Raw genomic sequence first — 144,179 nt, 5'->3', positions numbered from 1 at the left:
AATCGATGCAAAATCAGGTTTCTGTGATTTAACAAAACTAATTTCGTGCGTGCAAAGTTTCTGTTTTTCAGCAGAATCAAATCAACTATCATCATAGGTTATCCTATAGGTTATACTTGGCACAAACACTAATTAAAACATAAAAACACATCTAAACAGAATGTAGATGCAAAATTTATTACTAAACTGAAACAAAAACAAAAAACACAAATAAAATTGGGTTGCCTCCCAACTAGCGCTCTCATTTAACGCCCCTAGCTAGGCATAAAAGCGAATATAGATCTAAGTAGTGCCATAATAATAAGATAGATCTTGAAAACTCATCTCGTATTCTCTATGTTCAGCAGAAAGTTTTCTTTGAGGCAAGCAAAAGTAATCAAAAGGGCTAAATTTAGCGGGACAAAAGTCCCCAAGATCAATCACAGGAGGAATGGGTTCCTCCTTTGGCCCTTCATAATGCACAACTAATTCATCACTATAAGCATTCTTTTGGCAAAATTTCGTGAGCCTGTACTCAAGAGAGTATCCTAGCTCATTTATTCGAAGAGAAAAATCATTATTAAGTTCGGAAATTCTATCTACTAGGATATTGGTAGGATCCTTTTTTATAAGGTTTTCATTGAAAGCAACATAGTCCGAAGATTGAAAATGCCTAATTTCCTCTTGATCGAAGAGGATCGCCTCTATGGGAGGATGACTGGCATCCACCCTATAGTGCGCAAAGATTTCTTTGGCCTCTCAAATTATAAATCTAAACTCATGAGCCAAAAAATAGTAACAGCGCGCTTAACAGAAGAATGCTCAATATTAGAAAATTCTAGGAAAATTCTTTGTATGCAAGGATGCATATGCATAAATTGTCTTTCAAGTTCAACTACAAGCATAGCGATAGCATCCGCAAGACTACTAGTTCTATGAAGAATAGAACCACCCATGGAAGGTAGAGCACCAACACAAGTAAAGAAATCTTGAATAACACTTTTTCCAATAATGTTACCACTACCGATTCGAAACTTTTTAGTATGCAAGATAGGGGGTTCTTCAGCCGGAGCCTCAGAATTTTCCATGTTATCATTATTGTCCATATCGATGATAATCTCCCCAATTTCAGACATAACGGCAAACAAAAGCGAGGGAGAAGAAGAAGGCTAACGAAAGAGAGAGAGAGGAAGATTGGGAAAGAGAGGGCAAATAAAACGGCGGTGAAGTGGGAGAGAGGAAAACGAGAGGCAAATGGCAAATAATGTAAATGCGAGGGAGATGAGTTTGTAATGGGTACTTGGTATGTCTTGACTTGAGCGAAGACCTCCCCCGCAACGGCCCCAGAAATCCTTCTTGCTACGTCTTGAGCTTGCGTTGGTTTTCCTTGAAGAGGAAAGGGTGATGCAGCAATAGTAGCGTAAGTATTTCCCTTAGTTTTTGAGAACCAAGGTATCAATCCAGTAGGAGGCTCCTCAAAAGTCGCATGCACCTACACAAACAAACAAAGAACTCGCAACCAACGCAATAAAGGGGTTGTCAATCCCTTCACGGCCACTTGCGAAAGTGAGATCTGATAGAGATAGTATGATAAGATAAATATATTTTTGGTATTTTATAATATACATTGGAAAAGTAAAGATGCAAATAAAAGTAGATTGAAAGCTTATATGATAAAAGATAGACCCGGGGGCCATAGGTTTCACTAGTGGCTTCTCTCAAGATAGCATAAGTATTACGGTGGGTGCACAAATTACTGTCGAGCAATTGATAGAAAAGCGAATAATTATGAGATTATCTAGGCATGATCATGTATATAAGCGTCACGTCTGTGACAAGTAGACCGACTCCTGCCTGCATCTACTACTATTGCTCCACACATCGACCGCTATCCAGCATGCATCTAGAGTATTAAGTTCATAAGAACAGAGTAACGCATTAAGAAATATGACATGAGGTAGAGGGATAAACTCATGCAATATGATATAAACCGCATATTTTTATCCTCGATGGCAACAATACAATACGTGCCTTGCAACCCCTATTGTCACTAGGTAAGGACACCGCAAGATTGAACCCAAAGCTAAGCACTTCTCCCATTGCAAGAAAGATCAATCTAGTAGGCCAAATCAAACTGATAATTCAAAGAGACTTGCAAAGATAACTCAATCATACATAAAAGAATTCAGAGGAGATTCAAATATTTCTCATAGATAAACTTGATCATAACCCACAATTCATCTGATCTCGACAAACACACCGCAAAAAGAGTTACATCGAATAGATCTCCAAGAAGATCAAGGAGAACATGGTATTGAGATTCAAAGAGAGAGAGAAGAAGCCATCTAGCTAATAACTATGGACCCGAAGGTCTGTGGTAAACTACTCACAACTCATTGGAGGGGCTATGGTGTTGATGTAGAAGCCCTCCATGGTCGATTCCCCCTCCGGCGCAGCGCCGACGAAGGCTCTAAGATGGGATCTCACGGATACAGAAGGTTACGACGGTGGAAATTGTTTTTCGTTGGCTCCCTGGATGTTTTCGGGGTACGTGGGTATATATAGGAGGAAGAAGTAGGTCGGTGGCCGCCCGAGGGGCCCACAAGATAGGGGCACACCCTCCACCCTCGTGGCCGCCTCGATCGCTTCTTGACTGGCACTCCAAGTCCTCTGGATCACGTTCGTTCCAAAAATCACGCTCCCGAAGGTTTCATTCCGTTTGGACTCCGTTTGATATTCCTTTTCTTCGAAATACTAAAATAGGCAAAAAACAGCAATACGGGTTGGGCCTCCGGTTAGTAGGTTAGTCCCAAAAAATGATATAAATGTGTAAAATAAAGCCCATAAACATCCAAAAGGGGTAATATAATAGCATGGAACAATCAAAAATTATAGATACGTTCGAGACGTATCAGATGCACACCCTCTTGGTTTCCTTTGATGAGCTTTCATACATTTATAGCTCTGGTGCATCCGTTGCATGGCAATCCCAACTCACTCACATTAATATCTATTAATGGGCATCTCCATAGCCCGTTGATACGCCTAGTTGATGTGAGACTATCTTCACCTTTTTTGTCTTCTCCACAACCACCATCCTATTCCACATATAGTGCTATGTCCATGGCTCACGCTTATGTATTGCGTGAAGATTGAAAAAGTTTGACAATACTAAAGTATGAAACAATTGCTTGGCTAAAACCGGGGTTGTGGATGATTTAAAGTTTGAGAATACTAAAGTATGTATTGTGTGATGAAGATAGAGCATAGCCAGACTATATGATTTTGTAGGGATAACTTTCTTTGGCCATGTTATTTTGAGAAGACATGATTAATTTGTTAGTATGCTTGAAGTATTATTACTCTTATGTCAATATTAAACTCTTATCTTGAATCATTTGGATCTGAACATTCATGCCACAATAAAGAAAATTACATTGAGAATTATTCTAGGTAGCATTCCACATCAAAAATTCTGTTTTTATCATTTACCTACTCGAGGACGAAAAGGAATTAAGCTTGGGGATGCTTGATACGTCTCCAACGTATCTATAATTTTTTATTGTTCCATGCTATTATATTACCTGTTTTGGATGTTTATGGGCTTTACTAAACACATTTATATCATTTTTGGGACTAACCTATTAACTGGAGGCCCAGCCCAAATTGCTGTTTTTTTCCTATTTCAGTGTTTCGCAGAAAAGGAATATCAAACGGAGTCCAAACGGAATGAAACCTTCGGGAGAGTTATTTTTGGAACAAACGCAATCCAGGAGACTTGGAGTGGACATCGAGAAGCAATCAAGGAGGTCACGAGGCAGGGAGGCGTGCCCCCCACCCTCGTGGGCCCCTTGTGGCTCCCCTGACTGACTTCTTTCGCCTATATATACTTGCATACCCTGAAAACATCCAGGAGCGCTGCGAAACCCTATTTCCACTGCCGCAACCTTCTGTACCCGTGAGATCCCATCTTCGAACCTTTTCCGACGCTCCGCCGGAGTGGGAATCGATCATGGAGGGCTTCTACATCAACACCATAGCCTCTCCGATGAGTTGTGAGTAGTTTACCATAGACCTTCTGGTCCATAGTTATTAGCTAGATGGATACTCCTCTCTCTTTGAATCTCAATACAAAGTTCTCCTTGATCTTCTTGGAGATCTATTCAATGTAAATCTTTTTGCGGTGTGTTTGTCGAGATCCGATGAATTGTGGGTTTATGATCAAGTTTATCTATGAGAAATATTTGAATCTCCTCTGAATTCTTTTATGTATGATTGGTTATCTTTGCAAGTCTCTTCAAATTTCAGTTTGGTTTGGCCTACTAGATTGATCTTTCTTGCAATGGGAGATGTGCTTAGCTTTGGGTTCAATCTTGCGGTGTCCTTTCCCAGTGACAGCAGGGGCACCAAGGCACGTATTGTATTGTTGCCATCAAGAATAAAAAAATGGGGTTTATATCATATTGCTTGAGTTTATCCCTCTACATCATGTCATCTTGCCTAATGCTTTACTCTGTTCTTATGAATTGAATACTCTAGATGCATGATGGATAGCGGTCGATGTGTGGAGTAATAGTAGTAGACGCAGAATCGTTTTGATCTACTTGTCGCGGACATGATGCCTATATACATGATCATGCCTAGATATTCTCATAACTATGCACTTTTCTATCAATTGCTCGACAGTAATTTGTTCACCCACCGTAATACTTACGCTATCTTGAGAGAAGCCACTAGTGAAACCTATGGCCCCCGAGTCTATTTTCCATCATATAAGTTTCTGATCTACTTTATTTTGCAATCTTTACTTTCCAATCTATATCATAAAAATACCAAAAATATTTATCTTATCTTATTATCTCTATCAGATCTCACTTTCGCAAGTGGCCGTGAAGGGATTGACAACCCCTTTATCGCGTTGGTTTCGAGGTTCTTATTTGTTTCTGTAGGTACGAGGGACTTGCGTGTAGCCTCCTACTGGATTGATACCTTGTTTCTCAAAAACTGAGGGAAATACTTATGCTACTTTGTTGCATCACCCTTTCCTCTTCAAGGAGAAACCAACGCAGTTCTCAAGAGGTAGCAATGGTGGATTGCGAGAGTGACAGAAGCTTAAACCCCAATTTATGCGCTATTCCGTAAGGGACCGATTGGATCCAAAAGTTTAATGCTATGGTTAGAATTTATTCTTAATACTTTTCTTGTGTTCTTAATACTTTTCTCGTAGTTGCGGATGCTTGTGAGAGGGTTAATCATAAGTAGGAGGTTTGTTCAAGTAAGAACAACACCTAAGCACCGGTCTACCCACATATCAAATTGTCAAAGTACCAAACACGAATTGAGCCAACATGATGAAAGTGACTAGATGAAATTCCCGTGTACCCTCAAGAACACTTTGCTTATTATAAGAAACCGTTTTGGCATGTTCTTTGCCTCAAAAGGATTGGGCTACCTTGCTGCACTTTTGTTACTACTATTGTTACTTGCTCGTTACAAATTATCTTGCTACCAAACTACTCCTCTACTTATAGTTTTAGCACTTGCAGACATTACCTTGCTGAAAACCACTTGTCATTTCCTTCTACTCCTCATTGGGTTCGGCACTCTTACTTATCGAAAAGGGCTACAATTGACCCCATATACTTGTGGGTCATCATCCGCCACCGGCAACCACGAGGCATGGGCGGCGTACTTCCAGCACCGGCACGCGCAGCGGCTGGCCTCCACCTACGGGGCACCGATGGTGCGGCATACGAAGGACGGCGTGGGCCGCCGCCTATGGTGGAGCGCCCCCAGCCGCACTCTCCACACCGTCCTCCAGCACCTCGAGGGCGGCAACGACCCGCCGTTAACGTACCCTGCCACCCCGCCATGCCAATGGATGCCATGGAGGACGATGTCCTCTTCCTCCTCCTCCTCCTACTCCTCCTCACACTCCTCCGGGTCACCGGCGTTGTTTAGCATCAAGGCCGAGCCCGTGGAGATGTCGCTCGGCCGGCGCACCCATAGCACCGGCATCATCATCAATGAGGGCGGGCGCGCCTCCTCCTTGGCTCCTCCCCGCTTCGTCAAGCTGAAGACAGAGACAGGGCTCGCCGCCACCGTCAAGATGGAGCCCAGGCTCGCCTCCGTGAAGACAAAGCCAAGGCTCGCCACCGTGAAGATGGAACCGGAGATCTTTGACGCGGCGGCCTTGAAGTGGGCACGTGAAGACTGGGCCCGGACAGAGCTGGAGAGCCAGTGCCGCGCCCTAGAGCAGATAGCCTCTCGGCACCGTGGCCGCGACGAGGGAGGCGTCATCATTCTCGACGACGACAGTGACGAGGACATGCCGCCACCGGTCCGCCAGGGCGACCCCGGGCAAGGATACAGCACGGGCGGCCGCGTGAAGGAGGAGAAGGACGATGAGGACAATGGCGATGGTGGCGACGGTGGTGACTTCACCGCATTCATCGCGTTTGTCGGCCTGTAGTTGCGGCCTTTGTTTTTTTTAAGTATTTCACTTTGATATGTAAAGAACTATTTAAGTCGCCTAAGTAATGTTATATTCGCCGAATTTTAGCCGAATCTTTGTCCCGTTTACTGAATATTAGCCGAATTCCTTTTAAAAAAATGCCTTCTTGGGGCGACCCTGGGGCTGGCGGCTGGGAACCCCAAAGCCCCTACGCTGAATTTTACGCCGCTTCGCCCTCAGGCGGCGATTTTACGAGCCCCCTTGGGAGCCAATGGCTGGAGATGCTCTTAGGTCAAGCCGACTCCAGTAGGGGAGCGGCGACAGTGGTGCGCCGATGACTGGCGGCGATAATGGTCGTTCGATGGTCTCAGAATCTCGATATAATTTTTATTATGTGATGCTTTGTATTTATGGTAAACTTTGATAATAGATTTGGATCATTTAATAAGCAAAAAAAAGTTACATGCCACCTAAATACCGAACTGGCGGATCTAAAAAAAGACAGCAAAACTCTACTCTTTACAGAAAGGACCATTATCCAATAAGGAAATTTACAATCAAGACAAACGAATATCTGTAAGCATGATGCCAACGCACATCATCCGCCTATGGCATCATAGCAGTCACGGAAGGAAAATATGGCAGATCACCTCTTCAACCAGGCTCAGCATGACTCCGTTGTTGATATGCGGCTTTTCAGAACTCTCAACTTTTACCAAAGGTGAGGCCATGCCTGTTAAAAAGAATCTGGATCGGGAAGCACCCCGTACACGTCATCAAACTTTAGATCTGGCACCCCGACTCGATAACGATGTTAGAGAAGGACACTATACATGCTAGCCGTCAACCATAAACCCACCACATGATCCGCCGTCCTCTAGTTTGCCGCTAACGCAGACCGTTATCTGCATCCACTCCTGCACTACCTTCCGAGCTTCGCACCGACGCTGGAGCAAATGTCATCACAACAGCGGATTCTGAGGACATACATCCACCATAGGAATACTATCACTCACTATCACACCATCCCCACTTGAACAAACTAGCAATCCAATCAACTACCCGACAACATGCAAAACTGAAGGAAATATGCCCTAGAGGCAATGATAAACTTATTATTTATATTTCCTTATATCATGATAAATGTTTATTATTCATGCTAGAATTGTGTTAACCGGAAACTTAGTACATGTGTGAATACATAGACAAAACATAGTATCCCTAGTATGCCTCTACTTGACTAGCTCTTTAATCAAAGATGGTTATATTTCCTACCAATAGACATGTGTTCTTATTTGATGAACGGGATCACATCGTTAGAGAATGATGTGATGGACAAGACCCATCTGTTAGCTTAGCATTATGATCATCACAGTTTTATTGCTACTGCTTTCTTCATGACTTATACATGTTCCTCTAACTATGAGATTATGCAACTCCCGAATTCCGGAGGAACACCTTGTGTACTATCAAACGTCACAACATAACTGGGTGATTATAAAGATGCTCTACAGGTGTCTCCAAAGGTGTTTGTTGGGTTGGCATAGATCAAGATTAGGATTTGTCACTCTGTGTATCGGAGAGGTATCTCTGGGCCCTACGGTAATGCTTGTCACTATAAGCCTTGCAAGCAAACTGACTAATGAGTTAGTTGCAGGATGAAGCATTACGAAACGAGTAAAGGGACTTGCTAATAATGAGATTGAACTAGGTATAATGATACCGATGATCGAATCTCGGGCAAGTAACATACTGATGACAAAGGGAACATCGTATGTTGGTGTGTGGTTTGACCGATAAGGATCTTCGTAAAATATGTAGGAGCCAATATGAGCATCCAGGTTCCGCTATTGGTTATTGATCGAAGATGTGTCTCGATCATGTCTGCTAAGTTATCAAACCCGTAGGGTCCGCACGCTTAACGTTCGATGATGATTTGTATTCTTATGTGTTCTTGATGACCGAAGTTTGTTCGGAGTCCCGGATGAGATCACGAACATGACGAGGAGTCTCGAAAAGGTCAAGACATAAAGATTGATATATTGGAAGGTTATGTTCGGACACCGGAAAGGTTCGGACATTTTCCGGAGTACCGGGAGGTTACCGGAACCCCCCGGGGGATTAATGGGCCTTCATGGGCCTTAGTGGAAGAGATGAGGCAGGGGCCAGGTGGAGGCACGTGCCCTCCCTAGCCCAAACCTAATTGGACTAGGGGTGGGAGGTGCGGCCCCCCTTTCCTCCTTCTCCTCCACCTCTTTCCCTCTTCTCCTATTCAGGAAAGGAAAGGGGAATCCTACTAGGACTAGGGAGTCCTAGTAGGACTCCCCACACTTGGCACGCCCCTAGGCCGGTTGCCTCCTCCCCTCCTCCTTTATATACGGGGGTAGGGGGCACCCCAAAGCACATCAATTGTTCTCTTTGCCGTGTGCGGTGCCCTCCTCCAAAGTTTACTCCTCCGGTCATAGCGTCGTAGTGCTTAGACGAAGCCCTGCGTGGATCACATCATCAACACCGTTGCCATGCCGTCGTGCTGACGGAACTCTCCCTTGACCCTCTAGTGGATCAAGAGTTCGAGGGACGTAATCGATCTGAATGTGTGCTGAACACGGAGGTGCCGTACTGGATCGGTTGGATCGTGAAGACGTTCGACTACATCAACCGCGTTAACTAACGCTTCCACTTTTGGTCTACAAGGGTACGTGGACACACTCTCCCCCTCTCATTGCTATGCATCTCCTAGATAGATCTTGCATGATCGTAGGAAATTTTTTGAAATTGCATGCTACATTCCCCAACAGTGGCATCCGAGCCAGGTCTATGCGTAGATGATATGCACGAGTAGAACACAAAGAGTTGTGGGCGAGAATAGTCATACTGCTCACCACCAACGTCTTACTTTGATTCTGCGGTATGGTTGGATGAAGCGTCCCAGACCGACATTACATGACCGCGTTCATGAGACTAGTTCTACCGACGTGCTTTGCACACAGGTGGCCGGCAGGTGTCTGTTTCTCCAACTTTAGTTGAATCGAGTTTGACTACGGCTGGTCCTTGTTGAAGGTTAAAACAGCACACTTGACAAAAAATCATTGTGGTTTTGATGCAAAGGTAAGAACGGTTCTTGCTAGAAGCCCGTAGAAGCCATGTAAAACTTGCAACAACAAAGTAGAGGACGTCTAACTTGTTTTTGCAGGGCTTGTTGTGATGTGATATGGTCAAGACATGATGTGATATAAATTGTTGTATGAGATGATCATGTTTTGTAATAGTGTTATCGGCAACTGGCAGGAGCCATATGGTTGTCGCTTTATTGTATGAAATGCAATCGCCATGTAATTGCTTTACTTTATCACTAAGCGGTAGCGATAGTCGTAGTAGCAATAGTTGGCGAGACGACAACGATGCTATGATGGAGATCAAGGTGTCAAGCCGGTGACGATGGAGATCATAACGGTGCTTTGGAGATGGAGATCAAAGGCACAAGATGATGATGGCCATATCATGTCACATATTTTTGATTGCATGTGATGTTTATCTTTTATGCATCTTATTTTGCTTAGTATGGCAGTAGCATTATAAGATAATCCCTCACTAAATTTCAAGGTATAAGTGTTCTCCTTGAGTATGCACCGTTGCTATAGTTCTTCGTGCCAAGACACCACGTGATGATCGGGTGTGATAAGCTCTACATTCACATACAACATGTGCAAGCCAGTTTTGCACGTGCAGAATACTCGGGTTAAACTTGAAGAGCCTAGCATATGCAGGTATGGCCTCGGAACACTGAGACCAAAAGGTCGAACGTTGATAAGTCTGCAATGTATCTATAATTTTTGATTGTTCCATGCTATTATATTATCTGTTTTGGATGTTTAATGGGCTTTATTATACACTTTTATACTACTAGCACATATGCCCGTGTGTCGCAACGGGAGAGATATTTTTTGCGACAAGCAACGGAAAATATAATTGATGTGTCCACTAAAAATGGTCTCCACAACGGTAGGTGACAGAGCAATAAGTTGTGGTCTTCTTGTTGGACATGTTTGGCCCGCGAAATCTTGATAGTGATGTGGTTGGTCGGCATGGCGGTGAGCATCCAACTCGTGCCACTTTTCCTCCTTGCCCACCTCCATCTCAGGATTGTGCATGCCTCCTCATTTGGTGGACGTGCGGCGATGATCGGGACACAAATGCTTCGACCACTCTCTCCCATGATGGCGTAACCGGATGAACGTTCCTTCTTTATGACAGTTTATTCTCTTTCATTATTTTAGCGCTCACATGCTCACATTTTTTTCTAAGTAGAGCCAAACAACATATTCTCTTAATTGGCACATACCCACAATTTATTTAACTTATAGCTACCCAACATAGGACAAACGCGCGCTGCTAACCAATGGCCAGGGCATATATTTAAGAAAATACTTTAGAGTCAGATTCAAACTGTTATTAGATTCTTTTTTCACATTAAAAGAAATATGAAATGCCAAATATTCTTGGAAATGTTTAAAAAGTTGAAATCCCGGTCAGTTTTGAAATATGTGAACATTCTTCTTCGAAAATTCTGTATATTTTTGGAAAAAACATGAACACAACTAGAAACGGGAATAATTTTTGAAATTCACAAACAATATTTTGAAACCATCAAGCTTTTCTAAAAACAAAGTTATTTTTTATTTTTTTTTGAAAACAGGATCATTTAGATCAATTTTAGAAAATAAATTCTTTGACACAAAGATTAATCCGTATTTTCGAATATTTCGCTAAAATGATAATTTTATTTGAATGTGGAACATTTTATAAAATTTAATTTTCATAAAAAATCTCAAACAATTTTCAAAAACACAGTTTTCTTAAAAACAAAAGGTGCATTTTTTTAAAATGTTAAGAACATTCAGAAATGATAAGTTTTAAAAGTTCCCAATATTTTTCAAAACAGATACATTTTTTTTAATTATGAACATTGTTTGAATATTTGAACACAAATAGAAATTCTGAGTATTTGGTAAATTCTAAGTTCATGGGAAAATAAAAATAAATAAGGGAAATATGAAAACAAAATAGCAACGAGAAAGGAACAGAAAAAAATATAAACAGAATAATGAAAAAAACGGGCCGGCCCAGTCTTGGGCGATCTATGCATAGCTTTAACTGTTTGTCATCGAGTGCAACAAATAAGGTGTTTCCAACTGCATGAGCAGGATAATTACTGGGCCGGCTTTGTTGGGCAGGAGGGCGTGCGGCCCGATTGTAGAATTCTGGACAAACTTTTTTTTATAGCGGATAGATGCACAAAAATTTAGTACCACCTCGGATAGGGAAAAATAACTTTTTCAGTGGTGAACGGATGAAAAAATTGGAGAAACGCACCTCGCTTTATTAGTAGGTATAGATTTTTGGGAGTAACCTATTAACCGGAGACCCAGTCCAAATTCTTGTTTTTTTTGGCCTATTTCAGTCTTCCGCAGAAAAGGAATATCAAACGGAGTCCAAACAGAATGAAACCTTCGGGAGAGTTATTTTTGGAACAAACGCAATCCAGGAGACTTGGAGTGGACGTCAAGAAAGAAACGAGGAGGCCACGATGCAGGAGGATGCGCCAAGGGGGGTAGGCGCGCCCCCCACCCTCGTGGGCCCTCGTGGCTCCCCTGGCCGACTCCTTTCGCCTATATATACTCATACACCCTGAAAACATCTAGGAGCACCACGAAACCCTATTTCCACTGCCGCAACCTTCTGTACCCATGAGATCCCATCTTGGGGCCTTTTCCGGCGCTCCGCCAGAGGGGGAATCGATCATGGAGGGCTTCTACATCAACACCATAGCCTCTATGATGAAGTGTGAGTAGTTTACCTCAGACCTTTTGGTCCATAGTTATTAGCTAGATGGCTTCTTCTCTCTCTTTTGATCTCAATACAAAGTTATCCTCGATCTTCTTGGAGATCTATTCGATGTAATCCTTTTTTGGTGTGTTTGTCGAGATCCGATGAATTGTGGGTTTATGATCAAGATTATCTATGAACAATATTTGAATGTCCTCTGAATTCTTTTCTGTATGATTTGTTATCTTTGCAAGTCTCTTCGAAATATCAGTTTGGTTTGGCCTACTAGATTGATCTTTCTTGCAATGGGCGAAGTGCTTAGCTTTGGGTTCAATCTTGCGGTGTCCTTTCCCAGTGACAGCAGGGTCAGCAAGGCACGTATTGTATTGTTGCCATCGAGGATAAAAAGATGGGGTTTATATCATATTGCTTGAGTTTATCCCTCTACATCATGTCATCCTGCCTAATGCATTACTCTGTTCTTATGAACTTAATACTCTAGATGCATGCTAGATAGCGGTCGATGCGTGGAGTAATAGTAGTAGATACATAATCATTTCGATCTACTTGTCGCGGACGTGATGCCTATATACATGATCATGCCTAGATATTCTCATAACTATGCACTTTTCTATCAATTGCTCGATAGTAATTTGTTCACCAACCGTAATACTTATGCTATCTTGAGAGAAGCCACTAGTGAAACCTATGGCCCCCGGTCTATTTTCCATCATATAAGTTTCCGATCTATTTTATTTTGCAATCTTTACTTTCCAATCTATATCATAAAAATACCAAAAATATTTATCTTATTATCTCTATCAGATCTCACTTTTGCAAGTGGTCGTGAAGGGATTGACAACCCCTTTATCGTGTTGGTTGCAAGGTTCTTGTTTGTTTGTGCAGGTACGAGGGATTTGAGTGTAGCCTCCTACTGGATTGATACTTTGGTTCTCAAAAACTGAGGGAAATACTTACGCTACTTTGTTGCATCACCCTTTCCTCTTCAAGGGAAAACCAACGCATTCTCAAGAGGTAGCAAGAAGGATTTCTAGCGCCGTTGCCGGGGAGTCTACGCACAAGTCAAGACATACCAAGTATCCATCACAAACTCTTATCCCTCGCATTACATTATTTGCCATTTGCCTCTCGTTTTCCTCTCCCCCACTTCACCCTTGCCGTTTTATTTGCCCTCTTTTTCCCGTTCGCCTCTTTTTTGCTTGCTTCTTATGGTACTTGCTGCCACTATGTCTAAAACTGGGGAGGTTATCATTGATAAGGACAATACTAATAATGTGGTAAACTTTGATGCTTTTGATGATCCTGCTGAAGAACCCACTATTTTACATACTAAAAAGTTTCGAATCGGTAGTGGTAATATTATTGGAAAAGGGATTATTCAAGATTTCTTTACTTGTGCCGGTGCTTTGCCCGCTATGGGTGGATCTATTCTTCATAGAACTAGTAGTCTTGCGGATGTTATATCCTTGCTGATATTTGAACTTGAAAGACAGTTTATTCATATGCATCCTTGCATACAAAGGATTTTCCTAGGATTTTCCAATATTGAGCATTCTTCTGTTAAGCATGCAACTACTATCTTTTTGGCACATGAGTTCAGATTTATAATGAAAGAAGCCAAAGAAATTTTTGCGCACTATAGGGTGGACGCTGGTCGTCCTCCCATAGAGGCAATCTTTTTTAATCAAGAAGACATAATGCGTTTACGATCTTTAGATCATGTTGCTTATAATGAAAACCTTAGAAAAAAAAGGTTCCTACCGATGTCCTAGTTGATAGAATCTCCGAACTTAATGATGATTTTGCTATTCAAAACAATGGGTTAGGATTTTTCTCTTGAGCAAAGTCTCATGACTTTTTGCCAAAAGAATGCTTATAATGATGAATTGGTTGTGCAATATGAGGGGCCAAAGGAGGAACCCATACCTCTCGAGCTTGATCTTGGGGACTTCTATCCCATTAAATTTAGCCCTTTTGATTACTTTTGCTTGCCACAAAGAAAACTTGCTGCTGAACGTAGGGAATATGAGATGAGTTTTCGTGATTTACCTTATAATCATGGTGATACTTAGATCTATTCTCGCTTTTATGCCTAGCTAGGGGCGTTAAACGATAGCGCTTGTCGGGAGGCAACCCAATTTTATTTTTGTTCTTTGCTTTTTGTTCCTGTTTAGTAATAATTAATTCATCTAGCTTCTGTTTAGATGTGGTTTTATGTTTTAATTAGTGTTTGTGCCAAGTAAAACCTATAGGATCATCTTGAGTGATAGTTAATTTGATCTTGCTGAAAAACAGAAACTTTTGCACGCGCGAGAATAATTTTAATAAATCACGGAAACATGATTTTCAGTTGATACTTTTTGCATAAGATTAATAGACAAATTATCTAGGACTTCCTATTTTGGTAGAAGTTTTAGGGTTCCAGAAGTATTCGAAAGTTATAGATTGCTACAGACTGTTCTGTTTTTGACAGATTCTGTTTATCATGTGTTGTTTGCTTATTTTGATGAATCTATGGCTAGTATTGGGGGGTATGAACCATAGAGAAGTTGGAATACAGTAGGTTTAACACCAATATAAATAAGGAATGATTTAATTAAAGTACCTTAAAGTGGTGGTTTGTTTTATCTCGCTAACGGAGCTCATGAGATTTTGTGTTGAGTTTTGTGTTGTGAAGTTTTCAAGTTTTTGGGTAAAATTTGATGGATTATGGAATAACGAGTGGCAAGAGCCTAAGCTTGTGGATGCCCAAGGCACCCCAAGGTAAATTCAAGTAAAACCAAAAGCCTAAGCTTGGGGATGCCCCGGAAGTCATCCCTTCTTTCGTCTTCGTCCATCGGTAACTTTACTTGATGCTATATTTTTATTCACCACATGATACGTGTTTTGCTTGGAGCGTCTTGTATGATTTGAGTCTTTGATTTTTAGTTACCACAATCATCCTTTCTGTACACACCTTTTGGGAGAGACACACATGAATCAGAATTTATTAGAATACTCTATGTGCTTCACTTATATCTTTTGAGCTAGATAATTTTGCTCTAGTGCTTCACTTATACCTTTTTAGAGCACGGTGGTGGTTTTATTTTGTAGAAATTATTGATCTCTCATGCTTCACTTATATTATTTTGAGAGTCCTTTAGAACAACATGGTAATTTGCTTTGGTTAATATTTTAGTCCTAATATGATGAGCATCCAAGATAGGTATAATAAAAACTATCATATAAAGTGCATTGAATACTATGAGAAGTTTGATACTTGATGATTGTTTTGAGATATGAGCATGGTAATATTAGGGTCATGCTAGTTGAGTAGTTGTGAATTTGAGGAATACTTGTGTTAAAAGTTTGTGATTCCCAGAGCATGCACGTATGGTGAACCGTTATGTGATGAAGTTGGAGCATGATTTATTTATTGATTGTCTTCCTTATGTGTGGAGGTCGGGATCGCACGATGGTTAACTCCTACAAACCCTTCCCCTAGGAGCACGCGTGTAGTACTTTGTTTTGATAACTTGTAGATTTTTGCAATAAGTATGTGAGTTCTTCATGACTAATGTTGAGTCCATGGATTATACGCACTCTCACCCTTCCACCATTGCTAGCCTCTCTTGTGCCGCACAACTTTCGTCGGTATCATACACCCACCATATACCTTCCTCAAAACAGCCACCATACCTACCTATTATGGTATTTCCATAGCCATTCCGGGATATATTGCCATGCAAATTTCCACCGTTACGTTTATTATGACACGCTCCACCATTGTCATATTGCTTTGCATGATCATGTAGTTGACATCGTATTTGTGGCAAAGCCACCATTCTTAATTCTTTCATACATGTCACTCTTGATTCATTATCCCGATACACCGCCGGAGGCATCCACATAGAGTCATATTTTGTTCTAAGATTCTTGAGTTGTAAGTAGATAAAAGTGTGATGATCTTCATTATTAGAGCATTGTCCCATGTGAGTAAAGGATGATGGAAGCAATGATCCCTCACAAGTTGGGATGAGTCTCCGGACTTTATGAAAAATAAAAGAGGCCAAAGAAGCCCAAATAAAAAAAGGAGGCCAAAGAAGCCCACCTAAAAAAAAGAAAAAAATGATGAGAGAAAAAGAGAGAAGGGACAATGTTACTATCCTTTTACCACACTTGTGCTTCAAAGTAGCACCATGATCTTCATGATAGAGAGTCTCCTATGTTGTCACCTTCATATGCTAGTGGGAATTTTTCATTATAGAACTTCGCTTGTATATTCCAATGATGGGCTTCCTCAAATTACCCTAGGTCTTCGTGAGCAAGCTAGTTGGATGCACACCCACTTAGTTTCTTTTTATGAGCTTTCATACACTTATAGCTCTAGTGCATCCGTTGCATGGCAATCCCTACTCACTCACATTGATATCCATTAATTGGCATCTCCATAGCCCGTTGATACGCCTAGTTGATGTGAGACTATCTTCTCCTTTTTTTGTCTTCTCCACAACCACCATCCTATTCCACCTATAGTGCTATGTCCATGGCTCATGCTCATGTATTGCGTGAAGATTGAAAAAGTTTAAGAATACTAAAGTATGAAACAATTGCTTGGCTGAAACCGGGTTGTGCATGATTTAAATATTTTGTGTGATGAAGATAGAGCATAGCCACACTATTTGATTTTGTAGGGATAACTTTTTTTGTCCATGTTATTTTGAGAAGACGTGATTACTTTCTTAGTACGCTCGAAGTATTATTAGTCTTATGTCAATATTAAACTTTTATCTTCAATCTATCGGATCTGAACATTCATGCCACAATAGAGAAAATTACATTGAGAATTATGCTAGGTAGCATTCCACATCAAAAATTATGTTTTTATCATTTACCTACTCGAGGACGAGCAGGAATTAAGCTTGGGGATGCTTGATACGTCTCCAATGTATCTATAATTTTTGATTGTTCCATGCTATTATATTATTTGTTTTGGATGTTTAATGGGCTTTTATTGTACACATTTATACTATTTTTGGGACTAACCTATTAACCGGAGGCCCAGTCCAAATTGTTGTTTTTTGCCTATTTGAGTGTTTTGCAGAAAAGGAAAATCAACCGGAGTCCAAACGGAATGAAACCTTCGGGAGAGTTATTTTTGTAACAAACACAATCCAGGAGACTTGGAGTGGACGTCAAGAAAGAAACAAGGAGGCCACGAGGCAGGAGGGTGTGCCCAGGGGGTAGGCGCGCCCCCACCCTCGTGGGCCCCTCGTGGCTCCCCTGACCGACTTCTTTCGCCTATATATACTCATACACCCTGAAAATATCCCAGAGCACCACGAAACCCGATTTCCACCACCACAACCTTCTGTACCCGTGAGATCCCATCTTGGGGCCTTTTCTGGCGATCTGCCGAAGGGGGAATCGATCACGGAGGGCTTCTACATCAACACCATAGCCTCTCCGATGAAGTGTGAGTAGTTTACCTCAGACCTTCGGGTCCATAGTTATTAGTTATATGGCTTCTTCTCTCTCTTTGGATCTCAATACAAAGTTCTCCTCGATCTTCTTGGAGATCTACTTGATGTATTTCTTTTTGCGATGTGTTTGTCGAGATCCGATGAATTGTAGGTTTATGATCAAGATTATCTATGAACAATATTTGAATCTCCTCTGAATTCCTTTATGTATGATTTGTTATCTTTGCAAGTCTCTTCGAATTATCAGTTTGGTTTGGCCTACTAGATTGATCTTTCTTGCAATGGAAGAAGTGCTTAGCTTTGGGTTCAATCTTGCGGTGTCCTTTCCCAGTGACAGCAGGGGCAGCAAGGCACATGTTGTATTGTTGCCATCGAGGATAAAAAGATGGGGTTTATATCATATTGCTTGAGTTTATCCCTCTACATCATGTCATCTTTCCTAATGCGTTACTTTGTTCTTATGAACTTAATACTCTAGATGCATGCTGGATAGCGGTCGATGTGTGGAGTAGTAGTAGTAGATGCAGTATCATTTCGATCTACTTGTCGCAGACGTGATGCCTATATACAAGATCATGCCTAGATGCTCTCATAACTATGCACTTTTCTATCAATTGCTCGACAGTAATTTGTTCACCCACCGTAATACTTATGCTATCTTGAGAGAAGCAACTAGTGAAACCTATGGCCCCCGGGTCTATTTTCCATCATATAAGTTTCGATCTATTTTATTTTGCAATCTTTACTTTCCAATCTATATCATAAAAATACCAAAAATATTTATCTTATTATCTCTATCAGATCTCACTTTTGCAAGTGGCCGTGACTGGATTGACTACCCCTTTATCGCGTTGTTTGCAAGGTTCTTATTTGTTTGTATAGGTACGAGGGATTTGAGTGTAGCCTCCTACTGGATTGATACCTTGGTTCTCAAAAACTAAGGGAAATACTTACGCTACTTTGCTGCATCACCCTTTCCTCTTCAAGGGAAAACCAACGCATGCTCAAGAGGTAGCAAACGTGAATCATATAGTAGATATGATCAACATAGAGATGTTCACCATTGAAAAATACTCCATCTCATGTGATGATCGGACATGGTTTAGTTGATATGGATCACGTGATCATTTAGATGACTAGAGGGATGTCTATCTAAGTGGGAGTTCTTTAGTAATATGATTAATTTTACTTTAATTTATCATGAAGTTAGTCCTGATAGTATTTGCAAATTATGTTGTAGTCAATAGCTGGCGTTGTAGCTTCCCTATGTTTTTTTGTTTTTTGTTTTGATATGTTCCTAGAGAAAACTAAGTTGAAAGTTGATAGTAGCAATGATGCGGACTGGGTCCGTGATCTGAGGTTTATCCTCATTGCTGCACAGAAGAATTATGTCCTTGATGCACCGCTAGGTGACAGACCTATTGCAGGAACAGATGCAGACGTTATGAATGTTTGGATAGCTCAATATGATGACTACTTGATAGTATAATGCACCATGCTTTACGACTTAGAATCGGGATTTCAAAAACGTTTTGAAACGCCACAGAGCATATGAGATGTTCCAAGAGATGAAATTGGTATTTTAGACTCATGCCCGTGTCAAGAGGTATGAGACCTCTGACAAGTACTTTGCCTAAAAGGATGGAGGAAAATAGCTCAGCTAGTGAGCATGTGCTTAGAATGTCTGGGTACTACAATCGCTTGAATAAAATGGGAGTTAATCTTCTAGATAAGATAGTGATTGACAAAGTTCTCTAGTCACCATCACCAAGTTACTGGAACTTCGAGATGAACTATAATAGGCAAGGGATGACATAAGTGATTCCCAAGCTCTTCGTGATGCTGAAATCAACGAAGGGAGAAATCCAGAGAAAGCATCAAGTGTTGATGATTAAACAAGATCACTAGTTTCAAGAAAAGGGCAAAGGGAAAGAAAGGGAACTTCAAGAAGAATAGCAAGCAAATTGTCACTCCCGTGAAGAAGCCCAAAGCTGGACCTAAGCCTGAAACTAATTGCTTCTACTACAAAGGGAATGGTCATTGGAAGCAGAGTTACCACAAATATTTGGTGGATAAGAAGGATGGCAAAGTGAAAACGTTATATTTGATGTATATGTTATTGATGTGTACCTTGCTAGTGCTCATAGTAGCCCCTAGGTATTTGATACCTGTTCGGTTACTAAGATTAGTAACTCGAAACATGAGTTGCGGAATAAATAGAGACTAGTTGAGGGTGAAGTGATGATGTGTGTTGGAAATGGTTCCAAGGTTGATATGATAATCATCGCACAACCCCTATACTTTCGGGATTAGTGTTGAACCTAAATAAATGTTATTGGTGTTTGCATTGAGCATGAATATGATTAGATCATGTTTATTGCAACACGGTTATTCATTTAAGACAGAGAATAATTGTTATTCTATTTACATGAATAAAACCTTCTATGGTCATACACCCAATGTTGATGGTTTATTGAATCTCAATCGTAGTGATACGCATATTCATAATATTGATGCCAAAAGATGCAAAGTTGATAATGGTAGTGCAACATACTTGTGGCACTACTGTTTAGGTCATATTGGTGTAAAGCGCATGAAGAAACTCCATGCTGATGGGCTTTTGGAATCACTTGATTATGAATCATTTGATTCTTGCAAAACCGTGCCTTATGGGCAAGATGACTAAAACTCCGTTCTCTGGAACAATGGAATGAGCTAATGACTTATTGTAAATAATACATACCGATGTATGCGGTCCGATGAGTGTGGAGGCTCGTGGCAAGTATCATTATTTTCTGACCTTCACAGATGATTTGAGCAGATATGGGTATATCTACTTAATGAAACACAAGTCTGAAACATTTGAAGTTCAAAGAATTTCAGAGTGAAGTGGAGAATCATTGTAAAAAGAAAATAAAATTTCTATGATCTGGTCATGGAGGTTAAAATTTGAGTTACGAGTTTTGTTGGGGATATGACTATTGGGTATGACCCGCCCAGGAGGGGCTGGTTCATGCCACTGGCGGTTCATAATGAGGAGGCCCAAGAAGATGTTGAAGATGGTTGTTCATGAAGCAAGCTTACTGAAGGCCCAAGTCCCGGAGGAGACTTGAGGCCCACGGGCATAAACTGCCATATGTTTAACTTGTATGATAAGGAAATTTTAGTTTTGTCACCGAGCCGGACACGTTGTGTATGAGCCGGCATGGACTCTGTAAGCCGCCGGGTATCAGCCTATGTATATAAAGGGGTTACCCGGCGGCGGGTTAGGACAAGAAACAACAAGTCGAGAACTAGGTCAAGCGTATTCTCTCCATGGTAATCGGAACCCAAGTAATACAACCTAAAGCAGGAGTAGGCCTTTACCTCATTGTGACGGGCCAAACCTGGGTAAACTCTCTGTGTCCCTTGTCCCGTTTTAACCCCTTCAATCTAACTATGTTGCAATGGATCCACACCTAAGTCCTTATGCTAGGGCATCTGGCGTGAAAATTCCACGACAAGTTTGACCTTCAATTTAAACAATGTGGAATATTTTCACAACTCACGCCACCTAGAACACCATAGCGTAATGGTGTGTCCGAACATCGTAACCACACTTTATTAGATATGGTGCGATCTATGATGTCTCTTACCGATTTACCACTATCATTTTGGGATTATGCATTAGAGACAGTTGCATTCATGTTAAACAGGGCACCGTCAAAATCCGTGGAGACAACACCGTATGAACTGTGGTTTGGCAACAAACCTAAGCTGTCGTTTCTTAAAGTTTGGGGCTGCAATGCTTATGTGAAAAGGCTTCAACCTGATAAGCTCAAACCCAAATCGGAGAAATGTGTCTTCATAGGATACCCAAAAGAAATTGTTGGGTACACCTTCTATCATAGATCTGAAGGCAAGATATTTGTTGCTAAGAATGGATCCTTTCTAGAGAAGGAGTTTCTCTCGAAATAAGTGAGTGGGAGGAAAGTAGAACTTGATGAGGTAATCGTACCTTCTCCCGAATTGGAAAGTAGTTTATCACAGAAATCAGTTCCAGTGATTCCTACACCAATTAGTGAGGAAGCTAATGATGATGATCATGAAACTTTAGATCAAGTTACTACCAAACCTCGTAGGTCAACTAGAGTACGATCCGCACCAGAGTGGTACGGTAATCCTATTCTGGAAGTCATGTTACTAGACCATGATGAACCTACGAACTATGAGGAAGCGATGATGAGCCCAGATTCTGCGAAATGGCTTGAGTCCATGAAATCTGAGATGGGATCCATGTATGAGAACATGTATGAGAACAAAGTGTGGACCTTGGTGGATTGCCCGATGATCGGTGATGTCTACTACGCAACTTTATTCTTGTAGACACGTGTTGGGCCTCCAAGCGCAGAGTTTTGTAGGACAGTAGCAATTTTCCCTCAAGTGGATGACCCAAGGTTTATCAATCCGTGAGAGGTGTAGGATGAAGATGGTCTCTCTCAAACGACCCTGCAACCAAATACAAGAAATCTCTTGTGTCCCAACACACCCAATACAATGGGAAATTGTATAGGTGCACTAGCTAGTTCGGCGAAGAGATGCTGATAAAAGTGTAATATGGATGGTAGAAATATATTTTTATAATCTGAATAAATAAAAACAGCAAGGTAGCAAATAGTAAATGGGCACAAAAACGGCATTGCAATGCTTGAAAATGAGGCCTAGGGGCATACTTTCACTAGTGCAATCTCTCAACAATGCTAACATAGTTGGATCATATGATTATCCCTCAAAGTGCGATGAAGAATCACTCCAAAGTTCCTATCTAGCGGAGAACATAAGACGGAATTGTTTGTAGGGTATGAAACCACCTCAAAGCTATTCTTTCTGTTCGATCTATTCAAGAGTTCGTACTAAAATAACACGAAGCTATTCTTTCCGTTTGATCTATCCTAGAGTTCATACTAAAATAACACCAAAGCAAATTCATATTCATAATACTCAATCCAACACTAAGAACTTCAAACAGTGCCCCAAGATTTCTACCAGAGAAACAAAGACGAGAACGTGCATCAACCCGTATGCATAGATTACCTCAATGTCACCGCGGGAATCCGCGAGTTGGATGCCAAAACATATATCAACTGAATCAATACGATACCCCATTGTCACCATGGGTATTCAATTGCAAGAAATATATCAAGTGTTCTCAAATCCATAAAAGTATTCAATCCAATAACAACGAAATCTCAAAGGGAAAAACTCGATTCATCACAACAAGATAGAGAGGGGAAAACACCATATGATCCGACTATATTAACAAAGCCCGCGATACATCAAGATCGTGACATCTCAAGAACACGAGAGAGAGAGAGAGAGAGAGATTAAACACATAGCTACTGGTACAAACCCTCAGCCCCGAGGGTGGGCTCCTCCCTCCTCATCGTGGTAGCCACCGGGATGATGAAGATGGCCACCAGTGATGATTCCCCCCTCTAGCAGGGTGGCGGAATAGGGTGTAGATTGGATCTCGTGGATACAGAGGCCTTGCTGCGGTAGAACTTCTGATCAAGGGCTACTCCGAAGGGTTTTGGAATATTTGGGATTTTATAGGGTAAAGAGGCGGTCCAGGGGCCTCCTAGCATGCCCTGGTGGGTGCTGCTCCCCTCGAGTAGCCCCCCAGGTGCTTCCTTGGCCCACTGGCTTTCTTTTGGCCCAAAAAAATCCTTCAGGAGTTTCGTTGCATTTGGACTCCGTTTGATATTGATTTCCTGCGATGTAAAAAACAAGCAAAAAACAACAACTGGCACTGGGCACTGGGTCAATAGGTTAGTCCCAAAAAATGATATAAAGTTGCTATAAAATGATTGTAAAACATCCAAGAATGATAATAAAATAGCATGAATACTTCATAAATTATAGATACGTTGGAGACGTATCAATCGGCAAGCCATAGAAAAAAAATGGATCTTCAAGAGGAAGACGGACGCTGATAGTAGTATTACTATCTACAAAGCTCGACTTGTAGCAAAAGGTTTTTGACAAGTTCAAGGTTTTGACTACAATGAGATTTTCTCAACTGTAGTGATGCTTAAATCCGTCCAAATCATGTTAGCAATTGCCATATTTTATAAAATTTGGCAAATGGATGTCAAAACTGCATTTCTTAATGGATTTCTTAAAGAAGAGTTGTATATGATGCAACCAGAAGGTTTTGTCGATCCAAAAGGTGCTAACAAATTGTGCAAGCTCCAGTGATCCATTTATGGACTGGTGCAAGCCTCTCGGAGTTGGAATATACGCTTTGATAATGTGATCAAAGCATATGGTTTTATACAGACTTTTGGAGAAGCATGTATTTATAAGAAAGTGAGTGGGAGCACTACAGCCTTTTTGATAAGTATATGTGAATGTCATATTGTTGATCGGAAATGATGTAGAATTTTTTTGGAAAGCATAAAGGAGAGTTTGAAAGGAGATTTTCAAAGAAATACCTCGGTGAAGCTGCTTACATATTGGGCATCAAGATCTATAGAGATAGATCAAGACGCTTGATAAGATTTTTCAGTGAGTACATACCTTAACAAGATTTTGAAAGAGTTCAAAATGGATTAGTCAAAGAAGGAGTTCTTGCCTGTATTACAAGGTGTAAAGTTGAGTAAGACTCAAAGCCCGACCACGGCAGAAGATAGGAAGAGAATGAAAGTCATTCCCTATCCCTCAGTAATAGGTTCTATAAAGTATGCCATGCTATGTACCAGACCGGTTGTGTGCCTTGCTATGAGTTTGGCAAGGGGATACGATAGTGATCTAGGAGTGGATCACTGTATAGCGGTCAAATTTATCCTTAGTTACCTAAGAGGACTAAGGAAGTATTTCTCGGTTATGGAGGTGAAAAAGAGTTCGTCGTAAAGAGTTACGTCAATGTAAGCTTTACACCAATCCATATGACTATGAGTCTCAATCTAGATACATATTGAAAGTGGGAGAAATTAGCTAGAGTAGCCCCATGCAGAGCATTGTATACATAGAAAATTTGCAAAATACATATGGCTCTGAATTTAGCGGACCCGTTGACTAAACTTATCTCACAAGCAAAACATGATCACACCTTAGTACTCTTTGGGTGTTAATCACATAGCGATGTAAACTAGATTATTGACTCTAGTAAACCCTTTGGTTGTTGGTCACATGGCGATGTGAACTATGGGTGTTAATCACATACAGATGTGAACTATTGGTGTTAAATCACATGACGATGTGAACTAGATTAATGACTCTAGTGCAAGTGGGAGACTAAAGTAAATATGCCCTAGAAGAAATAATAAAGTTATTATTTATATTTCCTTATATCATAATAAATGTTTATTATTCATGCTAGAATTGTATTAACCAGAAACTTAGTACATGTGTGAATACATAGACAAAACATAGTGTCCCTAGTATGCCTCTACTTGACTAGCTTGTTAATCAAACATGGTTATGTTTCCTAACCATAGAAATGTGTTGTTATTTGATGAACGGGATCACATCATTAGAGAATGATGTGATGGATAAGACTCATCCGTTAGCTTAGCATTATGATCATCACAGTTTTATTGCTACTGCTTTCTTCATGACTTATACATATTCCTCTAACTATGAGATTATGCAACTCCCGAATTCCGGAGGAACACCTTGTGTGCTATCAAATGTCACAACGTAATTGGGTGATTATAAAGATGCTCTACATGTGTCTCGGAAGGTGTTTGTTGGGTTGGCATAGACCAAGATTGGGATGTGTCACTCTATGTATCGGAGAGGTATCTCTGGGCCCTCTCGGTAATGCTCATCACTATAAGCCTTGCAAGCAAAGTGACTAATGAGTTAGTTGCGGGATGAAGCATTATGGAACGAGTAAAGAGACTTGTAGGTAATGAGATTGAACTAGGTATGATGATACGGACGATCGTATCTCGGGCAAGTAACATACCGATTGCGAAGGGAACAACGTATGTTGTTGTGCGGTTTGACCGATAAAGATCTTCATAAAATATGTAGGAGCCAATATGAGCATCTAGGTTCCTCTATTGGTTATTGATCTGAGATGTGTCTCAAACATGTCTGCATAGTTCTCGAACCCTTTGGGTCCGCAGGCTTAACGTTCGGTGATGATTTGTATTAAGAGTTATGTGTTTTTGATGACCGAAGTTTGTTCAGAGTCCCGGATGAGATCACGGACATGACAAGGAGTCTTGAAAAGGTTGAGATATAAAGATTGATATATTGGAAGGTTATGTTCGGGCACCGGAAAGGTTCAGACATTTTCCGGAGTATCGGGAGGTTACCGGAACCCCCCAGGGGATTAATGGGCCTTCATGGGCCTTCATGGGCCTTCATGGGTGATACGTCTCCGTCGTATCTACTTTTCCAAACACTTTTGCCCTTGTTTTGGACTCTAACTTGTATGATTTGAATGGAACTAACCCGAACTGATGCTGTTTTCAGCAGAATTGCCAAGGTGTTGTTTTATGTGCAGAAAATAAAAGTTCTCAGAATGACCTGAAACTCCACGGAACACCTTAGAAAAAACAATAAAAAATCCTTGCCAAAGATGAAGACCAGGGGGCCCACACCCTGCTCACGAGGGTGGGGGCGCCCCCCTGGGCGCGCCCCCTACCTCGTGGGCCCCCTGGTGGCCCTCCGACGCCAACTCCAACTCCATATATTGGCTTTCGGGGAGAAAAAATCAGAGAGAAGAAATCATCGCGTTTTATGACACGGAGCCGCCGCCAAGCCCTAATCTCTCTCGGGAGGGCTGATCTGGAGTCCGTTCCGGGCTTCGGAGAGGGGGATTCGTCGCCGTCGTCATCATCAACCATCCTCCATCACCAATATCATGATGCTCACCGCCGTGCGTGAGTAATTCCATCATAGGCTTGCTGGACGGTGATGGGTTGGATGATATTTATCATGTAATCGAGTTAGTTTTGTTAGGGTTTGATCCCTAGTATCCACTATGTTCTGAGATTGATGTTGCTATGACTTTCCTATGCTTAATGCTTGTCACTAGGGCCCGAGTGCCATGATTTCAGATCTGAACCTATTATGTTTTCATGAATATATGTGTGTTCTTGATCCTATCTTGCAAGTCTATAGTCACCTACTATGCGTTATGATCCGGCAACCCCGAAGTGACAATAATCGGGACCACTCCCGGTGATGACCATAGTTGGAGGAGTTCATGTATTCACTATGTGCTAATGCTTTGTTTCGGTTCTATATTAAAAGGAGGCCTTAATATCCCTTAGTTTCCAATAGGACCCCGCTGCCACGGGAGGGTAGGACAAAAGATGTCATGCAAGTTCTTTTCCATAAGCACGTATGACTATATACGGAATACATGCCTACATTATATTGATGAACTGGAGCTAGTTCTATGTCACCCTATGTTATGACTGTTACATGATGAACCGCATCCGGCATAATTATCCATCACTAGTCTGGTGCCTACGAGTTTTCCATATACTGGTTCTCACTTATTTACTTTTCCGTTGCTACTGTTACAATCACTACAAAATACCAAAAACATTACTTTTGTTGTCTTTACTTTTGTTACCGTTACCACCACTATCATATTACTTTGCTACTAAACACTTTGCTGCAGATACTAAGTTTCCAGGTGTGGTTGAATTGACAACTCAGCTGCTAATACTTGAGAATATTCTATGGCTCCCCTTGTGTCGAATCAATAAATTTGGGTTGAATACTCTACCCTCGAAAACTGTTGCGATCCCCTATACTTGTTGGTTATCAAGACCTTTTTCTGGCGATGTTGCCGGGGAGCATAGCTCTATTCTTTGAGTCACTTGGGATTTATATATCTGTTGGACACTATGAAGAACTTGAAAGACGATCGAACTACTATTTTGCCCTCAACTACGAGGGGAGGTAAGGAACTGCCATCTAGCCTTGCACTAGATTCTCCTTCTGTTATAAGTAAGCTTGCGACACCTAAACCTGTTACTGCTATTCATTGTGATATGTCACATGTTATTGATGATGCCACTTCTGCTATGCATGATACTTATGATGAAACTACTTCTATGCTTGATACTACTATGCCCCTTGGTGAATTTCTTGATGAGCAAATTGCTAGGTCTAGAGAAAGAGAAATTATTGCACCTAAATACGATGTTGATAGTGATGATGAAAATATGCCTTCTATTCCTAAGGGTTATCTTTTTGATGCAGAATCTTCTGCCGCTATTTTTGCTTGCCAGGATAGATATGAACTTAAGAGGTTACTAGTTAAATGGAGTAAAGAATCTTTTAGAGATAGAATGAGACCCGACCCTGCTTTTGCTACTTCACCTATTTGTGTTCCTGATAAGGATTATTATGATTTTTCTGTTGATCCAGATATAATTACTTTGGTTGAATCTGATCCTTTTTATGGCTATGAATCTGAAACTGTTGTCGCACATCTTACTAAGTTAAATGATATAGCTACCCTGTTTACTAATAATGAGAGATCACGCTACCTTTATTTACTCAAAATATTTCCGTTCTCATTAAAGGGTGATGCTAAGATATGGTTTAATTCTCTTGATCCTGGTTGTGTGCAAAGTCCCCAGGATATGATTTATTACTTCTCTGCTAAATATTTCCCTGCTCATAAGAAACAAGCTGCTTTGAGGGAAATATACAACTTCGTGCAAATTGAAGAAGAGAGTCTCCCACAAGCTTGGGGGAGGCTTCTCAAGTTACTTAATGATTTGCCTGATCATCCTCTTAAGAAACCTGAAATACTTGATATCTTTTATAATGGAATAACTGATGCTTCCAGAGATTACCTGGATAGTTGTGCTGGTTCTCTTTTCAGGGAAAGAACACCGGATCAAGCTGAAATTCTATTGAACAATATGCTGACAAATGAAAATAATTGGGCACCTCCTGAGCCACCTCCTGAGCCAGTTCCAGAGCCCATTACTGAGCCTATTCCTAAACCAACTCTGAAGAAGAGAGGTGTTCTATTTCTCAGTCTCGAAGATATGCAAGAGGCAAAGAAATCTATGAAAGAAAAAGGTATTAAAGCTGAAGATGTTAAGAATTTACCTCCTATTGAAGAAATACATGGTCTTCATTTACCGCCTGTTGAAGAAGTATATGATCTCAATTACTTATTTACTGAAGAACCTCCCGATATCCCGACACAGGTAGTAAAGGTAAATTCTCTCTATAGATATGATAAAGCTGAAGTCCCTCCTACTAAAATTGCTAGTCAGTGCTTGGATGAGTTTGATGACTTTATGTTTAAGCAAGATGACTTTAATGCTTATTTTGGTAGACAATTAAAACATAATACCTTTATGATTAAATGCTTGGGTGATTATATGGCTGATATTAGAGGTGAACTTAAACTTGTTAGCAAACATGCTTCTATGGTTACCACTCAAGTAGAACAAGTACTTAATGCTCAGAAAGAAGTGCTTGATGAAATGAAATAGTAAGAAAAATGATTATGCTGTTAGAGTGGCTACTAGAACTGGCAGAATGACTCAGGAACCTTTGTATCCTGAAGGCCACCCTAAGAGAATCGAGCAAGATTCTCAGAGAAATAATATTGATGTGCACAGTTCTTCTAAGAGGAAGAAAATGAAAAATGGTAGGAATTTGCAAACTTCTAGTGAACCTATTGCTGAACCACCTGAGAATCCGAATGATATCTCTATTTCTGATGCTGAAACACAATCAGGTGATGAACATGAACCTAGTGATAATGTTAATGATAATGTTCATGTTGATGCTCAACCTAGTAATGATAATGATGTAGAAGTTGAACCTGTTGTTGATCTTGATAACCCACAATCAAGGAATCAACGTTATGATAAAAGAGACTTCGTTGCTAGGAAACATGGTAAAGAAAGGGAACCATGGGTTCAGAAACCCATGCCTTTTCCTCCGAAACCATCCAAGAAAAAGGATGATGAGGATTTTGAGCGCTTTGCTAAAATGATTAGACCTATCTTTCTGCGTATGTGATTAACTGATGTGCTCAAAACAAATCCTTATGCTAAGTATATGAAGGATATCATTACTAATAAAAGAAATACCTGAAGCTGAAATTTCCACCATGCTTGCTAATTATACTTTTAAGGGTGGAATACCAAAGAAACTTGGAGATCCAGGAGTACCTACTATACCATGCTCCATTAAGAGAAATTATGTTAAAACCGCTTTATGTGATCTTGGAGCCGGTGTCAGTGTTATGCCTCTCTCTTTATATCGTAGACTTGACTTGAATAAGTTGACACCTACTGAAATATCTTTGCAAATGGCTAATAAATCAACTGCTATACCTGTCGGTATTTGTGAGGATGTGCCTGTTGTGGTTGCAAACATCACTATTTTAACGGACTTTGTTATTATTGATATTCCCGAGGATGATAGTATGTCTATTATTCTTGGAAGACCTTTCCTTAATACTGCAGGGGCTGTTATTGATTGCACCAAAGGCAATGTCACTTTTCATGTTAATGGAAATGAGCACACGGTACATTTTCCAAGGAAACAACCTCAAGTTTATAGTATCAACTCTATTGGAAAAATTCCATCGATTATATTTGGAGGTTTTGAATTTCCTCTCCCTACTGTCAAGAAAAAGTATGATATTCTAATTGTTGGGGATTTTCATATACCCGTTGAGGTAACCTAGTGTCATTCGAAATTTCTCTGGTTCCGTGATTATTCGGAATGAGTTTGTTAACAAGACTTGATCAACCTTGTTAGTGGGTTCATTTTGATGATCACGAGATGGATGAAACTAGAAGCACAACCTTCTGTATCCTCTTTATATTTTCTGTTATTTAGTAGAAATAAAGTAAAATAGTATTTTTTTTCTGTCTGTCTCCTGACTTATCCGTGCAATATAAAAATATCCCAAAAATAAAAGTCCTCAAAATGCCATGCCAATTTAATATGATTTTTTCGGGAATATTTGAGGATTTACTGTGCAAAAATTTACCACGGGGGGAGCTGCCACCTGGTCACGAGGGTGGAGGGCGCGCCCTACCCCCCTGGGCGCGCCCCCCTGCCTCGTGGGCCCATGGTGGCCCTCCTCCACTTATCCCTGCACCCATCTTCTTCCTCTACTCCACACAAACACGAAAAACCAACTCAAGCACGAGTTCCAGCCCCTGTTGTTGTGATTTTTGATCTCCTTGCTCAAAGCACCTCTCGCAAAACTGCTTGGGGAGATTGTTCCTTGGTATGTGATTCCTCCATTGGTCCAATTAGTTTTTGTTCTAGTGCTTTATTCATTGCAAATTTGTGCTGCATAGGTGACCATGTTCTTGAGCTTGCATGTCAAATTTATATGGTTCCAAGTAGTTCTAATGCTTTATGGGAGTGGTTGCTATCAATTTTATTGAGGTTGGTTCACTTTTATTTGAAGTTACTAAAAATTTCAGATTGTTTCAGAAATAATGAAGAGACTTTTGAGGGGCTCGTCGAGCCGAAGCTCTAAGGAAAAACAAAAGGAAGAAGAGCAGAAGCCCAAATTTAATTTGCCCCGCACCGCGGAGGTCAGGCCGCGTGAATGGCCTTCCGATGACTTCTTGAGGAGAGCCGGGATTTATGAGGATTTCTATTTATTGATTGAGAACGCTGGCCTCACCAACTTCCTCCACGACCAACGTCATCAGTATCTCTTACTCACAAATACTTTTGTGCAAAACTTCTAGTTTTTCCCTAAGAAATCACCTCCAACGGTAGAGTTTCATTTATTTGACATTGTTAAAGAGATGACATTAGCTGAATTCTGCGAGGTTTGCAGAATACCCTTTGAGGGCACCTTAGATGAACCCCACCGTAACGAAGGAGAAGCTTTTATTAACACTATCAATGTGGGAGAAACCAGGAAGGTTTCTGATGCTAGTAGGATCACTAGCATACATTTTCCTGTTTTACGCTACTTTGCCTTATTTCCTAGTCGTTGCTTGATTGGACGCGGGAACTGTGGGAACCTTAGTATTCCTGATATTATCATTTTGTTCCATGGTTTATACCGCAATAACTCTGTTAGTATGGGTGGAATTGTTGCTAGACGGTTAAGTCTGAACCGTACTAAGGGCCCCATCTTTGGAGGCATTTATGCTTCATGCCTAGCTGAACATTTTGAAATACCTATTAGGCATGAGGAGAAAGAAGAAACAGCATTGCCCCGTGTTTATTTAGATTATAAGAGTATGATAGCGCATGACTTTCTTGTTAAGAGTCGCGAAGGGGAGCTCAAGTACAAATTATACTTTGATAAATATCACCCTGAGACTATTACTTTGCCTGCCTCTTCTTTGTTTAACTTATCTGCAGGTCCTCACATCGTTCCGTGGTCGGCTGTTCAAGCCTATCGGAATCCTGCACCAGCCCCAGAACCGGAGCCACAAGATGAGCCTCCAGGACTATCTGTTTATTCTTGGGATCCAGAGGAGGTTGCCAGCCAGTGGCAGTCGGAGCCTTCTGCATCGCAGTATGACCCCAGCTTCACCTACGGGTATCCGCCAGGCTATCCCTGGCAATAGACCAACTTAGGCCAAAAGCCTAAGCTTGGGGGAGTACGTATTTCCCACCGACATTACATTCATGTTCACACACACACACTCATTGCTAGATGTCAGTGCTCATACTCTTTCACTGTAATATCCATGCTAGTTTATTTCCTTTTTCCTGCTTTCTTCTTGTATGTTTAATAAACCTTAAGAAAAAAACAAAAAAAATTAGTAGTAGTTTATTTCTTTGCTATAGAAATTAAAAAGAAACCCCAAAAATATTTCCTGTTCTTCTTTTGCTTGTTGGGAGCTTTCCTGTGTAAATAGTTTTATTTTCTTTTCCTTGGGGGTTGAGAAGACCATGTTTAAAATGCTTAGTGGCTCTTATATGCATGATTGTTTATTTAACTTAGAGCCCATATTGCTTGTCTTCTCTCTTGAATTGAATGCTTGCAGATTCCAGCTTAGTCCAATGCACGTGCACTCTTATTATTATACACGTCGTTCGGTCGTGCAAGTGAAAGGCAATAATGATGATATATGATGGACTTATTGGGATGTGAAAAGCTGGTATGAACTCGACCTCTGTTGTTTTTGTAAATATGATGATTCATCGTTCCTGAGTTAGCAATTATGAAGTAAACATCTTTGCAATAACATTTAGAGATTATAGTTGCTTATGCCATGCTTGATTAGCTATGAGTTATAATGGTTTACTTTGCGTGCCAACATGCTATTAGAATGATTATGATGTGGTATGATGGGATGGTATCCTCCTTTAAATGAATTGAGTGACTCGACTTGGCACATGTTCACACATGTAGATGAATCAAATCAACATAGCCTTCATGATATTTATGTTCATGGTGGATTATATCCTACTCACGCTTGTATTCGGTGTAAATTAATTTTAATGCATGTTCACGACTGTTGTCGCTCTCTCAGTTGGTCGCTTCCCAGTCTTTTGCTAGCCTTCACCTGTACTAAGCGGGAATACTGTTTGTGCATCCAAACTCCTTAAACCCCAAAGTTGTTCCATATGAGTCCACTATACCTACCTATATGCGGTATTTACCTGCCGTTCCAAGTAAATTTGTATGTGCCAAACTCTAAACCTTCAAATAAACATTCTGTTTTGCATGCTCGAATAGCTCATATTCAACTAGAGCTGCCCTTATCTTCCGTGTTAGGCGGGTTATTCTCAAGAGGAGTGGACTCCACTCCTCATTCACGAGAAAATGGCTGGTATCCGGGATGCCCAGTCCCATGCTTTATGCAAACTAAATCAAAATAACTGCAAACAAAACTCCCCCGAGACCCATTGAATGTTGGAGGCACTCGTTGTTTCGAGCAAGCCATGGATTGATGCTTGTGGAGGAGGGGGAGTATAAACCTTACCATTCTGTTTGGGAACCGCCTATAATCTGTTTAGCATGGAAGATATTATCGTCTTTTAGTTGTTATGTTGAAAATGAGAGTATGCCGCTCAAAATATAATTTATCTCTATTTCAAAACCGAGCTCTGGCACCTCTACAAATCCCTGCTTCCCTATGAGAAGGGACTATCCATTTACTTTTATGTTGAGTCATCACCCTTCTTATTAAAAGCACCTGCTGGAGAGCACACTGTCGTTTGCATTCATTATAATTGGTTTATATTAGGTATGACTTGACTGGATCTCTTTTACCATGAATTACAATGTTTAGTCAGTCCTTGATCTTTAAAGGTGCTCTGCATTTATGTTTTGCGGTCTCAAAAAGGGCTAGCGAGATACCATTTTGTTATATCATGTTATGATTATTTTAAGGAAATGTTGTCATCCGAGTTTTATTATTATAGCTTGCTAGCTGATTATGTTATTGATATGGGTAATTGTGAGACCTACGTGTTATTGTGAGTATGGTTAGTTCATAATATCTGCCGAAACTCGAATGTTGACTTTTCATGTTTACAACAACAAGAGCAAACAGAGTTTGTAAAAGTTTTTCTTTTTCTCTTTCAGTTTGTCAACTGAATTGCTTGAGGACAAGCAAGGGTTTAAGATTGGGGGAGTTGATACATCTCCGTCGTATCTACTTTTCCAAACACTTTTGCCCTTGTTTTGGACTCTAACTTGTATGATTTGAATGGAACTACCCCGGACTGACGCTGTTTTCAGCAGAATTGCCATGGTGTTGTTTTATGTGCAGAAAATAAAAGTTCTCGGAATGACCTGAAACTCCACGGAACACCTTAGAAAAAACAATAAAAAATCCTTGCCAAAGATGAAGACCAGGGGGGCCCACACCCTGCTCACGAGGGTGGGGGCGCCCCCCCTGGGCGCGTCCCCCTACCTCGTGGGCCCCCTGGTGGCCCTCCGACGCCAACTCCAACTCCATATATTGGCTTTCGGGGAGAAAAAAATAAGAGAGAAGAAATCATCATGTTTTACGATACGGAGCCGCCAACAAGCCCTAATCTCTCTTGGGAGGGTTGATCTGGAGTCCGTTCGGGGCTCCGGAGAGGGGGATTCGTCGCCGTCGTCATCATCAACCATCCTCCATCACCAATTTCATGATGCTCACCGTCGTGCGTGAGTAATTCCATCGTAGGCTTGCTGGAAGGTGATGGGTTGGATGAGATTTATCATGTAATCGAGTTAGTTTTGTTAGGGTTTGATCCCTAGTATCCACTATGTTCTGAGATTGATGTTGCTATGACTTTCCTATGCTTAATGCTTGTCACTAGGGCTCGAGTGCCATGATTTCAGATCTGAACCTATTATGTTTTCATGAATATATGTGTGTTCTTGATCCTATCTTGCAAGTCTATAGTCACCTACTATGCGTTATGATCCGGCAACCCCGAAGTGACAATAATCGGGACCACTCCCGGTGATGACCATAGTTTGAGGAGTTCATGTATTCACTATGTGCTAATGCTTTGTTCCAATTCTCTATTAAAAGGAGGCCTTAATATCCCTTAGTTTCCAATAGGACCCCGCTGCCACGAGAGGGTAGGACAAAAGATGTCATGCAAGTTCTTTTCCATAAGCACGTATGACTATATATGGAATACATGCCTACATTACATTGACGAACTGGAGCTAGCACTACTAGGGAAAAGCCTAGCAGCAGCGCGGGTTTTGGGCCTCTCAGTAGCGCGGGGAATGGTGCTACTAATAAGGCGCTACAGCTAACATATAGCAGTAGCGCCTGTTGTCCCACGCTACTGCTATACATGAATAGCTGTTGTCGGTGTCAAAACCAGCGGATCTCGGGTAGGGGGTCCCGAACTGTGCGTCTAGGCGGATGGTAACAGGAGACGAGGGAAATGATGTTTTTACCCAGTTTCGGGCCCTCTTGATGGAGGTAAAACCCTACGTCCTGCTTGATTAATATTGATGATGTGGGTTACAAGAGTAGATCTACCACGAGATCAAGGAGGCTAAACCCTAGAAGCTAGCCTATGGTATGATTGTTGTTCGTCCTATGGACTAAGGCCATCCGGTTTATATAGACACCGGAGAGGGCTAGGGTTACACAGAATCGGTTACAAAGGTAGGAGATCTACATATCCGTATCGCCAAGCTTGCCTTCCACGCCAAGGAAAGTCCCATCCGGACACGGGACGAAGTCTTCAATCTTGTATCTTCATAGTCTTGGAGTTCGGCCGATGATGATAGTTCGGCTATCCGGACACCCCCTAGTCTGGGACTCCCTCAGTAGCCCCCGAACCAGGCTTCAATAACGATGAATCTGGCGCATATGTTGTCTTCGGCGTTTGCAAGGCGGGTTCTTCTTCATGCTCCATGTGTTTGCCGGATAGTGTCCGGTTGCTTCATAAATGCTGCGCTCCTTGGCTTCCGCGTCCAATAATGGTCTTCTTCCACGCGTCGCACGAATGCGAAAAGCCAAGGTATTTTTATGTTTTACCCCCTAGCTGCGCAAATAAGCTGCCTATAAGAGAGGCGAGGATCCAGATCCAAATTGCATCATCCTCCTTCCGCAAGCACTCATCGAGGCGCATCTGACACCAAACCCATTCCAACATGGACAGTCGACGCGGCTCCTCTTCTCGCGCTCCCAGCCCTAAGCCAGGAGATTGGAGGAGATGCTCAGTCCCGCACAGCGAGTTAGTGACGCTCCAAGCAGAGGGATATCTTCCCCCGGCCTTCATGGTTCCGGTTCGAGCCGGACTGGCCACCTACAAAGGTGGGAAGCAGGCGGAGAGCGCCCCCAATCCCTCTAAAGGAGAGCGGGTGTGCTTCGTCTCCTACTTAATAAGGGGACTCGGATTTCCTATACATCCGTTTCTCCGGGGGCTCCTGGAGTTCTACGGACTCCAGCTTCATCACCTTACACCTGCCTCCATTTTGCACATCACGGGCTTCGTAGCTCTGTGTGAGCTGTTCTTGGGCATTGAGCCCCATTTTGCGATGTGCAAGAGGCTGTTCTGCCTCGTACACCGCTCTCATGAGGGGTCGATATATCAAGTGGGCGGAGCCGAAATATGGCGCATCGTCGGGACCGGATACCTGTCCGGGACCCCGAAGAAGGCGTCCGAAGATTGGCCTTCGGAGTGGTTTTATATGGAGGACGCTCCGCTGCCGGATCCAGTCCGGATCGGCCTTCCGGAGTTCAGCAACGCTCCCCTGAAGAAACGCCTAAGTTGGCGCCCACGGAGCCCTCAACGAGAAGATGATAGTAGCGTCCATTACTTGATGGGCCGGATACGGCTGCTAGCCCATTCCGGATTAATCATGATCGGAGTCATGGCCACATGCATTATGCGTGGGGTGCAGCCGCTCCAATATAGGGGCCACCCCATGTGGGACTTCAACGGAGACGACGACGCCACCCGTCACAGCCGCAAGGGACCTGGCTCGGCCGACGATCTGGTGAAGATCCTGTCTGGCTTGTACAAGGGGGAGAAGGAGGACTTCCTCCACACGAATCCTCTGAACGGATTTTCCATGAACAACCCTCGGAGCTGGGTAAGCGGTCGCATGCATATCTGAACCGTGCCTTTAAAGGCAATTGTCTTATTGTATGATTTTGACACAGGAACTGCGTCGGGATGTGGAGGGCATAAAAAGCCCAGCCCCACAACCCGAAGACCCAGAAAGGTCCCTTGATCCGGCCTCCGAAGAGGATCCGGACTTAGCGGTGGAACTGATCGACGGGGTGTACCACCAGCTCAGCATAGATAATGCTTAGTTCTGACCACCGTGCACCAATAGTGTTCGGCAGGAAGCGCCTTTACGGCGGGAAATCGAGCCCGCGGCGACCGGCCAACAAGGGTCAGTCCGGCCCAGCAGGCGGAAGAGGAGTGCGACGCGAACTGAAACGTCGCCGCAACGGTACGGAGCACCGCTATTTTTTAAGGGAAGGATTCCCAGGAGGTATATTAATGCTCATAACTTTTCTAGAAAGAGCGCTCACCGGACAGTGTCCGGAGAGGTTGCCAATCAAGCATCCGCCAGCCATGCTCCAACGCATGGCCCGGAAGGGGAGGCGAATACAAGGCATGAGTCGGACGCTCCTCCGACGGAGGATGCCAACAGGCTATCCGCCACCCGGTCTGAGGTGGAGAGCGCCATGAATCACAGGCGTCGCCGGACAATTCTTTGTGACGCGTGTTTCTCCCCAGAGGCGTTAAATGCTTTGATGCGGGAAACGCGCACCTCCGTGCCGCTCAAGATGGGTTAACCAGAGCCACGGAGCAGTATGTGAAAGACATACGTGTAAGTAATTTTAATAGTTATATATGCCAGTAGCCCCCGGGACACAAAATGGTTAAAATAACTGATTTAAGGATCAATTTTTATGCAGGATCTTACGGAGAAGAATACTCATCTGTCCCAGGAGCTCCAAGAGTGCAAGGCCCAACTTGAGGCCGCACTGGCCGCCACAAGGGGAGCCACAGAGACCCCCGCTGGTAAGACGTACTTTGAAAAGATAATTAATTAACAAAGTGTGGCGTGAATCTGACAATAATATTGCAGAGGGCGCCGGACTAGATCCGGACAAGCAACAGCTACTGCGTCAGCTAAAGGCTGGTGAGAGGGTGCTTATGAAGGTGCAGCAAGAGAGAAACAAGCTCCAAGATGCCCACACCCAGCTAGGAGAAGAGCTGAAAGGTGTTCGGGCCCAGCTATCTAGCTCCTTGAAGGAGAATCAGCGACTTCGTCGCGGCATTTATAGTAAGTGCTTGAGCAAATTCCTTTGAAAAGAAGAATTCGACGAGGAAGTCGTTTGACAGAAATATGTCTTTAGCTGTGCTCATAGGTCGCCCTGCGGAGGAAATGCCTGGGTCAACAGGTGACCAACTTCCCGAGCTGGTGCAATTGTTTGAACGTGTTCGGCGGGCGATGAGTGGCGTCGTTCAGGCTTTATGGCCATCCGTCTCCCTACCCGAGGGCCTTGGTGAGCTTGCTGAGAAGCTCCAGGGAGCACGGTGATGCCTCCGTTTGTGGAAGATATCGGCCTGCCGTCAGGGCGCCAGGGAGGCCGGGGCCATGGTGAAGACGCGCTACCCGAAGGCTGACCCAAACCACATGGCCGAGGTCGGACCTGCGGGGCCTGATGGGAAGGAGATCCCTGTGAGCTTGATGTATGGCCAAGTAGAACTGGCCGCGAAATATTCCCAACAGGACTGTAAATTAGACAGACTATTAGATGGGATTGAGGAGGAGTACAATCAGTCGGTTTGACGATTTGAAATGACATGTAAGATGCCTTCTAGCCGGATTGTAGATCGTTTGTCTTTGCGGACCGTTTCGCTTCAACCTCGGGACCCAACAGTCCGGAGTGTGTCCGAATACCCCTACGGTTATAAAAGAACCGGGGCATGCATGGAGACAAGGCGTCGGGGTCATAATTGCTTTATCAGACAAGTGCTCAACTAGTTATGTTATATTACATGGTTAGTAAGAAACATCTTCCAGGGAGAATAGTTCCGTTAAGGGTTCCTTTCCCTGGGAGGCATGCCCTAAGGTGCAATGTCGGACTGCGAAAATAGCAGAAAAAGCATCTGGGGGCTTATAAATAAGTAAGTAATAAATCATCTTTCAAGTCACCGACCGAATATTCTCTTAAGAACGCTAGCTTTCGGCTTCACCCAGTCTGAGGTACACATCCGGCTGACCCAGCAGTAACAATCGCAGAGGTGCTCCCTTTACCTCCTAGCCGAACAATCGGGAACGTAGGGGTAAGCACAGGAGCCAGGCAACCCAGCTTGGCCAAAACTTAAGTCATATCGATGCATATAATGGTGAATAAAAGGTACATGCGGAAGTATGACACATGTATTGGGCGTGAAGCCCATATTAATAAGCTTCTGGTAAAGAAGCCCCCAAGTATAATGAGTGCTAGGAGCACATCAAGTGTGTGCGAACAAAGCGCAAATCAGCCTATAAAAGGTATTGAAAAAAAAGTGGGAAGAAGGAGGGGGACAAGAGAAAATAAAAAATATAAAAAGGTGGACGGGGGAGTGAGACGAACTCTGAGTCCGGTGTTTAGGCGTAGAATCTTCGGAGACGGGCTGCGTTCCATGGGTTCGGCTCGAGTCGGTTGTCAGATGCTTTACGTAGACGGTATACTCCGCCGGTCAGGACTTGGTCGATGATGAAGGGACCTTCCCACTTGGGCTTAAGTTTGTCCTTTTTCTTGTCCGGTAGGCGTAGAACGAGTTCGCCGACATTGTAAGTTTTGGCCCGTACTTCTCTGCTTTGATATCTTCGAGCCTGCTGCTGATAGAATGCGGAACGAGCCTTTGCCACGTCCCGCTCCTCCTCTAAGGCGTCCAAACTGTCCTGCCGATCCAACTCGGCTTCTCTTTCTTCGTACATGCGCACACGAGGTGAGTCATGAATTATATCGCAAGGCAGAACTGCCTCTACGCCATACACCATGAAAAATGGTGTGAATCCAGTAGTTCGGTTTGGCGTGGTCCGCAGCCCCCAGAGTATGGAGTCGAGCTCCTCTACCCAGTGCGTGTTAGATTCCTTGAGGGACCGCACTAGTCTGGGTTTGATGCCGCTCATGATTAGACCATTTGCTCGCTCGACTTGACCGTTAGTTTGGGGGTGATAGACTGAAGCGTAATCGAGCTTGATGCCCATGTTTTTGCACCAGAGTTTAACCTCGTCGGCAGTGAAGTTCGTGCCGTTATCAGTGATGATGTTGTGCGGGACGCCAAAACGGTGTACTACCCCGGATGGGAAGTCTATCACCGGTCCGGATTCTGCCGTTTTAACCGGTTTGGCCTCAATCCATTTGGTGAATTTGTCCACCATGACCAATAAGTATTTGTGCTTGTGGGTTCCCCCTTTAAGGGGTCCAACCATGTCAAGCCCCCAGACTGTGAACGGCCAGGTAATGGGTATAGTTTTGAGGGCGGTGGGTGGCATGTGGCTCTGATTAGCAAAGAGCTGGCAACCGACGCATCGTTGGACTAAGTCCTGAGCATCTGCCCGGGCTATCGGCCAATAAAATCCTGTACGAAAGGCCTTGCCTACGAGTGCCCGGGCTGCAGCGTGGTGCCCGCCGAGTCCGGCATGAATTTCGGCCAGGAGATTCCGCCCCTCCTCTTCGGAGATACACCTTTGAAGGACTCCGGTTGTGCTTTTCTTATAAAGTTCTCCCTCATGGACCTTGTATGCTTTAGATCGCCGAACTATGCAGCGGGCCTCATTTTGGTCTTCGGGAAGTTCCTGCCGAATTAAGTAGGCTAGGAATGGTTCTGTCCACGGGGCAATTACTGCCATTATTTCGTGAGCTGAAGGTGTTATTTCGTTGGCTGAGCCGCCGATTGTGTCAGAATGGTCTGAGTTAGGTGATGCAGCTGGCTCCAGATTGTTATTTCCGGACTCCTCTTCCCATAACACGGATGGCTTGAAGAGCCATTCAAGGAATATGTTTGGAGGGACGGCGTCTCTTTTCGCGCCGATGCGTGCTAACACGTCTGCTGCCTGGTTATTATCCCGGGCTACATGGTGGAATTCGAGTCCTTCGAACCGAGCTGACATTTTTAGGACGGCATTGCGGTAAGCTGCCATTTTTGGATCTTTGGCATTAAAGTCTCCATTTACTTGGGATATTGCGAGGTTTGAATCCCCGCGCACCTCTAGGCGTTGAATGCCCATGGAGATTGCCATCCGGAGGCCATGTAGAAGGGCCTCGTATTCGGCTACGTTATTGGAGTCCATGTACATTATTTGAAGTACGTATTGGATTGTGTCTCCAGTTGGGGATGTCAGAACGACGCCAGCCCCCAAGCCAACCAACATTTTGGATCCGTCGAAATGCATGATCCAATTGGAGTATGCGCCATACTCTTTAGGGAGTTCGGCTTCGGTCCATTCGGCGACGAAGTCGGCCAGAACCTGCGATTTTATAGCTCGCTGTGGTTTATAGGTTATGTCAAATGGTAAGAGCTCAATAGCCCATTTTGCAATCCTGCCCGTTGCGTCGCGATTGTTTATAATATCGTTGAGAGGTACTTCGGAGGCCACCGTTATGGAACACTCTTGAAACTAGTGTCGCAGCTTCTGGGATGCCATGAACACCGCTATGATATCTTTTGATAATGTCGGTACCGGGACTTGCATGGAGTTAGAACAGTGGATACGTAGTACACTGGTTTTTGAAGAGGGAATCTGTGCCCTTCTGTCTCTCGCTCGACGACGAGTACCGCGCTGACAACTTGATGTGTTGCTGCGATATATAATAACATAGGTTCGCCCAGGTTGGGCGCGGCCAGGACCGGATTTGTTGCCAGTATGGCCTTTATTTCTTTGAGTCCGACTGTGGCAGCATCCGTCCATTCGAAATGTTCGGTGCGCCGGAGGAGGCGGTAGAGGGGCAGAGCCTTTTCTCCCAAACGGGAGATGAAGCGACTTAAGGCCGCTACGCATCCGGTTAGTTTTTGTATTTGCTTGAGGTCTTTTGGAATATCCAATTGTGACAGAGCTCGGATTTTGGCCGGGTTTGCTTCAATTCCTCTACCGGATACGATGAAGCCAAAGAGCTTTCCGGCTGGTACGCCGAAGACGCATTTTTCTGGATTGAGCTTAATGTCATATGCTCGGAGGTTGTTGAATGTCACCCTCAAGTCTTCTACTAGAGTTTCGACGTGTTTGGTCTTGACGACCACATCGTCTACGTATGCCTCTACTGTTTTGCCTATCTGGGTAGCCAGACATGTTTGAATCATGCGCTGATATGTTGCGCCGGCGTTTTTGAGTCCGAAGGGCATTGTGTTGAAGCAGAATGGCCCATATGGAGTAATGAATGCCGTTGCGGCCTGGCCTTTCTCCGCCATCTTGATTTGATGGTATCCGGAGTATGCGTCGAGGAAGCACAATGAATCGTGCCCTGCGGTAGCATCGATGATTTGGTCGATGCGAGGGAGGGGGAAAGGGTCCTTTGGACAGGCCTTGTTAAGGTCTTTAAAATCAACGCAGAGGCGCCAGGATTTTTCCTTTTTTGGTACCATTACTAGATTGGCTAGCTAGTCCGGATGTTTTATATCTCTGATGAATCCGGCTTCTAAGAGTTTGGCTAGCTCTTCTCCCATTGCCTGTCTTTTGGGTTCGGAAAATCGCCGAAGAGCTTGTTTGATCGACTCGAATCCTTTTAGGATGTTTAGGCTGTGCTCTGCCAGCCTGCGTGGGATTCCTGGCATGTCTGAAGGGTGCCAGGAAAAAATGTCCCAATTTTCCCGAAGGAATTCTCGTAGTGCGGCTTATACATCAGGACTTAATTGTGCCCCAATGGAGGCCATCTTTGTGGGGTCCGTTGGATGGACCTGAAATTTGACTATTTCGTCTGCTGGTTTAAAAGAGGTGGACTTGGACCTCTTATCGAGTATCACATCGTCCCTATCCACCGTGGAGCGCAGCGTAGTTAGTTCCTCTGCCGCTAGGGCTTCGGACAATGCCTCTAGGGCCAGTGCGGCTGTCTTATTTTCAGCGCGGAGTGCTGTATCTGGATCACTGGCAAGAGTGATTATCCCATTGGGTCCGGGCATTTTGAGCTTCATGTACCCATAGTGGGGTATAGCTTGGAAGATTGTGAATGCCTCTCGCCCTAACAAAGCGTGATATCCGCTGCCGAATGGGGCCACTTGGAACGTGACCTCCTCGGACCTGTAATTGTCCGGTGAGCCGAACACTACATCTAGTGTGATTTTTCCTGTGAAGCGTACTTCTCGACTAAGGATTATCCCTCTAAAGGTTGTGCTGCTTCGCTCGATGCGGCTCCAGTCAATATCCATTTTTTGAAGGGTTTCCTCGTAGATGAGGTTCAATCCGCTGCCGCCATCCATGAGTACCTTGGTAAGGCGAAAGCCGTCCACTATCGGACTGAGGACCAATGCAGCTGGTGCTCTAGCTGTTCGGAATTTAGGTTCGTCGCTGGTGTTGAAGGTGATAGCCGTGTCACTCCATGGATTTGCTGTTGCTACTTGGTAGACTTCGGCGAGGCCGCAGATTGTTCGTTTTCGCATGTTATTTGATGCGAAAGTCTCGAAGACTGTTAATACCGTACCGGTACTGCTGGGTTGTTTGCCCGGGGCTAAAAAGCCTTCGCCACTTTTGGCCACCTGTCGTAGTATCCAACATGCTCGAAGGCTGTGTGTTGGAGTGGCGCCCTCCGTACTGTGGATTTTGCAGGGTCCGTTGAGCCAGCCCTCCAGTACGGTTCCATGCCCTTTAGGGGGTCTTTGCTTTTTGGTTTTTAACCCAGGTGCTTGAGTATGGCGCACCCTTTTACTTCGGACTAGGGTTGCGGTCAAGGCCGGACTGTCCCAAAACCTAGTTTCGGTGTTCCTGGCACTCTCTACCGCACAGTATTTTTGTACGATAGTCGCTAGGTCGATGAAGCGTGTAACTTCGCGATGACTTATGGCGTTCATGATTCCCTTGTCAGTGCAATTGTTGCAGAAAATTGAAATCGCGCTTTCTTCGCAGCAGTCCTTTATCCTGTTCATAACCAGGAGGAATCTGGCCCAGTAATGATGTACTGTTTCATCGGGCTCTTGCCGTATTTGAGATAGATCGCTTATGTTTGGGTGGGCGGGTGGAATCAAGTTCGGAACCCCGCCTGATCTGAGGCTCAAAGGCCAAGAAGTTTCCGGATTTGGAAGCTTGACTTGCTGGATGCTTTCCAACGAATCTAGTCTGATGCCTGACTCTAAGTTCAGTATTTGATTAGCGTCCGTCCCTTCACGGGAATCCGTCTTGGAGGGATCGGGAATCCGGACATAGTTGGTTTTCAACGTAGAAGAAGGGTTGCCGCATTGTTCCTCTACCACGACAACGTGGTGGGTGGCCTGAGGAGAGTTAATCTCTCTCAGATCGGGTTTAAGCCCAATCTGATCGTAGTCTGTGGCGACTCCCAGGGCGGCGATGCGATCCAAGAGCTCATTTATAGAGGAGAGCTCAATCGGATCTAACTGCTCGGCGAATTCCGGGCTGACGTGAAGATCGCTTTTGATGACCTGAGAGGTCATTGTCGGAGCGGTGGCCGAACAGGCGGTCATAAGAAAACCACCTAGCCGGACAGTTTGGCCGGCGGCCAAAGCTCTCTTGACGACGGTGTCGTCTTTAAAGACGGGAGAAGGCATCCTTCCTGATCGCGGTGGCACAGAGGAACTCTCAATGAAAGCACCAATGTCGGTGTCAAAACCGGCGGATCTCGGGTAGGGGGTCCCGAACTGTGCGTCTAGGCGGATGGTAACAGGAGACGGGGGACACGATGTTTTTACCCAGGTTCGGGCCTTCTTGATGGAGGTAAAACCCTACGTCCTACTTGATTAATATTGATGATGTGGGTTACAAGAGTAGATCTACCACGAGATCAAGGAGGCTAAACCCTAGAAGCTAGCCTATGGTATGATTGTTGTTCGTCCTATGGACTAAGGCCATCCGGTTTATATAGACACCGGAGAGGGCTAGCATTACACAGAGTCGGTTACAAAGGTAGGAGATCTACATATCCGTATCGCCAAGCTTGCCTTCCACGCCAAGGAAAGTCCCATCCAGACACGGGACGAAGTCTTCAATCTTGTATCTTCATAGTCTTGGAGTCCGGCCGATGATGATAGTTCGGCTATCCGGACACCCCCTAGTCCGGGACTCCCTTAGCTGTAGCGCTCTTTAGAAAAGGGCGCTACTGATATTATCTGCAGCGCTGTTTACAGGGAAGCGCTGCTGGTAAGGCGGCGCTACTGCTAAAATTTTTCCCCTCGCTACTACTAGTTTTATTACTTTTTTTCCTGCATATTTGTTTTGTATTTGTTTTGTATTTGAATAGGATTTATACAATAATCTTTAGCATATCATACACATACAAATGTAATCATAGCATATACATACAATTAGTCTCATCAAATCATGTCATCATCATAATCATCATCCAACACAAAGTGGTCTCTCGTCATCAATCTCGAAAATAGCGATACAAGTCTCGATTACTTGCAAATACATCATCATCCATCTAAACAATGATATACGCAAGAAGAGCTATCACTTTGAGTACATGAGTTCGTATCCCTCTCTCGCATTAGCGTGAACCTAAACTAACTACTGCCTGTCGCTCGGAAACCGGAAACCGGTACACCTGGGCCTGAAACTCCGGCCACTTGTCATATATATACTCCTGGTGTAGCACTTCTTTGCCATCTATGATCTATGCACCTGCATTGTCACATGAGTCGATGATATGCAACATATGTAGTTGAGCAACAGAAAAAGACAGACTTGGCAAAAATAGAAACAACACATCGTAAGCATAAATAACAAAGTTCATCGTACCCAAAATGCCCTAACTAGAGTGATTTTCGCTAGTCGAGGAGGAGGACGGTTTAATTACATCACAAATAAAGTTTCACCGTGCATAACTCAAAGTTTTGTCATACAGAAAGTATGGACTAAACGGACACATTGTCATATATCGATAATCACTCCACCATGTCGTGCCATCCATACATGTCAGGGAGATAGTCCTCGAGCTTAGTGAAAGGCTTCATGTCGAGACGCTGAGAGGCTATCCATGTTCGGACGTCTTCCCGCGACATTTGTCCTTCTCCGTAGAACATCCCTGTTTTTCCTACGACCTCCTTCATGATGATTTGGGCAACTTTGCGCTGGATGTTATAGAACTCAACTCGAAGTCGATGATCCTCGATATCTCCTATGTCCTTTGCCCATTGCAGAATATGGGCATCGCTAGATCTAGGTGACATGCGAAGGTTCTGGTGATCCCGTCTGTACTCCAACATGTGGTGTAGGACATAGAATCCATCATTAAGAGAATCGTTCGGTTGCTAGATGCAGCAGAAGTCGGTCTTATGGCTGAAGGCGACCCTGCCACCCCTTCTCTTCTTGTCCCTAACCTCTCCACCCCTTGCTTGGTAGTAAAACATAGCACTGTCGAGAACATCTTTGATGTGGGTGTAATCCTTTTTGTGAATGTTCTTCGACGAGTCCAAGTAAAGAGCGTGGGAGAATCGGGGGTAGAGGATGATGAGGACGACGCGCCCGCCGCTGCGCAAAATAAGTACACCTCAAATTAATTAGCCTCCACCATGCAAATGAATTATTGAAATCGAAGGAAGGATAGCAGCGCGGATGACTTACACGGGATGATAAGGCACGAGAATCGCCTCCTTGTCCTTATTGGCGAGCATGAAACTTACGATGTAATCCCTCGCGTATTCACGGTGCTCTGTGTAGACTCCCAGGAAGCCCTCGTGCATGTAGTACGGGTCAGCGACACAGATATGACGTATCTGCTCAACCCCAATGATGTAGTTCATGTGCAAGGCATAAAGGCGGACAAACGTAAAATCCAGCTTCTTCACGTGAAACATGTTGAATATGTAATCGAATCGGAGGAAGAACTTATCCGCGGGGAAGCTGTCGACGTACGACATTTGCCACGGAACGTTAACCACGTAGAGTGGGTATCCTGGATCTTTCGAGGCGATGAGGCCTTTCTCTACCCGCAACACATCGTCATGAAGTCTCCTTAGATTGCCGAATCTGGCCCGTAGCGCTGTTGCAGGTAGGATTCGTTGACCGGGGATATGCCATTTATCCGCATCATGGATATCTATACGGTCCTGAAGCCGAGGCTGCTGAGGCGGCTGGATCATAGAATCAGCTTTTTTGCCTTTCCTTGCTCTCTTCCTAGACTTCTTTACTACCGGAAGGTCGTCCATAATACGTTGAAACGGTAATTCAGGCACCGACTCATGACGCTCAAACCCTGAGGAGGCGCTAGTATAGACATACTGTTCAGCGCCATTGTCATCCTCATCCTCATCCATGGCGATGTCATCAGCGACTAATGGAGCCTCCTCCTTACCCCGTCCGCTATCACCCAACCCGACACCCGATGCTAATTGGGTAGGTGGGGTGTTGATGTTCATACCTTGCTGAGGCTGCGTGCTCGTGGGTGTGCTCCCGGCCGCCTCCAGACGAAGCAGACTCTTTGGCCAAGACAGGACCCACCCATTGCAACAATCACCAAGCCGCCGCGGGGTCTCGTCATCATCCCCCACTAGTATTAGAGGAGGCAAATTCTCGTGGCCCGGTTTGACACTGGCCACGGAAACCTTGAAGACGTTCAGGGGGATCGGTCGGCTGTGCAATAGTGGTTCCTTCGGCTCCATTGTCGTCGCCTTCCCCACGTCCACCTTCTGTTCGCCGATGGTGTACAATATGGTGCACGGGGTTTCGTCGGCCTGCAAAGAAAAGTCTGCGACGTGAGACATCCGAAAGGCAACTAAAATGGGAGATTATACATTTATATTGAAGGGGGGCGGTGTGACATATACCGTGAGGGCGTCGAGCTCAGCCAAAGACGAGGCACCACCGAGCACGTCCGGTGCGGGAGTCGGTGCAGGAGCCGGTGCGGGAGCAGGTGCGGGAGCCGGTGCGGGAGCAGGTGCGGGAACCGGTGCGGGAGCAGGTGCTCCCAAGAAGTCAGCAAGGGGAAAGTCCTCTGCATTTTTTTTATTTTGCCATGTCCAAGTGAAAACGCCTGTCATCAAGGAAGTAGACAAATCTGCAACCACCTGTTTTGTGGCAGCTACCGCTGTTGCGACTGTCTGAGATGATTTCTTCTCAACCGCAATCTCAACCTTCTTGTCGATGTTTTCTTCAGTTAACCTCTGTCTTTCCTTTCTCTCCTCCGTGGTCTCACGGTAGTACTTCTTCCACGTGGCGCCGTCTCTGACACCGTGCACGCGTCCATACGACGGTCGAGTATCCACCGGTTGTCGTTTCAATATGTTCAACGCCCGGTTGAATGGAGTGTCCCACTTGGGCCTCGCCAATGCCTCAGACGGTGAGTCGCTTTCGGCCGCAATCCGGTGCTGCTCTCTCTGCAAAAGGCACAAGGATCGTTTACAAATATGACTAACGTGTGCAGTCGAATTGATCAGAAACTAAAATTACCAATAGTCTCATGAACTCCGTAATGACCGATGTTGTCTCCTAAACCTTCTTCACTGGGTCCCAACAGTGCTGGGCCCTCAGGACATCACGCTCCTGCGGGACGGTGAAATCCGCCAAGGGGTCTGGGATGCCCAGACTCGCGGCTTTCGCGTCCTCCTTGGCCCATTTGGACCTCTTTCTGCCGTAACAACGGCTTCCGAGGTGGTGGCTCCCAATGTTCCTCTCTTGAAGCCCCTTCATGTACTTAGACTTTTTTTTGGCAGCTTCGGCCTTGCAAGCCTCCTTGAATATTTGAAACTGCTCTTCCGTGATTGTCGGATTATCCTTTACAAGCTCGGAGTAGGGTTCCTTCTTGTCGATGATCTTTGCTTTCACTCGAGTTTTCCAAGCGGCCAACGCGGCGCTAAACTTGGTCATGGCGTGTTTGTTTATCTTCTTCATTATCGGGTCCTCGTCTGCATCTTCATTATCCTTCTCATTCCGGCCCGGGAACAAGAATATGTGGTGAAACTTCTTTAGGAGGGAGCTCCTCATATTTCCTATCTTCTGTAGTTTCTCATCGTTGATGGTGGCGGTTGTCCGTACGATGCAGCCTATTTGATTGCCGTAGCACGCGCGCGCTTCATCGGGCGCCTTTGGCTCAAAATTGCTGTCATCCACCTCCGTGACCACCAGTCTAGTACTCCTGAGTTTGTTAGGAACCCGTTGCCTCTTTGCTTTTGGTTCTACACCGGCTTCGCTCCCCGATGCAGCACCGGTCTCAGTCTCAGCGCCGGTCTCGATGTCGGTCTGAGTCTCAGCGCCGGTCTCAGTCTCAGCACCGTTCTACGTGTTGGTCTCAGTCCCCGATGCCACCGGTGGGCCCAGCGACAACATTGGTTGATCGTCGGTAAGGCTAAAAAATTCGTCTGCCGCCCGGTAAACATCGTCGCAATCACCAGAACCCTGTCCTTCATCATTGCTAGCCATGTTACCTATGATTAAATCTAGTCAATTAATTCTAGACCTAATAAAATGAATAATGACATAAAAAGGCCTATTGTTTTGTAGGAATGTTGACTACTTCCTGGTGCGGCAAATCCCGGGCACTCGATATGTTCTGGTTTGTAGCACAAGTCATGCCGAAATTCACGAAAAATTTCGGCATGACCTTTGCTAAAAAGTGGACAAATCGAGAACCTGAAATTTGTCGGAACAGAAATGAATCAACATTCCGGCAAAACATAGGCCACTCAGCATCATTCCCTGGAAACAACAAAGCCAATTGGGCACAATCGAACAACTTCAATGAAAAGATATAACATGACCACTTCAATGAAAAGATATAATCAACAATAAAAGTCTAGGAAGGGATCATCTTTAAAATAAAATTTGCCTAAATTCTTTTCCTTGAAAAATAGTGGTCTTTTCAAAAATCAAAAACCTTTGCAAAATGACCTCACTAAACACTTCTCTGCCTAGGACAGAACCCAAATTATGTCGATCTAGCTATTCCTCTCTCTCACACAAACACACATTATTATCTCTAACCCTTCTCTGCCTAGGACGAAACCCAATTAAATTGCAAAGGAACTCCATTTCTCTAACCCTTCTGACGTAATGCTCTAAAATAAAATTTTCCTCTAACCTAGCCAACCAACTTAACCTAGCTTGTTAATCCAATGAACCTAATTAACCTACCTATTTAACCTAGTTAGTTAATCTAGTTTACCTAGATAATTAACCCTAATTAAACTAGTTAACACAGCTAGTTCTCTGTCAAAGCCCTAAATAAATTTTTGCACTAATTAACCTAGATAATTAACCTAATTAAACTAGTTAACCTGACTAGCTCTCTGTCAAAGCCCTAACTAAATTTTTGCACTAACCTAGATAATTAACCTAATTAAACTAGTTAACCTAACTACTTCTCTGTCAAAGCCCTAACTAAATTTTTTCCCTCACCTAGATAATTAACCTAATTAAACTAGCTAACCTATGCATGAGAGAGAGAGAGGAGGGGTGGGGGCTTACAGAGGATGGCTCCGGTGGTGGCGAGGGAGGCAGTGGTGGCGAGGGAAGCAGGGGCGTCTCTGGTGACAGCGAGGGAGGCAGTGGTGGCGAGGGAGGCAGGGGCGTCTCCGGTGACGGCGAGGGAGGCAGTTGTGGCGAGGAAGGATCCGGTGGCGTCGACGGCGGCTCCGGTGGCGTTGACAAGGCCGCGCGGTTCTGTGGCATTGGGGGCGGCTCCGGTGGCGTCGACGGCGCATGGCTCTGGTGGCGTCGATGTCGGCAGGAGACTGCGGCGAAGTGGGGCGACAGCGAATCGGGGAGACGGCGGTGCGAGGTGTGGGTTGAGGGATTTGGGGGAGAAGTGGTGCCCGGGGGGAAACGGTTTTTTGGTTAAGTCAAACTTAGCGGTAGCGCGTTTGGTAAAACGTGCTATAGCTAAGATAGCTATAGCGGTTTTTACAAAACGTGCTGCTGCTATAGCTATGTAATTTTCTTCCATTTTTTATTTTCCTTTTCTGTTTCTATAGCGGGGGTCTAGGACACGCGCTGCAGCTACGTTAGCTATAGCGCCTCTTACGAACACACGCTACTGCTATGCCTTCCTCCGTTTTTTCGCTTTTTCATTTATTTTTCTTTACATTTTATTTTTTCCTTTCTCCTTTTTCTATTTCTTTCATTTTCATTTACTTTTCTATTTGTTTTTCATCTTATTTTATTTCCGTTAGTAGTAGCGCTCTTCTTAGGAAACGCGCTACTACTTATGCCCTAGCGGTAGCGCGCTTCTTCCAAGCCCGCTACTGCTATGCGTAGCCTATCATTCTAGCAATGGGAATATTAGTAGTAGCGCTTTTGCCACTACACGCGCTACCGCTAAAGTTGTATCTGTAGCGCGGTTTTTTCTCAAACGCTACTGCTATCTAGCACTAGCGCCCTTTTTTGACCCGCGCTGTTGCTAAATTTCTGTGTATAAGGTTTGCCCTAGTAGTGTAGTTCTATGTCACCCTATGTTATGACTGTTACATGACGAACCGCATCCGGCATAATTATCCATCACTAATCCGGTGCCTACGAGTTTTCCATATACTGGTTCTCGCTTATTTACTTTTCCGTTGCTACTGTTACAATCACTACAAAATACCAAAAACATTACTTTTGCTATCTTTACTTTTTTTACCGTTACCACCACTATCATATTACTTTGCTACTAAACACTTTGTTGCAGATACTAAGTTTCCAAGTGTGGTTGAATTGACAACTCAGCTGCTAATACTTGAGAATATTCTTTGGCTCCCCTTGTGTCAAATCAATAAATTTGGGTTGAATACTCTACTCTCGAAAACTGTTGCGATCCCCTATACTTGTGGGTTATCAATGGGCCTTACCGGAACCCCTCGACGGACCGTAAACAAAATCCCGGCCAGTCGGGCCGTAGCCAATCGGCGCTGGAGACATCAACTAGGACTGGGGCGCACGCTGACGCGGCGCAGACCCATCTGCCCCATCAAGAACCGGATGAGGTGTCCGTCACCAACTCCGAAGCAGAAAGTGTGATGAATCATCGGCACCTAAAAGAAGCTCTGCGCGCCCCTACTTTGACAAAGCCGGAGTTTACCCCTCTCAGCACCGTGGGCGCATACATCCGAGCTGCCCGGGACGGACTTACAGGAGTTGCTCGCCTGTTCTCAAAAGATATACAGGTATAAATTTAAATAAACTTAGTATATAGATAGCATCCCCCGAGACTTAAAGCGGGTGGAAAAGGCTGATTTGAGGATCGTTTATGTCAAGGAGAAGAATAGTGCATTGTCCCAGGAGCTCGAGACAAGCCGGACACAGCTAAATGTCGTTGTCTCCGAGCTTGAAGAAATGAAGAGTGCCCCAATGTATTTTGGCAAAGATAAAAAACTAGAAGAAGAAGTGAAGAAGCAGGACGAAGAGATAAAGAGCTTAAAGGCTCAACTCTTGGAGGCACAACAGGAAAACCAGAAGCTGAAGGGCGGCATATTCGGTATGACTTGTGAACCGTCCAGATTATTGATATAATCATATAATGCGGAATGTTATAATTTGGTTGATACGGGTATGTTGACCAGTCACCCCGAGGAGGAAGTGTCCGGGCTGCAAAGCGACGCTCTAGAGGAATTGGCAAAGCTACACGAGCGTGCCCGGAAGGCCATGAAGAATATGGCCAAAGCCTTATGGCCCTCCAATGTCCCTCCAGAAAGTATGGAGGGGTTGGTAGATATGTTCAAGGGTGCTCGGTGTTGCTTCGAGCTATGGAAGACGTCTGCATGCCGTGAAGGTGCACGAGAGGCATGGGCCATGGTGAAGACACGCTATACCAGACTTGATCCGAACCATATGGCCTGAGTTGGACCGCAAGGACCTGACGGGAAGGAAATTCCTGTAAGCTTGGTATACGACCAAGTAATGACAGCGGCGAAATTTTCGCAACAAGATTGTAAATTAGATAGTCTACTAGATGGCGTAGAAAGAGAGTAGGCGTTCAATTCTATGTAACAATGTACTTTATGACCGAACTTATCTCCTGCCGAACTTATAAAAATTTTGTCATCGCAGACCTTCGGCTTCCACCTTCGAACCAAGAAGTTGGAGTTCTTCCATATACCACGTCTAACTAAGAAACATTTAGTATCTTTGGAAACCAGGCAATCCGGTCATATTACTCGAACAGACAAAAGTAGTCGAGGAGTTATGTTATATTACTTTTTAACGTAAGAAATATCTTCCAAGAAAAATAGTTTCGTTAGGGGTTCCTTTCCTTGGGCTAGGCTCGTATCCGAAGTACAGGTAGCCAATTTCATAGTTTTTTTCAGAAACAGTTTGTTGTATATGTGCCGACCAATTATTCCCTTAAGAACGCTAGCTTTCGGCTTCACCCGTTAGAGGTACAGGTCTGGATAACCCGGTAGTAACAATCATAGAGGTACTCCCTTTACACCCTAGGCGAACAATCGGGAACGTAGAGTATAAATACAGGAGCAAGGCAACCCAGCTTGGCAAAAACTTAAGTCATAGAGGTGCATAAAATGGCGGAAACAACAACCATTATGGACAAAAGAAGCTTGTAAGCTTTTCAACAAAATGCTTCTTTAAAAGAAGCCCCCATGTATGGTGGGGTGTATACATTTGAAGATGTGTACCCCCAACAATGCGGTCTATCCGAACATACATTTGAGAAGAAAGTGGAAAAAACTAAAAAGGGAGAGAAAAGAGAAAAAACCTAGTTTAAAATGAAACCTAAGGAGGCCGAACTATGCGTAAAATCTTCGGAGTCAGGCGGCGTTCCATGGGTTCGACTCAAGGCGATTATCCTCTGCATTGCGAAGGCGATAGGCTCCTCCAGTAAGGACTTCATCTGTGGCGAAGGGGCCCTCCCATTTGGGTTTGAGCTTATCCTTTTTCTTCTTCAAGAGGCGTAGAACAAGTTCTCAGACATTGTATGTTTTAGCCCGCACTTCTCTGCTTCGGTAACACCTGGCCTGTTGTTGATAGAATGTGGAACGGGCCTTAGCAACGCCGCGCTCCTCTTCGAGTCCATCTAGGTCGTCCTGCCGATCTAGTTCAGCTTCTTTCTCTTTGTACATGCGCACTCTAGGTGAGTCATGAATAATATCGCAGGGCAATACGACCTCTGTGCCATACACCATAAAGAAAGGTGTGTATCCGGTCGTTCGATTGGGCGTGGTCCGGAGTCCCCAAAGTACAGAATCGAGTTCCTCAACCCAGTGCTTGTCTGATTCTCGTAAAGAGCGCACTAGTCTGGGCTTAATACCACTCATGATCAAACCATTGGCCTATTCGACTTGGCCATTTGTTTGAGGGTGGTATACGGATGCATAGTCGAGTTTAATGCCCAACTTAGCGCACCAAGTTTTCACCACATCAACTGTGAAGTTAGAGCCATTATCAGTGATGATACTGTGCGGGACACCGTAACGGTGGACTACGCCGGATATAAAGTCAATCACTGGTCCAACCTCAGCTGTTTTTACTGGTTTGGCCTCTATCCATTTAGTGAATTTATCAACCATGACCAGCAAGTATTTCTTTTTGTGGCTTCCCCCTTTAAGGGGTCCAACCATGTCAAGCCCCCAGACTGCAAAGGGCCAAGTAATGGGGATTGTTCTTAATGCGGTGGGAGGCATGTGGCTTTGATTGGCGAAAAGCTGACAGCCCACGCAATGTTGGACAAGGGCTTGAGAATCTTCTTGAGCCGTGGGCCAGAAAAACCCTGTCCAAAACGCCTTGCTTACGAGGGCTCGAGCTGCGGCATGATGACCGCCGAGGCTAGCATGTATTTCTGCCAAGAGTTGCCTTCCCTCTTCTTCGGAGATAGAAGGACTCTGGTAGTACTTCTTTTATACAGTTCACCCTCACGTACTTTAAAGGCTTTAGAGCGCCGAACTATGCATCGAGCCTCGTTTTGATCGTCGGGGAGCTCTTGCCTATTAAGGTAGGCCAGGAATGGTTCGGTCCAGGGAGAGATAACTGCCATGATCTTATGAGCAGAGGGTGTTATCTCGATATCCGGACCCCCGACGGTGTCTGCATTGTGTTCGGCGGCTAGGGGTGTGATCAGGTCCGTATTGCCTTCTCCGCTCTCACCCTGCCACACAACAGATGGCTTAAAGAGCCTTTCCACAAAGGTGTTGGGTGGCACAGGGTCATGCTTAGCGCTCATACGAGCGAGGATGTCGGTTGCCTGATTACTCTCTCGAGCGACATGATGAAATTCCAGTCCTTCAAACTGGGCTAATATTTTTAATATGGCGTTTCGACATGCCATCATTTTTGGGTCCTTTGCATCGAACTCTCCATTGACCTGGGAAATTGCGAGGTTGGAGTCACCGCGCACCTCTAGGCGTTGTATACCCATGGAGACACCCATGCGAAGACCATGTAGCAGCGCCTCGTATTCGGCTGCATTGTTGGAATTCGTATACATAATTTGTAGTAGATAGCGGACTGTGTCCCCAGTGGGGGATGTTAGGATGACGCCAGCCCCCAGTCCGGCCAACATTTTAGAGTCGTCGAAGTACATAATCAAATTGGAGTATGAGCTATACTCTTTAGGGAGTTCGGCTTCCATCCATTCAGTGACAAAATCGGCCAATACCTGGGATTTAATAGCCCGGTGTGGCTTGTATATGATTTTGAACGGTAAAAGCTCGATGGCCCATTTGGCTATGCGGCCAGTGGTGTCCCTATTATTGATAATGTCATTGAGTGGTACTTTGGATGTCACTGTGATCGAGCACTCTTGAAAGTAGTGTCGCAGTTTATGGGATGCCATGAAGACTGTGTAGGCTATCTTCTGGTAGTGGGGGTATCGGGATTTGCAAGGTGTAAGGACCTATGATACGTAATAGACTGGTTTTTGGGTGGGGAATTTATGTCCCTCTTCCCCTTGTTCAATGACGAGCACAGCACTAACCACTTGGTTAGTCGCTGAAATATATAACAACATGGGCTCTCCAACACCTGGTGCAGCTAGGATTGGGTTGCTTGCAAGAAGGGTTTTAATATCTTCCAGTCCAGCTGTGGCAGCATCCATCCATTTGAAGTTGTCTGTGCGTCATAATAGCTTGTAGAGTGGTAGCGCTTTTTCTCCCAATTTGAAGATGAAGCGGCTTAAGGCCGCAACGCAACCCGCTAACTTCTGGACTTGCTTTAGGTCTGTTTGGTATGGCCAATTGTGACAGCGCTCGGATCTTGGCTGGGTTTGCTTCAATTCCTCTATGGGAAACGATGAACCCAAGCAGCTTTCCGGTCGGAACTCCGAAGACACATTTTTCCGGATTAAGACGTATGTCGTATGTTCGGAGGTTGTCGAAGGTGAGGCGAAGATCGTCCACAAGTGTCTTGACGTGCTTTGTCTTGATGACTACGTCGTCCACATATGCTTCGACCGTTTGGCCTATTTGCTTTTCCAGGCAAGTTTGAATCATGCGCTGGTAGGTAGCCCCAGCATTTTTGAGTCCAAAGGGCATAGTGTTGAAGCAGAAGGGGCCATAAGGGGTGATGAACGCGGTTGCCTCCTGGTTCGATTCCTTCAACTTAATCTAATGGTATTCGGAATAAGCGTCGAGGAAACACAAAGAGTCGTGCCTTGTAGTTGCATCAATTATTTGGTCAATGCGAGGCAATGGGAAGGGGTCTTTAGGGCAAGCCTTGTTGAGGTCCTTGAAATCGACACAGAGGCGTCAGGATTTGTCCTTCTTTGGTACCATAACCAAGTTGGCTAACCAATCCGGATGTTTAATTTCCCTAATAAATTCAGCCTCTAACAATTTTGCTAGCTCTTCTCCCATGGCTTGACGCTTGGGTTCGGAGAATCGCCGTAGTGTCTGCTTCACGGGTTTGAATCCCTTGATTATGTTAAGACTGTGTTCGGCCAGTCTTCGTGGGATGTCGGGCATGTCTGATGGGTGCCAGGCAAAGATATCCCAATTCTCTCACAGAAATGTGCGTAGGGCAGCGTCCACTGCTGGATCCAGCTGTGCTCCGATAGATGCTGTTTTATTAGGGTCCATTGGGTGCAGTTGGAATTTTACTATTTCCTAGGCTGGCTTGAAAGAGGTGGATTTGGATCTCTTATAGGGGATCACATCGCCTTTATCCATCGTGGACCGTGGGGTGGTTAATTCCTCCGCCAATAGGGCTTCGGATAGTGCCTCGAGGGCCAAGGATGCAGTTTTGTTTTCGGCACGAAGGGCTTTGTCCGGGTCGCTCGAGATTGTGATAATTCCATTAGGACCAGGCATTTTGAGTTTCATATACGCATAATGGGGTATAGCTTGAAAGCGTGAGAAAGTGTCCCGGCCGAGGATGGCCTGATACCCGCTATTGAAGGGGACCACATGAAAGAGCAACTCTTCGGATCTATAGTTCTCAGGCGTGCCGAACACCACATCCATTTTAATTTTTCTCGAGCAGTGTGCCTCTCAACTGGGGATAATACCTCGAAAGGTGGTATTGCTTTGTTCGATGTGTGATCTATCCATCTACATTTTGTCGAGCGTGACCTCGTAGATGAGGTTAAGTCCATTGTCGCCGTCCATGAGCACTTTAGTAAGCCAAAAACCATCAATGATGGGGTTTAGTACTAAGGCGGCGGGTGCTCGGACTGACCGAGCCTTTGGTTCGTCTTCGGCCATAAAGGTTATTACCCTGTAGTTCCATGGGCTCAATGCGGTAACTTGATGGACTTCGGCGAGGTCGCGCAGCGCCCGTTTGCACCGATTGTTCGAAGAAAATGTCTCAAAGACTGTTAGGACGTTAAAGTTGTCCTTCTCTGGTGAGTATCTCTCTGGAGTTGTGGTGAGGATGGCCTCTCCACTTTTTGCTACTTGTCGGAGTACCCAGCATGCTCGGAGGCTATGGGTTGGGACTGTGTGCAAAGTGGCGTGAATCGGGCAGGGCTTGTCCAGCAGTTCGTCAAGAACGAATCTGTGTCCTGTGAAGGGTTTATTCTTCCTGCCCATAGACTGGTGGTCGAGTGACCCGCCAAGATGTATTTGTTTGGCCTAGGCCGCACATTGTGTCAAGGCAGCGGGCTCCAGTTGAGTTTCCTAGGCCCTCCATGTGCTTTCCATCGCATAATACTTTTGTACTACTTGCGATAATTCCGTGAAACTCTGTATGTGGCAACGGTCGAGGGAATTCAATATTCCTTCGTCGGTGCAGTTACGGTGGAAAACTGAAACTACGTCGTCGTCCGAGCAGTCTTTGATCCTGTTTTTAACAAGCAAGAATCTGGCCCAAAAGTGGTGAACCATTTCCTGAGGCTGCTGCCGCACATACATCAGGTCGTATATATCTAGAGGACCTGAGTTGCTTGGAGAATATAGATTGTGGTGGATGGGTGGATTAAATTTTGGATCCTGTCCCACATCTGTGTTTGGAGCCAGAATGGTTTCCGAAGTGACGGGTTTGGATCCGATTAAGCGCAAAGGCTCCGGCGATCCTAAACTTGAACCAGAGTCCGGAGGGCGTAAGGTCCCGTCCAAAGGGGAAGTATCCGGCTCAGGGGATTCGGGGACCCAAACATACTTGGTTTTCAATATGGGGAGGGAAGTGTCTGTGGCCGGTTCCTCAATGACCGCCACGAGGTGGGTGAGCGGCGGGTGATTAATTTTCCTCTTGTCGGGCTTGAGCCTAGATGTCTAGCCTATGAGAATTCCAATGGTGGTGAAGAAGATAGCCTCTACGGACTAACCCCTCTAGTTTATATACACACCAGAGGGGTCTAGGGTTTGTACAAGGTTAGTTTATCAGCGAAGGAAGCTTCCGGACTCTATTCTTGCCGTCCACATTTTGAGAAGTCCCATCTAGACACGGTGGATAATCTTCAGCTTGATCTTGTACGCCCCATCCAACCCGGCCCATACTCCTGGGCCGGACACCTGAGGACCCACGAATCCAGGACTCCCTTAGAAGTCCCCCCCCCCCTCTCCCATTTGGCCGGCCAAGCGAGAAGGAGTTGGACTTCTTCTCCACTCCAATTTGGCCTCCTTCCTTAGGGAAGGGAGGCGCCTCCCACTTTGGCCCTTGTAGCCCAAGTTGCCTTCAACCTCTTGGCTTTTTAGCCCCGTTGATATTAAATTAAATAGAAAATTGTTCTAAATACTTTTAGACCATTTTATATATAACTTAACATCCCGAAAAACATTATCTGATATTCACTGAAACCCTTCCGGTGACCCGAAACACTCCCGCATCCTCTCGGAACTATTCTGAATATTAATGAAACAATTACACAAATATATTCTCATCACTTCGGTCCTACTAACACTCAGTGGATCATGATAGCATTAAACTTGTGACCCCATAGGTTCGGCAACTCATAGACATGAACGAAACCCCTTTGTTCAATGACTGATAGCGAAACCATAGACGTCCATATAGATCCCTATGAGCACACGAATGATATTCGAGTAAAACTTGGTTATAATGTGATGTTTTCATTTGTTTCGCGATACTTCACCAAACCCGGGATGTGTCGGTATCCTCCTAAGTCATCACATGCTCACTATATCGATATCATACTAGTTTTGTTCTTCTTTCTCATTGTCGTGTTACGGCATCCCCGTGATGAAGTCAGCTGTGTCTGGCCAAACGATGATGGATGTTGTCACACTGAGAGGCCCCTAAGAATATCTCTCTATCGTTGGAGGAGCAAATCCCACTCTCGAGCTATCTAGTCCTTTGTCAAACTTTTCGATGAATCTGTAAGTTCTCATAATGATTACCGTGTTACATGTGGCGTTTGAGCAACCCCAAAATCTACCATATGGTAAGGAGTGACTATGATACTCTCATGGTCTAAGGAGCAAAATCATGTGTAAACACTCCAGATAATTACAATTGATTACAAACGATTTTATTTCAATTCATAACAAACAAGTTTGGGTCGATTCAATATGATCGTTCTTCCAACATCATAATCTCAATATTGTTTTAGGACCATCGTTACACTTAACAATGTCCTAAGATTCGGAAAACGTGATCACCAACAACACTTGAGCGCTAGTCTTAGAGGCGAGACTAGGAACACCGCGACGATGGCGTGCGAGGGTGGCCGGCGTTAACCTTTCCTGTTTGTAGCAAAGGTGGTGCTCCCATGGTGAGGTTGCATTGCAGCGGAGTTGTTTCGGAGAGAGTAGTGGTCACATCGCCCTTCATTTTGCGGCGGGGATGCAGCAGGTGGTGGGCATGGTCGCGACACCATGGGAGCCATTCCCTCTCGAGCTAGACGAACAAGATATCGAGAGGGGAAAAATGAAGGGGGAGAATTGTGTGGAGCAGAGACATCTCGAAGGGATAAGGCTGGAGCCTTGAGGGGAACCGATGAGGAAACACAAGTCCTACCTAGACTAACTACGCATGTTTAGGTAAACTAGAACAATGCTCGTGCGTACGGGATATAAATATTCTAGTATGTTAACTTATGATTTACCCGCCCATAATATACGATTGTGTAAATAAATGTTCATCACATTTTGTCCGTGGTTTACCATATATTTTGATCAGAAGTAATTTACCTGCCCATAGTATGCGATTGTGTAAATAAATGATCATCAAATTATGCCCGTGATTTACCTCATATTTCTATCAGAAGTGGTTTACCCGCCCATAGTATGCGATTGTATAAATAAATGTTCATCAAATTATGTCCGTGATTTACCTTATATTTCGGTTAGAAGTTTGGTAAGTAAATTAAAATGAAATTGGTTCAGAAGGTAAGTAAATTAAGGTGATTGGTTATTATATGGGGAAGGTTGGACGAAGGGGTGATGTGAAGAAAGGTGAAACAGGAACCTTATATCCTTTTCAAGTAAGTAGAGATAGAGATAGAGAAACCAATGTGGCGGATTGGTGTTTAGGGGAGGAAGGGGGCCACCCCCTAAAATTCGGGGGGAGGGGGTGTTCACATTAGTTTACAAGGTTTCGTAGACTTGCATAGGGTCTTCATAGGTGTAGAACTACCAGAAAGCGGTGGACGGGTTGCGGGGGCACGTGTCGCTAAGCGGACACGGTTTAAGTTCTCATTATTATCAGTCGGTGGAAAACAAATGATTTCCTGTTGCATAATATAAGTATATACTTGTATACATGTGACATTCCCCACTATGAGCAGCCTTAAAACTGTTTTATTGTTATATAAATAAAACTGTACTAGTTACCCAAACAACCACTAACTTAACTAGTGGGAGTGTTAAGTATGATCGAGGATTTGACGGGCAAGATGTATTCCCTTCATCCAAAAATACTTGCCATCTAGATACATCCCCTTTTATCTATATAGTAAGTGGAGCACTGTATTATCAGAAAACAACTCCACTTTAACACGTCCACAGTTCTTTTCCGTGTCTGCCATGCGTGCATACCACATTGGTGCATACACAGATCGACCGAGGCTGACGCGCGGGACCCCGTCACTTGGCGGCCCACATCACAGCGATACAAGAGGAGGGGCGAGGGGCCCTGTTGCGTTGCGTACCGGTTGCCCCCTGTCAGTCAATCAGTCGGTCAGTCAGGCGGTCGACGGCCATGGAAGGCAAAGAGGGGATTCCTCGCTTGCCATAATAAATACGAGGGGGAGGGAGCGGGGGTTTTCTGGGAGTGGTGTGCCTCAGAAGCCAGCCAGCCAGTCGAGGAACCAGCGAGGGTTTTCGTCTCCCGCTCCGCTCCAGCCCAAGAGGGCAGATCCGTCGAGCGAGCCGTCGTTGCCGTTGCCGGTGACCCGTCCATCCCAGGAGGAAGAGGCCAAGGTGACGAGCTCTCCTCTCCATCGCCGCCTGGCCACGCGCCCTCGCTGCATTTCTTCTTGGTTTTCTCTCGTCTCTGCGCCTGCTTGATTCTGTTTCTGAGCTAGTTTCGGATATTGTTTCACGGTGTATTTACTTTCTCGCCGTTTTCTTGCCGACCGAGGATAGATAGATCCATGGCGTGGGCGACGTAGTCGCTAGCTAGGTCGGTGGTTTTCAGGGTTTTCCCGCGGCGGACTCGCTCGCTCGATCCATCTGTCGCTGCATTGCACTAGTTCGTCTTCTCGATGGTCGGCCGTGCGAATCTAGGATTATGGCTTTTAACTTTGTGAGTGATGAGTGAGTCACTAATGTTTCGCCTATTCAGAGGGTTTTCAGGTTGGTGCAGAAAGTATGGTGATGCTTTTTCTTCTTTTTTTGCGGGATGTATGGTGGTGTTGTGTTTTTGGGATGCGACAGATCAGGAACGGCGACATATTATTAATTATATTTTGTATGCAAATTACTACGAAGTGATTTCCTCTTGTTTCCTCCCCTGGGTTAGACGGCACCGAATGCTGTCAACTTGTGGTTCCATATCTTCTTTTTTTTTTTTGCGAAATAACTTGTGGTTTCACATCAATAGAACTGGGGGAAAACCAAACCCCTATTGCATAAAAAAAAAAGTTATGCTGATGTTGTACCAATTGATTGTTTCACTGGTTCTTAGATTCCAGATTATATTACTTGTCCGCATTTTTTTCTTTGCTCGATCTTAATCACCTCCTGGAGTTGGGAATACAACCCCTAACTTCATTTCCCCTTTCTTTTTTTGCTTTTTTGAGGGGATCATTTCCCCTTTCTTGGGAAACATACCATGTAGTATCATCAGAAAATATTTTCATGTTACATAAGTTGCATCCTTTTTATCAATTTGCTTTTCATATATTTAGGGAACTAATTAATCGTGGAGCAGTGCGCACAATGTCTGGTTAATTCCCTGCCCAATCAAGAGTACATCCTTGCTGAGCGAATTTCCTTGCTCTGTGTTTTCCTTGCAGAAAAGATGGAGTCGCAGGCTCAGAGCAGCAAGGGCGATTCCAGCAAGTCACCAATGCCGCACGGTGGCGAGGGCGATGAACCTGGCAAGGATGATTCCAGCAAGTCGCCAATGCTGCACCGCGGCAAGGGCGATGAACCCAGCAAGGCGCCGCCCACGCCTCAGATGCTTCCCATCACAAGGCCACCCAAGCCCGGCACAAGGGGGCGGCGCATAACGCTGCTCACCAACCACTTCAAAGCCTCCTGGAAGCCAGCGCATGACTTCTTTTACCACTATCACGTACAGCAATCCCTCCTCCTAAACTAGTCCATCCATCACCATTCCATTTCTTCAACTTGATTTCCATGGCCACCTGCCAACACTTGGTTTCCAATTTTTCCATCCACAGGTAGATCTCAAGTACGCAGACGGTCAACCCGCTGCTGGGGAACGCGTGGGGAGGAAAGTGATGAGGCAGCTTTACGAGACCTACGCCTCTGACCTCGCAGGCAAGCAATTCGCCTACGACGGCGAGACGGGCCTCTACACCGCTGGGCCTCTTCCTTTTACCACCAATGTGTTTGAGGTTATCCTGGTTGATGCTTCATCCCGAAGGTAAAACACTCATCTGCTCCATCACCCATTTTATGTCATCTATTCTTGGAACTCATCATCTTCTCTTGGTAGTGGGAATCATCTTGACATTTAATATAACTTGCAGGATTGCAGCAACGAGCGGGAGCCATGGAGGAGATGGCAGCCCAGGGCCAAGTGACAACAAGAGAATGAAAACAGAAGCACACTCCAAAATTTTCAAGGTGGAGATAACCTTCGCGGCAAAGGTTCGGATGAACAATTCCTCACAGGATGCTCTTCGGGTTCTCGACATCATTCTGAGGCAGCACTCTGCAAAACAGTATGTTCTTAAGTTTATGTAGCACAACCTTTTTGATCTGTTTATCAAATGTTGCAAACTCTATGATGGCTCTCTGTTAGGTTCTTATTATAACAACCAATTCCATGTTCTTATACTCACTCAGCTTTCTTGCTGGCCGCAGGAATTGCCTTTTAGTCCGACAGTCTTTTTTCCGTGGAGATTCCCGTTACTTGGAGTTGGGTGGCGGTGTTCGCGGTTGTCAGGGTTTTTATTCTAGCTTTCGACCCACTCTCAGTGGGCTCTCACTCAATGTTGGTATGTTTATAATCTCAAGGCCTAATTTGCATGAGCTTCCTGGAAAAAAAGTTTGTTACAAGATTGAAGGTGGCATATTTGCACTACATATGATTGATTGTTGAAGTTTTTGCAGATTTAACCACCACGATGGTAGTGAGACCCGGGCCTGTGATTGACTTTCTACTCTTCAACCAGGATGTGAAGGACACTTCCAGAATTGACTGGCGCAAAGTATGTTACTACATCGTGATTTCTTAATAGATGTTCAGTCCTTAAAGAATCCATCACTAGACTAACATGTTTCCCTGCTCTAACCTTGGTCACCCTTGACATGATTTTAGGCCAAACGGGCACTGAACAAATTAAGGATCGAGACCATTCACACGAAGGCAGAATTTATGATTACTGGATTGACCGAAAACAATTGCAATGAGCAGACGTAAGATGTTATTACTCTTGAATTGTTATATGCAAGTTCAGGGCATACGCCTCACGTCCTCTTGTTTCAATAAATTCATTCTTGTTCTAGTTTCCCACAAAAGCAAAAGGATGGCAACACTGTGGATGTAACTGTCTATGATCACTTCATGAATCGTTGGTCTATGAAGATGGAAAAGTCTGCTAATTTGCCCTGTCTAATTGCGGGGAAGCCAATGCGCCCAACATACCTCCCGCTGGAGGTCCGTCCCTTTCTCGCTGTTCTTGTTCTGAGTCATTCTTCCCGTGCAAAGTCTCTTGTGTTTTTGGTGCTAATTTCATGTTTGCAACCAGGTTTGCATTCTACTGCCATTACAAAGGTATAAAAAGTCACTGTCAACGTTGCAAAGGTCAAAGCTGGTGGAGGGATCCAGGCAGAGGCCGGATCAAAGGATGTTGAGCTTATCTGGTGTATGTTACTCTCATAACCTGAATTCAGCAATACTGCAGTAGATAATGTTCACAGGGTCTAAAAATATTGAAAATACAATAAATCTCAATTTTATTTACCCAGGCGTTGCGTGCCAATAATTATAATTCCGATCCAATGCTGAGGGAATGCGGCATTGCGATAGATCCAGAGTTTACTCAAGTCGAGGGTAGAGTCCTTCAGGCACCACAGGTTAGTAGAGCCATACTGCTCTTTTCACTGGATGTATGTCTTTGAACGCCTACTATGCAGGCCCTTTGCTGCTTGCATCTAATTAAATATCGTAATGTGCAGTTAAACTCTGCAGATGGTAGAGAACTTCGTACACCTAATGGGCGGTGGAACTTCAATAATGACGTAAGCAACTGAACATACCTCTTGATTGAACTCTACACATGTGCACTGTAAACTCTTTATTGTTGCATATTGTTATTGATGCGGTAACGTTCCCAGTTCTGCTCTCCAGAGGTTCATTCAACCCATAAAAGTGAAGATGTGGGGAGTTGTTAATTTTTCTGCACGATATAATGTTGAAGATCTTGTCAGCCGCCTTGTCCAATCTGGTGCCAAGAAGGGAATTGTAAGTTCACCGTTTTGCATAATCTTGGGTTTTTTCAAAAAAATCTGGTATTGATCAAGTTATATTTGCAGGAAATGGCCAAATGTGGCGCTGTAATTGAGGAGAGTCATCAAACGAGACGGGAGCCTCCGACAAAAAGGGTAGAGGCTATGTTTGAGCAGATAAAAGCAAAGCTAAAAAGGAAACCAGACTTTCTCTTTCTCCTGTGTGTTCTTCCTGAGAAAAACTCTGACATCTATGGTTTGCTCTGCTACCTCAACTTTGCAAATAAACTTTATTATGTCTTTATTTATTATCCTAATCTATTGTTCTTATCAGGACCGTGGAAGCGTGAATGCCTTGTGAAACATGGTTTCTTTACGCAATGCTTGGTTCCTCCTGCCAATATCAAAGATCAGTACCTCACAAATGTGCTGCTAAAGATAAATGCAAAGGTTTGTGTTGTGATCTATATTTGCATCTTCAATGTACCACGCAATTTGTTGCCTTGTGACCATGAGGTCACGGGTTCGAGTCCTGGAAACAGCCTCTTGCAGAAATGTAGGGAAAGGCTGCATACTATAGACCCAAAGTGGTCGGACCCTTCCCCGGACCCTGCGCAAGCGGGAGCTACGTGCACCGGGCTGCCCTTTAATGTACCACACAATTTGGATTTGTTAGCTGAAAAACTGAATGCTTTCGTTTTGTTTCATTTCTGCCAATCAGCTTGGCGGGTTGAATTCATTGCTAAAAAAGGAAACAATCCGTGCTATTCCTCACGTGTCGAGGGTACCAACCATCATCTTTGGTATGGATGTTTCCCATGGTTCACCAGGACAAAATGTACCATCAGTTGCTGCAGTAAGTTTTGCTTATGTTTACAGTTTCCTGCAGTAAGAAGTCAGGTGTCAGCTGATGGTGCTGGAGAGATTTTCCAACCGACAATTTGCTTACTCACCTGGGTGTTTTTTTGGCATTTACCTAGGTGGTTAGTTCATTGAAGTGGCCAATCATGTCGAAGTACAGAGCTTCTGTGTGCACTCAGTCACCCAGGCTGGAAATGATTGATACCTTGTTTAAGCCAGTTGGAGATGATGATCATGGCCTCATTAAGTGAGTTTCTTCTGCTTGGATTTATAGAAGTGCAATTTAAACAATTGTAATAGCAATGCTTCCTAATTATACATATGCTTTTGTTTTGTTGCTCACTGGGACAATAACAATTTCAGGGATTCACTAGTTGACTTCCTCAGAAACAACGATGGTCAGAGGCCGGAACAAATTATCATTTTCAGGTCAGTAGTCCTCCCTAGATAATTGATAGTAGACTTTGCATTTAAGCAGCATAATTTTTCTGTAGAAATTGGTGGACAATTTGTGTTGCCCCTCGATGTTAAGAGTACAAACTGACTCTAATACTCGATGCCATCTTCAAGTTTACTTTGGCACCCTGATTTCTAAGGAAACTATGTTGTCTTGATGTTAGGGATGGCGTTAGTGAGAGCCAGTTCAATCAGGCACTGAACGAGGAGCTAGCTCAGATCATGGAGGTAAAAACATAAATGATGTTCCATTCTTCATGAGCCAGTTCTGGATAGTAATGTCTTTTTAATTGATACAGGCATGCAAGTTTTTTGGTGGCAAGCATTTTAATGGTAACTGGTTCCCCAAGTTCACATTGATAGTTGCACAGAAGAATCATCACACGAGATTTTTCTCGCGAAATGGACAGAGACCTAAGTGAATAATGCCCCCCCAGGTAACCTACATCTTTTATCTATACACCTACAATTTTGTATGGACCAAATGAGCAATTCTTAGGCCTTTTTACACATACATTCTTATCATATTCCTATTTTCCCCTTGTGTAGGTACTGTGGTTGATAGTGGAATCTGCCATCCAAGGAACTATGATTTCTACATGTGTGCTCATGCTGGCATAATTGTACGTTCTCTCTACCTTGTGAGTTGTGATTGTAACTCACATCGTTGCAAATGTTTATTTGAGTCTAAGTCATTCTGCTTTTGTGTTCCAGGGGACTACAAGGCCAACACACTACCATGTTCTCCACGATGAGATAGGCTTCTCTGCTGATGAGCTGGAGGAGCTCGTGCACTCCCTATCCTATGTGTATGTCCACTAAAGCAGTTAGTTTTAACAAAAGATTCAGTTGTTACCTTGCCTCTGATCATCACTGCATCCTTTTGATATTTCAATGCTTGCGAACTCGTTTCAGGTACCAGAGGAGCACCACAGCAATCTCAGTAGGTAAGCATGATTTTCCACTACTTGATTTCGCAACATATATATCAAAAAGGCATGGCTGACCATCTGATTTTCCCTCTCAGTTGCTCCCATCTTCTACGCACACCTTGCAGCGGGCCAGGTGGCCAAGTTCACCAAGATCGATGATATGTCGGAGACATCGTCCCAGGCTGAGGCTGCCCCGGTGCCGGAGCTGCCTCGTCTGCATCCCAATGTAGCGTCAACGATGTTCTTCTGCTGAGTCGCACAGTTTCCCCATCGTCGGTGGTTGGAAGCAACGGAAACTTTCTCAAATGCTACGGAACCGGTCGTAGTGTTAATGCCTGAGTGCTGAAGTATGCTTTTGGTCTTAGCTGCTTGATTTAGTGGGTGTTATCTCGACGAACAATCTTTGATTGCTATCATGGTGCTTTCTGTGGAGTTCCTTGCCAACAATAATCTGAACTTTTGATAGTCGAGACCTTAAACTCTGCTCATGTGCAAGGTGCCTACATATTTTGCATGTGAAGTTCATAAATATTGTCGCCAGCATGTCCAACGGTTAAGTTTCGGATTCTCAATAAGTGTCTTTAGTTTTGTGATTATGTACTTTGCTGTCAATTTACTTAAAGTAAAGGCCAGGCTTTTGACCCCACTACTAACATCGGTGAAAACAATAAGTAAAATATAGAATTACCCATTATTAAATATGTTTCTTTCACAACCCAAAGGAAAAATAATAAATGCAACTACGAAATAATTTTTAGAGGATACTAGTTATCTATAAGTTGCAGTCAAGGAGTAATTTCCAGATGTCAAACTGAAATTATGAGGTAATTTGCACTTTCAGATCAGTGCAAAAATAGCAGGAGAGAAAGAAACCGTCAATCCTTGTCTAGTCAATCCACCCTTCTCATATTTTGACTCCAATTTACATCAAAAGTCCCCGCATAGTTTGTACTAATCACTAATGAAACCTGGTTTACAACAATTGTATAAATAAGACTATATTGAGCATCAAAAATCAGATGGCAGATGGGAAAACACTAAAGCTGATGCCATATTGCAAGTCCCTGAGGTGTGAGTCATGCTTTTTCTATAGAATTGATTCTTCGTTCTTCATATAGACAAATGACTGGGGCGATCTCGAACTTACCTTGAAATATTCAGGCTCATCAAACTCAAGACCATCTATCAGCAGATCATACTTGTATTCCATATGAGAGCGCAAGCAGTCAAGAACAGCCAAGACATGATTTACTTGTTGGCTCTTTGATCTGTCTTCTGCTGTGAAGGTATAAACCTTATTGCCAATTTCTATCCAGCTGCACCCAGTGTTCGTCTTCAGTCCTCTCTCCTTCATCATCATCCTCACTCTGGCCACATCACTCCAGCAATCAATGCTAGCATATAGATTTGCTAGCTGTACATGAGTTGCAGCACAACCTGGCTCCAGCTTAAGACGGTGCTCTGCAGCATGGATGCCAATCGGAATGTTTCCATGCATCCTACAGGCAGCCAGCAGAGAACCCCATATGACTGCATTTGGAGACTTGGACATTGTATGGATCAAATCCCATGCTTCATCGAGCAACCCTGCCCGGCCGAGGAGGTCTACCATACACGAGTAGTGATCTAGCTCTGGTTCTATTCCAAGTCTGATCATTGCCTTGAAGCAGCGCCGGCCTTCCTCTACAAGGCATGCATGCCGACATGATGACAGGATGCCAAGGAAGGAGATTGCATCAGGCACTATGTGCTCCTCCTCCATTTCTTTTAGCAAGCTTAGGCAATGCTCAGCAAGGCCATGCTGTGAATATCCAAATATCATGGAGTTCCAAGAAATCAGGTCCTTGCACGCAATGCTCTCAAATATGGACTGGGCCTCATCTATACTCCCACACTTTGCATACATTGATATCAGTGCATTAGAGACATGCACACACAAATCAAAACCCATTCTCAGTTCTAGACTATGAACACTTTTACCAAGTGCAAGAAGTGCGTGGTTAGTACACACACTGAAGATAGTGGCAAATGTGATGTCATTAGGCCTGCACACTGACTGCCTCATCAGCTGAAACACCTGGAGGCAAGGCTCAACCTTATTATCCTGCACATAACCAGAAATGAGTGCTGTCCACGACACCGTATTTTTAACTGGCATGTTCTGAAAAACCTGACAAGCATTCTCCAGTTGATAACATCTTGCATATAAGCTGATTAAAGAGGTGCCAGAAAGGACTGATAATTCATAACCAACTTTCACCAGTAGAGCATGGAGCTGGACACCTCCCCTAATGGACTTCTTAACAGCACAAAAGCTCATGGCAGATGCTAAAATAGATATATCCGCACTCATTCCTCTCCTATGCAGCTCCATAAGTAGCATAAACTTGTTTACCTTTGCGAGCTTATTCATGGAAGGACAAGCAGAGATATCATGAGAATCAACGGTATTGGGTAAAATTTGCTCTGCATTATTGCTTGAGCCAACAAACTGCACTTTTCCATTACGCATAACATGATTTTCTGGCTGAACTCCCAAGATGTCATGCATACAGTCGTTGATAAGGCGGCGGTGAGATGGACCTTCCTCCTTGCCATTATATGCCTTCCTTGGCACGAGGTGCATGACTCTCAATGCGTCATGGATGCCACGACCCCCTTGCTTTCTTGATCTCTCGGGTGGTAAGTGAGTGCCAAAATTCGCCACGCACAGACGAATTGGTGAGAACGATGGTAAATGTTTGCTGAAACGGTACCAGAGGAGATGGCTGTGCTTGTGCATGGCCGAAGTTGTCCATGGGCAAACCCAACAACATGCACAGGAAGTCGTGCAGAGCCTCCGTTTGGAAAGGCCTAGCAGCATTAACAGCTAAGCCCGCACCTGGTGAAGGGAGACAGAGGCATTGAGTTAGTTGTGTTTATCATGAAGGTAGATTTACTAATCCACTGGTCTCAGCTTTATGCATATCATAAGCAGATTGTGTCCGCGTTACTCACCCTGCAGCATCTCTTCCAGCATCCTTGAATAAGAACATCAAGTTAAGGAGATTTTGGACGCCAAGCTTGGATGCCAATAATTTAACTGTTCCCACAGCAAAAGAGGAGGCGTAGTTAGTAATACATAGATTTTGTAGAGAAGCTCTTTTATATTGAATCAGTCGACCGAAGGCAGACTAAAATTCAGACCTATTGGCACGCACACATACATGATTTTCCATTGAGAAGGGGCAGATGCCTGACGGCCCATCGGAATAGACAAAACATGACAAAAATGCAAGTAACAATACAGGTGTAGAAAAGAGTACCAAATCAATGGCTTGATTCATCTTATATTTGACAGTTTGTACAACAATTGACAAGAAAATGTTGAAATAGCTGTGCAGAATCACGCGCGCATAACAAAATTTCTATGGCTACCACTTAATTGCATCACCAAAGCATGATACATACAGGACATTGGACACATACACATACACAGGATACGAAATGTTGAAAGCCACCGCCGGCTGCAGGCTGCCTGAAAACTCACCAAAACCGAGATGGGCCAAGCGTGTGGTGTGGCGGCCGGGCACCGCAGGAGCAGCGCCGGCGCGGGACAAGGGACGGGGCGAGTTGGAGCAGGAGAGATGCCGCGGTGCCGGAGCTGGAGCGGGAGCAGCACGCGGCGGCGCTGCCGCACGAGGCAGGAGCAGGCGAGCGGCGGCGGCGGCGGCTCTTCCGGTGCGTGCCTGCCCTCGCTTGTGGCTGCGCGCGTGGTTGGGTTGGGCCGTTGGGGGAGAGCTGCAAGCTAGATAGCACTATGTCTTGGGCCTGCACGGTTGCTGTTTGCTAGGGCTATCCCTCGCCCGCTGCGAGATGTAGTTCTGTCTCGCGTCTCCCGAGGCGGGTCCGATTCAGTACTATAGCTGCCCGTGAGTTTCTTTTCCTCTGTGTTTTTTACTCTGTTTTCTTCGGTTTTTCTTTGGTTTTATAAGGATTCCTTTTCTTTTTCTTTTTTTCTCCGGTTTTTTGGTTCCTTTCTTTGACTTTTAACAGGTTTTCTTTGATCATTTCCTCTTTATTTTTATAATTTTTGCAGCAAATGTCTACATTTTTCATACATATTGTATATGTTTCGTATACATCAGAAACATATTGTATATATGTGTAATATTTTTTTCAAACACATAATTAATGTTTTATCAAATATATGTTTTATTGCGAACCAACCTGTGGTTGGATGGTTAGGTAGACAGTGGTATCCTCGGCCCATCGGGGTTCAAGTCCTGGTGCTCACATTTATCCTAGATTAATTTCAGGAATTCTGACGATGCGCGTTCAATGGGGGGAGACGTTCCCGTTGACTACAAGGCGCCTACAATGACTTCATAAAATAATAAGATGATATGATAGCTCAGTCTCTCGGAGGTATTCATAGAGTAGGGTGTGCGTATGTGCGTCATAAGGGTGAGGGTATGCGCGTATATATGAGCGCATGCGTCTGTACTATATATGCGTGTATATGTTTTATTTATTTATTTTTGTGCATAGTGTACTTTTTTGGTATGCATATAAAACATTTTTATACATGTTTAACATTTTTCACATACATGATTAATTTTTCTTAAATAGATCTTTTTGAATGCGTGTTAAAACAATTCAAATACACATTGAAACTTATTCGATGATACAAAAACATTATTTTAAATTAAGAACATCTTTTTTACATTGTATATTTTTTTAAGAATCACATATTTTTGAAACTCGTAACATTTTGTCTTAAACTAATACTAGCAAAAGAGCCCGTGCGTTGCAACGGGAGAAAAAACATAACACACATTCTTAACCCAACAATCATCACCCAAGACCACAATTGTTCCATCTCCTTTATTTTTGCGAGGCATCATATTTATGTTGCCGCTTATCCTCCTTCTCACCCTCGCTGGCGATGGCCTCGGTGTTCACACAAAACAAAAAAAAATATGTTTGAATATGTTTAATCCTAAGGCGTCTCTCTCTTCCTCTCTCCTCCCTCTCCCTCCCTCCCTCTCTCTCTCGCTTTCTCTCACTCTCGCGATGAGAAATCTGTTGTTTTCCCCTGCGATATTTTTCAGAGGTATGCATGTGTAGTTATTGATGTTTTCTTTTCCCTATATTGTTATAGTGGGTGTTTATTTGCAATCCGGGTCGCCGCCGGTACGAAAGGAAAACGGAACTTACGCTATAAATTATAAGTTTGCTCTCAAAACGATATTTTAAAAATATTTAACAGATAAAATTAACATCATATTTAAATTCCACATATTTTTCTAATAAAATTTCATATATAATATGTTAAAATCGAAGTTACGGTTTAAAAGATACGGATAATTTAGAAAATCATTTATTTGACTTAAATATATTCCAAAATAATATTTAAAAATACTTAACAGGTGAAAATAATCTCATATTCATATTCTACATATTTTTCTAATCAAATTTCATATATAACATGTTCAAATCGGAGTTACGGTTTAAAAGATATGGATGATTTAAAAAAATATTGTTTGACTTAAATATGATCCGCGGATGAATTACCTAAAACATCAGGGGGGGTTCGAAAAATATAAAATAACGGTTCAGGTGTGACTTAAATCCGGACCGCGGGTTGATTTCAACAAAACACAGGGAGTTTTGTGTAAAATATGAAAAAAAAACGATTCGTTTTAACTTAAAACAAGACTGCGGGTTGAATTCTCTGAAATAGATGAACTTTTCTGAAAAATGTCATGACGGACGAAAGAAACTCAATTTGCTTTATTATTACTAGCAAAAGGGCCCGTGCGTTGCAACGGGAGAAAAAAATTCATAATTTTAAATGGTCATGATCACATTTCGTTGCATCACCGAGATACAATATCTCTCTCAATTTCTCGAAATCATGAACATTTTGAAATTATGAACAATTTGTTAAACTCATGCACATATTTGAAATCGCAAACAACATATTATTACAAATTTCTGAACATTTTCTACAATCAAGAACATTTTTTCAATTTATGAATATTTTTTGCTATTTACAAACATTTTTTAAAAATTGTGAACATTTTTAAGCAATTTTCCTGAACTGGCAAACATTCTATAATCGATGTGAACATTTTTTAAGTCGTGAACATTTTTTTATTTTTAGAATATTTTTTAAATTCACAAACAGTTTACCATTTTCCTACTTTTTTTCAGAACTCGCAATTGTTTGATATTTTGGAAATCCGAAATTAATTTTGAGATAAAAAACCAAAACAGAAATAAAAAAGTAAAAAGAAATAAAAAATAGGGGGCGCCATCAATCCGAAATTTATTTTTATGGAAAAAACAAAATAGAAATAAAAAAAAAGATATAGAAAACAGGGGGCGCCACGACCCGCACATGGGCTGGCCCATTACTGCGCTTGGTAAAAAGAAAGAGAAAAAGCGTGAGAACCAGGGATCAAACCCTGGTCTCCTGTGTGGAGCATCGTTGCCTCAGCCATCGCGCTGCTCATGCATTGGTGCTATTATATCGTATCCACCTTTAATAACAGAACCCTGGAGCGATATTAGAAATTAAAAACGAATCGTTTTTGCCACTTACGGGTGGCATTGGTGGGTAATTATTGCCAACTTCGAGGGTTGTTTTTATGACGTACCACCAGAAGGTGAGCAATTTTTTAAGTCGTGAACATTTTTTGATTTTTAGAATATTTTTTAAATTCACAAACAGTTTACCATTTTCCTACTTTTTTTCAGAACTCACAATTGTTTGATATTTTGGAAATCCGAAATTAATTTTGAGATAAAAAACCAAAACAGAAATGAAAAAGTAAAAAGAAATAAAAAATAGGGGGCGCCATCAATCCGAAATTTATTTTTATGGAAAAAACAAAATAGAAACAAAAAAAAGATATAGAAAACAGGGGGCGCCACGACCCGCACATGGGCTGGCCCATTACTGCGCTTGGTAAAAAGAAAGAGAAAAAGCGTGAGAACCAGGGATCAAACCCTGGTCTCCTGTGTGGAGCATCGTTGCCTCAGCCATCGCACTGCTCATGTATTGGTGCTATTATATCGTATCCACCTTTAATAACAGAACCCTGGAGCGATATTAGAAATTAAAAACGAATCGTTTTTGCCACTTACGGGTGGCATTGGTGGGTAATTATTGCCAACTTCGAGGGTTGTTTTTATGACGTACCACCAGAAGCGATGCGTGGTTTATTAGTAGGTAAAGATATATGTATTTTTGAATGGTAGGTAGCATTATTTTTCAATTACATTGACACTTTTTACATTGTATAAACATTGTTTACAATGTCACAATACTTTTTTTTAAATGCATGAAAAATTTTAAAAATGTTACAACATTTTTTTGGAATGCTATCAAACATTTTATAAAATTATTCTTACATTGTATACATTTTTTAAAGGAGTTTTCAATGGCATACCAGATCACACTCTTTTCTTATGAGCTTTCTCTCAAAGTTTCTCATAAAAGGATTTTAAATTTAATGAGGCGACATATGAAATACTTTCTATTTTTTCCACTGGGGTTTTTGAAAGGAATGTATACAAAGCATATTGTTCTCCAAACTCACCAACGAGTTTTCTCCTTCTTCAAAGTTTTTTCTCATAGTGTTATAAAGGAGACAATAATCGCTATATGTTGCATCATTTCCTCCTTATATTTTTTCCGCCAGGTTTAAAGGAGTTTTAGCAACATATATACTATTCTCCTCATATTTTCCCACTGGGTTTTTGGGTTGACTCATCCTGTAAAGGCACATTCCTCCTGTTGTGATTGTCGGCTATGTGTCGTTGTGGTGGGCAGGGTCTAACGACAAAACACTACCCATCCTGTTGTGGTTGTCGCATGCTTCAACTTTGTTTCTCTCTCTCTCTCTCTCTCTCTCTCTCTCTCTCTCTCTCTCTCTCTCTCCCTCTCCCTCCCTCCCTCCATCTCTCTCTCTCTCTCTCTCTCTCTCTCTCTCTCTCTCTCTCTCTCTCTCTCTCTCTCTCTCTCTCTCTCTCTCTCTCTCCCCAGGAGGGCCCCAAATCCGTAGTGTGCAAGTCCCTTTAAAGGCCCATTCATTTAGGTATCCTATCCAAGTTGATCTATATGTTCATATACTTCATGCTTTTGTCCTTCAAGATAGCTATCTCTCTTACTCTTTTGTTAGATTCGCCTCTCAACACTCATGAAGCATAGGTTTCGTTAGTAATGTATTTTGTTTGATAAGATTGCTCACCTATTGTATGTTAACAAAGAATTAGTCCCTCTTGAAGAGATTGTACTTTTTTAATCATGGTGTACAGTAATTGTTGCTACTATATAACAAGTAGGCTAAAGATCAAATTTCTAATATGTACAATTCTCTTCTTCTCTGAAAATGAGATGTCGTTATACTGAGAAAATTTTACCCACTTGGCAATTTAAAGCGCTCCTTTAAGTTCGAGCACATCTTTGCCTATTTTTTGCAATATTATTTCTTTAGAAGTGATCCACTCGTCTTGTTCACTTGACTTCTCTTTGATGTCTATTATTTCCTTGGGAAACTGATCAAAATTTTGCTCTTTCATTTAAGAAAATTTAACTTTCATGTATATGTGGCACTATATGAAAATTCCTATCATTTTATTGTCAAAATAAACAGATGTTACCGTAGGAGTTGTACTTGCCCATAAAGTATCAAGTGCACACGTTTTTTTCCTTGTATCTCTTGCTTCCTCTCCTTCCATGGTTTAGAACCCTTGTGATTTGTATACAAAATCAAACCTTACCAATCTTCTTACCATCTAACATGTTCATACAAAAATAATTATCAATTTATATTGTTTTCATCAATCGCAAACATGCTCACAAAAAATAGAACTATCGGATGAATTCCAAGTGTCAAAACACATGTAAAAAACATGATTCATGGGTGTCATAATTATATCGCATGATTAAAATTACTACCTACTAATATAGTGTGATAATTATATTACATGATTAAAATACTACTCTCGCATATAATTGAATCTATCCCTAATATTATAGTGTCAAAATGGATGGGCGCAGCAACATGCACCTTCGATGATATAGTATCCTCTGATGAATCACCATTGACTCAATACAAAGTTATAGTCAACTCAAAAGGTTTATATGAAACATGATGGTGTGAAGTTTCCATCGATACTTGGCAAGAAAAAAATCTAGCAAATAGGGTTAATGGTTGCGTAGGCAACTAAAAAACATGTTGTATAGGGGGGCGAGTTCCCCCTCCCTCTTGGAGGGGATGGAGTTGAAACTCCCATTGAAATGCTTGGCGGGGTTGGAGGTTTTTGTTCTTTTTTAAGGGAAAGTCATCATGATGGGCTTCATTATTATTTTCTTTGAGGAAAGATCATCATGGCTAGCTTTATTAATCTCAAATAGGAATTACATCGTCCAACAGATTGCTCGTCAGTCCAAGTGTTACAGCTTCCTTCGCAGAGCGAACACAAATGGTTAAAGATAACCTTCCCAATTAATGAAGAAATGTCCATGCATTCTGCGAATATTACTGCTGCAGCATCCCACCCGATTGTTTATCCCGAACAGTGATCGATCACAAGAATTTGATTCAGCTTCAACAGGTGAATTAACAAATACTAGGCCATCCGTCATAGCCATAGCTTCCGAAGTAACCACATCAAGCGCATCTGAAATATATTGATTTGATAGAATGGTGGGCTTTATTGATTTGATAGAATAGTTACGTCGTTCACAAGACTCTCGAAAATAAAAGTAGGGGGTTGTCATAACAGATACATATATTAGTTGGAATCAAAGCATTCCTAGCAAGCTCATGAGCCACTATACTTTTTAGAGAAAAGGCATAAAGCCCGACTTCAAATTAATGAAGCCATCAACCGGCTAGGGATACAGTGGTGTTGATACAAGGGTACAAACCTGAGACAAGTAAGAAAAGTAGACAGGAAGAACTAAGATGCTATAGGCCCTAGCACAGCTGCCACCGAAGAAAACAACAAGCTCAAGTCTAAGGTGAGCTCCACGCCGAAGAGGATCATCGCGAGCAGAGGCCGTAGAGGCGCGCCAAACGAAGGGTGAGAAGGACACTGCCACAGGGATGAGCATCGTCGCACATGTCAGGCCAGCCAAGCTGAGAACGGGGGAGAGAGCACCATCTCTCCACACAAGTTGCCGGAGGGGAGACCACCATCTCCACTCACCCCAACCGGAGCACCACCACCGGCCAGCAACCTCACAGCGAACCACAACAACGGAGGCGGGACTGCGACCTCACACCCAACACCGATGGCGCCCAGCAGGAAACACACCGCCGCCGCCGACGCAGACGACTCAGAGCACATCCACTATGCTCCACCCATCCCAAGGCGCCGTCTTCAAGAAGATCACGACGCTGGAGCGCCGCCGTCGCCCGGCCACAGAAGGTCAAGGTTTTTACCCGGGATTTGGGGGAGGAGGAGGTGGGGGAGGAGGGGAATCGAGCACCCCCTCAAGAAGGGAAACGGGGCCGGAGCCGCCGTCGACGGGAGGTCGACCAGAGGTTTCCCCCATCCCAAGCTAACCCCCACCACGCCCACACGCCGGCCGACTCGGCAGCCGGCGAGGACGGATGGCTCTGAGAAGAAACACGGGGATCCAGATCTGGCGCACCTACCGGAGCAAAGCACGCCACGAGGAGCCATCGCCGCCCAACCGACGCCCACGCGAACGGAAGAGCCGGCCAACACCTGCGGCGCCACCCGCCGGACGAGGTCGCCGCCTCCATCGCACCCGGGGCCGCCGCCCCGGCGTCCAGTGCTCCCTGAAGAGAAACAGGGCAGCGCAAGCCTCGCCGTTCCTTTCGCGGGGCGCCGGCGACTGCCTCGGGAGGCGGCGGGGAGGGAAGGGAGGGAGGAAGGGGGGCTAGGGGATCTAGGGTTCGTCGCCCTCGAGTCGCCCGCAAGGGGGCGACGCGAGAGCCTGGGGGGGAGGGGATTTTTTCAAAAAAACAAGCCCCCATGAGCGACTATACTAACCTCTCTGTTACAATGATCAACAAGCATATTACCAAATCCAGAAAATAAAGATATTGCAATCAGCATACACTGTTGCCACTGAAGTAGCCGAGAAAACCTCCATCCTTAATAGTTTGAACCCTCCCGAAGACAATCATTATGAATAGTGAAAGAATTAGTATCCACGTGAGGAGACCTTCTCTCAACGCAAAAGGCTTCCGCCATAGCCCCATCAGCAACATGAACACTCAATGCAAGCTTCGAGGTGTCCCCAATAATGATACCAGTTCCTCCATCTCCTGTGCTCTCCTTAAAAGAAGCACCAATATGTTGATCAAGATCTTCCCTTCCAAACCAATTATTTGAGAAAAATACAAAACCACAACTTTTGGGGCTTGTATCAAGGAACCACGTGTTTTGCACTATAGATTCACACACACCCAAATTTGGAACTTTGTTAAGAACAGAACTGATGTCCAGGACCCACCCAACAGATCTGAAGTTGCAAGGCAGGCAACAAATCCAAGCCAATTCACACCAAAGCCGAACCAGTTCATTATCCCTCCCGCGACGATGAGGCGACGGGCGACACCAACAGTGGCTTCTGACCAGAGGGTTGTTAACTAAAATTGATTACTAACAAGCAATGAAAAAATAGCGTGCTATTTCATAGTTGACATCAGTTTCCCCTCATGATTACCTTTTTGTCATAGGAAATGTGTTCTTCCAAGCGCGCGGGTATGTTACGCTAATTTTTTCAAAGTATTCCTAATTTTGAGAACAATTTTTGACAGGGAAAAGCAAAACAATTCACTACTTTATCAAGTAGTAGTATTTGCGAACAAATTTAGTTTTAAAAAATGGTAAGCATTCATCAATGAAGGTACTTTGGTAATGGAAAAAGTCCATTTTAAACCTTGAACTTATAGAGGTCGGATGAAATGAACCCTCAAGTCGAAATCCCGCTCAATTGCACCGTGAACTATACAATCCCGGTCTAAATCGAACCCTGACATCGTTTGAACTGGGATTCGTTTGGTGGGCCGGCCGTTAAGAGTTTTTTTTTTCGTTCAAAAACAAAAATTCCAAAGAAACAGCTGCTTGCGTGGAAGAGAGTCGAGGGCTCGCATGGGCGTAGGACAACTGGGCCGGCCCATTTGGCTTTCGCGAGATGTAAAACGCGAAAAAAGAAACAGCCGAGAGCGATATGAAGGCCACCGCTGGGATTCGAACTAGTAAACATCACGTTGCTGGTGCGCTCGGCTAGCCATAGCAGCCAACAAGCTCTTGTGACAAATGTGCAACGCCACACTAATAGAAATAGACAAGAGGGATAAAACTTAACATTTTCTAAATATCCCAAAAACTAAAGTTCCACTGAGGGATCAAAATGAGCACCTCCTGTTAGGGAACCAGGTCGCTAGCCACTATAATTCCTGCGAATTTCTGTATAAAATTGCAGCCCCGTGCATAGGATGTAAGCTGCAACCAATCTAATCATTTTTTAAATTCAAACATGATTTCTTTTAGAAAAAGTTAATATGTTTTGAAACAAAATTGTTTTTGAACAATTTTTGAAAAACACTAATGAAATTTGAAAACATGATATTTTTTTTGAAAAAATATGATTTTTTTAGAACTCCTCAAAAAATGGAAAACAGTAAAACACAACTATTTAAAAAATAAAAATAAATTGAAGAATGATCATTTTTCGAAATTTGCAAACAATTTTTTTTGAATGCTCAAATTATATTAAAGTATATAAAAACCGGCCCATTTGGAGCTGTTGAATAGCATGCACGCAAAAAAACATCTGGAAGAAGTTCTGCAGGAGCGACTCAAACTCGTGACCTCAGTCTTGTTAAGAGTTGGAACTTGCCAACTGAACTAGTGAGTTCAACTGATAGTTTGATGGCGCTAAATGTTGTATCGAACTTCTTTTGAACATTTGCGAATATTATGCACTTCAGATTTTGTAATATCCATTGAACATTTTCTTAATGTACGATGAACATTTTAAATTATACACAATGAACATTTTGGAAAAACTAGAAATAAATGTGTTGAACAATTTTCGAATATGCATTGAACATTTGTAATATACGTTGAGCAATTTTTTTAATACACATTAAAAATTTGTGTAATACACCACTGAAAATATGTAAAAAACATAGGGACCAATTTATATACAATGAGCAATTTCTAATATACGATGAACATTTTAGAAATGCATGATGAACTTTTGTGTAATATACCGTGAACATTGCTAAATATGCAATGAACATTTTTGTAACACGCAATGAACTTTGTATAATATAGGGAAAAAGAAACAGTAAAAATAAAAAAAATCATAAAAAAGAAAAAAGAAAATATTATAAATATAAAAGAAAAATAAAAACGAAAAGAAAAAAGAACCAGGAAAGAAAAACAGAAAAAATAACGACCAAAAAAACGGAAGCAAAAACGCGCAGCACGCACTGCCGCAAACTGGGCCTGCCCACCCGCGGGCGTTTCCTCCCCAATCCCGGTCATCCTTTGCCACGTCAACAATCCCTGTTTGGAAAATGACCCGAAGGTTCAATTTAGACCGGGATTGCAAAGTTCAGGGTGCAATTGACCGGGATTTCAACTTGAGGGTTTGTTTCGCCCGACCACTACAAGTTTAAGGTTTGAAATAGACTTTTTCCCTTTGGTAATAGTATTAATGGTTACTAGAAGAACATCACCACAGTGAATTAACAACGTGCTAGTGATGAATTAGTGTTGGAAGTACACTGCAAAAGCGGCGGTAACTTAAACCCAATCAACCGCAGGAACGGAAGTCTGCTTTCACTACAAAAGCAGTGGTAACTTGAGTCTCATCAGTCGAAGGAACTGAAGCCTGTTTTTGTAAGACATACCAACCTTGTCCGTCGTGCTTGTAGTTTTGCACATCATATCAATAAGCTTGCCCTGACTTGTTTCTCAAAGAGGCCAACTCAGCAAACACGGTGCGGGTAACTGCAACGAAGAATCCGACACTCGGATCCCGGCAGTAATCTTCACAGCTACCCTTTTGGTGTGTTCAAGGAAGAATCTTGTTCATCGGGAGAAACATCTGTTTGGAAAATTGCTCCGCCAATACCGGTCACCAGTTCCAGCATCAAGTCAGGTAGCCTCCTCCATAGCAATTCTCCATTTCTTGTTCCACAAGCTCATGCAGACTGCCAAAAGCACCAAGGACTTGCCCTCCATACCGACGGATATTGCTCCTGTTTTCTTCAGCGGTTTCGTAAGGTTCAGGGAACAGATGATTCAGAAAACATGCAGAGCCTCTGCTAGAGCTTATCCTGCGTGCTTCTCCGGGTCAAGAGTTCTGTGCGGGTCTGCTTGTACTGCTCCTCCGTGACCGTGTCCATGTCCATGTCACATCCTTGGCAGCACATACCACCGGCACGAGGTTAAGGAACTATCGTTTATGGTATCAAGTGGATGAGAATTACATACTTACAAAGTGATTAGATAAGCTCGTGTTACGGAAGTGACAGGTACAGTACCTTATGTGTGCAGAGTGCACCCCCCATCTTGCTCTCGAATCATCCAATTCCTCCGCCTAATACATCAATTAACAGTCTCGGGTGCTCAGCAGCCAGAGGCGAGAGGAGGGTGGCTGGCATCATACATTAGAACAAGCCTGCAGTAAATAGAAGACTTGAATATGAACAATTTTTACCAATGTTTTTCACACCTACGAGCATTAAAACTGACGAGAGTACTATTAAAATATACTCCCTATGTAAACTAATATAAGATCGTTTAGATCCCTATTGATCTAAATGATCTTTATATTAGTTTACAGAGGGAGTACACCAGAAAAAAGAAAGTAACCCTGAACTAAGACCAGCTAGGAAATTAAAATCTACTGACCTCCTTTTCCACCAGCTGCAGTAGTAACTCGGTGTCTAGAACACAGGAGGCCATTCCAACCCAACAGTTCCTGCAGCTCGTGGAATCATAGGTTCTTTTTACTGCTACATATCATTGGAATCAATGCTTGGAATTATTTTCTTCAGTAGGCTGAATGATGATGCGGGCGTGTTACATTCTGCAATGAACTGCAGTAGCTCGTTCTCTAGAACTGCAAAAGCATCAGCAAAAGCCTGCCATGAAAAGCATCAGAAAATACCAATAGCACTTGTTGATCCGTGATTGCCGGACAAATATTTATATCTTTAAAGGCCAGACAAGGAATGCATTAGTACTAGTACCGCACAAAGACTAAATTTCAATACCAAGATTGTCCGGTCAAACAAATTACCAGATAAAAGAGCATAATCACAGCATTGCCACAACTCCAAAAGCTCTAGACAACAACAGAAGGATTCAACCAGTCCAGAAAAGATAATTTGAGCCAACCTTGATGCAGTGGTGGACCCGGAAATAATTCTTGCGCACGTTGTTAGCAGGGCAAAGAGGATCATCGATGTGAATTGGATCAATGCTGCAAAATCAACAATATGGAAAATTACCATAGGCAGAAGGTGACAGAAAGAAACAATGTATTACAGACATCGACTTTTATTACCTGTGCCCTCTTTCTCAGTTCAAATAAATTCCACTTCCTTGGATGGAAATACGCTTATGGCGTGGATCAAATACATTCATGTCATCCAGAATGTTTGAAAGCGGCTAGAGGTCAGATGCACCAATATATTGCTAATTTAGCCGTCCCAAAAGAGAAACCATACACTGGGCCCATATAGTCATTCATTACATGCCTTTTCCACATCAGGCACTCATCTTTTCCCTTGTGTTTTAAACAATGAAGTGTTCATAAATACTCACTTACACACAAAAAATACAGGAAATCCATCAAAAGGCTACCTAGATTCTGCCAAATACAAAACAGCAAAAATGTAGCATTAGTGGCAATTTAAAATAAAAATATGAACTTGCTAAGAAGAGGGGCAAGAGATAAAAAAAAATCCATTGCGACTACTGAAGTTTGAAACTCAAAGCTGGCCAAATATCTACATACATGCGAGTCAGATCATTAAAATAGAATATATTACACAGAAACAAATATCTCACAGAAACAGGATACAGTAATTAAAGAAAAAATGTGTAGATTCCAACTGAGCTATGCTATTCAAGATGTGCAACTTACTTGGTTAATAGGCCGACCAAGATGATGTTCATGCTGAAGTAAACGAGTGGTTAACAACACCTGCAAAGGATATTAAAAGATGAAATTCTTTTCGCAGGTCATCTCAAGAGTTAATGTCATTAATTAATATAATATGCTAACATGAAAAGTAAGACCAGGCGGTAAGCATCAACTATGTTACCCAAAGATGAAAATATATAAGAAAATATAAGTTAGCTCGGAATCGTGCTTGTATTCCTGTTCGAGTCCAAAACAAGTTGGGTTATGCTAGAGGTGAAACCCATAAGATCTCGCGACCAACTCATGGTTCTGTCACATGGATAGCAAGCTTCCACGCACCCCTGTCCATGGCTAGTTCTTTGGTGATACTCCAGTCCTTCAGATCTCTCTTTACGGACTCCTCTCATGTCAAGTTCGGTCTACCCCGGCCTCTTTTGACACTATCAACACGTTTTAGCCGTCCGCTATGCGCTGGAGCTTCTGGAGGCCTGCGCTAAATATGCGCAAATCATCTTAGACGATGTTGGACAGGCTTCTCTTCAATCGGTGTTACCCCAACTCTATCTCGTATATCATCATTCTGGACTCTGTCCTTCCTTGTGGCCACACATCCATCTCTGTCCTTCCTTGATTGACATGATGCCACTTAAGTATGGCAATAAATTTATGTATAAATCGTATAAGATCATTCTTCACACAGAGATTATTACAATACTGTACTGCAATCTTACATGGAGCGGATACGTTAGGCAATAATCCATAACTACAAGAGCCTAGGCAGACACTTTATGGTTTTGATCAATTAGGGTTGAAGCAGCTCGACAACCCAACATGCCAACATCATAGATGAGGTCCAGGGTATATTTTCTTTGAGAAAGAGCTATTCCTTTTTCAGACCTTGCCACTTCTATATCAAGGAAGTACTTGAGTCGACCAAGATCTTTAACTTCAAATGCCTTACTATCTCAACGTCATCTTCGCCGGCCATAATGATGTCATCAACATAAACTGCGAGTCATTGTCCCTTTAGAGTGTCTATAAAACAATGTATGGTCACCATTTCATTGTCCATACTCCATGTCACGCATCGTCCGTCTAAACTTGTCAAACCAAGCTCTTGGAGACAACTTCAGTACGTAAAGAGCTTTGTTTACCCTACATACCTCGCCAACAGACTCTCTCAGAAGTCGAAAACCCAGGTGGAATCTCCATGTATACCTCCTCCTGCAAGGTCACATGCAAGAAGACATTCTTCACATCAAGTTGGTGTAAAAGCCAACCCGAAATTTGCTGCAAAGGAGACCAGAATACTCACGGTGTTCACCTTTGCTACTGGAGCAAAGGTATCATCGTAATCAATGTCGTATGTCTAATGGTAACCCCTCGCCACAAGCCACTTTGAGTCCTCATTTGCCTTTTTCCAGACAATCGGAATTGACACACACTAAAGAGAGGCAACAAACACTTTGTTGGCTGGAGATAATGTTCATAGGGAACATAGTTTTTGCTAGGAAGTATTAGTATTGGTCCTGGAGTCCTTATTAGGCTATGTTTCCTTTCCTTTCCTTGCATCTCAAGTCTTGTGTAATAGAGATAATTTGGGCATTGCAATAGAGACAAGTTGCATCATAACATGATATCAAGAACCCAGGTTTAGGGGTTTCTTCAGGTGCTGCAACTCGCCCTCCCGATCTAATTAACGTCGTTCCCGTCGCTGATGCCTCCCGAAACGATTCGTCCGGCTCCATCAGCAGGTCCGACCTTCGCAAGCAGCCGCCCGCTGGATCATGCCCACCCGTAGGTCTCCCTCGTCGGAAGTCAACTACCCTACCGCAGGTCTTTCCCGCTGGATCACGCCTCTCCCACCTGACCTGCGTTGGCAGCCTCCGGCCATCTTCCAGGCTGGGTCGTCCACCACTGCCCCTGCCTTCCAATCTCCCATGGTTGTGTTCTCCCATAAAAGCTCCATCCAGATCTTGCCTCCCGCTAGTTGCTCCCCTGCACGCTCAGTTGCAGCCGTAACTGCTCCTCTGTCGATGTGTGTGCGCCCTCCTGGTGCTGCTCTGTTAAGTGTGTTGCCCACGCTACTGGCTCTATGCGGCAGTCGGGACGCCTCCTGCCTGCCACCAACATGCGACCTTCGAGGCTTCGACTCTCTGCACCAGGCTCTGCCGCCCGCCATCTTGCTCCGGCTACATGTACTCCCTTTGTCCGTCAGCCTTTCTCTGGTCCTGGTCCTTTCCATACAACTTTTGTGGCCTACATGCCCTTGTTTTCTATAGGATTTGCATGGATTCTTTTGCATTGTCGATCTACGCCCATTGCCTTAGTTGTCGAGCTTCTTTCGCCATCAGTTGTCGTGGGCTATGATTTTCTATGCAATGCTTTATTCTCTTGATGTGCCATCTTCCTTTGACAACCCATCTTCTCTTGATAATTATCTTGTATCTTCTACTGATGCAGTGTCTTTCTCTGATGTGCCATCTCTTCCTTATCTCCTTGGCTTGACTCGACAGGTTCTGAAGACTCTTCATGCTACGATGACACTCTCAAGACGCGGAGATTATCATTTTTTTCTAGTGTTACACTTCTTCGAATGCAATGGTATTGCATACACTTTGCATTTGAGGGGGGGGGGGGGGTTAGGAAGTATAAGTATTGGTCTTGGAGTCCTTATTAATCTATGTTTCCTTTCCTTGCATCTCAAGTTAATAGTTTCCAATATCATTGTCATCAAACCATACCATTTCTATAGTATCCCTGTTGTTGCTCGAGTAGTTCTCCTCAAGGCCACTGTCCCTTCAGCCTGATCCCCGGAGAGATGGAAATCACATCAGTACTACCTTGTTGTTCCGCCAGTGGCTGATCTAGTTGCTCCACCTATGTGCAATACCCTCACCTCACCCTTTAGATGCTCCTCTTGCTCTGCCACCTCGGCACAGTACCGTTCTGAGCCAGCACACACTTCCGTGAATACACCTTTAATAGCTACTCTTGCTCTGTTGTCCACCTCGGCCCACTACCAATTAAGTCGTTATCGATGTGCCAATCTGCACATCACCAGTGGAAGCCGATGCTTCTATCACAGGAGCCACAAGAGGTACTATTGAGCCACCTGTTGATGGAGTCCTAGATTAGGGGTGTTCAGCATGTCGGTTGCCCATCCTTTGGGTTGGGCCATGTAAACCCCCCGCGCCCAGAGCCTATCATTGGTGGGCCTCGTTCATCTGGTCCAGAAGCTCCAAGAAGGAATGACACGAAGACTTGGTGTATACTCCAAGGCGTAAGATAGTCCTCAGCACATTTGCCCTAGGTACCCTCGGTATGTAAATAAGCCGAGGTGCCAGGGCCGTAGAGGGGAAATTCATTCACATACGATCTCGCGATAGATCACCTATACTTTGTACCCCATCCACAATCAATACAAAGCAGGACGTAGGGTTTTACCTCTTCAAGACGGACTGAACCTAGGTAAACCTCGTGTCCCTTGTGTCCTTGTTACCACCTAGCCAAGACTACCAGATCGGTACCCTCTACCCGAGATTCGCCGGATTAGCTCCGACATTGGTGGCCCATACAGGTCCCTCTGGAACCGAAGCAACTTGATGGCTTCAAGCGTCGAGGATCAGATTGGCGCTGACATAGCCTCTGCGTCGCATCTCGGCTTAACCGAGCCACCGGAGAAGATCAAAACTCCAACCATCAGTCGAGACATAGAGCTCGATGGTTCAGACCCTGTCGTGGCCTCCTCCACCATGACACTAGATCTGGCGAAGAGCGCCAAGCTATCTCCGTCTAAGCACCGAGGATCTACTCGGCTTGGGACAAAAACTACAAGTTGTCAGATCAAGCCTGGAGCTTGGATCCGACGATACAATACGACGGCCTGACAAGCCAGGTTCCGTCGAAATTACCAGGGACAACATTACATCGACCGCGGAAAAACTTATCGAAGGTGCCGATGCCAGATTGGATTGGGATGAAATCTTCAATCCCACCCACCTCCCATGTCGAATACCGCACAGATAAATCGGGAACAACTGACATCTAGGATCTAGCCCTTATCATACAAAAGACGAGGGAGATGACCCGGAAATTCTAGACACGACTTTAGTCACGAAGAACCAAATCCCACACTGCACGGATCAAGAGGCATTGGCAGCCTTCCGTGACAACACCCTCGACGAAGGGATCATGAGAGAATTCCTTCGGTGTGAGGTGAAGACATTCACCGAACTCTCCAACATGGTCGCTAAATACTACAACATGGTGGACGCCAGGACAGTCAATGAATGGCGCGAGAACGTCAACACGGAATTATCCGAGATCGGAGAAGAAAACAGGTCTGCGCCATAACCGACGATCCAAGCGCAGCAGCACCAACTGGGGCGACGAGCATCCTTCTCAAAAGAGAGGTCGATCCAGCAACGAAAGGTTAAATCACAGCTAGACACCATGCTCGACGAATCATGTGCCATCCACTCCGCCTCTTCGGATAAACCGGCCACCCACAAGCTCAGGAATTGCTGGGTCATCAGACAAGTGGCAAAGGGAGGAGTGGAGTATCTTGACAACCCCGACATTCATGAAAGGTGAGGTGAGATAATCAACTACAACCAAAGGGAGTACCCATCCGAGGTCAGGACGTCCTTATGATCTACCAAACCTACTCACCAATATCAGAAAACAGGTGGTTGGGCGTTCCGATCACCTTTGATCATCAAGATCAACCGATAGGAGCACACAACCAAGGAGTTGCGGCTCTCGTCCTAGACCCTATTATTGATGGATATCGCTTGTCAAAGGGCATGATGGGTGGAGACAACAGCCTCAACCTCATATACAAGGATACTTTACAAAAGATTTAATTCGACAGATTTGGCATCCAGCTGAGCAAGACAACCTTTAAAGGTATAGTCCCGGAAAAAGAAGCACGGTGCACTGGAAAAGTTATGCTTCACGTAGCGAGTCGAGGAGTTAGTCTTTGACATCGTCCCATTCTGGAGCGACTATCACGCGTTGCTCAGGCGACCGGCATGGGGTAAATTCCACGCCATACCCCGCTATGCATACATGAAACGATGCCGGGACCGAACGGTGTCATCACAATAAGCAACCCTGATTGATCATTCGGGGTCGAGGATAAGACTGCAGCTCTTGCCCTTGAGGCAGAATCCGAGGCTTTGGGAACTAGATTCATATATGCAGATACTTAACCTAAAAGAGAGCACTCCATATAGTAAGCTGGAAAAAAATTTACAGTTCGTAAGCTATCTAATATTGTTTTGATGATACTGATGTCTTCAACAATAGGCATAGATGTCATCATTTCTTTGACAGATGGAATAAATTCGTGGATGGATGGGTGAGGTTCGATGCCTGCTTTTCATGTTTTGCCAGCACATAAGCAATTCCAAGTCTGGATCAAATAATATGCCTTTTAGCAAACCAGATCACTGGTGAACAACCTGCACCAAGAGTTGAATGCTATGCACGCTGGAAGAAGCGAATCAATTTATGTGCTGATATTATTGCCAGATTGCAGCAGATGATCAAAGAGGCTTAAATATGCAATTGTAATTGCGTCAATGACAATGGAGAGGAAGAGAGCAGTATCTAGCCATTGTGAGTGGGCATTTTATAAGGTGATGTCCCCTTATGATTGCAACCCTCGCCGTTGCATGTCTCTGCCCTGCCTGCCCTCGCCATGAAACAACCTCTAGTTCGGTCATGCCCTCCCTTGCCTCTGGTGATAGAGAACACATAGCATTTGAGCATCTATTGTCAAATTGTGTGGCTATAGCCTATAATAGTCGGAAAGACTTGACACCAAAAAGCTAAAGGAACCACATGTTAAAAAAATAGCTAAAGGAACTAAAGCACAACAACCCATTGCTGCAACGTAGAAACTGGAGATACAACAATATTATTCATTCCAAGATTCAGATGGACCGTTTCACAACAGCTTTGGCAGGAAGGCTGCTCGCCATTACATTCAGACCCACACTGAATGCAAGACTGTAAAAACAGGCACAGTAGCTTCGCATGATTATCAGAAGCGTACAAGTGAATTCGTTCAATTTTGTTCCTCAAGTATTTGAAAGACTTCTACTCAGCATGCATCTCATTTTTAGGATTCACTATGAAACACTCGTGCTCCAAGTTTTAAACTCATCAATCTTATGTTCGTAATGAAACTGAAATGGCGCTATGACACAGTAATTTTTTTGGGTGTGTGAACAATACAAATTCTGTCTTGACTTCATTCAGTTTCCTGCCGCGGAGGCTTTCGTCACAGGCAAGGCTAGCCCAAAGAGGCTGCCGAGTGGCATCATAAGAAGATGCTTTGCCCAACTATATATTTGATTAGCATGCATGTTCACTATTTTCAGCATAGACTGAATAGACCATCTCATTTAGGTACCTCATGCAGCCGAAACAGACCAAACACAATCGCAACAAGAAGCATGCATGGTAAATAAATGTCTCCAGACAAGAATTAGATTATGGATAAGTACGGACCTTTGTTGGTACGTAATCTGCTTCAGCTAATCGGTCCAGATTGTCCATGAAGTACTGTGCACAGTCAGGAACTTGCAGCAGCAGCACACTTCCACACAAGCAAGTTTCCTACAGACGCATTTATTTTATAGTAAACCTGGTTGTTTGACAGTATACACATTTACAGAAATATGAACTTCTTTTCACCTGGATGGATGAATCTTCCCATAGTTTTCTTACATCCTGTATGGCTTCTTTGTTAAGGGGTGGGTAATCCAACCTGATTTCTGATAGTTTTTATCTAATCTCCTGAAGATAGGAGAGCAATACACTATAAATAAATAAACTTCATACTCTCAATAATACTCTATACTTGACAAAGCATGGATCGTAGTAGCCTTGCCACGACATGAGCGACAATATATTTTTCAGATATCAGAAGAACAATGTATAAAGTTTGCATTCTTTCTCTGAAGAAATCAAGAGTAATACTCCCTCCGATCCAAAATAAGCGTCACAGTTTTGAACTAATATTAGTTCAACCTTAGTTCAAAGCTCTGACACTTATTATGGATAGGAGGGAGTAACAAGAAAAGAATATATTCCTCAGTTATCAGAAGAATAATGATTTTGTGGGAAATCAAAGGAGCAATACATAGAAAGGACAGGTTAGAGACCAAACTTGGTATACTTCATTTGGCTGAATCATCTACAGTTGAATTCATATCCGAGAATGACAGTGGAAAAGCAGCAAAACACAATACTGCAGCAGAGCTTAAAGCATGTGCAAGGTCTGAACAAGTTCGATTATAGCCTAGTTCTGAGTGTTAACTGTAATGCTGCTTCAGCTGTAACAAGTTGTTCATGTTGCAAGATATTGGTGTTTATGCCCAGCCCAAATGTATCTCTACTTACTGAACAAAATAGGATGCCTACATGATCCCCACCAAGCAATAAGAGGAAATATTATATTAAAACACACACGTTCCAGTATTGGCATACTTTGATTGTCTGGTACACGCTGACATGGATGACTGCCGTACAGCCCTTGAGTTCCGCCTTGTCAAAGCCAGTTCGGAAAAGAAGCTTTATCTGGAGATAGATGTTCAGGAAAAAAACCGTAAGGCATACTATTTGTCACAGGGATAGTGACTTTCCAGGGAAGAATACAATGGGATTCTTGCCTGCTTAAATATCGTGGACCTTCCTGATTCTCCAGCCCATTAAAACAAAAGCATCACATATTAGGAACCAGCCTTTCCTGATTCTGAAGCAGGTTAAAGAAGACAGCTATCGGGAATTGGTCCAACTAATATTTTGTTGCTTCATTGATCTATTAATGACAATCATGATAAAGCTTGCATTTTTTTTTCAAAACAAAGGTGATACACAAATGAACCTGAGTAGGAAGATTTAGTTCAGTGAACCAATACATAGTGAAGATACAAATAATTTAGGTCAGTGAACCAGTGAATTTGCAGCTGCCCATCTTGACCTGAATAAATCAAAAGCTACACTGTGGGTGATTCTATTTTGCAAATGAAAAATCATATAGTGCAGTGCAAGTATTTATATTACATTCATAGCTTCCAACCCTGCCCCTCCTCCTTCAGACCTCTCAACATGCTACTTAACAAGATCATAAATCTTCTTGTATCTGCACACATAAAGCACTAAATGTCCAGATTACTTAAAGCACTGCATAAAAGCGTATGTGTGCATGCATCTACCAAAAGAGAAAATTTGTAGCATATAAATTACTAGTGGCATGTGTGAGGTTGTGGGATCTGCCTTTGCAAGCAACGAGAAGGGGGTGCACCAAGGCATTGTATGAGTGCCATGACCATGCCAATTCAATCTTTGCAAGCAACACAGGAAAATAACCTAGGAAAATCAGAGTGAGATCACCTTGTTCTTAACTCTTCCTCAAGATCCTTCCCCTTCCCTTCTCCGTCCGATCTGCACACATCTCATTTAGAAAAACACGTAAATCAAGAAATCAAAATTCGATAATCAAGAAACCAATGAAATGAAGAGGCAAAAACTGGGTGGAGAAGATGGCGAGGGCAAAGATGTGCAGTGATCGGTAGCCTAGATTGGAGCTGAAGGACGACGGCCGGTGAGCAGTGATCGGTAGCATTGGTTGGCAGGCACAAGCGCCGGCGGACCGGCTTCCCATCAGCAGCATCATGGCCAAGCCCAACTTTGCCTGCCGCTGCTCACCCCGATGACCCGACCGCCCTATGGCGCCAAGCCTACTAGTTAATCCTTGATTAGTAGGTTTCCAAAATAAAATTTTAGATTGGGCTTCTAGAATAAGTTCGGGTTGGAGCAGCTTATTTACATAGCCAGCCATAAGCCCCAAAAGAACTAGCCCTAGAATGGTGTGGCCAAGCGCAAGCATCGTCACCTTGAGACAACTCATGCGTTGATGGTCGCTGCCTCTCTTCCACCCCACTTTGGGCTGAGCCTGTCTCCCCTTCCGCCTATCTCATCAATCTTCACCCATCCACTGCTTTGCAGGGTGGTGTTCTTTTCGAGCATCTGTTTTATTGTTCTCTTGATTATCAATGCTTCGTTTGTTTGGTTGTGTTTGTTGACCTTTTTGCCCCCATGAATGCACCAAACTAACCGCTCAATTTTTGCAAGGTGTCTTTTTAGGATACAGTGATGAGCATAAGGGATATGATTGTTGGGATCTAGTTGGTCGTCGGATGCGTATTTCTCGGGATGTGACTTTAGATGAGTCGCGGCCCTTCTACCCACGTCAATCTTCCTCGACATTTTTGGTGGATGATATGTAGGTTGAGACTAGGAAGATAGTGCATCAGCAGACGCATCCACAACGCGAGAACGAGTATAAAAGTGAGGAAAAAATGGAAGAATACGAGGAGGAAATCACTAGGATAAACTCAGGTGATGAAGACGGGAAGTCATCGAGGATGAAGGTGCAGAACCGCTTGTTTTGCTCGACGAACTAGGGTTAATGACATCCTACATACTTTTCGGCGCGGGATCCTCCATGGCAGTAGATTCATCCTGTACACCGCGATTCTGATGCCTAGGGCTCACCGGTTCCACTTCAAGGATATCTGGCCAAATTTTGATGGCTTCCACCAGGCGGTTGCCGATGCCTAGCATGTGTTGTCGCACCTTGGCCACAACGTTTGGGTGTCCTGCTGAAGCATATAGCCAACACACTACAGTCGTGGAGCAACCAACATATTGGTAGCATCAAGGTACAACAGCTCATGGCAAGGAAATCATTTTCCATCTCGACGGCTGTCCCAAAGGAGTTTAATTTGTGGAAAGAGTTGAAGCTTAAGCTGCTTGGGTTGGTATCCCTCAAGTGCATCATCACCCGCCACCGCTTTGCTTCCACTACCTAGCCGAGGGAGACGCAAGCACACACTACTTCTACATCCATGTGTGCCATCGCCACTCCAAAAATCACGTGGTCGGCATTGCCCGTGACAGTGGTGTTGCCTTGACCCATGAGGATAAAGAGTAAATGCCCGCAGACTATTTGTCCATCATGGGCTGTGTCATGCCGCCAGCCCTCGTAGAGTGGTTTTAACAGCTCGCTTGGGAGATCATCAAAGATGAGCTTGTTGTCGTCGTTCACCAGCTCTATGCGCTTATAGCAGGTAACTGCGTCGAGCCCACCGCTACCCTCATCGTCTTGTTGCCAGAGAAGAACAAGGTCAATCACTTCCACCTGATCTATTTGCCACATACCTTTGCCAGGCTTTTCTCCTAGTTGCTTACTCTCTACGTCGTGCCTCGACTCCCGAAACTAATCAAGGAACACCAAAGCTCCTTCATGCTCATCGACAAGGGCTTGCAAATTCGACCCTTTCTGGACCGATACATGGCTGGAGGGGCAATCCAGCCAGCTCCTCGCATCAATGCCATCTTCCGACAACACATGCACCGTGCATCAGGCCCTCGTGAACCATTCATGGATACAGGACATTACCGATGCGCTGACAATGCAAGTCGTCGGGTCTACCTGCATCGGCATCATCATTTGGGGAACATCACCCTTCACGACAACGTAGCAGATCACTTGCTTTTGAAGTGGACATGATTTCATCTGAGAACTCCGAGTACCATGATTTCTTCCATGGGCTTCATTTAGCCCCCGTCAACAAAATGTTGTGGAAAGCATGGGCAATTATAACATGCAAGATCCATATGTGGCTCACCGTGTAACACCATCGTCAGCGTCGCACTCTGGTCAGCTACACCGCATGCCCCTCTGCTCTAGTGCCCCTCAAACAACCAAGCACATGTTCACCAGCTGCTACTTCTCGGCGGCAATCTGGCAAACATTGTTCACCTCTTCAATGTCACTACCGCACACCCACCCCGGGGTCCCTTTTCAACTAGTTGATTAGTTGTCAAGCAACCGTCCCTTCTTTGGGGCGTCATGATCTCAAGTTGGTAGTGTAGCTCGCGTCTGGACCATTTGGAAGGAACGCAATGCCCATGTCTTCAATGATCGGTAATCTATACCACGGTCTGGAGATCCATATCATCTGCACCCTTTGCTTCAATCCTTCTATCTAGAAATTGGAGCTCGTCTCTTCGACATCACTGTTGCCCCCAGGGAACGGCGTTTCCCTTTCCGACTAGTGGATTGGTTGTTGCACTACAAACTCAAGTCGATGCGGTTGCTCGCATTCTAGACCATCTAGAAGGAACACAACGCATGGGTCTTACACATGTTAAAATAATATATTATAGTCATGTACCCTTTATATTTTCCTTGTTACACAAGGGGTTTTCTGCATATTGTACCACACATGTACATGTATAGCCTATGACCACCTGGGAATACAAGTTGCACATTCCTAACATGGTATTAGAACCTAGGTTTTCTTTCTCGCATGCATAACTCGTGCTCCTCTAAATCAATTTCGATCCAAGTTTCTAATCAATGTTTTTCTCAGGCCAGTACGCTCACGTGCAACCCAACCTCCCGCACTCGCCTGAGGTCTTCTTCTCAACGAATGTCGTCGTCGCTCTGCTGCCTCAAGATCATGGTAGTCTCTCCTTCGTCGTCCAGGCCTCTCCTGCCCCGATGAATTCCCAAAGGCCACCGCTCTCGTCATGCCCTTCCGAACTCGATACCTCCACCTCCACCGTGCTCCCCACTGGTGGCCACCTCCATCGCGCTCACAACGGCATGCTACCTCTTCAGCATCTCCAAGTAAGTTGTGCCTCATCTTCATCTCTAGGAGGCCAACGTCCCACCGCTCCAAGAGGTCACGCCTTTATGCCGCTCCAAGATGTCCCGACGTTCCAGCTGGTCGACGCCTCACCGTCTTCTAAAGGAGGCCGACGCACATCCGCAATCACCGCGATGTCCGCTATTGCAGGTCAGAGTCTCGGCTCCCTCTTCTGCTACACGCAGCACCTCAACATTGGACTTTGCCGCCAGACCTCACAGACGGCAGCCTATCCTGTCGACATGCCTCTCTAGGGGACCATGCCGCTTCGCACGCGCCCTGTACGCTGCTCTTCCATGCTCCGTTGCTCTCTTCTTTCATAAGACAAAAGGCTAATTCTATAAAAGAGTAGAAGAACAAAAAAAAGGTACAATGTCTTCATTGGACACAATTTCTCTTGTTGTGTGGTGGCTTTTTAGGGTGTCGCACATGCATCGCCAATCGATGCTTGGTGCTCCTCCGTCTATGACGTTGCTCACCCCGGTGCCTTCCATAGGCTACGATAGTGGCTCTACAATGACTCCTCTCGCGACCTCTACAAGCGGTGATGGTTGCTCATGGCTTTCATCAGTAGTTTTGGTGCACATCACTCCACCGACTACGTCATGTGCGCCTTCCCTTTGCAATTGGTCCTCGTGTGCATGTGACCTCGTCTCCTCCACCAACTTCTATAATAGGTACCGGTCATCCTCTAGGCTTACACAGGTGGTGGCGGCCACTCCTCTTCTGGTGATTCTACGTCGACCACTTGAGCAGTGTCCTTCACCTCGTAGGAGATTGCAGGACTTCTGACACCTACTTACTGCTTCTGCTTGATCATCACCCGATGCTTCTTCGTTGACCTCCGTAGTTAAGCCCCTGACTACGACGGAGATTACGCAACTTCGGCATCTGCTAGCTCCTTCTTTTGGTTCTCCATCGACAGGTTTTGCAAGTTTTGCTACTGATTCTTCTGGTACTGAAAACACTTTTTACACAATCAGGTACGCCTCCATGGATCCTTGGTACTGGAGCGTCTTTTCAAATGACTTATGATTCTTCCAGTTAGTCCTCTATTCGACCTATAGATTCTCATGCTCATGTTCTTACTTTTGATGGTACTTCCCTCCTAGTCGATAGTCGAGGCACTCTTAGCACCTACAAAGCACGGACACGCCAGGAATTGCCGAACTGCCGTCCTAATACGCCGGGATACAGGAATACGGCGGGATACGCAGATTTTGGAGTATCCCCGAAATTTGAATTTAAAAAAAAACTATTGGGATATGCTGGGACACGTTTGGGATACGGCCTAGCCCAAAAAACAGCCTCGACCCATTATAGGAAACCCTATTTGCAAGGTCACGACATAAGGAAGAGGTACTCCCTCCTTGCCTCCCAGGTCGCACAGACGGCGCCGCCACCTCCTGGACTCGCCCCCACCGCCTGGACTCGCCACCACCGCCGCCGGTGCGCCTGGATTCAACCGGCGACTGTCCCCTCCAGCACCTGCAGCCTCTCCTTGCAGCCGCAGGTAACCCAACATCATCTCCTCATTCTTCTTCAACCTCTTCCACTTTTAATCTTCAGATGCTTGCTGCTTGGTACTGTACTACTGTTTGCTTGCACTAAGTTATTGGGTCTGATGCTTGCTGCTTTCTGCTCTTTGCTTGTGTTGCTGGCTGCTGCTGTTCTTGATAGGAATTGATTGCTTGTTGTTGGCCTGATAGGTACCAAACCATGGCATCTGCGAGCGGCACAGCCGGTAGCCAATCATTCGTGGGTGAGAGTGAAGGGCGTCCTGGTCCTGGTGCTGTAGATCCCAGGTATCCTTTGTGGGCGTATGTGCACTTACACCAGAAGAAACAAATGCCGGTGCTGCTGTTGTTGCCCTGGTAGCAGTGGAGGAAACACCAAGTTTCGTTGCAATTTTTGTAAGAAAATTTACCCAGGCAGCTATTCAAGAGTGAAGCCCCATCTTCTTTATATAACAAAGAAAGATATAGCAACCTGTGACAAAATTCCACACTCTGCATTTGAGCAACTTTCCAAAGAAGATAGAGCAGCCACTCAACTCCTTGAGCATGGCGCAACAAGGCATACAATTCCTTTACCTCCCAATGATGCATCTGCTCCGACAAGAAAAAGAAAGCAAACCGCTATACAAGAGAGTTTTAATGCTGAAGTCTGGCAACAAACTGATGCTCATGTTGCTAGAATGTTTTACACTGCAGGTGTGTAATTTTGTGTCACAATCTTTTCTTTTCTTGTCAAGCATGGTTAAATTTATGTGTTGCTGATTTGATGTGTGCGTATTGCAGGCTTCCATTCAATCTTGCAAGGAATCCCGACTTTAGGGCAGCCATCATCTTCATTGCAAATAATAGCTTGAGTGGGTATGTGCCTCCAGAATATAATTCATTGAGGACTACTCTTCTTGACCAAGAGAACAAGCACATTCAGAGAAGCCTAACCCATTAAATCAACATGGCCCAACAAAGGAGTGACTATTGCAACTGATGGCTGGTCTGAACCTCAAAGGCGACCCCATTTTAAACTTCATGGTTATGACTGAAGGTGGTCCAATGTTCTTAAAGGCAATTAACACCGAGGGAGAGGTAAAATCTTTGTACCAATGTTCTTAAAGGCAATTAACTTTGTCTTTTGTTCCTTTTTGTTGCATATATTGCTTGTTGACTTGTCTTCAACTCTTCATTGTTAGATAAAAAGCAAGGAATACATATTTGAGAAGCTGAAGGAAGTCATTGAGTGCGTGGTTCAAGTGGTCACCGACAATGCTGCAAATTGGTAAGTTGCTGGGTTGATGATTGAAGCAAAGTACAAGAACATCTTCTGGACTCCTTGCATTGTGCACTCTCAATCTTGCATTGAAGAACATATGTGATTCAAAGAACAACAAGGGCGACAATTTCCATCTTTGGTTCATCAAAGAGGTGGCTGATGAAGCAACTTTTATCAAGAACTTTGTCATGAATCATGGCATGAGGCTGTCTATGTTCAACGAGTTTAGCAAACTCAAATTCCTTCAAATTGCAGAAACTAGATTTGCAAGTGTTGTGATCATGCTCAAGAGGATTCTATTAATTATTAAGGATGCACTTGTTCAAATGGTTGTTCATCCTAATTGGGCTGCTTATACAGAGGATGATACAACTAGAGCTCAAAGGGTGAAGGGGCTTGTCCTCAATGATATTTGGTGGGACAGAATTGAGTACATTGTTTCTTTCACTGAGCCTATTTATGCAATGATAAGGTTGGCTGACACCGACAAGCCATGTCTCCATTTGATCTATGAGATGTGGGATTCCATGATAGAGAAGGTAAATAATTAGTTGCTTCAAGCCTTCAAGCATCTTTTAATTCATTAGCATGCTGTTTTCATTTGTGGAGCATGCTGATTTCATTTGCTCTTTTGTTCATAGGTCAAAATACCTATCTATCGGTTTGAAGGAAAGGAACAAGGTGAAGAGTGTATCTTGTATGACATTATTAAAGAGATCCTTGTTTCCCGTTGGACCAAGAGCAATACCCCTTTACATTGTCTGGCTCACTCACTAAACCCAAGGTAAAATCTGAATTTGCTTGCTGATTTGTTGTTTCATACTTTCATTGTTTCTCATTCAAAGTTCTTAACTTGAACATGCTTGCTGATTTTGTTTACTTCGTATCATAGGTACTATAGTCCAGCTTGGATTAATGAAGTCCTTGGCTGTATCAGCCCCAATGATGACCATGAAGTTACAGAAATGAGAAACAAGTGCTTTCGAAAGTTCTATCCAGATCAAGAGGATTTCAAAACCATCAAGAAGGAATTTGCTGATTTTGCTCCTTTCATGAATGCCTTCGAAAATCCAGATTCTATTGAATGAGCTGATTTTGAACCTAAACAATGGTGGGGCACTCATGGAGTCAGCACTAGGCTATTAAAAAATTTCCCATTGAAGGTACTTGGGCAGCCTGCATCTTCCTCTTGTTGTGAAAGGAATTGGAGCACATATGGTTTCATCCATAGTGCTGGAAGAAACAAGCTAACGCCTGCTCGAGCTTCTGATTTGGTGTACACACACAACAACCATCGCCTTCTTTCAAGGAATTCTAAAGCATATCAAACTAGGCCAAGCCGAATGTGGGATGTTGGGGGAGATGGAGTTGAGACTTTTGCTGGTGTTGGCATGCTTGAATCTGCAGATCTTTCACTTGATGAACTAGAATTGGGGGAGGAAATCATCGATTCTCTCATTTGAATCTACTGCCATTTACTAATTTAGGCTTCTGCCATGAGAGAATGAGAACATCAGTCATTCTCTCCATTTATCTTTCTAGTTATGTAATGAACTACCTATTTGCCATTTGAACAGTTTGTGTTTGAAACTGTGTGATGTGGCCATCTGAGCCTTGTTGTGCTCCCATTTATCATGTTTTTAGTGGACTATGTGAGCTTGTCAATTTGTCATGGTTTTTATTTGTAATATGGTGTTCAGATTGCTAAACCGTTCTGCAATTGGGAGCCAAATGGCATTTCAAATTGGGTGAGCAAACCAAAAGTCTTTACTCTTTTGATGTGTTCATATTGTCTTCTGGTTATGTCTTTTATTTTTCTAATCTTCTTTGTTGTTTGATGTGTTTTGCAAGATGCAACTTGCAATGACATGGGAGGACGAGGATCAATCAAGTACTTGATAAAAGAGCCACCAAATGGGGCAGTATTCTCTATTCTAAACTCTTTTTCTTTAATTTTCTGTCTTCATCTATATTATATGGCATATTTTTATTTTATTTTATATATACTCAACGTATCCCTGAATGGCTGTTTTTGGAAAATGTCGTATCCCGTATCCTCATATGCGTATCCCCGTCCTTCCGTCCCCGTGCCCGTGCTTTTTAGCTTAGCACTTCATATTTTCATGCTCCTTCTATTGCTCATGTTCATCCATTTACCATGCAACTCATTTCAGGTGGTTAGATTATTTCACTCTGGTTTTCTGATAGCAAGATTTTTTTCTGGTAGCATTTTTTCGCTCTGGTTGTAGGGTCACACTCAACTTTGATACTTGTTCTGATTAGGATCCTCACATGGGTGGTCTACTTGGTGCTTGCCCTCAGCACTGTGACTCCCAGGGCCTCTAGGAGCTCGACTGGCTTCACATTCCCTTCGCTGCTATCGACAGTCTCCTTGGAAGGAGGCAATCACTACTATATAATCTTTACAGATGATTTCTCCTGACACACATGGAGATATCTTTTATGTTTTCTTGTAGTGAAGTCTTGTCTATTTGTAAGAAGCTTTGTTTTTATCCTGATGCTCACGCTCAAAATGGTGTTGCTGAGAGCAAGCAGCGTCACCTTCTTGAGGCGGCTCGTGCATTAATGATCGTCGCCTCTCTTCCACCTCACTTTTGGGTTGAGGTGTTTCTACTTCCGCCTATCTCATCAACATTCATTCTTCCTTTTCTTGACAGGGTGGAATTCCTCTCGAGCATCTTTTTGGTCGTTCTCCTGACTACTAAATGCTTCATTTGTTTGGTTGTGTTTGCTACGTTCTTCTTGCCCCTATGAATGCACCAAACTGACTGCCAGACTCTATTGAATGTCTTCTTAGGTTAAAGTGATGAGCAACGGATATCGTGTTGGGATCTTGTCAGTCGTCGAATGCACATTTCCCGGGATATGCCTTTTGATGAGTCTTGTCCTTTCTATCAACATCCATCCTCTCCTTTGGCCTCCCCGATTGAGGATATTTATTTCCTCACTTTTTCCAATACACCTATCACTCATATATTGCCCTCGTCCAACCATCCCATCGTGTCTTCCCGTACTACTGTTGTGGACCCCACACCTTCGTCACCCACGACTTCACCTTGTTCATTACCTGAGGCTTCCCTGGTGATTCGTGTGTTATGGATTCTTTACTAGAATGGTCATCCGTGTGTTGTGGATTCTTCTGTGCGTTGGCAACACACCACCTCCGGCACAGCCTACTTATGGCTTCCGAACTCACCCGCTTCCACCTATTGACCGCTATGGTTATTCTAGCACCACTCTTCTCGAGATGACTTCTTATCGTGACGTTGTTGTTCATGCCCAATAGGATGGAATCAGAGATTGATGCTCTTGCGTGCATCGGCACATGGGATCTCGTTAACCTTCCTCCTTGTGCTTGTCTCATCACTTGTAAGAGGTTCTACAAAGTTAAGACTCTAATGGTTCTCTTGAGCACTACAAAGCTTGTCTAATAATGGGAACAGGGTCATGACTATAGCAAGACATTTGCTCCTATGGCACACATGGCCACTCTTCGCACACTTTTTTGATTGTTGCATATCCAATGCCATCATCTCCTATGATTTCCTCACCTCGCTTACAACAAGATTCTACACCTTCATCACCGGTGGCTCCATTGTCTCCATCACTTGAGTTTGTCCCGGTGATTCCTCATTGGGCTTCGCTTGTGGACCGCGTGTTATGGTTGCGTGTACTGATGCGCCATCTTCCCCGCCTCAACCTACTTATGGCTTGCATCCTCGTCCGCTTTCGCTTGTGGACCACCATGGTTTTCCAAGCGTTGGCGCTGTTTTTCATCCCATATGGCATCTTGTGATGACAGAGGAGATTGTTGCTCTTGAACGCAGCAGCACGTTGGATCTTGTTTCTCTTCCTCCTCGTGTTCTTCCCATAACTTGTAAGTGGGTCTACAATTTTAAGACTAGCTCTGATGGTTCTCTTGAGTGCCACAAAGCTCGTTTTATGGCTTATAGCTTTCAGTAGGAGCATGGTCTTGATTACGATGAGACTGTAAGCTCTTGTGAACCATATGACCACTGCTCGCACACTCGGTCAAACTTTGAGATAGTTTGACCCTCCAACAAAGTTGGAAGTACACTCTTTAAAGGACGGAGGGAGTATGTTCATACTCGTGAAGACCCCGAGTATTTTGCCTTTGTGAAGGTCTTAGTGTGCGGTTTCTTATGCCTGACCTTGGACCTCTTCGCTACTTTCTTGGGATTGAGGTCTCTTCTTGCTCAAAAAAAGTAATCCAGGATCTTCTTGCTCGTGCTGCCCTTACTAACAAGCGCATTGTTGCAACTCCCATGAAGCTTAATGTTCACCTCCATGCTACTGATGGTGACCCTTTGTCTGATCTGATGCTTTACCGCCATCTTATTGGGAGTCTTGACTATCTAGCTTCCTCTCGCCCAAATGAAGAAACAAACTGCAGTGCCCCTATTCGAGTGCACCTCCTCCCGCGGCGCTGTCACACCACCGTCCTACTCTACTTTCCACTATATGCTCTGTGGCATTGTCATCATTGCTAGGATGGTGGCAAACTCGCTACAATGCCTCTCGCACGATGTCTCTAGAGCCTTCATCCTCTCAAGTGGCATGAACGGCCGAATGGGACAATGCTGCCATGGCTGATGGCATGCCCTCTCTCAGATCATGAAGTGTTTGGGTATGAGATTAAGAGAAATACGGGACAAGAAGATGATGGCTAGCGCATTGGGGGGGTGAGGCATAAACAAAATTGTTGAGATGAGTTAGGCTCGCTACGGTCGGTGTATTCTTCTCCAATGTGAGTGCCACGCTTTTGATGCAACAGGACCAAGTGGGATATAGTCATACTCTTTCAAGCCCAAACGATAACTTCTTTCTTTGGCAAATTTAACCAGTGCTTTTAAATAATAATTTGATCCAAACACTAAAGATAACGTTGACCATAATTCTTTATATCACACTATATTTTAGAATCTAATAATAACATTCAAGGCGAATTTGAAAAGTGTTTGAGAATTCAATAAACGTTCACAAATACAAAAAATATGTTTGCAAATTCAAAAAATGTTTGCGAACTCGAAAAATGTTCATGTATTCAAAATATGTTTGTGAACTCAAAAAATGTTTACGGCGAATTCTATATTTACAGAATCTAAATAAGTTTGTGAATTCCAAAACTGTTGGTGTATCTCTCAGATTGTGAAGTGACCAAGAGAAATACGGAAAAGGAGATGATGACTAGCGTATTAGGGGAAGTGAGGCCCAAACAGAATTGTCGAGATGAGTTAGGCCCACTACCAAAATGGTTGGTGTATTCTTCTGCAAAGTGGGCCATTGCAAACAGGGCCGAGTGGGATATTAGCCATACTCTCAACCCCAAATAATAATCTTCTTTCTTTCAACAAACTTTAACCCCTACTTTCAAATAATAATTTGACCCCAAACACATAGCGCTGACCATAATTCTTTATACATCACACCATATTTTAGAATCTACCAAGATGTAAGCCATATGAAAAAAAAGGAACATATCTACACATGTAATTAACATGTAACGATCATATAGGGAGGTTTTCCTAGATGTCTAGACCCATGTCTATACTCTACAATATTGTACGTTTGTAAATAGGAAGGTGTGGCTTTGCAAAAAAAAACTTACGGAAGTAATTGCTACTCAAATAGTTATGTTTGGTATTTCAAAAGGAAGATATAATGATAAGGTGTTCAACAAATATGCATGCATGTCATGACTGAACAAAACAAATATCATGATAGATACTAAGAAACAGAATGCATACCGCCACTAGCTCCGTCAAGGAATGTTGCATGATAAATAGCCCGCCATGCTAACTCAGCAGCTTCCTCAACTGACATGTTGAATTGAATTTGTAACTGAAATGTAAAGCACAAACATAAGGGATGCAACTTCAAGATAATATGAACAGTGAGCAAAGCAACATATAGAGGTATAAAAAACATACCCCCCATGCAAGATACCATAAGCATACAGACAGCTAGAGAACCTGCTTCCCTTGAGCCTTGCGCCCTCGCTATCAACATAGTACCAATGCATTTCTCTTTTGGAATAAGCTCGCACATATGCCCATGTGTTGCAAAGGGGCATAAATATTCTAGCAGTTCAACACCTATCATCTATGATTTGAATTTCTGGTAGAGAAAAGAGATGTTAATTTTCATAAAAATCCTGATGCTATATACAACAATGAAACTTTGCCACTATATCTACCATTGTTGTTAAACTGAATCAAGGAGGTCAGCATATAAAAGTGCTAAGACATATCAGAATAAGTATTCCTTGTACGTTTAACAAAGCAGCCATGTAAACCATACTGCAAGCAAGATAAGTACCACAAAAACACTAAATGTTAAGCTCCTGCTGAGTAGGGTCATATACATTAATCACAATGCAGGAGAATTTCTCCTTTATCCTTGTTAGCAGCACACAATTATAACGAGTACCAGACCCCACAAATACATCTATCTAAATCATCCAAACTCACATGTATCAATAATACACCTGCAGAACCCACAGAGGGGTCTGCTGATACAGAACCATTTGACAACCGAATAGATAAAAATACATTATGTCCTTGGTGATGAAAGAAGGATTATCTATGGCGGCATCTCTAGGCTACCATCAAATAGTAGCAGAATCAGACTGTTTAGAAGTAATCAAAGCATGTGGTGGAGGAAGTACTTGGTGGCATGAAGGAGCTGCTGTTTTTGCGGATTGCGTTGACTTGATTGTGGAGATAGGTACGGTTCAGTTTGCTCACTGCTATCGGGAGGCCAATGGCGTCGCACATGAGAATGCTAAGCATAGCAATGAGAACCATTTATCATGTAATTGGGTAGATGAATCTCCTTTTATTCATGAATCTCTTGTGAACGATGTAAGTTTGCTTATGTGATTAATAAAGTAAGCCGTGAAGGCATTCCCTAAAAAAACATAAAATGGCCAGGTTAGCCTGTACCATATATAATTTCTCCCCTCCCGCTGCACAAAAACCAATTGAACCTATTGTTTTCAATCCAACAGCAATTAATTTGCTCTACCCAATTGTGTTTTGCTTGCAGCAGCTGCTAAATTTAGTTGTAGTGTCCATAAACTTCAGAAATTTAGATGGGATATACATGGCAACGTGAAAGCTAGAAATTCAGTATTGGCCATGTTTTGAATTAGGTAAAACCTGCCACACTCGCCAACATTTTGTTAGCAGTATGCTTAAAATCCATGATTAGAATAGGAAGGCAGCACAACTGTTCACCTGTTACAGTAGTTAGTAATAAAGTCGAGCGCTTCTTCCATGCATGAAAATAACACTGATTTTTAGTCCAGTTGAAAACAGCCTACCTGAAAAACCATAGTATAAGGCCATGAAAAAATATACTCCGTTGATTTATGTTCATTCCAATCCAATTAGCATAACTAAAGAAACATAGTGTACACTGACTAGATACAATCGACATCATGTTAGGGCTGTAATCTAGCACTGCAGCTTGGCAACTAACAAGTATCAGATCAGACAAGGCAACGGCAACTTAGTAGCAGTATAGGTTACCAACCAACAAGCTAAACAAAATGAAATTATATACTCTCAGCACAGCTCAAGAAAGGCAGGTGTGCATCTTTGCTCCCTAAAATAATAATAAATTAAAGAGCCTGAAGTGTGTTGTTTGTCAAACCTGTCCTGTTTGTGTTCATAGTAAACTTGATATGTCCCTCTCTAAACTTGCATACTACACACCTAACGTTCGCAGTCATGAAGATTTAATTCTGGTAATTAAATAGATATAATACCGTAGTCATCACTCATCATTATAGGTTTCACTTTTTGTTTGCAAACTTTGCAGACAGTACGTACATGGCAAGGTAATAACGATGGAAGCTAAAAATCATGTCTTTTTCAAAAACGACGGAGACGTATTTAGTTTGGCATGTGATCCAGCGTACCTCAGATAGCGCACCAGCGGTCGGTGTTCCGGCGAAGTAGGTAGAATGGCAAGATTGTATGACGGTATATGGAGCATTGGCAGTCGAGGTTCAGGCAAAGTTGGCAGAGCGGCGAGATTGGATGCTTTCATAGAGCCCTCGATGCCTTCTATGTGGCAAAGGAGGGCAGTTCATGTGGACAAAAGAGGGACTTAACACTTTTCCTGATGTGAATTAAGGGAGATGTAAATTAAGGATAACCACATATTAAAGAATGGCTTCTACCGGTTCCGTCCAACAAGTGCACAAAGAATAGCAGCTCTTTGACTACAACGACATTATGCGCTAGTACATCATGAAGAGACCTCCATTACATAACTGACCATTACGCGAACAGACAACCATATCATAACTTTGACCATCAATATATGTATAAACAGTTAACAGTACAACACAAAAACAGTAAACATGCTGGACCAACACGTCAAAATCATTGATCGAAAAGCATGGAATGCAACAAAAATGTCCGGCTCTGTACAGACCAACACACCATTGTTTTGTTCAAAGCTAAAGTTCAGTTGTGCACTTAAACCCCACATTTCAACCACAATATATTATGAGCAGACAGGAATCCTTGAATAGAAGGATGCACATCTAGATCTCACATGCTTCAAAGATAGATTTGTGTATCTTGCAGGGCATCCAGGTCCCTAGCTAGTAACTTAGTTGATCTTAACATAATTGGAGCAATTTCCAGTAGACTTGAATATCACCTATTCTGATATGTTTGCTCTGTATTAACAGTGAAACAATTTGCTTGATGGATGCACTTCATCGTAAATTAGGTGCTATGCTTAGCAAATAAAAACAAAACCTAAAGGCTACAATAATAATCCAGAATTAAACCGGGAACTTGCATTGTGCGGTAAGGGAAGACTGCAGTTTTAGCCCCTCACAGATTTTCCTACCAACTATGTCTCATCAATTTTTGCACGGAGAGGATCCAGTCATGTACAAGCTACCCGGAAATTTTCTGTGTACGTCTACGTCCTAGTGTGTCATCTTTATCAGATTAAATCATCAAAGCAACGCCCATCTGACAAGTAAGCGGAGAGAATGTCGATTGCCTAAGATCAGCAAGACTGTCACTGAAGCCGAGTATATATAGGTCACAAAGGAAAAATTGCGGTGGATGGTTGCATAAGTTTAGTGTCGAGGAAGCTGCAATGCTGACCTGGATACGCTGCGACAGAAGGTAGAGGTGCCTACCGGCCGACCACCGTGCATCATAGAAAATGGAATCAATAGGGGCCGGCTGCAGCCGCTGCACTGAACTTGACCAAGCATATCAGACTCCTGAAAAGTGTGAAGTTGCAACAGAAATAACATTTTATTAGGAATTCATCAGAAGTAGCATAAACCTATGGTTATGAAATACAGACCACTATTGAGCCTGGACACCTCCTTGAATATTATAATTCTTGCAATGGACTATTAAACATGGGGTTTGCAATCTATGAAGTAGTGCTTATTCACATTAAAAAAAATTGAAAGCATTACAGACTATCTAGCAAGGATTGAAGAGTTAGCAATTACTATTTGCATAGAATAGTAGTTGGTGCATGAATCAGAACCAGTGGAGATCCTACTTGTGTTCGTGAATCCTGAAGGTGTTCGCAATAGCATCGGGGCATCAACGACAGAAGGGCCAAGATCAGAGAGACCGGAGCGCTACGAAGGTCAAAATCATACATGTGCGCGCGCAGAGGTAAAGAGGACGGCAACGGTAGCAAGCCTCTAAAGCCCTTGGACCGGAGCGGCGCGAATCCTGAAGGTGTGGCCGGAGGAAAGACGCGGGCGAGGGACGCGCCGAGCAGCGCAGGCCTCCGAAGTGCGGCGCCAGGGAAGGAGCGGCCGGTTCCGCCGTCCTGGCCTGGCAGTAGCTCCAGAGCTAGGGTTCCGCCGGCTGGTGAGACTGGCAATTTAGGAGGATTTTTGGGGGGCGGAGGAGACGGGGAGGAGATTGGGGAATCGAAGAGGAAGAGGCGGCGCGGGGATGTGCCTGCCGTTGCCGTGCCAGAAGAGAAACTGGGTTGGAGTTGGGCTTCGTTCGGCCATATGTTGAGGCCCAGGCGGGCGTTGGAATCGGGCGGCTTCGTTGGAGGAAGTACATTTTACTAGGTGAATTAGGGTTTGCTAAGAAAATTGAATTAGGGATTTTATTCAACGTTCAAAACATAAGGGATGCCAAGCAATTTCAGAAGCCCCTCAAAAAAAAAAAACATGCGATTTCAGGAAGTATCCCTAGCCACATATGGCGCCCTACACGAAGAGTCAGAAGCTGCTTTCGCTATTGCATGTGCTTCAAAGTTGGTCTCCCTATTCTCAAACAGAGAGCCGCCATTTGCAAGGTCCTAGCTTCTGTGATTGACTAGAAGAACGCCCGTGCGTTGCAACGGGGCCACATTAACTTTAAGAGTTCAATATTAATCATGTTAATAATACATTTAATATTCTCATACATATCAAGTGACACTGGCGACCTTTTTTGTCAATTTAGTAACGGGCTCAGTTGCAACGGGCTCTTTATACATATCAGACAACTCGCTACTACTTAAACTACAACTATGGCTACCAACATTTTTTTGTCAATTTAGCTCAGCAATAGTGCCTGACTTAATAGACTCCTTTGCATTCACCCCCACAGAAGACAGAGAGAACCAACTCAACATGTCAGAAGATTAACAGAAATTTCATTTGTATGGCATGAACATATAGCAGGAGCACCAACACATAGATCAGCAGAGAGCAGAGCACAGCATGCACACACTCGGGCCATCTATATCATACACACACAGCAACGCACACACGCATCACGCTGGCATACACATACAGAAAAGCAGGCACACACGCATCATGTGCATTGGCCGGTGCGACGCACGCAGAGCAAGTACGTACGCACGGAGAGCAAGCTAGCAAGCACGCACGCGTCCAACCCCGCCGCTGCATGCGCTGGCAGAACGTGAGGCAGCAAGGGAGACTGCACATTGAAGCTGTCCATGCAAAGCTGGAGGTGCTGGGCCGGCGACGGCGGTGTCGGGACGGTGCTTGATTCGTTCCCGGTGGCGTGGAGCTTGGGGCGGCAACGCGGCGATAGCTAGTGCTCGGGGATGGGGGTTTGGGGCGGGGGCAGTCGACCCGATGGCTGGCGAAGTTAATGGGCTCGGGCGGCTGGAAATTCGGCGGGTGGTGGTGGCACAGCGCGAGGATGGGACAGGCGGAAAACCTAGCGGGCGTTCAACTACCAATACCCATGCCTTTTTTAGGGGAATTGCTTGTGAAAATAACGTGCGACGACGACTTAGCGAGCGGATCCCCTTAAAAAAGACATGGCGAGCAGATTCCCTTAAGACTGGTAGGAATGGATATGATTGATGACGTTGATAAATAGTGGTGAATGTTGGCCTAATTTACTATCATCATGCATGGAAACGAATCATCAAGAAAAAGAATACTTCCTATTATTACACTCATAGGAAGCTTCCTAATCTCTGCTACCAAAAAGTTTCTGCCCAAACAAGGAAGGAAAGTTATGGACGTGATTCGGAAGAAAACAAACGTTATGAAGATTAATTAATTTAGATTTGATCTTTAGAGATTGATTGTGATTGATTCTTTTAAATAAAGACATTACTAAATAATTTGCGTCAGTATGGAAACGAATCATCAAGAAAAAGAATACTTCCTATTACTACACTCATAGGAAGCTTCCTAATCTCTGCTACCAAAAAGTTTCTGCCCAAACAAGGAAGGAAAGTTATGGACGTGATTCGGAAGAAAACAAACGTTATGAAGATTAATTAATTTAGATTTGATCTTTAGAGATTGATTGTGATTGATTCTTTTAAATAAAGACATTACTAAATAATTTGCGTCAGTATGGAAACGAATCATCAAGAAAAAGAATACTTCCTATTACTACACTCATAGGAAGCTTCCTAATCTCTGCTACCAAACAGTTTCTGCCCAAACAAGGAAGGAAAGTTATGGACGTGATTTGGAAGGAAACAAACGTTATGAAGATTAATTAATTTAGATTTGATCTTTAGAGATTGATTGTGATTGATTCTTTTACATAAAGACATTACTAAATAATTTGCGTCAGTATGAAAAGTTCTGATCCGTTTAGTTTTTTTCGTTGTGTGAGAGGGTGAAGTGAAAATAAACCGATGAAGTGGGGGAGGCGACGAAAAAAATCTACGACGGTTAACCTACGAAAAAAAACCGGACGAAAGTGGTGGGACGAAAAAAAACCTGGAAGCGAGACTACCAACTGCTCCATTAGGAGTAGAGATCTTGCTCGGAACCAAAGCATTGGATGTTGCAGCACCTTTATTGATGTTTGAAATAGCTGGATCTACTAGGCCATAAAAAACAACACCAGAGGTTCCCAGATAACACATAACAGCCCTCCTTGCCCCCCCCCCCCCCCCCCCCCCCGGGAAGTCGTCACTGCACCCATATTGCCATGGCGAGATAGTCCATCGTCGACGTTTATTTTTGCAGCTTCTCCCTCGGGTGTAATCCATGTACGGACCCTCTGACAAGGCGTAGCCGAAGAGCTAAATGGAACCATGATTCCGAGAAACAACTATTTTTCAAGTTTTCAAGATATATCTGTTTGATAAAGCACATAGTTGTAAGAGGACTCTGAAATTCGTCGCCGTGTATTGCCCGTCTCCTCGCCCACTAGATAGACCACACGGTGATTAAAACTCAAGCCAGATACGGTTGATTTATAAATTCAGAAGGCCAAAAAAAACATAGATGCGCTTATGAGTGCACGCGGCCAACCACTTGAGCTGATGAGGTTTGGTGGCTAATAGGCAGCGCCGAACATTAAGAACTATCAATAGCGACATATCTGAGACACATTTTGAAACTTCGAAACAGAATATATATTTTTTAAAGTGAATATTTTTGAAATCTGAACGTTTGCAAAATTGTGAATATTTCTTCCAAAACTCAAACATTTTTTAGAACGCAAACTTTTTTTGAAAAATCTCAAATACTTTTTTTGAATCTTGCACATCTTTTGACATTTAAAACTCCTCTTAAAAATACAAACATTTTTTGAAACTCCGACCAAAATTTGAAACCACGAACATTTTTGGATCTGTGATTCTTTTAAAACTGGGAACATTTTTTGAAATTCTGAACACATTTTCAAAACACAATTTTTCCCACAAATTTGCGACCATTTTTTAAATATAAACATTTCAGAAATTCTGAACAAATTTTGAAATCAGAAACATTTTTTGAAAATGTTCAAACAAACTTTTAAAAAACTGACCAAATTTTGAACAATTTATAAAATTCCTCCCAAAACCGGTTGGTTCGCACTCAAGGTGGGCCGTCCCGTGTGCGTCGCTCGCTCACCAACTTCAAGTGCGAAAGGTTGACAACCTGATGCAGAATGTGCCATATAGGGAATTCTGACTTACAAGAAAGTAGAGCTGTCTGAGCACTTTTTTGTCCCAACTACCCTAATATGAGCTGTTTTTTTAGAAAGAGGACTGCTGGAGATGATCATAGTGCCACTGATAAGCACAGAAGGAGGTAGATAACCAAATAAATTACTCCCTCTGTTCCATATTAAATGTTGCTGATTTACTACAACTTTGTACTAAATCAGCGACACTTAATGGAACAAGAGTTTTGCTGATTTACTACAACTTTGTACTAAATCAACAGACACTTAATATGGAACGGAGGGAGTACATCACTATGAATAGGTTACTGAAAGGTGAAAGCAATAAGCTGCGCATAACAAGCACGAACAGGTACCAACCCATCTAAGCTTCATTGTGTTGGAAAGACGGGACACGAGTTAACTAGACATGACAAGCACATGTTATAACATATAAATCATCTTCGTTTACAACTAGCACTATCAAGTGAAGGTTTTTCCAGATGTCATTCCCAAATTTTATGACAAGGGACTCACAAAACTCCCTGTATGGAGGCTGAAAGATGCACTAGGATTCTGTGGCCGTAGGTGAGAAAACTATACCGATGGTCCGGCGCACTCCGAATCATCCTCAACTCTTAACAGCGCTGAAACAGATGTATATAACCAGGCCTTGCACATTGGTCATGTATCACGGCGTGCCACCGATAAGCGTACGAAGAGAAAGATAACAAATACTCCCTCTGCAAACTAATATAAGATCTTTTAGATCACTATTTTAGATTTTAGAGTTTGCAGAGGGAGTACTAGTTTGTAAAAATATCTGGTTCGATGTGGCTGCAAGCGAGAAAATCATACCAGCGAACTCTGAATCATCCTTGACTCTGTAGTATCACTGAACAGAAGGTTCTTGCCAAAGCCCTGCATCCTGCACACTGCTCACGTATATCACCTGGTGGCAGTGATAAGCATAAAAGGAGATGGATACCAAATCATGGGCCATCTAGAATAAATTACATCACACCAAAAGCAGTAGGTTGCACGTATACAAGTCGGGGGAACACAAGTTACTGAAATCTCAGGCATCAGTAACCATGAGAGGCTGCAACACTAAAAAAAAAATGGTTTAGAACCAGCTGTGAATAATTCTAATTTACTAGTACTCCCTCCGTCCGGAAATACTTGTCATCAAAATGGATAAAAGGATATGTATCTAGATGTATTTTAGTTCTAGATACATCTCTTTTTATCCACTTTGATGACAAGTATTTTCGGACGGAGGGAGTACTAATTATAAGGAATTTTAAACATCCTACTTCAGTAACAGTGAATTGTTCCACAGGAACTAAAATGTATTCCATTAGTACTCAGTGTGAATTATTCGTTAACACTTTAATTACCATTGTACATGGAATAGAAATTTAGCGCCCGTGTTGGAGCACTAAATTAAATCACAATGAAGGGGTTACTGAAAGCAGTAGATTGCGCATTACATGAGTCATGGAAACACAAGTTACTACTACTTGCATAAAAGAACACATACAGAGACTACTCATGTACTCCCTCCGTTCCAAAATAGATGACCCAACTTTGTACTAAAGTTAGTATAAAGCTGAGTCATCTATTTTGGAACGGAGGGAGTATCACCTGGTGGCAGTGATAACCATACAAGGAGATAGATACCAAATCGTGGACCATTTAAACTAAATTACATCACAACAGGTTGCACATAAACAAGTTACAATAATACATTCATGCATAATAGGCACAAGCAGAGATTAACCTACCTGATTTAGATTCAACATTAAGAAGCGACGCAAGGTAACTAGACAAGCACAAACAGAGATTATGCATCACTGAAATTTGGACCTCTGGTAGCACCCAACTATGCATCAGCTCTTCATCCCACGCGCAGGCTCGACTTGAGAAGGTCAGCCAACACTGAAGGGCAGCTTGCCGCCAGGTACTTGTACCCCTCCGTCGCCAACACAGCATCAAGAACTTCACGATTTCTAATGATGAACTGAACGCACTTCGCCTTGAGCCGTGGACAGTTGTGCTGCTCGGCTAGAGCCAGAGACGTCGCTGCAGTGTCAACATTGATGCCATCAGAGAGCTTGCCTTCGCAGATCAGCTTGAGCCTGTCCAGCCCGTATCTGTCAGCAGCTGCAAGCAAGTGCTGAGCTAACATTGTCACCTCCTCACCCTTCTCGTCGAATTCAGACACAGTATCAGTGTAGATATAGTGAAGCAGGGCCTTGAACACCGCAGCCTCCATGTCCTCGATCACCACACTCTGCGAGCATTTCTCCTTCATGTCTCCAAAGAACTGGGCCATGAAAACCGGAGACCTCGCGGCCAGTATGCTCTTATGCGCAGCAAAGGACTCGCCAGACACGAGGAACGTGACATCCGCTCCGGCCTCGCTCTGCAGGAGTAGAGCCAGGTGTCGACTCAAGTTTGAGGATGGCACCGGCACCTCTTGGACAGGGTCCGTCACCGTGTCAGGCAGCTCCTTGAGAACCTCAATGGTGCATTCCATAGTGAAGGAATCGCCCCGGAGAAACGCCGATGCCGCCAGCGCGCGCCGCCCGACGACCGCCGCCTTGGTCGAGCATTCCTGCGGGCGACTGAACACCTTTGAGATACTGATTTCATTGGACGGTTTGAGTATCCCTCTCGGGTCGACCAGCCGGCAGCCTATGGCGGCCCTCACGCTGCCCCTGCGGGGCTTGCTGAGGAAGGCGACCTCCAGCACCACGTACGCGCCGCCGCCGCCGCCGGCAGAGCTGGTCATCGCGGGGTAGACGCGGACCTCCCACTCGTACCCGTCGAAGGTCCACCTGGATCTGACGCAGTCGTCGTGGTCCATGCTCTCGGTCAGGCTGAAGCCGTCGATCTTGAGCATCCGCGCCGAGCGCGCGACGGCGGTGAAGTTTATGCAGGCGTTCTCCATGGCGAAGGTCTGGGTGAAGACGAACGCGCGTGAGCACGATTCGGCAGGCGCCGGGAAAGGCGCGAGGGCAGAGGAGGCGAAGGGCGGCTCACCGGCGTCGCTGGAGGCTGGATATGAGGACCCTACCGCGAGCGCCGACGGATGAAGACTAGGGCTGGTGTCCCGGCGTCGGCGAGGCGGACCGGCTGGCCTGCCGGCGTCCGCTGAGGCGGATCTGGCCGGATTTCGGGGGCCCGACGAGCCGGACCCGCGGTCGGCGGCGTGGGAGGAGAAGAGAGGTGGAGGTGGCGAATGGCGAGTGAGGAGGATTCCGACTGGACTGGCGAAATTGACGGTGGGAGATTGATTGGGATGCTGGTTGTTACCTGAAAAAAAAAATGTCTGCATTTTGAAAAGAAAAATGTCCTTTTTTTCATGTGGACATTCTCTTTTTTCATACAGGAATGTTTTTTCCGAAAATGCTAAAATTAGACGTCGGTTTTTTAGGCACGGCAAATCGAACATTTGCTATGGCAATTATAAGGGCATATTTCTCCCTATGTGGTTTTAATGATTGATGGTAATGTTTTTGCGGACTAATCGTGTGCGTTGAGCATTTCAGATATCTCATGTTTAGCACAAGACGATTTGTTGTCCCTCGGAGTCTATTGAAGATGGAGTTTTCTCTACTTTTTTTTCGGTGCATTTGAGTCGTAGAAAAACCGTACTGTTAAAAGGGGATCCGTTTTGGAAAGGTTTGGGTGGAATCATCACGTACACGCCCATTACTTTGCATCACCTTTCCTTTGCCTCTTTGGAGCAACCTCCGTTTCTCCGTGTCTCGGCAAAATGAAGGACTCCTAGTGTGGCTGTGTTGTGGCATGCGGTAGTACTGCTCAAGGGAGCAGTAGTACCGCAGAGGCCCACGGTAGTACTGACCAGGGGCGCGGTACTACCGCATGCTCTTGCGGTAGTACCGCTCGCCGGGCGCGGTAGTACCGTGGCCTCTGGCTCAGCACAGCAACACGAGCAGAAGTAGGGGCAGATGTAAGTTTTTACATCCATGCCCTACGCGGTAGTACTGATCCCTGTATGCGGTAGTACCGTGCCGGATTTTTGCACAGATCGAAAATCAGCGGAAGTAGCTACGGATGTATTTTTATTCATCCATGTCTTCCCAGCCTAGACGAACCCTGCCTTGCGGTAGTACCGCAAGGGTGCGCATAGTACCACTCCGACGGTTCTACCGCTCGCTGTGGCAACACAAAGGGGCTTCTTCTGGTCTCTGCCATGGGTGCGGTAGTACCGCACCTCCTAGCGGTAGTACCGCAATGCCTTGCGGTAGTACCGCTTGTCTGGTGCGGTAGTACCGCAGATCGCAGGCTGGTTAAGTGGATAACGGTTGGATTTGTCCCTCACTATATAAGGGGAGTCTTCTTCTCCGAGTTGACTACCTCTTCTTTCCCCAAGCTCCATTGATGCTCTAAGCTTCATTTTCGCCCGATCTCTCTCCCTAGCCAATCAAACTTGTTAATTTTCTAGGGAGTGCTTGAGAAGGCCCAGATCTACACTTCCACCAAGAGAAATTTGATTCCCCCCACTAATCTCTTGCGGATCTTGTTACTCTTGGGTGTTTGAGCACCCTAGACGGTTGAGCACCTCGGAGCAACATTCCATTGTGGTGAAGCTCCGTGGTTCCGTTGGGAGCCTCCAATTTGGTTGTGGAGAGAGCCCCAACCTTGTTTGTAAAGGTTCAGTCGCCGCCTTCAAGGACACCAATAGTGGAATTACGACATCTCGCATTGTGTGAGGGCGTGAGGAGAATATGGTGGCCCTAGTGGCTTCTTGGGGAGCATTGTGCCTCCACACCGATCCAAGCCTCCACACCGCTCCAACGGAGACGTACTTCCCCTCAAAAGGAAGGAACTTCGTAACACATCCTCGTCTCCACCGGCTCCGCTATGGTTACTTCTCGCCTTTACTTGTGCAAGCTTCTTATGTGGTGATTCCCTAGCTTGCTTGCTTGTTTGTTGTTGTTGCGTCATATAGGTTGCTCACCTAGTTGCACATCTAGACAACCTACTTTGATGCAAAGTTTAATTTGGTAACGAAAAGCTAAAAATTGTTAGTTGCCTATTCACCCCCCCTCTAGTCAACTATATTGATCCTTTCAATTGGTATCAGAGCCTCGTTTCTTTATTGAGGACTTTACTGTCCGAAGAGTATGGTTGACACCATGAACGGTGTGGAGGAACACCCCGATGTGAATCCATCCTCGTCTACGGCCGATGGGGGATCCTCGGTCTCTCGTGAGGAGTTCAATGTGGCGTTGGACACATTGAAAACCTCCTTGAAGGCCGAGGTTAAAGGCATGTTTAAGCAATTTCCTTGATGGTCTTAAAGTGTCCACCGAACCCTTGGAGGTGGTTGATCCCACCAACAAGGTGACGGATGCTAAGTCCAAGAAGGGGGAAGCTAGTAGTGAGCATGCTCCTATGCCTAGTGGTAGAAATGGAAGTGGCATCTTTGCCAATGTTGAACCACCTCTTACTTATGGAGGACCGGTTCCCTCCACTCATATGTTATACTAATATTTGTCATTTAAATCATGTTAATACTAATATTTGGAGAATCATTGAGCAAGGTTTCTACCTGCATGATCCAAGCAACTTTACCCCGAGAGAAGCCGCGGATAATCAATTCAACGAGTCCGCTCTCTTCATCATCCAAGATGCAATTCCTGCCGAAGATATTGCGCATCTCCGACCCTTCACCCACTGCAAAAAAATACACTTCCGTGATGATACATGTTTGTCACAGTAGGTCGCGTTTTTTGTCATGCATGTACATCCATGACAAATTTATGACAGAATCAAGATAGTCATACATGTGTTGTCGTAGAAGTGTTCCATGACATTGCCAAAATTACCATCACGGAAGTGTCCACTTCCATGACGATAAATCGCGTGTCACAGAAGTGCTTTCGTCAAGGGGGACCGACACATGACATCCACCGTAACGGAACGCTGTTAAGCTATCGGGTCGGGTTTTGGATCCGATAACCTGTTAACAGCCCCGACCAATGGGGATTTTCCATGTGTAAAATCATCATTGGCTGGAGGAAACACGTGTCGGCTCACCGTTGGGACAGATGTCATCCACTCATTGGACCGAAGACACCTATGGTACATCGACACGTGGCATGGCCCAACGGAGGCCCATTCCTGTGAAAAGGTCGGCCTAGTAAAAATTAGCAGGCCAGCCCATATAAGGCCTACTTGTGTCAGGTCCATTTAAGCCCACGGCCCATACGAGATGAGCCAATTCGGCCCGTCAACGACCCGTTAAAGATTTGACACCATTGCAGCCCATCGTCAGTTTGAGCATGTTAACATCCCGCTATATATATGGGCTCAATATCGGCCCGATGAGATTTCGGCCTGTTAACGGCCCGTTTAATGGATGGGCCAATTTTCAGGATGTACATCTTTCGGCCTTTTAGCGACCCATTTAAATGTTGGGCTAGTTTCCGGACCGGTTTGTCTTTCAGCCTGTTGACGGCCCATAAATCTGATGGGCCATTTGTTGTCGGACCTGAGTTTCGGCCTTTTAGCAGCCCATTTAAGTGTTGGGCCAATTTTCTGGCCCGGTGTCACTTTCAGCCTGTTGACGGCCCATAAATCAGTTGGGCCATTTTTAGTCGGACCTGAGTTTTGGCCTTTTAGCGACCCATTTAAGTGTTGGGCCAATTCCCGGCCCTGAGTGACTTTCGGCATGTTAACGGACCATAAATGAGTTGGGCCATTTGTAGTCGGATCTTAGTTTTGGCCCTTTAACGGCCCATGCCCTTCATGGTCCAATACCAGCCCGGTTTCTCTTTCGGCCTGCTAAAGGCCCACAACACAGTTGGGCCATTTACAATACGACCTGACTTTCGGCCTCTTAGCGGCCCATGGTCTTCATGGTCCAGTACAAGCCCGCTGTCTCTTTTGGCCTGCTAAAGGCCTACAATATAGTTGGGCCATATGTAGCCCAAACTTAGTAACGGCCTGTTAACGTCCCGTGAAATAAACTGGGGCCACCTGTTGCCCGCTTCGATGTCGGCCTGTTAACGACCCGGGAGGTAAGAGGGCCGACCATTAACTTTCGGCCTAGTAACGGCCCATTAACTTAATGGGTCCACTAAAGTTCGTACATGTCTTTAGGCCAAATTAGATAATTTGAGCCCGTTACGACGAGCAATTATGCACAGGACCAAAATTGATCACGCAAAGGTACGGCATACAGGAATAACATTGCACATCCAGCATATATTACAGGAAATTACATCCATTGGGCAATCAAAGATTGATGCCAGTGCAAATAAATGAGCAGAACCTAACCATCTACAGTGTCACAATCTGCAACCTCAGCACAGATGACGCCCATAAGCATGTGGGCAAGTTCTTTCTACTTTGCTACACTGTCTCTGAAAACATTGATCGGTTGTTGTGTCGCACGACTCTGCTCCTCTGATTCATCCACCATTTCCATCATTGCTTCATCCATTAATTGGTTCACAAACATACATTTATTCCGTTGCATTCGAGACAGAGGATACTGAACAGATTCAGATGGCGATTTTGGCAGGCTTGTATTATTGATAGTGGAGAGTGTCTCGACCACTGCATCATAACATAAATTAGGACGGGAACCAAACAGATTAATCATGAGTTATTGCTATATTACCTGGCCTAGATTTACTGGAAAGAAACAATTGGGTTGCCTTGCTGTTTTCAGAGTTTGTCTTCTTATCTTCAGCAGCCTGCACAAAATTAACACACTAGCATTGCTATCATTGGCCAAGTAAGATAATAGGAAAGCAACATTGACACAACGAACGTTTGGGCAAGTAGCCTACACCAAATTAACACAATATGGCATAGCTATCATCAGCTAGGTAAGGTAGTACGAAAGCAACATTGACACAATGAATGAATGGGCAACCAGAGAAGCACTACAATTCAGTAATGTGCGTGATATGAGATAGTACATTCATGCAGCTCAGTATGCAAAACTACCAGGCAGTTTTCCTTACAAAAATCAACATTGGCGCCTTTAACATTTTGCTACAACTAATTTAATATCAGATAAAGGTTAGATTCACGCCGATTAACAAAATACATGTTGATGTAAAAATATAGTGATATACAACAGGTACTTACATCAGCATTGGAGCACAGAGAATTCCCGCAAGATATTTTCCTCGAAGTCTTCTATCGTTTAACCTTATTTTCTAAAAGAGAGATGGGTAAGACACATGTAGAAAATATGATCAGAATGCTATAAAATTTCATAATGCAAGGATACGCACACGCTTCTTAGAATGGAGTTGACATTCTTTTGCTGGACTGGAGCGGACTAGTTCTTTGGCCACTGGAATCTGCTTATTATCAGTGGGAGTTGGGTTTCTCTGTGCTGGAGCAGTATCTATGAAAAATGGAGTTGGTTTATTATCTCCTGGCGTCTGGATCTTTTGCAAAGACCTGGTTTGTAATCCTTCAGATTCTAACAGAGTCGTCTTCCCCTTGCATGCGTTATATAGAAGAATGGTGATTCAGTTATAAAACATGCTACATCAGAGATGGTATAGGTACTGAAGAATAGAAAGGCATGACATATTGACATGTATTCCCTCCATCCCGAAATAAATGGACGGGTCTAGGCATATTTCAGTTCTAGATACATCCAGTTTTATCCATTTCTGCGACATTTAATCCGGACGGAGGGAGTATGATGTAAGAGCTAGGGATACGACAGGACAACACAGTAAAAGTCCATACTTCATTTTCATACATGGATCCTATCTCGGATTGCATGGCTTCAAGCCATTTGTTGGAATCTGGGCCCGCCATCGCTTCTTCATAGTTTGAAGGTTTACCGTTGTCTAACAACATGATTTCCCGGACAGGATTGCCATACCACTCTGGTGTGGAACGTGTCCTTGTGGACCTACGAAGTTCAGTAGCAACTTGATTCGAAGTACCTTGATCATCATCATTAATTTCCTCTCCAATCGGTGTAGGTACCACAGGAACATTTTCCTGAGCTGCACTACTTTCCGGTTTAAGAGGTAGATCTTCATCGAGTTCTACTTTCCTCCCACTTACTCCTTTCGAGAGAAACTCTTTTTCCAGAAAGCCAAGATATTTGTTGCCAAGAATGGATCCTTTCTGGAAAAAGAGTTTCTCTCGAAAGGAGTAAGTGGGAGGAAAGTAGAACTCGATGAAGTACTACCTCTTGAACCGAAAAGTAGTGCAGCTCAGGAAAATGTTCCTGTGGTGCCTACACCGACTGGAGAGGAAATTAATGATGATGATCAAGGTACTTTGGATCAAGTTGCTACTGAACTTCGTAGGTCCACAAGGACACGTTCGACACCAGAGTGGTATGGCAACCCTGTCCTGGAAATCATGTTGTTAGACAACGGTGAACCTTCGAACTATGAAGAAGCGATGGCGGGCCCAGATTCCAACAAATGGCTTGAAGCCATGCAATCCGAGATAGAATCCATGTATGAAAACAAAGTATGGACTTTGACAGACTTGCCCGATGATCGGCGAGCGATAGAAAATAAATGGATCTTTAAGAAGAAGACGGACGCAGATGGTAATGTTACCATCTAAAAAGCTTGACTTGTTGCTAAGGGTTATCGACAAGTTCAAGGGGTTGACTATGATGAGACTTTCTCTCCCGTAGCGAAGCTGAAGTCCGTCCGAATCATGTTAGCAATTGCCGCATACTATGATTATGAGATATGGCAGATGGACGTCAAAACGGCATTCCTTAACGGCTATCTTAAGGAAGAACTGTATATGATGCAGCCGGAAGGTTTTGTCGATCCTAAGAATGCTAACAAGGTGTGCAAGCTCCAGCGATCCATTTATGGGCTGGTGCAAGCATCTCGGAGTTGGAACATTCGCTTTGATGAGATGATCAAAGCGTTTGGGTTTATGCAGACTTATGGAGAAGCCTGTGTTTACAAGAAAGTGAATGGGAGCTCTGTAGCATTTCTCATATTATATGTAGATGACATACTTTTGATGGGAAATGATATAGAACTTTTGGACAGCATTAAGGCCTACTTGAATAAGTGTTTTTCAATGAAGGACCTTGGAGAAGCTGCTTACATATTAGGCATCAAGATCTATAGGGATAGATCAAGACGCCTCATAGGTCTTTCACAAAGCACATACCTTGATAAGATATGGAAGAAGTTCAATATGGAAGTTCAATATGGATCAGTCCAAGAAAGGGTTCTTGCCTGTATTGCAAGGTGTGAGATTGAGCTCGACTCAATGCCCGACCACGGCAGAAGATATAAAAGAGATGAGTGTCATCCCCTATGCCTCAGCCATAGGATCTATTATGTATGCCATGTTGTGTACCAGACCTGATGTAAACCTTGCCGTAAGTTTGGTAGGAAGGTACCAAAGTAATCCCGACAAGGAACACTGGACAGCGGTCAAGAATATCCTGACGTACCTGAAAAGGACAAAGGACATGTTTCTCGTTTATGGAGGTGACGAAGAGCTCGTCGTAAAGGGTTACGTCGACGCTAGCTTCGACACAGATCTGGATGACTCTAAGTCACAAACCGGATACGTGTATATGTTGAATCGTGGAGCAGTAAGCTGGTGCAGTTGCAAGCAGAGCGTCATGGCGGGATCTACATGTGAAGCGGAGTACATGGCAGCCTCGGAGGTAGTGCATGAAGCAATATGGATGAAGGAGTTCATCACCGACCTAGGAGTCATACCCAATGCGTCGGGGCCGATCACTCTCTTTTGTGACAACACTGGAGCTATTGCCCTTGCCAAGGAGCCCAGGTTTCACAAGAAGACCAGGCACATCAAGCGTCGTTTCAACTCCATCCATGAAAATGTTCAAGATGGAGACATAGATATTTGCAAAGTACATACGGATCTGAATGTCGCAGATCCATTGACTAAACCTCTTCCACAAGCAAAACATGATCAGCACCAGAACTCTATGGGTGTTCGATTCATCACAATGTAACTAGATTATTGACTCTAGTGCAAGTGGGAGACTGTTGGAAATATGCCCTAGAGGCAATAATAAAAGGATTATTATTATATTTCCTTGTTCATGATAATTGCCTTTTATTCATGCTATAATTGTATTATCCGGAAATCGTAATACACGTGTGAATACATAGACCACAACATGTCCCTAGTGAGCCTCTAGTTGACTAGCTTGTTGATCAACAGATAGTCATGGTTTCCTGACTATGGACATTGGATGTCATTGATAACGAGATCACATCATTAGGAGAATGATGTGATGGACAAGACCCAATCCTAAGCATAGCACAAGATCATGGAGTTCATTTGCTAGAGCTTTTCCAATGTCAAGTATCTTTTCCTTAGACCATGAGATCGTGTAACTCCCGGATACCGTAGGAGTGCTTTGGGTGTACCAAATGTCACAACGTAACTGGGTGACTATAAAGGTATACTACGGGTATCTTCAAAAGTGTCTGTTGGGTTGACACGGATCGAGACAGGGATTTGTCACTTCGTATGACGGAGTGGTATCTCTGGGCCCACTCGGTAATGCATCATCATAATGAGCTCAAAGTGACCAACTGTCTGGTCACGGGATCATGCATTACGGTACGAGTAAAGTGACTTACCGGTAACGAGATTGAACGAGGTATTGGGATACCGACGATCGAATCTCGGGTAAGTAACATACCGATTGACAAAGGGAATTGTATACGGGGTTGCTTGAATCCTCGACATCGTGGTTCATCCGATGAGATCATCGAGGAGCATGTGGGAGCCAACATGGGTATCCAGATCCTGCTGTTGGTTATTGGCCGGAGAGCCGTCTCGGTCATGTCTACGTGTCTCCCGAACCCGTAGGGTCTACACACTTAAGGTTCGGTGACGCTAGGGTTGTAGAGATATTAGTATGCAGCAAACCGAAAGTTGTTTGGAGTCCCGGATGAGATCCCGGACGTCATGAAGAGTTCCGGAATGGTCCGGAGGTAAAGAATTATATATGGGAAGTCGAGTTTCGGCCATGGGAAAGTTTCGGGGGTCATCGGTATTGTACCGGGACCACCGGAAGGGTCCCGGGGGTCCACCGGGTGGGGCCACCTATCCCGGAGGGCCCCATGGGCTGAAGTGGGGAGGGGAACCAGCCCCTGGTGGGCTGGTGCGCCCCCCTTGGGCCCCCCCTGCGCCTAGGGTTGGAAACCCTAGGGTGGGGGGGCGCCTCCACTTGCCTTGGGGGCAAGGCACCCCCTTGGCCGCCACCCCCCTAGGAGATCCCATCTGCTAGGGCTGGCGCCCCCCTGGGACCCTATATATAGAGGGGGGGGAGGGACGGCAGCCGCACCCTTGCACTTGGCGCCTCCCTTCCCCCTTGCTACACCTCTCCCTCCCGCAGACGCTTGGCGAAGCCCTGCCGGGAACCCTGCTGCATCCACCACCACGCCATTGTGCTGCTGGATCTTCATCAACCTCTCCTTCCCCCTTGCTGGATCAAGAAGGAGGAGACGTCACGCTGACCGTATGTGTGTTGAACGCGGAGGTGCCGTCCGTTCGGCGCTAGGATCTCCGGTGATTTGGATCACAACGAGTACGACTCCCTCAACCCCGTTCTCTTGAACGCTTCCGCTCGATCTACAAGGGTATGCAGATGCACTCCTCTCTCTTGTTGCTAGATGAACTCATAGATTGATCTTGGTGAAACCGTAGAATTTTTTTTATTTTCTGCAACGTTCCCCAACAGGAGTATGATGTAAGAGCTAGGGATACGACAGGACAACACAGTAAAAAAACACTGAAAAACCCACTGCAGAACCAAAGTATTCAAACCCACTGATATGAGATAGTACACTCATGCAACTCAGGATGCAGAACTACCAGGCAGTTTTCCTTACAAAAGTCAACATTGTGGCCTTTAATCATACATTTTGCTACAACTAAATTTAGATCAGATAAAGGTTGGATTCACGCCGATTAACAAAATACATGCTGATGTAAAAATATAGTGATATACAACATGTACTTACATCTACATTGGAGCACAGAGAATTCCTGCAAGAATCTTTCCTCACAAACGATACCATTGCAGAAATTCTTCTATCTGTTAAGCTTATTTTCTAAAAGAGAAATGGGTAAGAAACATGTAGAAAATATGATCAGCATGCTATAAAATTTCATGATGCAAGGATACGCACACGCTTCTTAGAATTGAGTTGACATATTTTTGCTCGACTGGAGCGGACTAGTTCTTTGGCCACTGGAATCTTCTTATTATTAGTAGGAGTTGGGTTTCTCTGTGCTGGAGCAGTATCTATGAAAAATGGAGTTGGTTTATTATCTCCTGGCGTTTGGATCTTTTGCAAAGGCCTTGTTTGTAACCCTTCAGATTCTAATATAGTCGTCTTCCCCTTGCATGCCTTGTATAGAAGAATGGTGCTTTAATTATAAAACATGCGACAACAGAGAGATGGAATAGGTACTGAAGAATAGAAAGGCATGACATATTGACATGTATTCCCTCCATCCGGAAAAAAAATGGATGGGTCTAGGCATATTTCAGTTCTAGATACATCATTTTTTATCCATTTTGGCAACATGTAATCCGGATGGAGGGAGTATGGTGTAAGAGCTAGGGATACGACAGGACAACACAACAAAAAAACTAGTTGAATGTAAAACTATATGCTAGCAGAATACGTACAGAAATAACCAAGGCAACATACACGTGTATGATTGGGAAAATAAGATGGCATTGCAACAGAGCACTAGAACAACACTTCAATGTAAAAAACATGGTATGGTAGACAGATGAAGTACATACTGATATTCAGAAGCATGATGTCCAAATTAAGCAGATGGCATTGCGATAGAGTAGAATGACAATACTTGAATTTGAAAACATGTTATCATGAATGGAATAGATACTGAAAAACAGGAAGGCATGACATATTTACATGCATGATCAGCATGCTAAGCACATGGCATTGCAACAGAGTAGATACACTCCAGGACATTATATGCATGTTGTACCCATATCACAGGCCAAGTTAGAGCAAGGACCTTGTGGGGTGAAGAGGATTCATCATCTTTCTGCAAGTCTTCTGAAGAACTGCCTTTACATGTTCCATCATATTGGGTATCATTGACATCAAGTTTATTGGCCTTTACATTGCTCCGTGAGGTTCTTGTGGGTATATCAGTGTGTGCAATTATATCTTACATGCATGGAAGACAACTAGTAGTTAGATTTATGTAAATGAGTGCCTGTAGGAGACGACATAAATAGTAGGACTGGGGTTAACTAGCAGCAACAGGTCTCATAAACTAAAGGGAGAACACAGATGAAAGCTACAGAATATGTATCGTTTGTACTCGAGATTAACTAGATGGCACACAAAAGTATTAAAGAACAACATAGGTAATACTAGAAGTGGTATAATACTATAATCACCAGCCTGTGGGATAGCATTGGCCGATGGATGATAACTATGGAACAGCGTTACCTAAAGAACAAGTATCTTAGCTGAACTATGGAATAGCGTGAACTCCTGAACAAGACCCGTAAGAGATTAGCATGAATATACAATGAAATGTGATGATCTATTTTCCGTGCTTAGATGAATAACAAAGCCATAAATGTTGCATACAAGTAAGATGAGGGTACAACCTATCTGGCTGCCATCCATAGGAGTGAGCATCATGTGCTGACTTGTCGATGGCCCTGCAGTTGTTGTGGCTATCCATGTCGGGCACGCGCATTTGATGCAGGGAACTATTGAGTGGGGACTGTAGCTCCCTTTTGGTGTATGCTTCCCTTGTTGGAGCAGCTGCGGTGAGTTGGAAGACGGTGTGTCTGAAGATGCAGATAACGCATAAAGTTAAGAACGACATATCTCTTTGATCCGAAGAAATACACTAAGAGATCAATAGCAAGGTACGAGAGTGGTCACACATCTGTTGACTGAAGACTAAATTGGGGTCGCATGATTTTATTTTATTTTGGTACTGTCCGATCTATGCCGGATGGCTTGATGGCCGTCTTGTGCCTCCCGTCTGACATTGTTTGGAATCTTCCTCGAAGAGCCAGCGACCAACGGCAGAGCAGCCTACCTCCGCCGTCCGTGGCCTCGTCCAAAACCCCGCTCCCCGCCCCACCGCACTTCCGTGGTTGTGTCGCCCCCGGGCCAATCCACAAAGACTCCCCGTCATCCAGATCTGGCGACGGTAGTACCTTCAATCCACGCAACTCTAAAAGATAGCCATCTAAGCGCTGCTTCCGCAGCGAACTTGCGGCCCCGCACCCTTACGTTAGACACCAGCCAACCGGCAGCCTAGGAGCTCCGCCGCCTCGAGGGGTGCTGCTTCCCATTGGGAATCGATTGGCCCAGAATAAACATTCAGACAACTGACGCCTAAATAAAGTGATTTCAGATGAGGGTGCGACCTATCTGGCGGCATGGTGAAGTAGGCAGGTCCAGCTGCCGAGTCGGTGAGGCCGACGCGGTTGCGGTGGTGACCGTGTTGGAAATATGCCCTAGAGGCAATAATAAAAGGGTTATTATTATATTTCCTTATTCATGATAATTGTCTTTTATTCATGCTATAACTGTATTGTCCGGAAATCGTAATACACGTGTGAATACATAGACCATAACATGTCCCTAGTGAGCCTCTAGTTGACTAGCTCGTTGGTCAACAGATAGTCATGGTTTCCTGACTATGGACATTAGATGTCATTGACAACGGTATCACATCATTAGGAGAATGATGTGATGGACAAGACCCAATCCTAAGCATAGCACAAGATCGTGTAGTTCGTTTTGCTAGAGCTTTTCCAATGTCAAGTATCTCTTCCTTAGACCATGAGATCGTGTAACTCCAGGATACCGTAGGAGTGCTTTGGGTGTACCAAACGTCACAACGTAACTGGGTGACTATAAAGGTGCACTACAGGTATCTCCGAAAGTGTCTGTTGGGTTGACATGGATCGAGACTAGGATTTGTGACTCCGTATGACGGAGAGGTATCACTGGGCCCACTCGGTAGTGCATCATCATAATGAGATCAAAGTGACCAAGTGTTTGGTCACGGGATCATGCATTATGGTACGAGTAAAGTGACTTGCCGGTAACGAGACTAACGAGGTATTGGGATACCGACGATCGAGTCTCGGGCAAGTAACATACCGTCTGACAAAGGGAATTGCATACGGGGTTGATTGAATCCTCGAGATCGTGGTTCATCCGATGACATCATCGAGGAGCATGTGGGAGCCAACATGGGTATCCAGATCCCGCTATTGGTTATTGACCGGAGAGCCATCTCGGTCATGTCTGCATGTCTCCCGAACCCGTAGGGTCTACACACTTAAGGTTCGGCGACGCTAGGGTTATTAGGAAGACTTGTATGTGATTACCGAAAGTTGTTCGGAGTCCCGGATGGGATCCCGGACGTCACGAGGAGTTCCGGAATGGTCCGGAGGTAAAGATTTATATATGGGAAGTTGTCATACAGACACCGTAAGGTTTCGGGGGCATATCGGTATTGTACCGGGGCCACCGGAAGGGTTCAAGGGGTCCACCGGGAGGGGCCACCCCTCCCGGGTGGCCACATGGGCCGCGTGGGGCAAGAGCCAGCCCCTGGAGGGCTGGGCGCCCCCCTTGGGCCCATGCGCCTAGGGTTGGGGGGAACCCTAGAGGGGGCGCCCCCTTGCTTGGGGGGCAAGTCCCCCCTCCCTGGCCGCCGCCCCCCCTCTAGATCCCATCTAGAGGGGCCGGCCCCCCTTGCCCCTTCCCCTATAAATAGAGGGGTGAGGGGAGGGCTGAACACCCAAGCCAAGGCGCAGCCCCTCCCCTCCCTACACCTCTTCCTCCTCCGTCACGTGCTTGGCGAAGCCCTGCCGGAGTGCTGCTGTTCCACCACCACCACGCCGTTGTGCTGCTGCTGGAGCCATCATCATCAACCTCTCCTTCCCCCTTGCTGGATCAAGACGGAGGAGACGTTACGCTGACCGTACGTGTGTTGAACGCGGAGGTGCCGTCCGTTTGGCGCTAGGATCTCCGGTGATAGGATCACGACGAGAACGACTACTTCATCCCCGTTCTTTTGAACGCTTCCGCGCGATCTACAAAGTGGTATGTAGATGCAATCTCTCTCCCATGACTCATTGCTTAGATGAACTCATAGATGGATCTTGGTGAAACCGTAGGAAAAATTTTAATTTTCTGCAACGTTCCCCAACAGACCGGCGGCAGGGAAAGAGCGATGTCGCGACGGTCGATGGCTACGCGGAAGCAGCGCCAGGACTCTGGACGGATCCGAAGTTGGAGCCGCTCTGGCGCCGTGAACAACGGCGGGGGTGAATAGGCTCCGGTATGGTTCACGCGGCCGTCATCGAGGCATCACCAGCAGGATGGAGTAAGAGGCACACGGCCCAGTGCACGATGGCAATTGGACAGCGTCTCCGGCATTAGGGAGGAGGGCGGCTGTGAAATTGGTGCGATGGGAGCGCCATGGATGTGGGGCTGAGGTTTAGCGGCTCGGGAGAAGGGAGCTTCCCGGGGAGAAGGTGATTTGGCGCCCACGAGGTATGAATGGGGCGGGCGGGGGGGAATTGGGAGGGGAGTGGAACCATGTCTTACGGACGAATTTGTCTGAAATGTGAGGGGGAGTTACAGTTCTACCCTTGCCTATAGGCTTCTCAGCTTGGGTCTGTGTACTGAGGGTCGGGGATAGTAGAGTAACTTTGCTTCTCCCCAAATAGTGGGCGGGAGCGATTTCGGGCGAGGAGGGCGTGTTTTGAACTATAGTGGGCGCGAGCGAATTCGGGCAAGGAGAGCATGTTTTGAAATAGTGGGCGCGAGCTATTTCTGGCGAGGAGAGCATGTTTTGCCGACCATGGTTTATGAATTATTCGGCACATGTCATTTCGGCCGAGGAGAAGGCGTGCTTGGATGAAGTTATGAACCTACCCTCGATGTATGACGGGCCAATTGATGTGTGTCCCACATAGGACGGTAATTTCGCATCTCCCATTTATTTGCTCGGGCGAATTCCACCGAGCAGAGAGGATGTTTAACAGTTTGTTCAAATTTTGGGAGAACGAGCATCCACGTCTACCTTACCAAGTCGATTTGAATCAAATTTTGAAATATTAGCTTGCCACTTCTTTTTTAGATGGAGAGATGATGCTCGGGAGTAATGTGTTTTTACATGCTCGTTGCTAGCGATTTACTATATGACAAATAGTTGACCCACTCAAAAACGCAAATCAAACCCGAAATGAAATATCTCGATTCAATGAACTAGCTCGTTCAGTAGGTCAAAATAGTGAACTATATCCAAAATTGAACACCTCAATCGAGTAGCATGTTGTACAGTATTATAGTACTCCATGAACGTGTTGAAAGTCAAATTAATGAACTTGTTTGATATACGCATATATCCGTTCATGTGTGGATTGCAGACAACATGGTCTCCAATTTAAATATTTGAATGCAAGTTTATATCAGTCTTTGATGCATAAAACGCGACCTCCCCCTCTCCCGGACTCCTATTCTCTCTCTCTCACTCACTCTCTCGCGGACAATCTTCAATTCTGTCGCACACATCCAACACAAAAACCTTGTTGGTCCCTCTCCCTTTCTCTCTCTCTCTATCTGTGTGTGTGTGTGGGGGGGTCTTTCTAGTCCGCATTCATATATACACCATCTATAGGTCTCTCTCGCACACTATGTATGATACTCTAGCTAGTCCAAGCTAGATATCTTGGGTGCACTCATCGTACACACACAAATTCCTTGGCTCTTTGCCCGTAACTCTCTCACGCACCACTATGTCGTCTCGGAGCTCTTCCCCCCTCTCTCAAACTCTCCATCCACCTGGGTCACACATACACATGCATATCTCACTCGCACTCGATAGGCCCATCTAAAACTCTATCTCTCTCCATCGTTCTCTCTCCATCTCACACGCACACACACACACACAATCTCATGCCCAGCTAGCCAAGTATAATGGTCTCTCACTCAATTGTAGGCACACACAGTCCCCCGTATATGTATATGACTAGCTAATCTTAGTCTCCATCACAAACATGTGCATGGTCTATCTCGATTTCTCTCGGGGCATCTTTCTATCGCGCACGCACTCCCTCGATCTCCCACCCATATAGTCCCCTCACAATCTCGAGGGGATCTCTCTATCACAAAGACACCCTCTCTCCCTCCCCATGCATCCATGCCATCCATGTGTCCCTCTCGACCTTTTTTCCTTGTTGGCCAGACCTCTATTGGACATGTGCTACAGGGGTGTCTCTCTCCGTTGCAAACAATCACACACTAGCTATCTTCGTGTATCTCCTCGCCTCGCTTTTTCATCTCGGAGATGCATGCGTGATATGTTCGCATAAGAAACGAAAAAACACACACTCTCTCTAATTTATCGTTTGTTGTCACTTTCTCTTTCACACACATACTCTTTTTGCACACTTACTCATTCTCCTTCACACGCACTTGATCTGTCTCGACTGAGGCACTCACCTCCCTCCATAGCACATAGATTTATTGAAAAGCCAAACATCACAAAGTTTGACCATGTACGTGGAGAAAAAGAATTACATCTAGTACGACAAACATATACCATTAGATTCACCATGAGATGTAGTTTTGTATGATGTATCTTTGGTATTGTAGATATAAATAACATTTGCGTAAACCTGATCAAACTTTCCAAAGTTTGACTTCTAAAAAATTCACATGCACTGCATTATCGAGCGGATGGAATATCTCTTTCCCCCTCTCAGCTATCTGACGCACCACTCAGCCTTATCAGGGCTCCTCAATCTCTCTCAAACTTTATTGGTCAGTTTGGTTCGTGACCTGACCCTCATGCCTTGATGGTCGGTACTGCCTGGTGTGGACGTGAGATGTAAAATATTTCTGCCTGGCCAGGCTTGTGTGGTGCTGAAGCGTTTGGTTCATGCCTGGGCCAGGCAAAGCATCAACGTCCCATCAATCAATCCATGCATCAATTATTTAATGCTAATATCCATCCATGTTGCTGTTAGCCTCGTGGCCGCACGACCAGGCATGGCCAGGCGTTCAAAATCGGTCGCTTGGGCTAGGCTACTTGCAGTGTCTGGAGTTCAGCCAGGCTAATTAAAGTGCAAGGGAACCCAGCCCAGGCGGGCTTTCTTTTTCACAGGGTTGCAACCAAACAAGCGTGCATGAAATCCAGCCACAACCCCAGGCCACGCAAAATATGCTCACGACGCAAGCCAAACGGGCCTTATATCTCCCTGGTTCACACATACACATGTCTCGCTCGCGCTATACATATAGACCCATCCAACACTCTCCGCCCTTGTTCTCTCTCCATGTGACACGCACCCCCCTAAGTACCATAATCCCTCACTCCATCATAGGCTCTGTTTGGATCCACGGGTTAGAGTTAGTTTGGGTTAGTTTGGACTCAACTAACCCAAAAAGATCCAAACAGGAGGGTTAGTTTAGGTCAGATGCATCTAACCCATCCAAAAAAACTAACCCATCCAAGAGGTGCTTATTTGGGTTAGTTCTTCTCGAGACCACTAATAAACACTTTTTTCTCTCGCTCTCCCCGCAGCAGATCCCTTCCCACTTCCTCGAAGCTTCTCATCCTCTCCCTCCCTCCCTCTCGCACCGCCCGTGAAGGTGACTCGCTGTATCCGCGCTCCATCTAACCCTGCCATCCAAACACCTCTTTACTTAGAGTTATTTCTGGGTTAGAATCTAACTCTAACCTCTAACTGAGTTAGAGTATCCAAACAGGGCCATAGGCGCAAGCACTCCCCCCTCCTCCTAAGTATGATTATCTCTTACTAGCCATCAGGAACACACGTATTGTCTCCTTCCATCCATACATCTATCTCGATATCTCTCGGGGCATCTTCTATCGCGCACACACCTTGTCACTCGATCTCCCACCCATGTAGTCCCATCACGATCTCCAGGGGATCTCTCTATGACAAACATACACTCTCTCCTCCCCATGTCTGCATTTTCTCCATACATCTCTCTCGACCTCTCTCCCTTGTTTGTCAGACCCCTCTTGGCCACGTGCTAGGGGTCTTCCTCTCTCGGTTCCAAACAACCACACACTATCTCCTCACCTTGCCTCCGTTGTCAAAGATGCATGTGTGATATGTTTGCATAAGACACGCATGCTTTTTCTCAACTTTTATCGTGTGTTGTCCATGTATCTTTCACACACGCACACACACTTTTTTCACTCACTCACTCTCTCTCTCTCTCTCTCTCTCTCTCTCGTCAGGACTCTGTCACGTCCATAAGCATATGGATGTTTTGAAAAGTCAAACCTCAGAAAAGTTTGACTAGGTACATGTGGAGAAAAACATTTACATCTGGAACGATCATTAGATTCATCACAAAATGTACTTACTTCATACTATCATTTATCTTTGGTATTGCCGATATAAGTAATTTCTTTATAAACTTGGTCAAAGTTTCAAAAGTTTGACTTTAAAAAAATGTTGTAACTACATTATCGAACGGAGGGAGTAGCTCTTTTTCTCTCTCTCTCTCTGTGCTATCTCTCACGGGCCTCCCCTCTCACTCGAACTCTCTATACCGACGGATTATACGCTCACTGTGTCAGCGTATAGCTATGTATATTGTTTAGTTGACCGGTCAACCAATCCACATGCTGCATTGTCAGCTCGTGTTCTGTATCTTGGTGTGCTGGCCCATGTGGCAGTGGGTGAAAATAAGTAAACTAGAGGCCCATCTGACACACGGTGAAGGAAACAAAGTTGAAACCACTCGGGGTAGCACCCCGCACGCTAGTAAATTGAGGGCGCATTGAGGACAAACTTCTTGCGCGCGAAGGACGCACTCGCACACAATTCACCACTGCGCGGCGGCATGCACAGAAGGACGCACTCGCGCACACCCAGCACACAACACACACCATCACACGTGTACACCAGCGTCGCCGCCGGTTGAGATGGACGGCGAGGCAGCCAACAAGTGGAGGCTGCTCGAGCCAAAACCGCATCCGGCGAGCCTGGACTTCATCAGCAGCCCCCCCGACGACATGCTGCTCGTCATCATCGGCCTCCTCCCCATCAAATCTGCCGTGCGGACCGTCCTGCTCTCCCGGCGGTGGCGCCCCCTCTGGCGCTGCGTCCCCCTCAACCTCACCGTCGACAGCAGCCTCTACGACGGGGATTGCAAACGCATGGCCGCAGTTTCCAAGATCCTTTCATCGCACCCTGGGCCAGCCAGACGCCTTGACATCCGCATGTTCAGTACCAACAGCAAGGTCCAACCCAAGTTCGACGAGTGGTTCTTATCCCCCGCCCTAGATCAGCTCGAGGAGCTCAGCTTTGAAGGTGGACGATGTCGCTCTCTGCGGCCGTCCACGCTCCGCCTCACGCCAATGCTGCGCCGCACCAGCTTCAGCTCCTGCTATCTTCCCCAGATTAATGCCGCGCCCGCCCTTCTTCTCCCTCAACTCAAGCAGCTCGACCTCTTTGACGTTGTCATCTCGAAGAAGGCTATGGAGCACCTGCTCCGCAGCTGTACTGCGCTCGAGTACCTTCGTCTTGAGCAGATCCACGGGTTCATTAGCCTCCACATCGCCACGACGAATCTCCGATGGATTTATGTGTCTTGCTGGCCCCGCAACAAGACATCAATTGGGAAGAGATCACTCCAGCCGTTCCATGTTATGGTCATTGAGAATGCGCCTTTCCTTGAGAGATTGCTTGTATCGGATCTAGAAGGTCCAACAAAAATCAGGGTCATTGACGCGCCGAAATTGACAGCGTTGGTGTACTCGTCTGCCAAATTCTCCAAACTCTTTATTGGATCCGTAATCATTCAGGTACAACACTCATCTTCTTCTCCGTCTTCTTGAAATTCACATTTTTTAATTTCTTCTTGATGTATTTACGACCATCTTCTAGAAAATGATTCCCACAAGCTTGACCCAGTCCATGCGCACAGTGAAGATCTTAGCACTAAAATCTATCGGCCCCAATCTGGATCAAGTTGTTGGATTCCTTACATGCTTTCCATGCACGGAGAAGCTACTCATCGAGGTGAAACTTCTTTCCTATTAGTAAACGGTAATCACAACGTAGCTCAATTTTTTCGTAATTTTCCCAAATTACGATGACAAGTGTAGTGTTCAAAACTACATCTACGCACTACACCGAAAGAAATGTTTTTAGTATTTTTTCTCAGGTGATCACCTGCATCATTTTTATGCTATACTACTATAGTAGCCTAGGCTAGTCATAGTGGAAAGTAACTTAGACTACTCCAGTAACTCTATGGTTACCCTAAGGGCAAGTACTACCTCCGTCCTGGTTTACTCTTCCAACTTTTTAGTATCAAAATTTGACCATAGATTTAACTAACAAAATGTTAATGCATGTCACTAAGAACTATATCGTTGGATTCGTATTTGAACATAATTTCAAATGGTGTAATTTTTAGTGACATGCATTGGCATTTTCTTAGGTAAATCTATGGTCAAAATTTTATACTAAATACGAGGTAGTATTCCCTCCGTCCCAAAATTCTTGTCTTACATTTGTTTAGATACGGATGTATCTAACACTAAAATGTAACTAGATACATCCATATTTAGACAAATTTAAGACAAGAATTTTGGGACGGAGGGAGTACTAAAGTGGGCTTTGTAGGCCAAAACATGTGCCAAATTCACTTGTGATGCATTTGGCATCGATGCCCCTCTTGCTCACCTGGTGCCCCAATCTGGAGCACCTACTTTGCTCCGGTGCCAAATTAACTCACGCAATGAAAAAACACTGCGTGGGAGAGAGAGATGACTGAGGTAATAAAAAAACACTTGTTTGGGAGAGTGAGAGGCTGGTGTAGTTGGTTTGATTGATTTGTTTATACATGTGGGTCTGTGTGCATAGTGGTGCCAACTCTCTCACATCGCAAGAGCGGTGCCAAAATCTTTTGATTTGACATCAATGCGTATTATGTGGCATACTTTTGCAAAATATGGCATCGGCCACATAGTGGAAGGCAACAAATGCCCAAGCTCTTTCATGCTCCTAGTTAAATGAGAGGAAACAGAAACAGAGAGAGAGAGAGGGAGAGAGAGAGAGTGAAAAAATATCACTAGCCAGCCAACCCTATCATATGAGCGAATGATATTGGTACCTCTTGATGACACGGCAATCTTATGCAGCCGGCTGCTCTAATATGTTCTCTTCTTTTGCAGATAAAAAAAGACCAGAAAGTGAAAAATGTGTTGCACTATAACAATCTCATCGAATGCCTTGATCTCCATCTTACAGAAATTGATTTGATCGACTACCGAGGCAGCACATCTGAGATTAAATTGGCCAGGTTCTTTCTTCTGGAGGCAAGTGTGCTCAAGGTAATGAGGTTTGGCGTTCTCTGGCGCAACAATGAATGGCGTGCTGATCACCGCAAGCGTCTAAGCCTAAATGACAAAGTCTCCGCAGAAGCTGAATTTGTTTTTGAAACATCAAGTGGCCAGAGACTCGAAAACTTATTTTCCCATTAGTGACTTGTCAGGGCGGTGGATTTTAGTTTGTACGATAACGCTGCATCCACCTAAAGTAACAAAAGTTCTTACATGAACTTCCTAGTAACTCCCTCTTCCTAGGTGCAGCATTACTCCTAACATTTGTAATATCAGTTTGAAACTTGTAATATTGCCGTGTCCTATTCCTGCGTTTTCAAAATCCTGTGAATCAAACAGGTCCTGAGTTGGTGATGATGTTTTGCCTCCCATCTTTCATCAGTAGCCGTCGGATCTAGATCTGACGCATACAAACCAAGCTTCTCCATTTTTGCAAAAAGATGCCCGCACTTGTTCCCTATTTACAAACAACTCCTTGTCTCTCACTATCAGCCTTATCTCCTCCCCACCACATCTAGAAGGCCATGGAAAAATCTGGCGCGATGGCCGCTGCCAGAGCAGTCCACCCCCAATCTTAGTGTTCCGTGCAATGCACGGGCATCTACGCATGGGAAATTATGTCAAATAGGGCTAGTTGTAAGTAGGTTAGCTCTACAGCCATGATGATAGTGACTGCAGACGGTGAGGCTGACTATGGTATGCCGAACACGGCGCCTATACTCAGGTGTCATCTCCGGCGCAGGGTCTTGTCACTTCACTGTGAGGAGCAGCACGTAATAATTTGACCAACGGGTAGTACAGTGCGAGTACTCCTAGGAGTACTACATTGGTAGTACTACTACTAGTACTAGTAGCACCACCGTCTGGATTTAGGAGTACTACCACATCCATCTGGATTTTAGTATTTGACTAGCAATATCTAGTAATGCATGTCACAAAAAATGTACTACTCCCTCTGTAAATAAATACATGGTGTTTTATTCCTATCGGCGAGAGAACTTAATTTTTCTTGCTAACTAGAGTCTTAATAGGATTACATGCAATGAACTAAACACTGCATGTCATGTTTGGTAGTCTCAAGTCATTGAAAGCACGCACGGCCCACATCTCTCATTGGTTGATATGTCACGAAATAAGGAACAAGGAGGGAGTTAATGCACCGTGCCTAAGTGTTTTGGGATTATTTGGTTTTCGTAATGTGACTTACACAACATTTTTTTACATGCATTAACATTTTATTAGTTAATGGCACAAAATGCAAAGGGGACCAATAAACCAGTAAACATCAAACTTCTCCCATTTGGCCCCAACTAGAGGTCCGGTGAGATGACTATACTGCACCGGCACGGAGGGGGCGCAACTTCATTGACTTACGGCAATTGCCTTTCGGTGAATGACACGTGGGCCCAGGGGGTGTCTGGCCCACCTATCATACAGCCAAATGCAGGTGCAGTAGAGGGCCGAGGAGTAGTACGAAATCCTACACACCTACGCACGCTAACCAAGGGCAAGAGTGATCACTCGAATCGCAAGATCAGTTGACTAGTAGAAGCTAAGCTAGACCCATGGAGGCGATGAGCGCGAGCATCAGCCGGCTGTGCCAGATGGTCCACGACGCTGGCCTGCAGCCCGGCAACGAGGAACGTCTCTAGATAGTATTGCTTGAGGCCGGCAGGGCGAGGGGCCGCTTGGACGACAGCTTCGTCTCCTTGTTCGACGAGGTCCTCGTCGGTTTCCTTGACAAGTTCACCGTCGTCAAGAAGCTCACGGACGACTTTGACGTAAGCCTTCAGCCGACGCGCCCAGGCTCTGTGATGCCCGCCACCCTCAACGGCCACTATGGTGACAACCTCTTCGACGCACTGGTGGCCCTGCGACTGCCCGCCGTCGCGCCGGAGAATGTCCACCTTGAGGTCGCACTCGCCGCGCAGCGCCTGGTGCAGCAAGACACCATGGACATAATCACCCACGTCTACGCGTAGGCAAGAGGAGGACGATAGGACGCTGGCCTTCTTGGACCGCAGGGCAACCTTGGACGCACTGTTCAGAAGCACATTGAGCTCACCACCAATGCCACTGCTCCTCACATGTCGGTTGGTGACCCGGCGCACTAGGGCGTGAGGATGTCGTTGATTGATCCGTATGTATTTTTATCTCCGTCAAATCCATGTAGTAGTATATGATACTACAGTAATTATCTTACATTTAGCATCAACTTCATAATTTTCGTATGTACTCCATGCATGAACGGCGCCAGAACCAAACTTCTCATTACTCTAGGCAAAATCGTTATTTTCTATCTATCGATCGCGCCATGGAGCAGAACCAAATTTTACAAGTTACGAGTTCAAAAGGAAAAGCCTGCTGTGTTCGTGTCGCACCCCCACACGGTTGGTCCGGCACGCCGCTTAAGCGGGAATGCGTGCGGTGTTGCATTTTCACTTACAAGTGGGACCGTAGTTGAGCAAACCGACTATCGGCAAACCCCCACCCCGCCCACCGCGCGATGGCTGAGAAAACAGGAGGAAGAAGAGATGGCTGTAGCACGGACTCCAAGAAAATTAGTGTCGGATGGGACTCGTGTGGGTGGCGTGTGCCGTAGTGCTAGACGTGAATGCTAGTTATGGCCCATGCCACCCCACTATATCGAGCCTATATCGAGGTACAGTACGTAGAACAAATTTCCTACAGTCCATGCTCAGCACTCCTCTATCTCTCTTCTCAGCCAGCCAGCGGACGCACGGAGCCCACCGTCTGTTTGCTCACATGCGGTCCCACATGTCAGTGAAAACACAAGCGGACCCACTGAACCTGCACATCTTTCACCTCGACGTGCTGGTGATGAAAAACAAATCCAAGAAAGATCTTCGGTGGCCGCTTTTGGAGTTACTCAAGAGTAGTAAGATTCTATTTACAGTTTAACCCAAGATGCACATCTCGTGGCTTCAACTTATCAACTACCACTCTATTTTCTTTCATGACACGACCTGGATGCTGGATGTCCCACGTGTCGGCAAAAGGAGGAAGAACCCGACCAAATCTTTGGTTGTGCTCTCGGATTAGACTAGTTGTGCTAACTTAATTTTTTTATTGTGTACTCCCTCCGTTCCAAAATACTTGACTTCCATTTGTCCAAAAATGGATGTGCCTATATACTAAAACATGTCTAGATACATATATATTTTTACAAATAGAAGGCATGTATTGTGCAACGGAGGGAGTAGAATGGATGCAAGTTTTTGTATTGGGAAGAAGAGTACATCCATATAGTGATAGATCACAATTTAGTAGATGTTCTATCACTTTTAGCTAGCACAGAGGCTATAGATGAGATTAGTGCACTTGTTGATACTCCTACTTGGTATGCGTGTTGCTGCTTAGACGCAGAGAAAAATGGACCGGATGGAGTACTAGAATAGAGGCTAGACATGAGAATAGATGCGAGGAAGCAACGTCTATTTCTTTACACTCGAAGAAGAAAGAAGCACGCAAGATCGAGCCTCCGCAGATCAACAATGAATGCATCGAGAAGGCACTAATCCAACTTACAGGAGTAGTAAAATGTATTCTTGTGGTTTTTGTTTTCTTTGGTCTTGCTTTTCTAGTCAAAATTATCGTTGGAGTTCGTGCAAAACGGAGGTCCTTTTGGGGTCGTGCGTTGCAGTTGGCCTTACAAGTGGGACCGCAGTTAAGGAAACCGACTATCGGCAAACCCCCACCTCGCCCGCCGCGCGATGGCTGAGTTAGAGAAACGATGAGGTTGAAGAGATTGCTCTAGCACGGACTCCAAGAAATATGATGTCAGATGGAAGTCATGCTGGTGGCGTGTGCCGTACTCCTGGACGTGAATGCTTGTTCTGGCCCATGCCACCCTACTACTCCTACTAGTTAGTACTATATAGTACTACTAGCATCGAGGATTCGAGGTGCTGGTTACGTAGTACAGTATGGCTACAGTAAAAACACCCGCACAATGCGCAAAGCATGTGAAGCTAGTACAAATAGTGTACTACTATTGTTGATTGGCCCCATCCGATAACCTATTGCAATGCACGTACAATTATGTATTCGGAAAATATATTTTTTGCCTCGTCGCACCACTCACTCACAGAAGCAACTCGAAAGCCATTCATAAATTTAGTAAGTTTATCACAGGCATATCATTTTATTACATACAATAGGTCATCAACCCACATCGACAACGAGGATACATTATAAACACTAAAGTTTTCACCACACAACAAATAACAAGCAATGAAATGAACTTCAACTCAACCATTCCTCAGCGTTGGAAACACTTGCTTTGAACCACAAGTGATTCTCTGGGACAGGCCATCCATTGTCAATCTGGAGACCAACGCAGGACTGATCATCCAGGCTAAAGCGGCCTACTATATCAGTACCAGGGTAGGGAACCACCCAAATGTCCGAGGTATAGACACAGTTGCTTCTCATAAATGGTAGTAACATTGTGTCAATAGTAGTTGGATCGCCTTTCACCATCATTGGATAGTTTTGTCCAAGGAAGAGCGAGTTTTCTCCAAGACTATCAATTCTGTACCAGGGAGAAGGAGTTGGCGCTAGCACACTAGTATCCATCCCGAATACCATGCAACGGGTGTTGGAATAGATCCGGAGAGTGCGACCATGGGAGACTACACCTGCTTCCTTAGTAGTAACATCATCAGTGGGCTGTATACACACGAGAAGAGGTGATCCACCGGAATTAGTTGCCAGGCGCCAAATAGTATATGGGCGCTGCTCGTCCTCATGCTCGTGATCATCACCATCATCATCTCCCCCTTAGTTATAAAAATCTTCAAGTATAGGTGGTGGAATGTTCACAGGACCTTGGAAACACAAGAAGAAGGTTAATTAGTAAGGCTGGCCATAGTGGGGGTAACATAAGTAGTATCATGCACTTGGGACTCGCAAACATGCTTATGTGGCAGGCAATTAAGGAAGAGAGAGATGGTTATAGTAACATATGTAGATACCGTAACATAATAAATGTGATGCTACTATGTGTCATGCATGACAATAAATGAGACCACCTATGATACTAATCTAAGATACTATGCACTATAGAGGTAGTAACATAAACTAGTAACATATGCATGTTACTAGTCCAAGTTACTCCCCACTATGACCAGCCTTGCTAACCCGCATGCATGTGGATGAAACAATTATAATTACGGTGGAAGACGAAGTACCGAAACAACGAGGATGCCATGCAAAAACAGTGCCACGAGTGGTGGCAGCAAACACAAGGCCCTCGTATTGAATTGCATCACAGTACTCATCCGTGTACAGAAACTGATTTTTGAGCAATATCCATCCAGTCAAACCACTAACGATGGCAACAAGCTTGTCGAAGATAGCAACAACTTCATAGTTGTTGTAATTCCAAGAGCGGTTGGGGACTCGAGAAATTGCTATCTTCCGTAGAAGACAGTCACCATGATTGTATTTGAACATGCGTACAATACCGGTGTGCTCAACCTCTGGGCAGTCTGCTGAGATTTTTGGAAGTGGAACCCAGTCACGAGTGTACACATTCACAAGTTCCCACTCGCAGTTGGACCCAATGTAAACAACCCAATCTCCATTTGCGCCTGCCCAAGCCTTGCCCTCAAGCGATGGCATCTTAACATCATACGTATCATTATCAAGCGACATCAACTTGCACAGGGCGAGGCCTCCGTCGTGACGGCGCCAGTCATCAGGGTCACGGTGAAGAAGATAGGGGAGATCAAACTGCTCCTTGACTCTTGGGTTCCTTGTAATGATGTTATTAGTTGAGTCGAGAATGGGCTTGAACGAACCTGCCATGCTAGCCGAGGTGATGACATCGCACCGATCAATGAGTTCCTCCACCACGTCATCTTTCAAATTGGGGCAAGAATAACGGGGTTGTTTCTGTCTTGTTCCCTCCATGGAGAAGACGATCGAACAATGGCAGAAGAAAGGGTGAAGGGCTGAAGGAAAATGGAGGAGGGAGAGGAAGAGCGTGCGATAGCAGTTCCAAATCAAGAGGGAAAGGCGAAGAGTCGATGGACGGTTGCCAGTTTGCCAGGTTCACGAAGGGGCGCCCCGGCCTACACGTCGGTTCGGAAATACTCCTACTACTCGTCGTCGTCTCACTGATATGTGGAACGGGACCACATGTCAACGAGACATGGTGTGTAATTTCTCGTGCAAAATGCAATCTGGCCGCATTGGCCCGAGGTGCCGCATTAGTTATCGTCCTTTATTTTTTTAATGGCATGCCGTTCAGTTTTGAAGCACGACTAACTGGTACTGTACGCAGAGAAAATATAAACTACTCTACCACTACTCCACCTCCAGTACTAGTAGTATAAAGAAGATATATAGGCTGGAGCTTCAGCGCTTTCTTGCCAAGGGCAGCCCACTTGCTTCTCACACTACCACCCTCTCTCCAGATCTAAAAAAGACGGCCCCTCTCTCCCTCCTCACCGGTGGTCATAGATCCGCTGGGGAAGAAAAGGACGTGCAGTGTTGACGCACTCGTCGTCGGCGAGCGAGGTCACGCACTGACGACAAGGCCGTCCTCTCAGACCTAGCGCCCGTGCGGGATCGCTGCCGTAGTGTGTGCGGAGGACGACGACCACGAGCGAAGCCACTTCTCGCCGACCCTCGGGTATGCTACCTCTTTTCGAACCATACCCTTGTTCTATTACCCCATCTGGCACGTCGTTGCATGTGGATCTTTTTCCACTCCACCATCTTCCCAATTTGCTATCCTCTGCTCTGCTGGCCACGCAGACGAATGCATGTCTGGGTTGAATAAGGAAAGGAAGGGAGACTGTACTGTCCAAGAGAGTAGGCATCGAACCCGCATCTAGGTTGAAAAGGGGAAAATCAGTAGCTAAGGAATGAGTCTCGTGTCTCTTGGTTGAAGAAGGGTAGAAAGGCATGACAACGCAATAGAGAATGACCAGGTCGATCGGTTTGTTGTCCTCACATAGGAAAAAGGTGGCTAAAGAGAACAAAAATGGGACGTAATCCACATATGCTATTATGCTGCCTTGATATTTGTTGCTCTGGGAAACCATACCTCCCTCACCACTCTGCGTCCGTGGAGGTACATCGTACTGGTGCGCCCACTGTCCGAATGGGCCTCCCATGCTCTTATTGCCACTTTTTTTGCTGTTAGTATAATGCCAGCAGTCAAGTCAAGCAATTTTATAACCTTCAGATTTTTGCACTGTTAATGTTTATAGATTACACACCTCACTTTCATGAGATAAGTTAATTTTTTTATACAGTGTCACCAAAATGCCAAGGCGCTGATGTCATTTTATTTTGGTTAAACTGCATAGACAATTATGAAGAGAAGAGGAAAGGTCAAGAGTGGGCACCTCCTCCTCCGGTTGTTCTCTTGATTATCAAGAGGAAAGATCAAGTTTTTATGTTTGATCGATTATCAAGATTGGGATAGCAATTTTTAAGGTCCCCCCGAGTTCGAAATGATATTTACCTTGGAGGTACATGGTTTGCAATTTTTTTATATTGTCGTTAGTTAATAATGCTAGTTACCTTCAGACTTTTGTATTTGGTTTAATGCTCATGCACAGCTAGTATACTAATGCTGAAACTTGTTACCTTTACATTTTGTATTGTTAATTCTTATAGAAACCTTCCAATGCTAGAGTTTATTGAAATCTGTTCAGTAAAACCATTGTACTGTACCCTGTAATAAACTAACAACTCTACTGTTGGACTAGCCACGGGATTAGTGTATATTTGTAGTATTCGATTG

At 44.4% G+C, this 144,179-nt stretch overlaps 2 protein-coding genes, 2 long non-coding RNA genes and 1 pseudogene across 15 annotated transcripts; 1 reads left to right on the top strand and 4 right to left on the bottom strand.

Annotated features, from left to right (window-relative positions):
• The first annotated feature begins 61,848 nt into the window (after positions 1–61,848).
• LOC123159430 (protein argonaute 4B-like) lies at positions 61,849–68,218 on the top strand (annotated as a pseudogene).
• LOC123159431 (pentatricopeptide repeat-containing protein At2g37320) lies at positions 65,017–71,659 on the bottom strand. 4 transcript variants are annotated; one of them, XR_006479694.1, is made up of 5 exons: positions 71,428–71,659; positions 70,896–70,980; positions 69,046–70,779; positions 67,823–68,398; positions 65,017–65,645 (listed from the first exon to the last, which is right to left on the bottom strand). XR_006479694.1 is itself a non-coding variant. In XM_044577267.1 (4 exons), exons 3-4 carry the CDS (start codon positions 70,759–70,761, stop codon positions 65,628–65,630), a joined length of 1,734 nt encoding a protein of 577 aa, XP_044433202.1. In that variant the 5' UTR covers positions 70,762–70,779; positions 70,896–70,980; positions 71,428–71,659; the 3' UTR covers positions 65,017–65,627. The 4 variants fall into 4 exon arrangements, 2 of the variants coding, with proteins under 2 accessions (XP_044433202.1, XP_044433201.1); XR_006479693.1 differs by lacking the exon at positions 67,823–68,398 and having other exon boundaries at positions 65,017–65,355; positions 65,461–65,645; XM_044577267.1 differs by lacking the exon at positions 67,823–68,398.
• Positions 71,660–81,124: 9,465 nt separating this feature from the next.
• LOC123161098 (uncharacterized) lies at positions 81,125–91,638 on the bottom strand. Of its 5 annotated transcripts, none has more exons than XR_006480536.1 (9): positions 91,546–91,638; positions 90,751–90,852; positions 90,565–90,672; positions 84,043–84,102; positions 83,461–83,766; positions 83,194–83,376; positions 82,803–83,035; positions 82,433–82,569; positions 81,125–82,308 (listed from the first exon to the last, which is right to left on the bottom strand). It is a non-coding gene; the product is annotated as an uncharacterized lncRNA (long non-coding RNA). The 5 variants fall into 5 exon arrangements; XR_006480535.1 differs by having other exon boundaries at positions 83,292–83,376; XR_006480537.1 differs by having other exon boundaries at positions 82,803–83,376; positions 83,461–83,682; positions 83,760–83,766.
• Positions 91,639–91,727: 89 nt separating this feature from the next.
• LOC123161099 (uncharacterized) lies at positions 91,728–108,596 on the bottom strand. 5 transcript variants are annotated; one of them, XR_006480541.1, is made up of 11 exons: positions 108,256–108,596; positions 107,738–107,859; positions 106,525–106,727; positions 105,839–105,924; positions 105,268–105,509; positions 104,531–104,717; positions 104,348–104,441; positions 92,452–92,502; positions 92,122–92,200; positions 91,990–92,038; positions 91,728–91,810 (listed from the first exon to the last, which is right to left on the bottom strand). It is a non-coding gene; the product is annotated as an uncharacterized lncRNA (long non-coding RNA). The 5 variants fall into 5 exon arrangements; XR_006480540.1 differs by lacking the exon at positions 105,268–105,509 and having other exon boundaries at positions 108,153–108,595; XR_006480542.1 differs by lacking the exon at positions 105,268–105,509 and having other exon boundaries at positions 92,122–92,216; positions 108,256–108,595.
• A 5,055-nt stretch (positions 108,597–113,651) lies between these two features.
• Positions 113,652–115,273, bottom strand: LOC123159195 (BTB/POZ and MATH domain-containing protein 1). The gene is made up of 2 exons (XM_044577021.1): positions 115,022–115,273; positions 113,652–114,938 (listed from the first exon to the last, which is right to left on the bottom strand). The coding sequence occupies exon 2, from the start codon at positions 114,927–114,929 to the stop codon at positions 113,874–113,876; it is 1,056 nt and encodes a 351-aa protein (XP_044432956.1). The 5' UTR covers positions 114,930–114,938; positions 115,022–115,273; the 3' UTR covers positions 113,652–113,873.
• Between the last annotated feature and the right edge of the window lie 28,906 nt (positions 115,274–144,179).

Source organism: Triticum aestivum, chromosome 7B, assembly GCF_018294505.1.
Source record: "Triticum aestivum cultivar Chinese Spring chromosome 7B, IWGSC CS RefSeq v2.1, whole genome shotgun sequence".
Lineage (NCBI taxonomy): Eukaryota > Viridiplantae > Streptophyta > Magnoliopsida > Poales > Poaceae > Triticum > Triticum aestivum.
The sequence above is the reverse complement of the archived record's forward strand: the minus strand, read 5'-3'. Positions and strand labels throughout refer to the sequence as shown.

Excerpts from the sequence above, each read along its gene's own strand:
- LOC123159431 (XM_044577266.1), bottom strand. The coding sequence starts at position 70,761 with ATGCTGCTAGGCCTTTCCAAACGGAGGCTCTGCACGACTTCCTGTGCA.
- LOC123159195 (XM_044577021.1), bottom strand. The coding sequence starts at position 114,929 with ATGGAGAACGCCTGCATAAACTTCACCGCCGTCGCGCGCTCGGCGCGG.